This window comes from Dermochelys coriacea, chromosome 5 (genome assembly GCF_009764565.3).
Source record: "Dermochelys coriacea isolate rDerCor1 chromosome 5, rDerCor1.pri.v4, whole genome shotgun sequence".
NCBI classification, from domain to species: Eukaryota; Metazoa; Chordata; order Testudines; family Dermochelyidae; genus Dermochelys; species Dermochelys coriacea.
The window spans coordinates 135,741,866-135,886,044 of record NC_050072.1 but is presented as its reverse complement, the minus strand read 5'-3'; the positions used below and the strand labels follow the sequence as shown (position 1 = coordinate 135,886,044).

Here is a 144,179-nt window from a genome sequence, read left to right as displayed (position 1 = left end):
GTAATTTACAGCGTGAAGATGTGTGCGGTTACCCGGGCTGCTTCTGATTAGACCCTTTAGGGAAGCTCTCAGATATGTCAAACTAAGTGAAGGCTGATGCACGAGGTTGTGTTTTAGCCGTGAGATCACCATACAGACAATCAGTAATTCCAAGATATTGGTCACTCAAACTCCAGATAGTTTAGCTGTTTTCAGTCCACATTTTGCTATCAATATTCTCCCTGTTATTCTGCTCTATCAAAAGCAGAGACAATTCAACTGGAATAACAAAAGGCCTCGTGATCTGTGTTATGAGCACAAAGATTGCTATAAACACTGAAATTGTCGCTGACCCTAACCACAGACATCTGTGAACAGGACAGCACAGCTGATCAAGTAGAGGCTTTACTGAAAGCAGATGGAACGATGGGCCAGTTTCACCCCAGCTGTAACTGCATTGGGCTAGATGCTAATCTATAACACAGGGTAAAGCCAAAGTAATTGTTGATTTCAGTGGAGTGCCTCTTGATTCACATTGTTGTGAATGGATGATTGTGCCCAATAGAAGAATGAATTTTTTTCTCTTGTAAGGGAAAAACATTGGGTATGATTCTCCCCTCACTTAGACCGGTGTAAAAAGAGTAGCTCCACGGGAGTCAGTGGCATTACACAAGTGGAAAAATAAGTAAGGGAGAGGAGATCAGGCCTCCTGTCTCCATGTTAAGTACCAAACTGATTTTCAGACTGGTGAGATGGCTGGTGAAAAAATTGCCCCGTGTATGCATAGTATCTGCCTGAGCCGTTGTCATGTTCTGAGCCACTCTAGCATTGATTGGAAGAGGCACTGGAGAGCAACACTGCATTGGACTGGGCCTTTCTACAGAACCAGTTAGGAAGATCAACATCTACAAGAAGATGCAGTGGTATATGTGGGCTGTCAGAGGGCTGATCGTCAGTCGTGCAACATGGCATTTAATAAATAGACTGGAAAGGAATTAAGGAAAACCCTTGTAATAGATCAGACAGCAAAATCCCTTGCTTTTAAAGTGCTATTAAACTCTGTTATCAGCATCTGCACCTGGGATGGATTGGATTTTTCCAGAGACTAGACCAATGCTGATTTTTTATTTTATCGGCAAATCTGAGTGCAAAGCGTCCAATGGAATTTTAAAACAATCCCACTGGCAGTGCAGATCCACAGGAGAGAGGGCAAGCACACTGGCAGCACACCTGTAGTTTGTGTAAGCCCATAAATACTTCTGTGTTCAGATTCTGCTCTAAAGCAATACTACAGGCTTCAAGGAGCAGGCCTGAGGCAGAGCTGAAAGAATGCAGAAGCTTATGAAGGCCTTGATTTTGCATCTGTTGGAGCTGGTTTGCAGGCTCTCTCTCACAGCTCGTGGCTCGCTATAGGGAAGCTCTGAGCAGATTCTTGGCTCGGCCGTACTAGCAGGTGCCAGGGGCCCTAGCTTTGTCTGCTATTGCCACATTTAAATATTGCCTCTGGTTGCTTGCCATTTCAGTGCCCAGAAGGCAAAGTGCCCCGACAGTTCCTGCTGTTCCTTCACAATGTGCATTTTTCCTTGTTAAAATCCGGTGATTGCTGCTGGGGTCCAGACTCCTGGCCTCAGCCACACAAGTTCCTCCACTGATGCAAAGGATAGCAGATTTGGTACTAAGATTTCCCTACATTATCTCCTACAGTAGCTGTACTTGCCCTGGGCCTGGAAACTGAAACATGATGGGCCACATCCCCAGCTTGTGTAAATCAGTAGTACTCCGCTGGAGTCAATGGGGCCAGACTCTCAGCTGGTGTGAATGGGCCGTAGCTCCACTGGAGTCAATGGGGTCAGACAGAGAGAGGATGAACAGATCGTTGGAAATGGCAGGTCCATGTGATTGCCATGCTAACAGGGATGTATCACGGGGACATTGGCTCATGTTCTGGAGAAGCCAGAGCCACCAGAAGCAGGTTGGTGTAGTTAGCACTTCATTCAGTTTCTTTGTTGCTTTACAAAGCACACAGCATGGAAAGTGACACATTTTGCTACCTTGCATACCACAGAGCAGTTGGCATCTGGCCCAGTTAGGGCTTCCCCGTTGCTAACTGAACAGATGGGAACGGGGGAACCCAACATCCATTCTTCCTATTGCACGAATGTCTCCAACTGGTATTGGTCCATTACTATATGGAAATGGTAGCACTGTCAATCAGAAAAGGCAGAAGTGTTCAATACATTATTTCTGGTATGTATTTGGGGGGAAAAACCCTAGATGTAGTCATATCACATTCTTTCCATTAAAATGGGTAGGTCTGGATAACTTGTATCCAAGAGCTTAAAAAGAGCTGTCTGAGAAGCTCACTGGAATATTAATAAAAAGAAAAGGAGTATTTGTGGCACCTTAGAGACTAACAAATTTATTAGAGCATAAGCTTTCGTGAGCTACAGGCTCACTTCATCGGATGCATTTGGTGGAAAAAACAGAGGAGAGATTTATATACACACACAGAGAACATGAAACAATGGGTTTATCATACACACTGTAAGGAGAGTGATCACTTAAGATAAGCCATCACCAGCTGCAGGGGGGGGAAAGGAGGAAAACCTTTCATGGTGACAAGCAAGGTAGGCTAATTCCAGCAGTTAACAAGAATATCAGAGGAACAGTGAGGGGTGGGGTGGGGGGGGGAGAAATACCATGGGAAAATAGTTTTACTTTGTGTAATGACTCATCCATTCCCAGTCTCTATTCAAGCCTAAGTTAATTGTACCCAGTTTGCAAATTAATTCCAATTCAGCAGTCTCTCGTTGGAGTCTGTTTTTGAAGCTTTTTTGTTGAAGGATAGCCACTCTTAGGTCTGTAATCGAGTGACTAGAGAGATTGAAGTGTTCTCCAACTGGTTTTTAATGTTATAATTCTTGATGTCTGATTTGTGTCCATTCATTCTTTTATGTAGAGACTGTCCAGTTTGGCCAATGTACATGGCAGAGGGGCATTGCTGACACACGATGGCATATATCACATTGGGAGATGTGCAGGTGAACGAGCCTCTGATAGTGTGGCTAATGTGATTAGGCCCTATGATAGTATCCCCTGAATAGATATGTGGACAGAGTTGACAACGGGCTTTGTTGCAAGGATAGGTTCCTGGGTTAGTGGTTCTGTTGTGTGGTGTGTGGTTGCTGGTGAGTATTTGCTTCAGATTGGGGGGCTGTCTGTAAGCAAGGACTGGCCTGTCTCCCAAGATCTGTGAGAGTGATGGGTCGTCCTTCAGGATAGGTTGTAGATCCTTGATGATGCGTTGGAGAGGTTTTAGTTGGGGGCTGAAGGTGATGGCTAGTGGCGTTCTGTTATTTTCTTTGTTGGGCCTGTCTTGTAGTAGGTGACTTCTGGGTACTCTTCTGGCTCTGTCAATCTGTTTCTTCACTTCAGCAGGTGGGTATTGTAGTTGTAGGAATGCATGATAGAGATCTTGTAGGTGTTTGTCTCTGTCTGAGGGGTTGGAGCAAATGCGGTTATATCGTAGCGCTTGGCTGTAGACAATGGATCGAGTGGTATGATCTGGATGAAAGCTAGAGGCATGTAGGTAGGAATAGCAGTCAGTAGGTTTCCGATATAGGGTGGTGTTTATGTGACCATCGCTTATTAGCACCGTAGTGTCCAGGAAGTGGATCTCTTGTGTGGACTGGTCCAGGCTGAGGTTGATGGTGGGATGGAAATTGTTGAAATCATGGTGGAATTCCTCAAGGGCTTCTTTTCCATGGGTCCAGATGATGAAGATGTCATCAATGTAGCGCAAGTAGAGTAGGGGCATTAGGGGACGAGAGCTGAGGAAGCGTTGTTCTAAGTCAGCCATAAAAATGTTGGCATACTGTGGGGCCATGTGGGTACACATCGCAGTGCCGCTGATTTGAAGGTATACATTGTCCCCAAATGTGAAATAGTTATGGGTGAGGACAAAGTCACAAAATTCAGCCATCAGGTTAGCCGTGACATTATCAGGGATACTGTTCCTGACGGCTTGTAGTCCATCTTTGTGTGAAGTGTTGGTGTAGAGGCTTCTACATCCATAGTGGCTAGGATGGTGTTTTTAGGAAGATCACCGATGGACTGTAGTTTCCTCAGGAAGTCAGTGGTGTCTCGAAGATAGCTGGGGTGCTGGTAGCGTAGGGCCTGAGGAGGGAGTCTACATAGCCAGACAATCCTGCTGTCAGGGTGCCAATGCCTGAGATGATGGGGCGTCCAGGATTTCCAGGTTTATGGATCTTGGGTAGCAGATAGAATACCCCAGGTCGGGGTTCTAGGGGTGTGTCTGTGCGGATTTGTTCTTGTGCTTTTTCAGGGAGTTTCTTGAGCAAATGCTGCAGTTTCTTTTGGTAACTCTCAGTGGGATCAGAGGGTAATGGCTTGTAGAAAGTGGTGTTGGAGAGCTGCCTAGTAGCCTCTTGTTCATACTCCGACCTATTCATGATGACGACAGCACCTCCTTTGTCAGCCTTTTGGATTATGATGTCAGAGTTGTTTCTGAGGCTGTGGATGGCACTGTGTTCTGCATGGCTGAGGTTATGGGGTAAGCGATGCTGCTTTTCCACAATTTCAGCTCATGCACGTCGGCGGAAGCAGTCTATGTAGAAATCCAGGCTGCTGTTTCGACCTTCAGGAGGAGTCCACCCAGAATCCTTCTTTTTGTAGTGTTGGCAGGAAGGTCTCTGTGGGTTAATATGTTGATCAGAGGTGTGTTGGAAATATTCCTTGAGTCTGAGACATCGAAAATAGGATTCTAGGTCACCACAGAACTGTATCATGTTCATGGTGGTGGAGGGGCAAAAGGAGAGGCCCCGAGATAGGACAGATTCTTCTGCTGGGCTAAGAGTATAGTTGGATAGATTAACAATATTGCTGGGTGGGTTACGGGAACCATTGTTGTGGTCCCTTGTGGCATATAGTAGTTTAGATAGCTTAGTGTCCTTTTTCTTTTATAGAGAAGCAAAGTGTGTGTTGTAAATGGCTTGTCTAGTTTTTGTAAAGTCTACATAGAGTGCTTCCGCCGACGTGCACGAGCTGAAATTGTGGAAAAGCAGCATTGCTTACCCCATAAACTCAGCCATGCAGAACACAGTGCCATCCACAGCCTCAGAAACAACTCTGACATCATAATCCAAAAGGCTGACAAAGGAGGTGCTGTCGTCATCATGAATAGGTCGGAGTATGAACAAGAGGCTACTAGGCAGCTCTCCAACACCACTTTCTACAAGCCATTACCCTCTGATCCCACTGAGAGTTACCAAAGGAACTACAGCATTTGCTCAAGAAACTCCCTGAAAAAGCACAAGAACAAATCCGCACAGACACACCCCTAGAACCCCGACCTGGGGTATTTTATCTGCTACCCAAGATCCATAAACCTGGAAATCCTGGACGCCCCATCATCTCAGGCATTGGCACCCTGACAGCAGGATTGTCTGGCTATGTAGACTCCCTCCTCAGGCCCTTCGTTACCAGCACTCCCAGCTATCTTCGAGACACCACTGACTTCCTGAGGAAACTACAATCCATTGGTGATCTTCCTAAAAACACCATCCTAGCCACTATGGATGTAGAAGCCTCTACACCAACATTCCACACAAATTTCAGAGTAGCAGCCGTGTTAGTCTGTATTCACAAAAAGAAAAGGAGTACTTGTGGCACCTTAGAGACTAACAAATTTATTGGAGCATAAGCTTTTGTGAGCTACAGCTCACTTCAAGATGGACTACAAGCCGTCAGGAACAGTATCCCCGATACTGTCACGGCTAACCTGGTGGCTGAACTTTGTGACTTTGTCCTCACCCATAACTATTTCACATTTGGGGACAATGTATGCTTTTAAATCAGCGGCACTGCGATGGGTACCCGCATGGCCCCACAGTATGCCAACATTTTTATGGCTGACTTAGAACAACGCTTCCTCAGCTCTCGTCCCCTAATGCCCCTACTCTACTTGCGCTACATTGATGACATCTTTATCATCTGGACCCATGGAAAAGAAGCCCTTGAGGAATTCCACCATGATTTCAACAATTTCCATCCCACCATCAACCTCAGCCTGGACCAATCCACACAAGAGATCCACTTCCTGGACACTACGGTGCTAATAAGTGATGGTCACATAAACACCACCCTATATCAGAAACCTACTGACCGCTCTTCCTACCTACATGCCTCTAGCTTTCATCCAGATCATACCACTCGATCCATTGTCTACAGTCAAGCTCTACGATATAACCGCATTTGCTCCAACCCCTCAGACAGAGACAAACACCTACAAGATCTCTACCATGCATTCCTACAACTACAATACCCACCTGCTGAAGTGAAGAAACAGATTGACAGAGCCAGAAGAGTACCCAGATGTCACCTACTACAGGACAGGCCCAACAAAGAAAACAACAGAACGCCACTAGCCATCACCTTCAGCCCCCAACTAAAACCTCTCCAACGCATCATCAAGGATCTACAACCTATCCTGAAGGACGACCCATCACTCTCACAGATCTTGGGAGACAGGCCAGTCCTTGCTTACAGACAGCCCCCCAATCTGAAGCAAATACTCACCAGCAACCACACAACACACAACAGAGCCACTAACCCAGGAACCTATCCTTGCAACAAAGCCCGTTGCCAACTCTGTCCACATATCTATTCAGGGGACACCATCATAGGGCCTAATCACATCAGCCACACTATCAGAGGCTCGTTCACCTGCGCATCTACCAATGTGATATATGCCATCATGTGCCAGCAATGCCTCTCTGCCATGTACATTGGCCAAACTGGACAGTCTCTACGTAAAAGAATGAATGGACACAAATCAGACGTCAAGAATTATAACATTCAAAAACCAGTTGGAGAACACTTCAATCTCTTGGGTCACTCGATTACAGACCTAAGAGTGGCTATCCTTCAACAAAAAAGCTTCAAAAACAGACTCCAACGAGAGACTGCTGAATTGGAATTAATTTGCAAACTGGATACAATTAACTTAGGCTTGAATAGAGACTGGGAATGGATGAGTCATTACACAAAGTAAAACTCTTTCCCCATCGTATTTCTCGCCCCCACCCCACCCCCCACTGTTCCCCTGATATTCTTGTTAACTGCTGGAATTAGCCTACCTTGCTTGTCACCATGAAAGGTTTTCCTCCTTTCCCCCCCCCTGCTGCTAGTGATGGCTTATCTTAAGTGATCACTCTCCTTACAGTGTGTATGATAAACCCATTGTTTCATGTTCTCTGTGTGTGTGTATATAAATCTCTCCTCTGTTTTTTCCACCAAATGCATCCGATGAAGTGAGCTGTAGCTCACGAAAGCTTATGCTCTAATAAATTTGTTAGTCTCTAAGGTGCCACAAGTACTCCTTTTCTTTTTGCGAATACAGACTAACACGGCTGCTACTCTGAAAACTGGACCGTTAATATTGATTTAAAAAAAAAAAGTCTTGGAACACTGGAGCAATTTCAGAAGACTGGTAGAAAGCTAATGTGCATATATTTAAAAAGGGTAAACAGGATGACCTGGGTAATTGTAAGCTAGTCAGTCTGACATTAATCCCAGGTAGGATATTGGAGTTGCTGATAAAGAATGGATAAAGAATTAAAGGAGAGAAATTGAAATTAAGATAGTCCATGATGAGTGACCCAAACAGAAGGGTGTTGTACTAATTTATGGGAGTCGGGTAGAAGCTCAAGGAATGAGTTACACACGTGAGGACCGTCTCGGTTCTTGGAACTACCCACAATCTGGTCCATTTGAAACTTCAGTGACTATACTGGACAGACCAACGGTCACGTAAGTACCTGAGGCATGGATAACTGATCAATTTACATCTCCTATTAAAGGGACAGGATTTGGCAAATAACTATAGCTGTCTAAAGGTCTATTATTAAGGGTCAAAGTCTGACCATGGGTGTATTCTTGTTGCACCTGTTGAACTCAAAGGGGGGAGCACATCAGTAGTCAAGGACAGAAATTGATACTAAGATACTGCTTTAAAAAGTAATTACTCCTATGTCCACATAATGGTCAAATGACATGACAGCATTTAGGGACTGAGTCTCACTTCCATTCGGGCCTTTGGCACTGCTCTGACTGGGTAACATGAGCCTTTACAGCGGGCATAGACATAATTTCCTTCCAAGTCAAGGCTCCTATATGCTGATTGAGTTGTGTAACAAGGACTTAGTGTAAATGAGAATCAGGCTCTGTAGTTTAAAAAAAAAAAGTTGCTTTTTACATAAGAATACATCAATTTCCTTTTCTTTTTGCATTTACAAAACTGTAAAATCAGATAAAGCCTTTTTTTGGGGGCGGGGGACAAAAAATATCATCTGGGTTAAAATTCTTTAATCCAAAAACTCAGCCTGGAGCAAATATTTATGCCTAAAAGATAAGATGCTAATGGCTGAGATATATAAAATACAACTGTTACAGAGCCTTTAACCATAGCATCACTGTTCTGCAATGAAGCTGAAATAATACATAGTTCCATGAATTCCCTCTTTCGAAATATGAGAAGTGAGATATAGAATCATAGACTATCAGGGTTGGAAGAGACCTCAGGAGCTCATCTAGTCCAACCCCTTTCTCAAAACAGGACCAACCCCAACTAAATCATCCCAGCCAGGGCTTTGTAAAAAATGTAAAAAGCTATTGCACTAGTTTTAATTATAAATTAAATGGTTACAGATGTTGGAACTCTTGCAGCCTATCATGTTAATAAGCTGACTATTTAAAGTTCTTAAACATTTACCTAAAACATACTTTAAAAAATGTGTAAACGTGTTTACATAATTCAGTGTAATGGTTCAGCATATAACATTCTATTCTATCAATTCTTTAGGAGGATTTATTCCCTAAAAAAATTAAAGTGAAATAACAAATGTTTTAGACATCTTAAAACTCACAACAATCCTTAACTCTTGGTTTTGCAGAGATCTCAGGTCAGCGAGCGACAATATGTATCATATGTGCTGAAATAGTTAAAGATAATAGGCAAGTTTAAGAAAAGTGAATGTTGATTTTAAATTGTGCATTTCGATTGTAATAGCAAGGTAATATTGAAAAAGAATAAAACACTTTTTTCTAGTTCATTAAAGTACCCTCTTCCATTAAAGTTGGCTATATGTAATTATCAGACTTAAAAGCAAATATAAATTTAAGTGGAAACAAAGGAGAAGGTGTGGGGGGATACTGACTGGAGTCTTTGTGATTTGGAGTGCCTGGCTCTCGCTGGTGACTGGTAAAACAATATTTTTGCCAAGGGACTGATTTAAAAGCCGCGGAAGTTAATGGGACGCTTTATACTGAAGTCAATTGGCATTGGATCAGACCATTAATGTATATGTGTATTTGAACAAACTATGGCTAGTGGGTCCAAACACTGTTGTCATCTGAAAATCTACTTGAGTTAAACAGTATTTTCCACAATAATCTTGGTCAGCTTTATTGCAATAGTCAGTTACACTGCCAAGGGGAAAGAAGGATAATGTTTGTCACACAAGTTATTTACTAAAAAGAAAAGGAGTACTTGTAACACCTTAGAGACTAACAAATTTATTAAAGCTTTCGTGAGCTACAGCTCACTGCATCCGATGAAGTGAGCTGTAGCTCACGAAAGCTTTAATAAATTTATTAGTCTCTAAGGTGCCACAAGTCCTCCTTTTCTTTTTGCGAATACAGACTAACATGGCTGCTACTCTGAAACAAGTTATTTACTAATACTCTTTAAGTAAAAGGAATATTTGGCTATTCTTCATAAATAGTCACCAGTTTAGGACAATGCACAGAGCTAAAATCATTTGGGGGAACTAACTTTGGTGCTTCTGGCTGGATTGAGTCATATGAAGGTGCAGATACGGTACACTCCGCTAAATATACTAACTGTTAATGTCACCAAAGCCCAAGTGTGATGCCAGTCTCTGAAGCCACTGCAGTGGAGAAGGAGAAGTTTCCTCTCCCATTAGACGCCAGCCCACCCGGCTCTAGCAGAGCCGTTCATCCCCCAGCATTGGAGACCTAACACCTCCTCCCCAACAAAAAATAGGAGCAAGTGCTTGCCACTCCTGAACAAGGCAGAAGCTGGTTGTTCCTGGCAAAGCCTGGCTTTCAGAGAATTGGCAGGAGTCATTGGGGGAGGGGAGAAGTTTAAAACTTGTGGACAAAGTATTAAGTAAAGGGAGGGGGAAACGGCTAGTGGCGCAAGAAGGGACTTGAGGGAACTGGGGAAGCAGAGGGGGTGGAGGGTTCTCGCCTGAGTGGCATGGGACTGGGGGGCTTCAGTGTGGGTTTGGCCCACCTTTTTTAGCTGGTCCCAGTCTGTCCACACCTTTGGGGTCTCTGCTTCAGGGTTTGCTCCAAGGCTGCTCCAATGGGCCCCACCCCCAGGAGGAACCCAGTGACACCTCCCCTAGCCAACTCTTACCTTGCTGGCAGGGCACTGCTGCCAGAGAGGCCATGTTTGCAGCGCTGGGAGTTGCATTGCCTAGAGGGAAGCTCCCCTCAGTGGGGGGGGGGGTGCAAGCTGGAGGCCTCGTCCCTTTGGTCACCTCGACTCCCCTGTGGACTCTGGCCACACTGGTCAGTGTCTGTGAACAGCCTAGCCCCACTTTAACCCTATGCTGGCGCCTCGCAGGATTGGAGCTGCTGGGGCCAAGGTGCCCCCACGAGGCAAAGGCACTGGCAAGCCACTGCCACTCCTAGTCGCGGGTCGTGGGGTGGCAGACTTGGGAGGGGAGCGCAGGGAGGGAGCTGCAGCAGGGGATCTAGGGCACGCTCTCCCACCCTCCTCGCTGCCCGGCCTCCAGCAGCACTGAGGGAGGTGGCTACAGGGGGCTAGGGCAAATTCTGGGGTGGCTATAGCCCCCACAGTGCTCCCTTCTGGCCTTGTTATCTATGAAACAGAGGTTACAGGCCACTGAGGCAGCAGCAGTGCTGGTGCTGAGAGTGCGGTGACAAAGGGTAGCGCTGGCTAACAGAGCTCACAGCATCTGCCAATGCAATGAAACTCTTGTGCTGAACTCATTTCCTTACCTTGTTGCTCACAGTCACAGCACTGTGACGATGATCCCGTTTGTACAGCTCCTGTCACACAGCTGCCATTGCTGGCATGTCCCCAATCCACTGGACATAGAACTGGGCCCCTTTCATGTCATTTCCCTGCTTCTGGACCTTGCACCCATTCTTATTCTGCTAAGGGCCTGAGTATCCTTCACTGATGCCAAATGCAATCCCAGAGCCTCCCAGCTGTAATTTAGGGTATGTCTATCCCAGAGCCAGAAGAAGTCCTTTCAAATGTAAGGAGACCTGCCATGCTACCTCTGATCAAGCTAGCATGCTAAAAATACAAGTGTAGTCCTGGCAGCACGAGAAGCAGGAGGGGCTCTCTGCCCTGAGGACTTGTCTCTGGTCTCAGCTGGGATCATACTCAGGGTGGCTAGTCCCTCTCGTGGCAACTACACGTCTCTTTTTAACACCTTGGCTTGCGTGAGCTAGTGTCTCCTCAAGTTGGCTCCAGTGTCGATGTCCCCTGATGCTCAGTGACTGAGCACATGAAGGACATGGCAACAGAGAGGATGCTGTGAAAGAGAGATGCTGGGTGGATTCCAGCAGGATTGGCTGTTGACTTCCTGAGTTCCCGGGTGGGGCTCGACTCCAACTCCACCCAAGACCCTGCTCCGCCTCTTCCTGGTCCCACTCCTTCCCCACGCGCCTCCTGCACGCTGCTGACCACTGGAGGCGGGAGGTGCTGGGGGGAGAGGGAGGAGCTGATCTGCAGGGCTGCCGGTGGGTGCTGATGTGGGTGCTCCAGGCGCGGACACCCACAGAGTCTGCACCTGTGCTGTCAGCTGGGTGGGAGAATGCAAACATGGGCATTGCTTCTGGGCAGATCCAGGCAAGAAAGAGCCCTCAGGCAAGTTCAGTGTGGCGTGTGAGCAGGCTTCTCCTGACCAAACCATGGCACACTGGCACCTGGTTGGCCCCATTCTCGCATGGCACCAACGGCATTGTCACCAGGACGTGGCTCCGAAGTGAGCTCGTGGTCTGATGTCAGCACTGCAGCAGGTTCAGCAGCAAAGGTGGCTCGCACAGCCAGTCACCTCTTCGTAGCTGAAAAGAGACGTGTTTCGAGTGCACCCCAGTGTGAAGGGCCTGCAGTTGTGACTGGGGGGGGGAAGGGGTGTGCATGGAGGCAGCAGAGGACAGGATGTCTTTGTATACCTCCGGCACTGATTTCCAGAGGCAGTGCCTACGGCCTCTCGAGAGCAGGAGTTTTTCAGTGGAGAGGTGGGTGTTTTCTGGGATCCCTGTCTCTTCCCCCAGCTTCTAATGTCCTTGTTCCTCACGGTCCCCTATTTCAGAGACCCTTCTGCTCCCTCCGCTGGAAAGGGCTGGATGTCGTGCCAGGCAGAGCCTGTCCATGATTTTCCATGTCTCCAACCGAGGGCAGCACTGAAGTGTGCTGCCAATGTAGCTTCTCTCTTTAGCACGCTCAGGCCTTGTCCAGACAGGCAAGTTAAACTAAAATCTGTTTTAAACCGATTTAGTTACATTGCTGTGGAAACCCCGCCCTGGGCACACCGGCCTCCATTTACAACTGCATTGTATCAATTTACTATAGCTACACTGAAAGTCAGTGGGAGTTGGGCACCTATATGCCTTCTGTGCCTTTGAAAATCTCTCCAAGATTATTAGACTCAAGGGCCTAAAGGTGGGCTCCTAAATCTATCCTCAGGCAATTGCACCAAGGCTGCTTTTGGGCCTGTGTGAATAACATTCAGGATAAACGTGCTAGATTCCTGGACCATGGCTTTTTAACAGCCTTTCTACCTGGGCCAGGGCTGCTCATGGAGTCAACAGTGGCAGGGTTGCCAACTTTCTAATTGCACAAAACTGAACACCCCTAGCCTCACCCCTTCCCTGCCCCGCTCACTCCTCCCTCGGTGGCTTGCTCTCCCCAACCCTTACTCATTTTCACTGGGCTAGGGGTGAGGGCTGGGAAGTGGGGCCAGAAATGAGGGGTTCAGGGTGCAGGAGGGGGCTCTGGGTTGGGGCAGGGAGTTCGGGTGCGGGAGGAGATGAGGGCTCTGGCTGGGGGTGTGGGCTCTGGGGTGTGGCTGGGGATGAGGGGTTTGGGATGCAAGTGGGGGCTCCAGACTGGGGGGGGTGAGGCTGAGGGATTCAGAATGTGGGAAGGGGCTGTGGGTTGAGGCAGGGGTTGGGATGAGGGAGGGTGTATGGGCTCTGGGGTGGAGCCAGGGATGAGGAGTTTGGGGTGCAGGAGGGGGCTCTAAACTGGGGGGTGAGGCTGAGGGATTTGGAGTGTGGGAGGGGGCTGAGGAGTGGGTATGAGCTCTGGGTTAGGGGTGTGGGCTCTGGGCTGGCACTGGGGATGAGGAGTTTGGGGTGCAGGAAGGGGCTGCTCTCACCCGCAGGCATTACCCCCCCAGCTCCCATTGGCCATGATTCCCAGCCAATGGGAGTGCATGGAGCCCTGTGGCCCCCACCACCTAGGAGCTGGACCTGGGGTGCTTCTGGGGTGCAGCATGGTGCCAGGACAGGTAGGGGCTAGCGTGCCTTAGACCCGCAGCACCGCTGACCGGAATTCTAATGACCCGGTCGGTGATGACCAGAGCGGCCAGGATCCCTGTTCAACCGGGCGTTCCAGTCAAAAACCCTAAACATCGGGAGTGAACTCCTGGCCCCACTGAAGTCAGCAGCAAAGCCCCTGACTTTAGCTAGTTAAAGGCTAGTTAAAAGACACTCTTGTGCTTTTTTTTCTTCCCCCCCCATGAGCCCAAATCAAATTGGCAGCACGGCCCAAACCTGCTCTTTCACACAGAGGCATCTTCAAATCTCACCCTAGTCCTTCAGCATCTGCTTTTCATTCACGGAATTAAATTCCTTTATGGGCTTGGGGAACCTGGGGTTGCCAACCCTCCCGATTTCTCTAGGAGTCTCTTGGAATGAGGCCCTATCTCCTGGCGGCTACTGAAGCCAAACTGGGAGATTTTTAGGTACTAAAAGTCCAGCAGGGCAGCGGGGCTAAGGCAAGCTCCCTGCCTGCCCTGCCCCCTGTGCCATTCCCAGAAGCAGCTGGCATGTCCCTGCGGCCCCTGGGGAGGGGCAGGAGGTCTCTGCTCACTGCCCCCTCCCTGAGTGCTGACTCCGCAGCTCCCATTAGCCGGGAACTGCAGCCAATGGGAACTGCGGGGACAGCGCTTGTGGTTGTGGGCAGCGCGCGGAGACCCCTGCTCCCCGCTTGGGGCTGCAGGGATGTGCCAGCTGCTTCTGGGAACAGTGCAGGGCCAGGGCAGGCAGGGAGCCTTCCTTCGCCCCCCTGCACCGCTGACTGGGAGCTGCCCGAGGCAAGCGCCTCCAGGCCAGAGCCCACATCCCTCACCCCGTCCTGTACCTGAAACCCCTGCCCAGCTTGAGCCCCCTCCTGCACTCCAACCCCCACGCCCAGAGCCCCGTCCCACACTCCGAAATCCTCGGACCCAGCCGAGAGGCCGCACCCCAACCCCCTGCACCAGCCCAGTGAAAGTGAATGGGGGTGGGGGGGAGAGCAAGTGATGGAGGTAGGGAGGTAGATAATCCAGGAAGTTTTTGGAAAATGTAGGGGACAATTTCCTGGTGCAAGTGCTGGAGAACCAACTAGGGGCAGAGCTCTTCTTGACCTGCTGCTCACAAACCGGGAATAATTAGTAGGGGGAGCAAAAGTGGATGGGAACCTGGGAGGCAGTGGCCATGAGATGGTTGAGTTCAGGATCCTGACACAGGGAAGAAAGGAGAGCAGCAGAATAGAGACCCTGGACTTCAGAAAAGCAGATTTTGACAACCTCAGGGAACTGATGGGCAGGATCCCCTGGGAGAATAACATGAGGGGGAAAGGAGTCCAGGAGAGCTGGCTGTATTTTAAAGAATCCTTATTGAGGTTATAGGGACAAACCATCCTGATGTGTAGAAAGAATAGTAAATATGGCAGGCGACTAGCTTGGCTTAACAGTGAAATCGTTGCTGATTTTAAACACAAAAAAGAAGCTCACAAGAAGTGGAAGATTGGACAAATAACCAGGGAAGAGTATAAAAATATTGCTCGGGCATGCAGGAGCGAAATCAGGAAGGCCAAATCACACTTGGAGTTGCAGCTAGCAAGAGATGTCAAGAGTAACAAGAAGGGTTTTTTTAGGTATGTTAGCAACAAGAAGAAGGTCAAGGAAAGTGAGGGAGGCAACCTAGTGACAGAGAATGTGGAAAAAGCTAAAGTACTCAATATTTTTTTGCCTCTGTCTTCACGAACAAGGTCAGCTCCCAGACTACTGCACTGGGCAGCACAGCATGGGGAGGAGGTGACCAGCCCTCTGTGGAGAAAGAAGAGGTTCAGGACTATTTAGAAAAGCTGAATGAGCACAAGTCCATGGAGCCGGATGCGCTGCATCCAAGAGTGCTAAAGGAGTTGGCTGATGTGATTGCAGAGCCATTGGCCATTATCTCTAAAAACTCATGGCGATTGGGGGAGGTCCCGGACGACTGGAAAAAGGCTAATGTAGTGCCCATCTTTAAAAAAGGGAAGAAGGAGGATCTGGGGAACTACAGGCCAGTCAGCCTCACCTCAGTCCCTGGAAAAATCATGGAGCAGGTCCTCAAGGAATCAATTCTGAAGCATTTAGAGGAGAGGAAAGTGATCAGGAACAGTCAGTTGGATTCACCAATGGCAAGTCATGCCCCACTACTGTATAGGTTCATAATCAGAAGGCTAGAAGGAGGAGTTCCCTCTTCAGATGAAATGACATAAAATGGACTCTCAGAAGGTTTCTTGCTTTAATTGGGGGAGGGAGGTATGAGGCAAATAGGATGACTCCTACATACAACTCAGTCCCTATGTAGTCCAGTAACCAAGTGTAAGTTGTTGGCAGAATGTAACATTGTATGGACAAGGTTGGGGTTTTTGTGTGTGGCTTCTGAATTTCAAGACCCTAAATTCAAAGACATTGCCTGATGACACCGTGTCACTGTTGAGCATTTTGAAATATGAGCACTTATTGTCATCCCCTCGGCCCCGATTCACAATCCAGGCGACAATGAAACCACTTTCACTGAAGTCTAATTATTTGTTAATAAAAATGTCACACTAATATTTTGTTATGGAACATAATGAGTTAGGTACATATGTGATGTCTTTATTAGCAGCATACCGCTGCTCACAAGCTCCCTTCTCCCCCTGAAGTAAGACACAAGGCATGTTCCTCCTGTACCTCTCTGAGCGTCCTCACCTAACACAGACTAGTAAAAGAGATTCCCTCACCAACCTTGTCTCTCTAATGTCCGGGGACCAATACAGCTACAACAACACTGCAAACATTCTTACATATTCACTCATGAGAATTAATTTGCCAACATTGGACAGCTATAGATATTACCAGATTATAAATGGAACAGTCTATTTTTTTACATTCACCAGTTGTCTTTTATGCTCCTTGTTGTTTATTTTCCATGCTAGCTGCTGCTACATAGTTGCAGTTTATATGCCCGTTACTCTTCACTTAGCCTAAGCTTTTAGCCTCCACATATGCAGCTGACTGGTGGAAGGCATTGCAAACATAACTGATACTAACAAAGCACAAATACAAGAGATCCACAAATAAAAAATAAAGTCAATGATTGCTGCAGATGCAACAGATGGAAAAGCCATTAGTAAGAAGTTAGAGCTAGACCCCACTGAACACCCAGAGTCAATAGTAAACATTGTCACTGGTATAGTGGCACCACCATCAGTCAATGTAGATGTGACACAGAGACCCCTTGGCAAAGGGTCCCCTTTTCTTTGCAAACAACTCTCATCTCAGGCCTGACAAACTCACTACACCAGAGGTATCACACCCTGGCACCCCAATATTCACCATTGTCATGAAATTAGGATATCTTTTGCACAAAGTATGCCTTGTGGAGTATCATTCTAAAAGTCTTGGTCTTCTAGACATTAATATCTCATTGGATTGTATGTGCTATCGACCTGTGTGAAGTTATGAAGTTTGGCTGCGTATGTGTTACTGAAACATATTGTGAGGTTGAAAACACCCACAAGCATCCTTTCAGGTACAACAATAAAAAGGCCAAACAATGTTAATGGCTCATGGAGGAAGTGCACACAAGCACAAGGGTTACCCCAGGAACTGTGTACAACAGAAACCTCTCAGAGATAGCACTACACAATGGGAACTGTTTGACCCAGGTCACAGCAAAAGACCTTTTCAGTGAGTGGGAAGAAGATATAAAAGGGGGAAATGACATTATGATGGGACCTCACTCTCCCTACAACAACACACCTGGAAACACCTAAGGAACAAAGACTGGACAGGGGGAAGTGATGGTCCCAGGCTAAAGGGATTTCGAGCCTGTGTATGAAAACCTGGGAAACTCAAGCTGTAAAGCAAAGGCAGCTTGTGCCTTAAGAACCTGCCAGCCTGTTTATCACTCAGGATGAGAATTTTCTAATTCATATCCTACCTATCTAGTATGTTAAGCTCAGTTTGCATTTTTGTTTATTTATTAGGTAATCTGCTTTGATCTGTTTGCTCTCACTTGTAATCACTTAAAATCTATCTTATTGTAGTTAATAAACTTATTTTATATTTTAATCCAAGCCAGTGTGCATTTGACTAAGGTGTCTGGGGAAAATCTCAGCTTGGTTACCACGAGTGTGCATGGTCGTCTTCACATTGAGGGAGAGGCGGACCAGGTATTAAGCCCATATACTGGCTCAATTTGACCAGGGCAGGACAGTACAGCTGTGGGGTCCTAGGCTGGGAGGCTGATGGTGAGAGAGCCTGCATGTAACTGCAGCTGGTGTGTCTCTACCTCTGTTGTGGATGCTGGTGAAAGTGTAAGCTTGGAGGGCTTTGCAGCTGGTCACAGCAGCACAGTGTGAGAAGGAGCCCAGGCTGGTGGGTCAGAGGGCCCAGCTCCAGGTGGCACCCCGGGGGGAACCCATCACAAAGAATATCATGTAAAATATCTACAGAAAGCTCATAACTTGTGAAGACTCATGTTCATTTTGAGATGTATGTACAGTTAATAGTTAAAAAAATAATGTAACTATATTGAAAGTATACTTTATGGTTTTGAAGTAAAAATTAGATACCTGGGGATAATATGTCTTGGTAATGAACCATTCAAGCAGGAGGGAGGTGTCACCCCTCAATGGTTAGCTGGTAATGTAGTGCAAGGCTCAATTATCCAGTCTTGCTCCATCCCAAGACTATCAATGGAAAACCACCCGAGACAACTGCAAACAAACGAAACTACTTGGAGGTAAAAAAGGAACATTACAACAGACAGGGAATCACCCTGTCTAGGAATAGAAACAAAAGAGTGTTTCGGTATAACACAGAGTGTGTTCACTCTGGGACCATTCACTGCGGAAACATCATGAGGAGTGGGCTGTTTTTCAAGAAAACTTTGGCTCCTGGCTCCTAATGAAGCCAGCCAGCTCTGCAACTGACTGAACTTTGCGGGGAAAGCCAACTTTGTTAGTTAGGAAAGATAACTCTTACTAACTTTAGGCCCTAGGTCACCTTTTATGATTTTGCTTTGTATTGTAACAATTTATTTCCACCACTTTCACTTGTTTCTAAATTAAATTCTGTCCTTTCTTAAATAAACCATCTCTTGTTTGATTACAAGCACCATGTGTTATAAAAGAGTGGTGGTTTAAGGTAAAACTGGTAAACTGTGGCACACTGGTCCTTGGGGGTAGAGGATCTGGAATTTCTGAGAGTAGCCAGTGTCAGAGGCTACCTATCACAGAAGATTGCCTCGGGGTGCTTGGTGACTGGAGTGCAACTCTTGTTAACCTGCTAGGCAAGGACAGGGCTGGTATAGCCCAGAGGAGAGTGCATGAATGACTAACAAGCCGTTGGTCAGTGATTCTCAAACTTTTGTATTGGTGGCCCCTTTCACACAGCAAGCCTCTGAGTGTGACCCGCCCCCCCCTTATAAATTAAAAACACTTTAATATTTAACCCTATTATAAATGCTGAAGGCGAAGTGGTATTTTGGGTGGAGGTTGACAGCTTGCGACCACCAAGTAGTAACCTCGTGACTCCCTGAGGGACGACCCCCAGTTTGAGAACTCCTGCTGTTGGTGTTAGGTTTCCTCTTTCTGAGACAGTGAGCAACAAGGTGACTCACAGTCCAGTGTAGCCCAAGAACCGTCTCAGTAGACAACACACTCTCAATGGAATTAGTCAAATGCAAGAATTTTAACCTAGCTGGTCCACATGGTTCAATGGCATCTATTGGTTTTATCTGTTCAAGAGTGATAGACCTACAAGCAAGAGGTGAGAGGTTGACATCAAGACTATTTTGTCATGTAACTTGGCTCCTATATCCATGTCAACATTCACTGACTCTGGTGATATGAGGATTCCCAAAGCAAAGTCTAATCTAAAGAAGCAGCTCCAGATAGAGGTGTCAACTAGACATACCTCACAATAAGTCACCTGCACAGTCATTGACAGTTCCGCAGTTCTTTGGGTAGTATACTGGCCGTATCATCAAGGACTTTGTGACCAGTTTTAGAGTCTACGCTGAACTCAAGCTAGCAGCAGGTGATGTAAACTTTGTCTTTGACAGGTAAAGACTTCGGCACGAAAAGTGTCACAACATCTAACAGAGCTATAGAACCAAACAGAGTCCATCAGTTGAGTACAAGTACACAGCTACTTTCACAGAAAGTTGTCTTGATGGTTACTGAAAATAAGAAACAATTGACATCTACATAAAAGAATAAATGGACACAAATCAGACATCAAGAATTATAACATTCAAAAACCAGTCGGAGAACACTTCAATCTCTCGGGTCACTCGATTACAGACCTGAGAGTGGCTATCCTTCAACAAAAAAGCTTCAAAAACAGACTCCAGCGAGAGACTGCTGAATTGGAATTAATTTGCAAACTGGATACAATTAACTTAGGCTTGAATAGAGACTGGGAGTGGATGAGTCATTACACAAAGTAAAACTATTTCCCCATGGTATTTCTCCCCTCCACCAGACCCCCCACTGTTCCTCTGATATTCTTGTTAACTGCTGGAATTAGCCGACCTTGCTTGTCACCATGAAAGGTTTTCCTCCTTTCCCCCCCCCGCAGCTGGTGATGGCTTATCTTAAGTGATCACTCTCCTTACAGTGTGTATGATAAAACCCATTGTTTCATGTTCTCTGTGTGTGTATATAAATCTCCCCACTGTATTTTCCACCAAATGCATCCGATGCAGTGAGCTGTAGCTCACGAAAGCTTATGCTCAAATAAATTTGTTAGTCTCTAAGGTGCCACAAGTACTCCTTTTCTTTTTGCGGATACAGACTAACACGGCTGCTACTCTGAAAGTTGACATCACTGGGACAGAACACATTCAAGGCAAGAAGTTGCACCAACAACAGACACTAAAGCACAAGCTAGTCACCACAGGCAGAGACAACAATGTACGTGAAATAAACGAGGTGTGGTGATCAACAGCGAAGATATGGCCATCTCACATGAGGAAACTGACAACATCCTTGCACAACAAATGGTGATGGCTGCAAAGGAAGAATGTCAGCATTAGCGGATGACAGTGACATATTTGTCTTACTCTTGTGCCATGACCTTGAGCAGAGCGGAACAGCTTTAGTGATTATGGGACCCCCCAGTCCAAAAGAGGACAGTAATAGTCATCTGTGCAACTGCAGAGAAACATTGGAGCATTGTACTGGGATTGTCAGCTGCCCATGCACTCTCAGGCTGTGATACAGTAACTTTTCATCTTGATCCCAGGAAAGACGTGGTGTTGAACATTCTATGAGCTGGATATTTCCTCTGTCTGACAGCAGTTTAGTACTACCTGGCGTCATTGAACAGGGAACCAAATTCATGGCTGCATGCTATAGACAGTCAAATTGTGCCACCATGAAGGAAGCATGGCAGAAATCAGGGGCAGAGAAAATTGGCACCAAATCTCTGCTCCTTACCACTGAAGGATATACAGAGAATGTAAAAATAAGAAAAGGAGGACTTGTGGCACCTTACAGACTAACAAATTTATTTGAGCATAAGCTTTCGTGAGCTACAGCTCACTTCATCGTGAGTTTCGTGTAGCTCACGAAAGCTTATGCTCAAATAAATTTGTTAGTCTCTAAGTCCTCCTTTTCTTTTTGTGAATACAGACTAACACGGCTGCTACTCTGAAACCTGTAAAAATAAGCACATCTCCAAGCATGTATGTGAGAGACGTGCTTTGGATCCAGACATACCACCACTTGATCCTCTGAAGTATGGATGGATATGCAATGACAGTGCCAAGTCTGTTTCCAAAAACCATGCGAGACAATGTTGTGTTGCTTCTCCAAATATTCTGAAGTTAATCAAGCACTCTTGTGAGAGTCATGCACCTTTTAAATCAATGAGATGTGTATGTAACAGTGCCAAACTGCCATGTACGGTATTCTGTGCATGCCAAGGAGGTTTGTTGTGTTGTGTTGTGTTGTGTTGCAATGACTTGGCAAAGTCAGCTTTAGTATTTGCAGAGGAAAATAGTGATGACAAGTTGTGACCTGTGTCACTCATATCTGGACGCTCAACTACAGTTTGAATGAGAAAGATCACTAGTAATCAATTATAATAAGTCTAAAATGAAGTATATGGTTAAAATTATAATAATTATAATTTTAATGAATACATTTATATATTTATAATTATAATATTTTTCACATTAAAAAGAATGGTCACTGTATCAAAAGAAAATTGCGGTCTATGCTATGCCCCCACCCCAACCCCCTTTATTTATTTAACCCCGTTATTCAAGTATGTATTGTTATTGATTCATATTGAAAATATTAAATACATGTATTTCATATATTAGCACTCTTCTGCCTTTATTTTGAATGCCCCAACTCATGCAAATTCTTACTGATTGTGGGTGGGGAGAAGGCAAAGCTGGGATGAGATGTTGATATTTCAAAATGCTCAACAGGGATCAAGTATCATAAGAGAGATTCTTATAATGTATGGTATTGAGATACAGAATCCACAAGAAAACCTTGTATGTGCCCTAAAGAAAGACTGACCAGACTGCTTGTCAGACTAATCTGAATTATATAAGATAAAATATCCACCTTAAATTAAATATGAAAATCTGACAATGAACTAAAAAAGAACAAGGAAGCAGACGAACATTTTGAGATTATTGGCCTGGGGCCAGATTCTGATCTCATTTACATTAGTGACCATCTGACTTCAGTGGGGTTATTCCAATTTAGTTCCATTACCGGACTTGGACCACCGTGTTGGTGTATGTAATGAATGATTCTAGTCTCTTGAAACTGCTCAGGATAAAGATAACGGCTTAGATAGGTGCCTGATGTGATGGCTATGGGAAAATACATTTTCTTAAACCCTTGTGAACATTGTTTATCTTTAGGGTTCAATCTATGCACTAGTGAGAGCTAACAGAAAATGTGCATCTCAGATACATAATGATGAACAACAAGCCAGGCCACTATAGTGTATGCAGTCAAACCCGGGCCCTAGGACTCCCTCCCAACTGCCGTACGCTCCATGAGCATACCAGCCAGCTAGCGTGGAATAGCAGGGCTGATGGCAAGGGTCTCTTTTCACATTGGTTTCATTTGCCGCAGAGCGATGTGAGTGATATACACAGGCAAATACAGATCCCTTTCCAAGCCAGAGTAAACTCAAGTTCAACCTGGCCTGTCCCTGCATCTAATTTGTGGTCTGTAGACTGTACCAGCTCTAAGGGAGCCTTTGCTAACTTTATTCGCGCAGATCCTGATCCAATATCCACTGGAGCTGGTGTGAGTCTTTCCATTGATTTCAGTGGGCACTGGATCAGGTCCTACAACCTATCCAGCTCGCTACCTGGATTGGATTCAGACTATTTGACAGGGAACCAATCAGAACTCAGCTTGTGTCAGCAGCTTCCTTGTTGAAATAGCTGCTTTGTTTGTTTTATTGTCTCTTAGTGCGTTGGCACCCCGATTCTGCAGAGCTGCCAGCAGGAATGATGGGAACACTTGACAGGAAGTGGGCCAAATTCTACTCTCATTTGCACAGATGCAACCCCGGTTAAATCAATGGGATTACACTGATGCCAATGCGAGGAGAATTTGGCCCAGTACAGTAGAACCTCTGAGTTACAAACACCTCAGGAATGGAGGTTGTTCATAACTCTGAACAAAACGTTATGGTGGTTCTTTCAAAATTTTACAATGAACACTGGCTTAATATAGCTTTGAAACTTTACTGTGCAGAAGAAAAATGCTGCTTTTAACCATCTTAATTTAAATGAAACAAGCATAGAAACGGTTTCCTTATCTTGTCAAATCTTTTTATAAACTTTTCCATTATTTTTTTAGTATCGTAGAATCATAGACTCTCAGGGTTGGAAGGGAGCTCAGGAAGTCATCTAGTCCCACCCCCTGCTCAAAGCAGGACCAACCCCAACTAAATCATCCCAGCAGGTTCCCATACAATTTCAGCTCGTGCACGTCGGCGGAAGCAGTCTATGTAGAAATCCAGGCTGCTGTTTCGACCTTCAGGAGGAGTCCACCCAGAATCCTTCTTTTTGTAGTGTTGGCAGGAAGGTCTCTGTGGGTTAATATGTTGGTCAGAGGTGTGTTGGAAATATTCCTTGAGTCTGAGACGTCGAAAATAGGATTCTAGGTCACCACAGAACTGTATCATGTTCGTGGGGGTGGAGGGGCAAAAGGAGAGGCCCCGAGATAGGACAGAAGAAAAAGGACACTAAGCTATCTAAACTACTATATGCCACAAGGGGCCACAACAATGTTTCCCGTAACCCACCCAGCAATATTGTTAATCTATCCAACTATACTCTTAGCCCAGCGGAAGAATCTGTCCTATCTCCGCCGACGTGCACGAGCTGAAATTGTGGAAAAGCAGCATCGCTTACCCCATAAACTCAGCCATGCAGAACACAGTGCCATCCACAGCCTCAGAAACAACTCTGACATCATAATCAAAAAGGCTGACAAAGGAGGTGCTGTCGTCATCATGAATAGGTTGGAGTATGAACAAGAGGCTACTAGGCAGCTCTCCAACACCACTTTCTACAAGCCATTACCCTCTGATCCCACTGAGAGTTACCAAAAGAAACTACAGCATTTGCTCAAGAAACTCCCTGAAAAAGCACAAGAACAAATCCGCACAGACACACCCCTGGAGCCCCGACCTGGGGTATTCTATCTGCTACCCAAGATCCATAAACCTGGAAATCCTGGACGCCCCATCATCTCAGGCATTGGCACCCTGACAGCAGGATTGTCTGGCTATGTAGACTCCCTCCTCAGGCCCTTCGTTACCAGCACTCCCAGCTATCTTCGAGACACCACCGATTTCCTGAGGAAACTACAGTCCATTGGTGATCTTCCTAAAAACACCATCCTAGCCACTATGGATGTAGAAGCCTCTACACCAACACTTCACACAAAGATGGGCTACAAGCCGTCAGGAACAGTATCCCCGATACTGTCACGGCTAACCTGGTGGCTGAACTTTGTGACTTTGTCCTGACCCATAACTATTTCACATTTGGTGACAATGTATACCTTCAAATCAGCGGCACTGCGATGGGTACCCGCATGGCCCCACAGTATGCCAACATTTTTATGGCTGACTTAGAACAACGCTTCCTCAGCTCTCGTCCCCTAATGCCCCTACTCTACTTGCGCTACATTGATGACATCTTCATCATCTGGACCCATGGAAAAGAAGCTCTAGAGGAATTCCACCATGATTTCAACAATTTCCATCCCACCATCAACCTCAGCCTGGACCAGTCCACACAAGAGATCCACTTCCTGGACACTACGGTGCTAATAAGCGATGGTCACATAAACACCACCCTATATCGGAAACCTACTGACCGCTATTCCTACCTACATGCCTCTAGCTTTCATCCAGATCATACCACTCGATCCATTGTCTACAGCCAAGCTCGACGATATAACCGCATTTGCTCCAACCCCTCAGACAGAGACAAACACCTACAAGATCTCTATCATGCATTCCTACAACTACAATACCCACCTGCTGAAGTGAAGAAACAGATTGACAGAGCCAGAAGAGTACCCAGAAGTCACCTACTACAGGACAGGCCCAACAAAGAAAACAACAGAACGCCACTAGCCATCACCTTCAGCCCCCAACTAAAACCTCTCCAACGCATCATCAAGGATCTACAACCTATCCTGAAGGACGAGCCATCGCTCTCACAGATCTTGGGAGACAGGCCAGTCCTTGCTTACAGACAGCCCCCCAATCTGAAGCAAATACTCACCAGCAACCACACACCACACAACAGAACCACTAACCCAGGAACCTATCCTTGCAACAAAGCCCGTTGCCAACTCTGTCCACATATCTATTCAGGGGATACCATCATAGGACCTAATCACATCAGCCACACTATCAGAGGCTCGTTCACCTGCGCATCTACCAATGTGATATATGCCATCATGTGCCAGCAATGCCCCTCTGCCATGTACATTGGCCAAACTGGACAGTCTCTACGTAAAAGAATGAATGGACACAAATCAGACGTCAAGAATTATAACATTCAAAAACCAGTTGGAGAACACTTCAATCTCTCTGGTCACTCGATCACAGACCTAAGAGTGGCTATACTTCAACAAAAAAGCTTCAAAACAGACTCCAACGAGAGACTGCTGAATTGGAATTAATTTGCAAACTGGATACAATTAACTTAGGCTTGAATAGAGACTGGGAATGGATGAGTCATTACACAAAGTAAAACTATTTCCCCATGGTATTTCTCCCTCCCACCCCACCCCCCACTGTTCCTCTGATATTCTTGTTAACTGCTGGAATTAGCCTACCTGCTTGTCACCATGAAAGGTTTTCCTCCTTTCCCCCCCCCTGCTGTGGGTGATGGCTTATCTTAAGTGATCACTCTCCTTACAGTGTCTATGATAAACCAATTGTTTCATGTTCTCTGTGTGTGTATATAAATCTCTCCTCCGTTTTTTCCACCAAATGCATCCGATGAAGTGAGCTGTAGCTCACGAAAGCTTATGCTCTTATAAATTTGTTAGTCTCTAAGGTGCCACAAGTCCTCCTTTTCTTTTTGCGAATACAGACTAACACGGCTGCTACTCTGAAACTAGTGAAATAGTGTTTCCTAATATCCAACCTAATCTCCTCATATCCAGTAGTTTATGTGTAGCACAGCACTGTGCTGTATTTGATTTTTTTGGTCTCTGCTGCTGCCTGATTGCTTACTTCCCGTTCCAAATGAGGAGTGTGGTGGGCTGGTCAATTCGTAACTCTGGTGTTCATAACTCTGAGGTTCTACTGTATCTCTGACTACATTGGTCTTGATTGACCACTGCATTTCTCTGTTTTACACCAGTCTAACTATCAAAGTGGTTACTCTGGCATAGGATTGGAGTCAGGCAGGGTTTGGCCAGTACCATGCACAAACATATGTCACGACACTTTTATTACATGTAAGCTCTTGCGCCCAGGGTCTGCCCCAGCTCCCATTGAAGGCAGTGAGATCTGGATCAGGCCCATAATTTTATTATGTGCTGAATACACACAGGACTTGGGTAGTATTATCATCAGAACCATTTTCATAGAACATGTTTATTGCAACGATGTTAAGTCTCCATGTAGATGTTTGCAAAGACATGTAGGCCCTGTGCTCAGCCACAGAATACGCAGCCCTCCATCTTGCTGGGCTCAGAATAGCTGACTGTTCCCCTTTTCTGCCAGCCTGGTCACAATCATGGTACCTGACCTACTTTGGGTAGGATTCCATTTGTATTTTTAGGAGGCTGTTAAAATGGCCTGGGCAGTTTTTCTCTCTAAGATCTGGTCACCTCCTCTTCACTGTCACTCTACAGGCAGCCCTGGCCCTGTAGTCTCAAGAGCAGCCACAGGGTTGAAAAGAAAGTGGACGTTGTAAGGACAGGAGTACTCCAGATGCGTAGCTCCAAGAGGAGCTCTGTTTGGCAGGGACCCTCTCTCCTGCTCTGCAGTCTAGTGGGTATAGGAGCATGCCTGGAATGACAGTAGGTCCTTCTAACCAGACCCCTGGAGAAGGCACTTCCGAGCATATCCTGCTATTGCCTAAAGACACTTTCTGTGGCTTTAATAAAATAATAAATTAGACCACCCTAATATTTTGTGGAATACTTTAGCCTGCTCTGCCCAAAGGCCCACCCTCCCCTGCTTCAAATAGGCTGCTTATAATAAAAATTAATCAGAACTAGGCAGCTTGCCCAGATAAGCTCAAGAACAAGAGTTTTGCTTTCTTTTAATGATGTATGCCTTTCTGGAAGGAGTTCATTACAAACCCGAGGCCATTAAGCAGGAGGGGACAGGAGAGAGGGAGAGAATTTGCCTTGATGATCCCTATCACTGCTGTCTGCCTGATGACATCCTCATTTTACACTGGGAGCCAGAACAGTTGCCCATGTTCACCCACCTGAGAGCAAGACACTGCTGCCGGAGAAAGATAAACTACCCTGAGGAAGAGCTGGATCAAGCTAGCGCTGGAAGTGAGGAGCAGCCGTAGCGGCTGGTAGGTAGCAGCATCCTCTGCAGCCAGCAGGGTTTTGCCAGTGGGAGGTAAGGGCTCTCCGTGTAGGGACACAGACCGTAATGAGTGAGAGGAGCCAGGGGCTACCTCATGGAAGGCTTTATTCTGCTCTTGTGCCGCTTTCACTCTGTGGATTCAGGGGAGTCACTCCAGATCAAGCCTTTGCATCTTGAGATCTCCATTAGCTGCTCGTACTAGAAGGGCTTTTCTCTGGGAGCCAGCTGGGGGTGGGCTGGGGCACTCCAGCATGCTCGCCAGTGTCTTACATGTGCAGGAATGTGTAGTGGGGGAGGATATGAGGGGAAGTGGCTGCCATAAGTGTTAGTTCAGCAAGACACTGAAGTACCTGCTTAACTTTAAGCACATGCTTAAGCCTAATTGACCTCAATGATATGAGCTTACGTGCTTTCCTGAATCAGGGCCCAAGTGCAGAATTTAGCTGGAGAGGGTAAATTATCTCTCTCATATGATTCCTCTTATGATGGGGGCAGCTGGAAGGGAATTAGGAGGATGCACAGGGTGTAGGGAATGACAAGGCTGAAGAAATTTCTGCACCATAATTCTGATTGTAAAATGCTCTGATGATAATATTTGAAGAGGGATTCATGAGGACAACACACTGTGTCAAATTCTGCTCAGTTAAGCACATGCCGCACCATTCACTTCATGGGACTGAATTTGTTCCATGGCCTGCATGAGCCCTTTTTGTGCTATCTTCCAAAAGCCAAAAGGAAAGGACTGGACAGGAAAGAGAGTATATATTCCCTATTGATAACCTTTCTTGATTGCGTATTTGGTTTATGTATTGGAAATTATTTGCCCAAGATAAATTGGCTTTGCTAGTTGAGTGCTATTCATTTTTATGAGAACTGGTGCGAAGCAAGGGCAGAAGAGATAAATAAAAAAACTGCATTGATTACTTTTAACTAGAAGTCATTACAAGGCAGCTGCCAGCCAGCATAACAAGATAATCCTCTCTCACTGCTTACTGTACTATTGCCATGTTTATATCGTTGTCCTGATTGAGTGAATGATGTGCTCTGCATACATCTGAGCCTCGGTTCTGTGTTATATGGAACAGAATCTGTGATGAAAAGTTCATAAAATAGTCTAGATTTGAGATTTACAAACAAGTGTGGGGAGTAAGATATAGCTCCTCCATGCATTTTTATGAAAGATGCATGTCTATCTCCTCTAGACTGCCTCGAAAATCCCTCTCTTAATCCCTCTCTTAATCCCAGGTTCCATACTTACCCCACTGTGTACCAGACGTTGCCAGGTATTTGGGGAAATATGTAGCCCTCAGGGAGCTGGCCCTTAAGCTTTGCCCTTGTGGGAGAAAAGATAGACATTTCAGAAGAAATTTTAAAAGATTTTTAGAAGTTATTTGTATTGCAGAAGTTTTCTGCTTCAACTGAGTAAGACTTTAAATTGAAGTAATTACAATCAGGAAGCCTGTGCTCACATTTATTAATATCCTGGCCAAGTTGTGCCCTCACACCCATCTTGTCAGTGGGCTGTGTTGGTGTCGTGAAGTACAGAACTTGGCCCACTCTTTGCCTCCTTTTGTTGGGCAACTATAGCTCATCAACTAGAGCTTGCAGAGATTTTTCTCATGCCTGGATCTTTGGCCATGTCTGCATGGGCGTGGGAAGTGGTACTAGTGTAAGCCATATGCGTACAGTAGTGCCTTTCCAGTGACGTTTGCTTGAACATGATTTTTGCTAGCAAAGTGCTAACACGCTTTCCCTACCAGTATAGAGAAGGGGTTTGCCCCAGTGACCTGTTGTCAGTGCTACACACCACCAGGAAGAGCTAAAGCCATCCTTTGATCCTAGTTCAGTAGGACAGGGAGCAGAGCCCTGGAGAAGATGCCCCACACTGCTTTGTATCTGTCCCTCTGGCCATTTCAGCAACCACACTGTTTAATGCTGCAGTTAGCTAACCACATGCAGTTCTCCTTGACAGGAGGGAGTATCCATTCACATCCTCTTTACAATGGAGACACTTCACAAAGAATCAACACTGTGCCAACAGGCAGCTATCAGACTCCCCAGCTATGCTCCTTCTTGCTCCAGAAGAAAACTGACTGTAGGGAGCAGCAGAGAAATAGTGGAGAGTTAACAATTTGAGAAGTGAGCTGTAGCTCATGAAAGCTTATGCTCAAATAAATTTGTTAGTCTCTAAGGTGCCACAAGTACTCCTTTTCTTCAGGCTAGGAGAGTGACTCCTCACATATTTCACATATGTCATGAGACTTCTGGCATGTGTGACTAGCTCGCAGACAAAACCATCCACCAGGAATTTTTAATGATATTTTAATTAAAAAAAAAAGTCCTTTCTGTTTTCCCTCCTCTCTGGTAGGGTTTGGCACAGCAATCCACTCCCTCATCCCTTTCTCTGCAGCCTGTACTCAAGCTGGCATGTCGGTGGGGCGTGGCTGGCTGGGGCTCGAGAGTCCCGTGATTTAAAAAAAAAAAAACCCTTTGCAAAAGCATTTGTTTGGCAAGGAGAACTGTGTGCTACTCTGGAGAGTTGTATCACACGAGCACCTGGGCCTTGCACACACACACACAGAAAGAGACAGTCCCCATCCCAAAGAGCTCACATGGTACACAGACACAACATTGCATCGTTGGCCCCAGTTCAGAGTTGGGGAGCTGAGGCCCAGAAAGATGACAACCCCTGTTCAGAAAAGCGGATAAGCCTGAAGAGGTGACTGAGCCTGTTAGCAAAGCCTCAAGCTGTAACGGTCCCTTCTGGGCATTAGAGAATTTGTGAAATCTTCCCCTTCTGCTAATTCTGGTAGGTGTGTTAGTTGTACCAGTGCTGCAGCCTCTTCTGGTAGGTTTTTAGGACAGGGGAAAGATTCAAGCAGAAGCCTGCTTGGCACAAAGGGAATACAGTGCAATGTGAACAGCTGGGCTAAATGGTTTGCTCTTGGCATTTAATGCATAAAAACTACATCGGATTTATTCAGACTCTGGGGAAAAGGCTGGGTCAAGGGCTGCTTCTGCAGTTCCTGGCTCTCTGCTCAGCTGATTCCACGAGTAGGGGAGCGGCCCACTCTGCCAGACTCCTGTAATGGAAAGGAAATGCTGCCCTGAGGTCAGAATCTTGATTTTATTTGATTTTATATTATTGTTCTGCACACGGTGACCTTTTCCCTTGGGCAGAACCTGGCTTTGAATGAACCATGTGGGAAAGGCTTGAAATGATTGAGGTCTAATAGTCCTTGAAATAGGATCATGCAGGTTCCTCTTGGTTTGTAGCACTTGTGTGAGCACACAAGCTGCTGCAGCTGCAGATCAGTGGGGCTCTAGTGCTTGTCACAGAAAAGCAAAGAGGCAGATGGCTCACTTCAGAGCCCCAGCCCAATGTGGGGAGTTACACATAGCGCTCATTCCCCTGGCCGAGAGCTGCCTGTTTCCTGTGCAAGACCCACTGCCAGCAAAAGGATACATTACACCACTGAGAACAGGCTCACACAGGCAGTGCCTTTCATTATGTCAGCCATTGATGAGTTGCCATGCTGTCCTTTGCTTTCAGTCAGCCACAACACCAGGTTATAATGTGGGCTGAGGAGATTCTCTGGGCTTGTGGGGAGGTGGGGACAGAGGATCTGACTGTCCTAGGACAGATGGATGCACAATTGGAAATGTCTGTGAGGTTTGTTTGTCAATTAAAAGACCCACCCTTGCTTGCATTTGAACAGCTATCAGACAGTGTTCCTGAGCAGAGAAGCAAGGCTTAAAGGCAATGTGTGAGATACAGGCTAATGAAGATACAGGCTTCTTTCTTTTGCTATTGTTTTGTACTCTCTCACATTCTGGAACCTTTATTTCTGTCTGGCTGCAGAGGCCTGTAGCTTCGAAAGATCTGATTATTCCATAATCTTTTAGGCAACAGCAAATCCTGGATTGAGCCATGGACTTCTCAGGGTTTGTCTATGTGGAGACTTAGTGTGTGGGAAGCCAGGATGTGAATCTAGAGCGCCCTAGATGGCTGAGCACTACATGGCTGTGTGAACCCTGCTACCTCGCACTACAAGTTCCCTAGTCCACTTTGACAGGCTGCTAAACAGTAAGAAATCAAAGTGCTCAAGGGAACTTGTAATGCATGACAGCCTGGCCCACACAGACACTTAGGCTGTGTCTGCACTACGCACCTTTTAGCAACACAGCTGTACCACTAAAAGGCACGCACTGTAGCCACTGTTTGTCGGTGGGAGAGAGCCCTCCTGCCAACAAAAAACTTCCACCCCCAATGAGCGGTGGTAGCTTTCTTGACAGGAGAAACCTTTCCCGCCAACAAACACCGGTGCTTTTCGTTGGCAAAACTTTTATCATTCCAGGTGTGTGTGTTTTTGTCATTCCAGGTGTGTGTGTTTTTCAAACCCCTGCACGACAAAAGTTTTACTGACTGAACTCCAGTGTAGACAAAGCCTTAGTTCACAGCAGGCTATGGCCCAGTGGAGTCACAGCCCTGCTTGCCACACACTAAGTCTCCACATAGACAAGCCCTGAAGTCCTCTCCACCTTTCAGCAGCCCTCGTTCAGCCCTTACAGGGAGCTTAGGAGGTGACTGTAAAACAAGAATTCCATTGTGTGACAATTTCTGAAGTTTTGACATCTGTTTTGTATTGGAACAAAACAAAGATCTGTTAAGCAAGACCCCTCCTGTAACAGACAAGTGGCTTAGGTGCTTACCGGGGGTACCTGAACCTGGCATTGCGGAGTCTTGAACCGGAGTCGCAGCCAAGTGCCCTAGCCACTGAGCTATCATGTCAGTGATCCTCAAGTTCTCCTGTTTTATAAATAGTTATTGAGCCAGAGAGACTGACTCTAGCTTGGGGATAAGGCACTCACGCGGGATACGGGGCGAACCAGATTCAAGACTGTCTGACCAGAGCAGAAACTTGAATCTGGGTCTCGCACATTCCAGCTGAGCGTCCTAGCCACCAGGGTGTTCTCAGGTGGGTCTCTCTTCTTTGTTTTGATTAGAAATTCCATCCTGGACCTGAGAAATCTTCCTGACAACTTGGTATTTTCCAATGAATTTTTTTTTTAAATTCCCAACAGTTCTCCTAGACATGATCAATGAAATGTAAATAGATTATCCATCATGTGCTGCACAGATCTGTGATTAACAGTATTAACAGGCACTATTGAACACTTTGGCTTGTAATCCTAATTAATAGGTTTTAGGGTTTGTCCACATGGGGAATGACACTGGAATCACTCTGTCCGTTGCAATTCACCCCCTCAGTTACTTCAGTGTAGATCGGTATATAGACTCTTATTTCAGTATGAAAATGCCTACTCCATTGTAATATAACTGACTTACTTCTCACTGACTTAACAAATTCAGTATAAGGGCACTGTTATCCCAAAATAAAAGCATCCACATTCAGACCTAAACCAAAATAGCAGAGAGGGTGAATCAGAACAGATAGAAAAAAGAAAAGGAGGACTTGTGGCACCTTAGAGACTAACACATTTATTTGAGCATAAGCTTTCGTGAGCTACAGCTCACTTCATCGGAAAGCTTGTGTTCAAATAAATGTGTTAGTCTCTAAGGTGCCACAAATCCTCCTTTTCTTTTTGTGAATACAGACTAACACGGCTGCTACTCTGAAACCAGTTTAACTTCAGTTCACATTAAAAGTCTTGCCCTCTGGTGGAGGAGTTTGAGTTTGTGGGTGGTCTCAGCCCAGCTTGTGGTAGAGAGGTGTCCTCACCGCAAAAAGCACCTTTCCAGCTGTAGCTAACTGTATTGATTTTGGGGGCCTGCCTCTTCTCCCCTACCAGGGCAGGTTGAATGTGCTTTTCTGCTTTACGTGAGGGCAACGGGGTCCCCACCAATAGCTTTGAAGGATAAAAGTATTTTACCAGTACATGACTAAGGTGATCCATTCCCTTGCTCTGCAGAACTGCCCTGCTGTTGTTTTACTCGTGGATCTCCTGGCAGGGTACTTTATTATATGTGGGATGTAGCTGAAACTTTGGGTTTGGACTAAAGCATTCAAAAGTCATGAGTCAGACCCCCAAATCATGAGATTGGCCTAAAAACTATAAGATTTTTTTTAAGAAAGTTTGGATTTGGGTTTTTTTTTCCTTCTCTTTTGATTTCTAAGCCATTAGGTTACCCTTGTGTCATCTTTTCAAGCTTTTCACCACAAATACAATGGCTAGAAATGGACTTTTCTTTAATGGAAGTCTAGACCTCGTTATTTCACTTGACTCCATGAGCTGGGGCTTTAAGGGAAATACCAAATATCTCAAGAGCTAGCAACATTGGGTTTTGCTGTGCTGTATTTTTTATTTACCCCAGTTTTTTGTATCCTAGTTCTCCTGACTGGTTCCAATGTATTGTTTCGGAGCCCGCTCCCTTGCGAGCCCCATTTCACAGGCTGACTGGAAAGCCATGTTACAGCTTCTCTTGGGTGACTTGCTTTACAACCCACTACGGACTCTGCCTTGGGGACCGTGTCATGTAAAATGTTCCAAACTTGCACTGTGCAAAGAATTGCTTTGAAGCCCTAAAAAATAGCCTCCCCCTCTCCCCCCCGTTTCTTTCCAATGATGTCACTGTATTCTGCGAGACAACTGAGCCAATCACAGGGATGTTGCCCTGAATTATGTTGATATTCGAAAAATGGTTTGTGGATGAGAAGTACAGTCTGTGTGCTAACCCTTATTTAATAGGACAAACAAGGAAAGACTTCCTCAGTAACAGGCATTTACCTTGCTTCCATTGAAATATAGGCATTTCCTATTCCCTAGCTGATGCTTTGGCCAAGTCCTGGTTGAATAACCAGATGTTAAGTAACCAGGTGCTAAGATGTTGGGTCCCAGAGGTGCCTGAAGCCCTTGAGACAGGACAGCAGGGTGCAGCTTGTGCAGCAACAACACTTCACAGGCTTGTGTATTGTAGGAAGACTCCTCTTGCCATAATCCGCCATGTGTTCCCCCTCCAACAGAGTGATGGGGGGGGGAAACGTTTCCATCCCCACATGCAAATGAAAGGGGCGTGGGGGGGAAATAACCTCTCGACGCTTCAGTGGCATTACTCGTGTGCCATGCACTGCAAAGGAAACAGGCTTATTCTGCTATAGGGAACCACCAGTGTAAATCTTTAGCAGCAATCTGTGGTAGTAGCAACCCCTGAGTCTATACATGATCCCAACTGCGGTGAGGCTGGTTAGCCACTGAAGGAGCAGGCAGCCAGTCCCTGAGGCCGGAGGGAAACAGGCCAGGGCTGACAGTACAGCCTGGTTACCTGACTGGCAGGAAGGGAAGGTGCTAGGCCACGCCCTCCCAGCCAGCATGTCAGGTTCCCCTTTCGCTCTTGGCTTGCACACAGACACACACACACATGCAGGCTGGTACACACCACCGGCACACAAGTGCGCACACAGGCTGCGCAGTGCGCTGTCTGGATGGCTCACTAAGCTCCTTGCTTTTAGATTGGTTTTTTTTTTATTTTAGCCCATTATATTGTTGCCTTCCAGAAATGGACAGAAGGTAAAAGCCAAGATCCATAAACACTTCCTCCTTGTCCTTCCTGCCAGTCACACCTCAACGGAGATGGTAAGTGGTTGCATGCTAAGCAGGCTGTGTTGTAACATGTGCAGTACAGCCCATGGGTGATTGGTTTTTGACAGAAGCATGAGAGAGCAGCCTAAAGGGAATGGTTTCCGTTCCCAAGCAGAAGCAATCCGGTCGGGAAAGACTGCTCCACCAGCCACCCAGCGGGAGAGGTGTGTCTGCGCTGCGTGCGACAAACCCGGCGCCCACTCTGAAAGGCAGTCGTGTGTTTGAAGTGTCTGGGATTGTGCTGGCAGACGTACCGAGGATTGTGCCTGGCCTGGAGCAGTTGACTCGCTGATCTCAGTGCTCACTGCAGGAGCCGGGGTGTAGCTCTTAGATTGGCAGAACTGGAGGCATTTGTGGTGTGGTTTCATTCTCTCTCTTTCTGGGACACTGAGTTTCAGTTGGCATCGCAGCTAAGTGGGATTATTTTCTTTGGGTTTTGGTTTTGTTTTTTGACACATTGTGGTTTCCTCACTATCCTGGAAAGGACTTGCTGCCAGAATCTGATTACACCCATTTCAGAAATCCCCTCCACAGCAGATCCTCGCTGATTCACACCCTAGTTTATCTACAGGGGTGTTTTTACACAGATTTTGTTAAACTGGTGTGAACCCCCATGCAGATTCTCTCAAATGGGTTGAATCCTGGCTAATTACAGGGTCACTGTTACAGATTCATTGCATCCGATGAAGTGAGCTGTAGCTCACGAAAGCTTATGCTCTAATAAATTTGTTAGTCTCTAAGGTGCCACAAGTACTCCTGTTCTTTTGCGAATACAGACTAACACGGCTGCTACTCTGAAACAGATTCATTCCCAGTGACACTGGTGTAAGATACTAAATACATGAAGCTAAACCCAGAAAGCACACTGTAATGGATTTGCATGTCCACACAGCAGTCTGCACCATTTTAATGAATTGCTTTGAAACCTGGTTTAAGTTATACCAGTGCTACTTCTGCATGGAGCCTATCCCTAGGCATGGTAATTGCTGCTGGTTTCGTTTCTTGCTCTGGCTGCTAGCCACTGTCAATGAACTCAGACCGCTTGCAGAGCTCACTCTCCCATAGCTTGGCTTGATGTGTACATGTAACAAACAGGAGACTAAAATCGGGCTGTCAACTTTCTAATTGCACAAAACCAAACATCCTAGCCCTGCCCCTTCCCCAAGGCCCCGTCACTCACTACATTCCCCCTCCCTCCGTGGCTCACTCTTCTCCACCCTCACTCACTTTCACTGGGCTAGGGCAGGGGGTTGGAGTGCAGAGGGGGTGAGGGCTCTGGCTTGGGGTGTGGGCTCTGGGGTGGGGCTGGGGATGAGGAGTTTGGGGTTCAGGAGGGGGCTCCAGGCTGGGGTGTGGGGCTGAGGGATTCGGAGGGTGGGAGGGGGCTGAGGCAGGGAGTTGGAGTTTGGGAGGGGGTGAGGGCTCTGGGCTGGGGGTGTTGCTCTGGGGTGGGGCTGGGGATGAGGGGTTTGGGGTGCAGGAGGGGGCTCCAGGTTTGGGGGGCTCAGGGCTTGGGCACGGGGTTGGGGTGCAGGAGGGGGTATAGGCTCTGGGCTGGGGGTGCAAGCTCTGGGATGGGGCCGGGGATGAGGGTTTAGGGGTGCAAGAGGGGACTCCAGGTTTGGGGGGGCTCAGGGCTGGGGCAGGGGGTTGGAGCTTGGGGTTGAGGTGCAGGCTTACCTCCGGTGGCTCCTAGTCAGCAGCGCAGCAGGGCTAAGGCAGGCTTCCTGCCTGTCCCAACACTGAGTTGCACGCATCCTGGAAGTGGCCAGCAGGTCCGGTGCTAGTAGGTAGGGGGTGGGGGCAGTGCGCGGAGACCTGTAGCCCCCACGTCTAGGAGCTGGACCTGCTGGCTGCTTCTGGGGCTCAGCGCAGTGCCAGGACAGGTAGAGAATAGCCTGCCTTAGCACCACTGACCGGACCCGCCAGGGCATAGGCATCGACTTCCCCTCTGCGGGGTGAGTGCTCGATCCCCACCACCCCTGGCTCCATCCCTGCACTGCCCCTGCCCCGCCCCATTCCACCCTTTCCCCAAGTCCCTGCCCCTGCCCCGCCTCTTCTCCGTCTCCTCCCCTGAGTGCACCATGTCCCTGCTCCTTCCCCTCCCTCCCAGAAAGTCCTAAGTACCGCCAAACAGCTGTTAGGCGGGGGGGGAGCAGGAAGCGCTGGGAGGGAGGGGGAGCCGCAGTGATGCGGCGCACTCGGGGGGGAAGAAGGAGGCAAGGAGGGGGGAGCTTGGCTGCCGGTGGGTGTGGAGCACCTGCTAATTTTTCCCATGGGTGCTTCAACCCCGGAGCACCCACGGAGTCAGCGCCTATGCGCCAGGGTCCCTCTTCAACGGGGTGTTCCAGACAAGCCCTCCCTGAGGTTGTGTTTCCTGTTTTACCTTTGCGGGGGAAGGGATAGCTCAGTGGTTTGAGCATTGGCCTGCTAAATCCAGGGTTGTGAGTTCAATCCTTGAAGGGGCCATTTAGGGATTTGGGGCAAAAATAGGGGGATTGGTCTTGCTTTGAGCAGGGGGTTGGAATAGATGACCTCCTCAGGTCCCTTCCAACCCTGATATTCTGTGATTCTATGAAAACTGGACACCTAGTCACCCTAGACTAAAACCAGGTAATCTCTGGTCCTAGGGCAGTTGCATTGCCAGGGGAGCAGAAGGGCAGCCTGTCTCATGCACTGACCCTTTGGGAGCTGGATTTGGCTCTCTTGAGCTGAAGATGCCCCAGTGTATTATTGGGATAATTGGTGTTGCTCTGGGGGTATATGCAGCACTGAGCAAGATGCAGGAAAAGTCAGGCCTGACTACGTTTTTAATCAGCAAAACTCCCAGTGAGCTAGCATTTGCCTGAATAAGGATTCAGCAAAAACCTGACTAGTATTCTCAGGATGTAGCCTATAGTCCCTCTTCTGAGATACTTGCAATGAAAAGGGCAGATGCTCATCTGATGTAAATTGTCATAACGCAATGGAAGTCAACATTGTATTATTACATTAATATCACATTACACCCAACATTGCTTGTCCACCTTTTCCTTGTTTGCTTATGCCTTCCAATAAGTTAACAAGCTCAGTTTGTTGTCAGGAAAACCTTGTCAAGCAACGAAAAGAGAATGTTCCAGGAAACATGCAAACAAGCCAAGACTTCTGGGAAAGCAGAGGAAGTAAAAGCATTGCACAAAGCAGTGAAGAAATCCCAAAGATAGGACAAGCCAAAGCTCTGAAAAGAAGAGGCTCAACAACTCCAGGAGGTGTCAAGAAAACAAGATCTGAAAACAATATACAAAAAAGATAAGTTGTATGGAAACACAATCAGGCCAACGATGCAAGCAGCAAGAAAGGTACCAGTGAACTGACTACAAAGGTTGATGAGGTGCTGGAAGTATGGAAGGAACATTTTGACAAAGTGCTGACTCCTGTAGTTCATCCAGATGCAAGCATTCAAGACATGCTAGAAGAACAGGGCAGCTTGCAAGACAGAATGGATATCAGCACTGAACCATTGGCAGAAGAAGAAATAGAAAGAGCCGTGAAACAGTTAAAAATGGGAAAGCTGCAGGAACAGACAATAGAACAGCGGAGCTGCTAAAAGCTGGTGGGACAAGTGCTCTCAAAGCATTAGGAAAAATAAATAAGATGGTATGAGTGCAAGAGAAGGTACTGGATGACTGGCTAAAGACAAAAAGAAAAGGAGTACTTGTGGCACCTTAGAGACTAACAAATTTATTAGAGCATAAGCTTTTGTGAGCTACAGCTCACTTCATCGGATGCATTTATAAATTTGTTAGTCTCTAAGGTGCCACAAGTACTCCTTTTCTTTTTGCGAATACAGACTAACACGGCTGCTACTCTGAAACCTGGCTAAAGACAGTAATTGTATCAATCCTGAAGAAAGGAGATCCTGTCAATCTGAATAACTGTAGAGGTATAGGCTTCTTCTGCTTCTTTTTCTTCACATGCTTGCACATGTCCATTCCAATGTGGGTGTGTGCATGCCCCAACCACAGTTACTGGAATTTTTTCCCTTAGTGTTATCCATCGGGTCGGCGCCAGTGCCCTCTGGTGCCACATGCCCATAGCACCGGTATAAGGGGCCCTGCTGACCCCATGCCCCCCCTTTAGTTCCTTCTTACCGCACATGACGGTGGCTGGAACTCCTCTCATTGCTCAGGCAGTTCTTCCCAGTGGTTTCCGTCTCTTCTCTAGTTCACATAGTTATTGTAGTTTCCTTTATATGATAGTTAGTAGTAGTAGTAGTTAGTGTGTTTGGACACCTTTGCACTTGGTTGGAGAGGCTTGTCTGCTCCCCAGTGCTGGGGTATGCCTCGGTCAGTGGGCTTCAAGGCCTGCGCTTCCTTCAGCAGGTCGATGCCATTGAGTGACCAGCACATGAGCTGTCTCAAGTGCTATGGGGAAGCTCACAGGAAAGACCACTGCCAGATCTGCAGAGACTTCAAACCCTGCACCAAGAAAGACTGGGCAGCGAGGTTGAAAATCCTCCTCATGGAAACTGCCCTAAGACCAGCATTGGAGCTGCACTCAGACTTGGCACCAAGCACTTCAGCTTTGGTGTTGATTGCGCCTCCTGCCGGTCGGGAGTCCTGGCACCGATGATCTTCTCCACTGCCTAAAAAGAAGCACTGAAAGCACCAGGAGAAAAGTTGATCATTGGTGCCAAAGTCAAGCTTACAAGAGGACCGGAATTGAGTCAGGCCTCTCTCCCTCCCCAGCACTGCAGCAGCCGGTTCCTTAAGCCTTCAGTTCCTTCAGTGGCAAGTCACTCCTAAGAAAGGAGTTGGCAGTGCCTGGGTCCAGGATGGCAATTCATGCACTGTCTCAAGCCTGGGCTATACTTACAACTTATACTGGCATTGCTCTGTCAGTCAGGAGTGTGAAAACCCCACATTTCTAGCAACACAAGCTATGCCGACAGCCCGCCCCCCACCCCAGCGTAGAGACAGCTATGCCGACAAAAGACGGCTTCTGTTGACAGAGTTACTGTAGTTTGGGGAAGTGGTGTTCCTACACTGGCAGAGCTCCTCCTTCTGCAGGTGTACACTACCAGGCTAATCCGGCATGGGCAGTTCAGAGTGTGAGTGTATGTGTGTGTATGTGTGTGCGCATGCAGGGGGGGCGATAGGAGGACAACAACACCTGGCATCTCTTCCCACTGCAAGGGCTCCAGGTGGCTAGTCCCATCATTGCAAGTGGAGTACTGGAGTGATCTGGCTTCTTTCCAGAAGGAGAGCACAATGCTGTCTTTGCTGAGCTGCTGGCAGTTTGATTTAGGGTGTGGCTGCAGGGCTGGGCTTGGCTGACCTGCACTGGTGGCCTTGGGAGGCGCTTGGGGTGGGGCAAGATAAGATAAAGGGAGAAGGGCCCATGAGTGGTCTGAAAGGGGAAATTTGCAGGGGTGGGGGTCACAAAACAGAAGAGAGGAAATAGCTCCAGGGGCGTGTGTGCACTGCCCCCAGGCCAGGACCCGGCATTCTGGAGGACAGATGTGTACTGGGGCTGATTGCGCTGCAGGTATAAGCAGGCATGAGTCAGTGGGAGGCGCTGGGCTGAATTTCAAACCCACCCCAATGTCCGATAGCCAGGGGACGGTCCCTGCCTCACCACTGTCTTGTGTTTTGACTGCTGCAGATGTCATGGCACCCTCAGTACCGGAGTTCCAAGTTCCGCCATGTGTACGGCAAGCCTGCTAGCAAGGAGAAGTGCTACGACTGCGTCCCCATCACCTGCAGTGTGCACGGACAACCACTTCTGCACGGTCAACCCCCACTTCATTGCTGTCGTGACAGAGTGTGCAGGGGGCGGGGCCTTCCTCGTGATACCCATCCATCAGGTGAGCAAGGCCAGCAGGACCCAGGGGGCAGGGGCTGCCCCTTCTCCTGATACCCCATGCTGGAGTGCGAAGGTGGAGCAGCAGGGATCCAAGATGGTGGTGATGGCAATGGGAAGGCTTGGGTATTGCTGCTGCCTGTTTTTCAAATGCATGGTAGGGCCAGAGGCTCTTTGGGACAGGGACCCTCTGTTACATGTTTGTACAGCACCCAGCACAGTAAGGATCTGCATATCCATCCATCCATCCTAGTGTTTTATCCTGACGCTCATCACCATGGCGTCTGGTGCCTTCCATGCCTCTGCGAGCAACTACAAAACAATAATAAATACTAACCATAAATTGTAGGACGGGAGAGAGCAAATAGCTCTGTAATTACAGGGTTCTAGCTTTTGTTCACAGACAAGGAGCCTTTTCAGCCTCTGAACTAATCCCTGATTAAAGAATAGAGGAGACTTGGTGGCCATGCAGAGCACTATAGGCCACCGGTTCGCCAAGCACTAAGCACGTGCTTAGCTTGAAGCACATGATTTTACCGGGACTATTCACGTTCTTAAAACTAAAGTCTTGCTTCCGAGTTTTCTGAATCGGGGTCTAGAACATGGCAACAGAAAGGAGAGGGTTATTTGACATGTATGTATTTGGATCCCACTTCAGGAGAGTTAAGCACATGCTTAAGAGCTGTCCTGCATTCCTGTATTCAACTTGCTTTAGCCTTTAGCATGAGAAGAGAGGGCTCTTGTGCCTGGCCAGCACATCACAGTGCCTGTGTAGGGGCACCGGAATAGAGAGGTCCAAGGGGCCGTGGCCCTCCCACTTTTGAAAGTGGATGGGCCTAGACTATCCACTTTTCGCCACAGGCACAACCCCCTGCCCCTCCTCTTCCCCTCGAGGCCCCACCCACCAGACAGGCTGGAAGCTGGAGCCCAGTCCAGGTAAGAGTGGCCCAGGAAGCCAGGACAGCTCTGGGGAGCTACGGATCCTCCACCTGCCTGGGGAGGGGCGGTGGCCCGAGAACAGCCCCCTGCTCCTGTCCTCACCCCACTGGGTTCTGCCCAGGGCAGGTGGAGGATTCATGTCTCCCCATGGCTGCCTGCTCACCTTTTACCCTGACCCAGCTCCAGCTTCCAGCTTGGCTTGGAGGTGGGGTCTTGGGGGCTGAAGAGCTGCAGCCAGGCCATGGTAAGAGCTGGGTGGACAGCTGTGGGGAGCTGTAGACCCTCCACGTACCCAGGGCAGGGAGCCTGAGGGGCAGGGACACGGGCTGGGGGCTGCTCTCAGGCAACAGTTTTAAAATAAATATAAGGAAGCATTTCTTCACACAACGCACAGTCAAGCTGTGGAACTCATTGCCAGGGGATGTTGTGAAGGCCAAAAGTATAGCTGTATTCAGAAAAGAACTAGATAAATTCTTGGAGAACAGGTCCATCAATGGCTATTAGCCAAGATGGTCTGGGATAGAAAATCATGCTCTGGGTTCCCTAAACCTCTGACTGCCAGGAGCTGGAGCTGGACAACTGGGGATGAATGACTCGATAAGTGCCCTGTTCTGTTAAATCCCTCTGCCATATTCCAGGGTGCTATCCAGACCAGCGAGGGGTTGTCACCACCTGCCCTGCAACTTTGGGTGCCTCACAATGCTTTGCTGCTGTAGCTCCCAATCTAGGAAACGCACAAACTGCCAAACAGCCTGCAGGCCACCCCCTGAGACTCCGTGTACAGCTGCAGCCCTTGGTGAAGCAATTCTGACCTGAGCAGCCTGTCAGCAACACCCCAGCCATACTCCGGCTTCCAGCAGCCTTGGTTACCCACTTGCAGGGTGCCTCCACCGCACTCCTAGTCCCGGATTTTCCCCAAAACGTGTGTTCTGCAGTGTCTAGCCTTTGCTGGACAGCTCAGATATTAGAGGGCCATGGCTCCTGTAAGGGGCCAATAGCCAATAGTTTGCGACTTTAACTGGAATTACCCAAACAGCTCTGTTTAAACGCAGCACTGGATTCGTTTAGATTAAAAAATAAAACAAGTTTATTTAACTACAAAGAACTAGATCTTAAGTGAATACAAGTAGAAGGCATTAAAGTCAGAAAAGGTTACAAGAGAAATAAAGATAAAATGCTTCCTAGTTTCTAAAACTTAACAAACTAGACTTGGTTCAAGATAAAATCCTTACCACAGGTTCCCAGTAGCATTGCTGATCAAATTTTCAGGCCAGGCTCTCTCCCAAAGTCCAAGGGCTGCTTCCTTTGTCATGTTAGGTGAAAGAGAGAGAGGGGTTAGAGAGGGATACGTTGGGGTGTTCTTGAAGTTTCAAGATTCAGAAGTAAGGAAGGCAATGTGGAGTCTGGGAGTGAAGGTGGCTCCTTGCTCTTTATTCTCCTCTGTGTATGGCGAAAAGCAGATTTGCCTTGGATCCTGCCACTTCCCCCTCTTGCTGTCTCAAGGACTCTGCTTACTACTTATATGTAAACTGAGGTAAATACACTCGCCTTTGTTTAGGATAGACCTATGCTTTTGCCTAGTCAGGGCTGTGTGGGTTTGAACATGTGTTAACATCATCATACGGGGAATTCATAACTTTACATATAATGTTGCTACATAAATTCACCATCCAATAATTGACGCGAGTTGTTTTCAAATGATACCTCACGAGGCATATTTTATACAAAGATTTTTACAGTGGTGTGTATGGTGTGCATACAGGAGTGCATTCGGTCTTGCTCCCTGAAGGTTCTGGCACTGGCCACTGTAGGAAGACAAGATCCTGGGCTAGATGGATCAGTGATCTGACCCAATATGACCGTCCTTCTGTTCACTACTGACTCACTTTCCTGTTTTCCATTAGCAAGGGTTGGCAACTGAGCTGTAGAGTTTTCCGACACCCTTTGTATGTCGTCAAATCCATTCCAGTCCATTCCAGCCCCCTTTTGATGAGAGCTAGGAATCAGGCTGCTCCCTTACTCATTATTATCATTTGGATGTGGTCAGTGGCTCCAGGATGCTGCCCTATTCCTTGGCAGGGCTCAATCATCACAAGGGCTTTTCTCCTGTAGGCGCTCAGGGGGAGTATGGCAAGGCAAAGACGAAGAAGCAGGTCTGCATTAGAAACTTGAATTGCACTGACGCAGCTGTGCCGCTGTAGGGCTTCTGGTGAAGATACTCTAGTTTCTCCTGTCGGCTTAATACTCCACCTCTGTGAGCGGCGGTAGTTATGTCAGCAGGGAAAAGCTCTCCCGTCAACATAGCGCTGTCTACATGGGGGTTAAGGTTGGTATAACTACATCACTCAAGAGTGTGGATTTTTTCACATCCCCGAGGGAAGTAGTTATACCGAAGTAAGTATGTAGTGTCAGCCTGGCCTGAGCTTAGGAGGACATGGCTTTAAGGGCAAGCATGGACCCATTTCCAGTAAACTGAGGCACTGTGGATCTTGCTATGTGAGGTGCCAAAGAGCTTAGCTCCAGCCTTGTGGGGCCAGCCTGCATGGAGACCTCCTGCTGTTCTGTGGCCAAATGTAGCCTTTCTGAGCTAACAGAGACTTGCTGTTCTTTTCAGACAGGCAAGCTTGATCCTCACTACCCCAGGGTGTGCGGGCACAAAGGAAATGTCCTGGACCATCAAGTGGAGCCCTTTTGATGACTTTGTAATCGCTTCCTGTTCTGAAGATGCCACTGTAAGTTTCCTGGCTCATTCTGTGTACTAATTCACTAATGCTCTTACTTGGGAAAGAAATACAAAATACCGTGCAAGCGCCTCAGTGACGAGGGTCTCCTCTACTGAACAGAGCTAACAAGTGCTGTTCTTCCACAGTCACTCGTCATTACACTCAAGCTCCTAGGTTTCAGTGAGGGTTTTGCCTGAGCAAGAGCTAATGATACGGTTGTGAGACATTGAACACATTTACATTTGAAAACAAGCGAGGGGGGGGAAGTCAGCTCCGTGTCAGTGCAGAGCTCAGAACCCTGTGTTTCCACACAGATGTGGCCACCACACGTTGCAAAATCTGTGGCAGAAGAATGCTCTGCTGTAGATGTATTTGTGGTGTGGTCACCTCTTGAAGATTGTCCTTCTCTCAGCTACTCTGTGGATCACTCTGGATTAATACAAGCAGAAGGAAGGTCAGAATCTGGCCCAAGCAAATACACAGGACTAGAGTCTGTCCCCCCACTTATTCCCATTGATTTGCACAGTATTCCACGAGGAGCCCCACTGAAATAAATGGAACCACTCAAGGAGTAAGGTGCTACTAGGGACATTCAAAGAAATTAAAAGAGGGTTTGGCAAATTCAATCCAATACAAGGCAATACTTTTTCACACAACACATAATTAGCCCATGGAACTCACTGCCACAGGAAGATGTTGAGGCCAAGAATATAGCAAGATTCACAAAGGGACAGGATGCTTATAGGAAGACAAGAGTAGTCAAAGGTTACAAGAGTTAATGCTAACACATATTTGGAAGAGATATTAAACCTGCTGCTTCAGGGTTTAACCACATTTTAACCATTAGGGATTAGGAAGATTCCTTCATGGTGGGAGTGCAGGGGGTGATGGAGGGTGGTGGCACTTTTCTCTGAAATATTTGGGATTGACCACTGTCTGAGATGGGATACTAGCGGACATTGGGTCGATTTACCCTGGCAATTCCTGTGCTTCTTAAACTAAAACCCCTTTGAGAAATTAATTTGGTCCATGTTTTCCAATTGATGTGTTGAGTTTTCTTTGAGCAATTAACATAACACACTCATAAGGTTTTCCATATCCAGGAACAATCCTGCACTTTCAATTACAAATGACTTTTATTTTTAGGAGGAAAACAAAACAAGAAGGAACAAAAGTAAAGTTTTCCACAAGATGGCGCATGTGTGTGTAACAGGCAGCAGATGCCTTGACACACTACTGCCCCGGCGTCTGTGCAAGGGCAGAGTTCTTAGAGATGTGGAAGTAATTTTCCCGCTTACTCAGAACTGGTGAGGCCCCAGCAAGAGGAGAGCAACAAACATGATAAAAGGCTTAAAAACCTGGTCTTTGAGGGAAAGGTTGAAAAACTGGAGTATATGTAGTCTTGAGAAAAGAAGAGCGAGGGGAGACCTGATAATATTCTTCCCATATTATATTATTAAGGCTGTTATAAAGAAGACTGATCAATTGTTCTCCATGTCCACTGAAGGTAGGCCAATAAGTAACAGGCTTAATCGCAGCAATGGAGATTTAATTTAGTTTAGGCTATTAGGAAAAACTTTCTAATTCTAAGGGTAGTTGAGCTTTGGAACAGGCTTCCAAGGGAATTTTATGGAGTCCCCCATCATTGGAAGCATTTAAAAACAATTTGGATAGGGATGGTCTAGCTATTGCTTGGTCCTGCCACAGCACAGGGGGCGGAATTTGATAATATCTCAAGGTTCCCATCCTGCCCCTACATTTCTATGATTCTATATGTTTTAGTCACACAACCGCGACATACACAGCTGCATTGGTGCCATGCACTACAGGTCTGTGGAACCTGAAAATAGTTTTTCTCACTCTGGCTGCAATTGACTGAAGGATGGGGGAGAAGAGAGGCATGAGAGAAAGACCCATGAACCGCATTTGTCCTGCCAAAATACCACCCCCAAGACACAGATTCAATGTTGCAGGTTGTGGACGTTCCCTTCTGGTGTTATCGGACCAGTGATCTGGTAGGTCACTCCAATCCCTTGGACTCTGGGAGCCAGCCTACCCTGCTCTGCTGTGAGGAATCCCCACTCCTGGGCTGTTCACGCACAGCTCTGGCATGTAATCTGCTCCTTGGATTGTGCAAACTGAATGCCCCAGCCAATTCTGTCCCACACACAACCCTGGGAACTCCCATCTTGCTAGTGTCCAGTTACGCCTGCTGAAAGCTGCAAGTTTATATGAGTTGTCAATTTACCAAAGAAAGTGATATGTACCAGGCTTGTATCCCCAAGGGGAATCTCTGCAACACGCTTCAAACCAAACACACTGCTTCAGGTAGAATAACACATAACAGCTTATTAACTATAAAGATAGATTTTAAGTTGATTATAAGTCAAAACATAAACAAGTTCAGATTTGGTTCAAATGAAATAAAAGCAAAATTACATTCTAAGCTGATCTTAACACTTTCAATGCCCTTACAAACTTAGATGCTTCTCACCACAGGCTGGCTGGTTGCCCTTCAGCCAGGCTTACCCCTTTGATCAGCTCTTCAGTTGCTTGCAGTGGTGTCTGTAGATGGAGATGGAAGACAGAGGAAGAGCATGGCAAAGTCTCTCCCTATTATCCTGTTCTTTCTTCCCTCTTGGCTTTGACACCCCCCCCTTCAGTGTCAGGTGAGCTTTACCTCATCGCAGTTCCAAAACTGTACCAAAGGAAGCGGGGTGGTCTCCCTCGAGAGTCTAACAGATCCTTGTTGCTGCCTAGGCCAGCGTCCTTTGTTCGTGATGGCTGGGCTGGGTTTTGTCCCCATACCTGCCCTGGTGAGGTGTGAACTGCCCTGCTCTTGGAGAGTTTTTGCCTGGGCTTATTTTAAGCCATGAGGATACATTTTCAGCCTCATAATTATATACATGAAATTATAACCTATAACATTACTGTAACAACAATTACTATAAGATCACTATAACAACAATGCTCAGTGCAGCATGAGCCTTCTGAAGACATCCAACACGACAAACTTTGTATTGGATACCACACAATCATTTTATAAAGATGAACATGGGGGGTAGGGTGTTTCCCCTAGGTACAGAACATAATACAGGTACTTGGGGCAATGCCCTTGGTTGTGGTGTGTTTGTGCCAGGTTGTTTTTTACTGACAGTTTCAGCAGTGACAATATTCAGATATCCAAGTCTTCCACATAACAAGGAGGTGAAGTAATTAGAAATGCATTCTACTGGTATCTCTCTCTAACATTAGAGTTCAGGATTCCATAGTGTTTTCCTTCCTATCCCGTACTACACAGTCCACGTTGCGATGGGTCTCTCCCTGATAGCATTCCAAGTGTTCAGCTTCCACTGCCATGAATGACAGCTTTGCACAAAACCCAAAAGCCAGATCTGAGCCTGAATGGACAACCAGGGAATGTCAAATGCCTCCTCAGACATTTCAACTTATGCAAATCTTTGTTTCATGATTTGGGTAAAAGCTGTCTGGGATGCCAATTCGAATGCATACAGCTCCAATTCATACTCCTGGGGGAATTCTGTGCCAAAATATTAAAATTCTGCACACAATATTTTAAAATTCTGCATATTTTATTTGTCAAAATAACACTATATAATCACACCAGTTTCAATTATTTTGTAATTTATTTCAAAATACTGATCAGCAACTATGTCTGTAACAATACAGACACACAAAATTCCACCAGGAGTAGAGAGTTAAGGAAACCCCTATGACAACCCAGTTCCTATTTCTCTGCCCCCTACCCACCAGAGCCCAGCAGGGGGGCCAGACACCCACACCCCCCTAGCCCCAGAGCCCAGCTGCGGTATGCCCCCCAGCCAGACACTTGCACCCCCCACCAGAGCCCAGCTGTGCCTCCCCAGCTCAGACACCCAAACCCCCTGCCTCCCAGAGTCCCTCTGTGGACCCCCTCAGCCCAGACACTCATGTCTCCTCCCCACCAGAGCCCAGCCACAAGCCCCCCAGTGCGACATCCACATCCCTAGCCCCAGAGCCCAGCTGCGAGGTGCTCCCCAGCCCAGACACTCACACCCGCTCCCCACCAGAGCCCAGGATCCAGAAGGAGAAACAGTCTGATGTTGGGTCCCAGGCTTGTAGAGTTTCCTGCATGCCCCCTCCTTCCTTCAGGGCATGCTGGGTACTGCAACTGCCAGGAACCCTCCAGCTTCCTCCCCCTTCTCCCCCCAGCAGTGTCTTCTATTTGCAAGTTTCAGAGTAGCAGCCGTGTTAGTCTGTATTCACAAAAAAGAAAAGAAGTACTTGTGGCACCTTAGAGACTAACAAATTTATTTGAGCATAAGCTTTCGTGAGCTACATCGTGAGATGAAGTGAGCTGTAGCTCACGAAAGCTTATGCTCAAATAAATTTGTTAGTCTCTAAGGTGCCACAAGTACTCCTTTTCTTTTTTTCTATTTGCAAGTTGGGCTCTGTGGGTCCTGCACCCCCTAGTGGCGGCCAGCAGCTCTGCAGCCCATTTCTGTAGGAGGAAATGGAAATTCTGCACACACAACATTAATTTCTGCACAAATTATGCATAGTGCAATGGGAGTAAATTGAGTGCCCACTGAAATAAATGGAATTCATTGATTATTGGATCATCTCTGCAATGAATAGGCAATTTCTGTCAGTGTGGCCTGCCTCTATACTGCTGGTGAAGAGGAGAATCATGAAAGGGGGTCAACGTTACAAATTTGCTGAGGTGCCAGTTAGATTTTAAAGCTGAAATCTAATAAAATAGATTTGCCAATTGGATAAATGTTATAACAAATATTAGACTGGAACCTAATATGATAACACCTTTTTATTGAGTCCAGGGGTCATTAGCTTACCAATTTAATGCTAGGTTCTTTTCAGGTCAGCTTTTAACTTGAACAATTTTTAAAATCAGGACACTTGCTTAATTCGTAACCAATCAACAATTTATAATTCAACCAAAACCACATCAATATACAATCAGCAGTTCACCAATCAAGTGTGGACAAAACCAATATTCTAGTTATGTACTGCACACAGCAATACAGTCTAACACAGTGGTTTTCAAACTTTTTTTCTGGCAACGCAGTTGAAGAAAATTATTGATGCCCGCGACCCAAGAGAGCTGGCAATGAGGGGTTTGGGGTGTGGGAGGGACTCAGGGCTGGGGCAGAGGGTTGGGATGCAGGAGTGAGGGCTGCAGGATGGGGACAGGGATGAGGGACTCTGGGTTTGGGGAGGCTCAGGGGTGGGGCAGGAGGTTGTGGTGCAGGAGGGGGTCAATGCTCTGGGGGGGTGCAGGCTCTGGGTGGTGCCAGAGATGAGGGGTTTGGGGTGCAGGAAGGGGTTTCGGGTTTGGGGGAGGGTTCAGGGCTTGGGCAGGGGATTCGGGTATGGGGTTGGGGTGTAGGCTTACCTCAGGCGGCTGCCAGTCAGTGGTGCAGCGGGGTGATAAGGCAGGCTTCCTGCCTGTCCTGGCACTGCAGACTGCACTGCGCCCCAGAAGCGGCCAGCAGCAGGTATAGCTCCCAGGCGGTGCACAAGTGGCTCTGTGTGGCTCTCTCCTACAGGCACTGCCTCCCCACGACAGCTCCCATTGGCCGGGAACTGCACAATGGGAGTGCAGAGCCAGTGCTCGAGGAGGGTGCAGCACGCGGAGCCCTGTGGCCCCCCGCCTAGGAGCCAGACCTGCCACTGGCCGCTTCCAGAGTGCAGCGTGGTGTCGGAACAGATAGGGACTAGCCTGCCTTAGCCGAGCAGCACCGCCAATGGGACTTTTAACGGTGGGACTTTTGACCAGAGCCACCGTGACCCAGTGCCTTACATTATGCAATCCAGTACTGGGTTGCAACCCGCAGTTTGAAAACCACTGGTCTAACAAGCAGCTGTCAAAGACTAAAGTTGAGGCTCAGTGGTTACCCTAAGGAAAATGGAAATCACCAAGCTTTCTTATATGTTTACTTATGATAATGAGTTCTTTAGTACTCAACGCATTTATCACCTTCCCAGTGTTTCTCCAAGCACTAAGGATATACTTGTCTTAAGATACTTTTAAAAATGTGGTTACCTGTTATTGGAATAGATTGGTCCATAAGGGAAAGGTTTAGTATATCAAAAGCAATTGCTTAAAGTTATTGTTCAAGTCTCTGTTAGGCCAGTTTGTTTGGACTTATAAAGGAGGGCATGCATACATCATCTAAAATATGGTTACTTGATGTCTCACGAGGGAGTGTAGACTTAATCAATAGATCCTTCAGTTATTTATATTAAATAACAGAAGGGGAAATACAGTCTCTGAAATGGAATGTCGCCACTTCTTATCCTCTTACCCTGGGATGGAAAGAGTCCTTTCCACACAGCTCGTCTGGGTGTTTATGGCACTGGGGAGTCTACAGTTTCTTTGTGGCTTCAGTCAACTCTGGGGTCCCATATGGTGACATCAGTTTTATATCCTGATTTCAGGGCTCATTGGCGAGGCAACCTCTGGTCTATTGGCCATCTGCCCCAGATTTCTCTAGCTTTCAGGTTTCCAGTTACTGCTTCTGTGATATCCAGTAGATGGCATCAATGTGTGACAAATTTCTTCGAGGCGTTGTGCCAGAGTGCTAGGTATGAAAGCCTGAGTCATCAAATCGGGCAAAGCAGATTGGAGCTGACTAAGCAGAGCTGTGCCTAATTTGCGAGTGGGGCAGGGCAGAAAGGATAACTAAGCCATTAGCCAGAGCCCACAAATAGGCACAGGAAGGAAGTAAAAAGGGGGGAATCAGACAGTAAGAGGGAGAGAGAGATTGCTCACTCCTGCTTGTTAAAGGCATTATGTATTTTGTGAAGGTGGTGGGACTCTTTTATAAATAAACTGCACAAGGTGTTGGACCAGCACAAGGGTCTCTGCATAGTTTGTCAACCAAGACAGAAGCAAGACCAAGGGGGTCCTGTTACAGGCATCCTTTAGTTCATTTCATGGATTGCATTTCATAATTTGCCCAAACTATTAATTTGGGATGTCCCCCCTTTAAGCAATTTCTTTAATATTCCAAAGCTATACTCAGGTTTGGTGATTATATCTTCATATATTCCAAGGCCAGAAGGAACCATTGTGGTCATTTAGTCTGATCTCCTGTATAACACAGGTCATAAAACTTCTCCAAAATAATTCCTAGAGCAGATCTTTTAGAAAACCATCCAATTTTGATTTAAAAATGATCAGTGATGGAGAATTCACCCTTGATAATTGTTCCAATGGTTAATTATCCTCACTGTTAAAAATGTATGCCTTTTTTCCAGTCTGAATTGTCTAGCTTCAACTTTCAGCCACTGATTTATGATATACCTTACTCTGCTAGAATGAAGAACCCATTATTAAATATTTGTTCCCCATGTAGATCTTTATAGACTGCAATCAAGTTACCTTTAACCTTCTCTTTGCTAAGATAAACAGATTGAGCTCCTTGAATCTCTCACTAGAAGGCAGGTTTTCTAATCCTTTAATCATTTTCGTGGCTCTTCCCTGAGCCCCCTCTCCAGTCTATCAAGATCCTTTTTGAATTGTGGACACCAATTCAACTGGACACAGTACTCCAGCAGTGGTTGCACCAGTGCCAAATACAGAGGTAAACTAACATCTGCCCCTACTTGAAATTTCTCTGATTATGCATCCAAAGATCGCATTAGCACTTTTGGCCACAGCATCTCACTGGGATCTCATGTTCAGCTGATCATCTACCACCCCCCTCACATATTTTTTCAGAGTCACTGCTTTAAACGAGCTGGCTCAGGAGCTTGCTGGACCATTAATGTTGATTTTCAATAATTCTTGGAGCACTGGGGAAGTTCCAGAAGACGGAAGAAAGTTAATATTTGCCAGTTTTTTAAAATGGTAAATGGGATGATCTGGATGTGACATTTTGTACCTCAAAGGAGCACCCTGGAACCTCCATATTCACCACTGTGGAATAATTATGATATGTTTGGTACAAAGTATACCTCATGAGGTATTGTTTTAAAAGTCTTGATCTGTTGAACATTAATAGCCTGTTGGATAGTGCTGTCATTGTAGCTGAAGTTATGAAGTATTGTTATGTGTTACTGAAATATGCAGTGCGATTGGGAATGCCCACAGTGAGTCAATCAGCTGCAACAAAGGAGGGCCCGACAGTGGTAGTGGCCCATCAAGAAAAGAACACACTACCCTAGAGGCTCCTTAGGGAAGGCACATACACAATGGAGACTGCTTGACCAATGGGGATTTACTGACCCCCCACACAAGGACAAGAAAATCCCCACTTTGGTTGCAAAGTTAACTGGTAAAGCACTGGGAGGGATAGGATACAGAAGGACCTAGACAAATTGGAGGATTGGGCCAAAAGAAATCTAATGAGGTTCAATAAGGATAAGTGCAGGGTCCTGCACTTAGGATGGAAGAATCAATGCACCGCTACAGACTAGGGACCGAATGGCTCGGCAGCAGTTCTGCGGAAAAGGACCTAGGGGTGACAGTGGACGAGAAGCTGGATATGAGTCAGCAGTGTGCCCTTGTTGCCAAGAAGGCCAATGGCATTTTGGGATGTATAAGTAGGGGCATAGCGAGCAGATCGAGGGACGTGATCGTTCCCCTCTATTCGACACTGGTGAGGCCTCATCTGGAGTACTGTGTCCAGTTTTGGGCCCCACACTACAGGAAGGATGTGGATAAATTGGAAAGAGTACAACGAAGGGCAACGAAAATGATTAGGGGTCTAGAGCACATGACTTATGAGGAGAGGCTGAGGGAGCTGGGATTGTTTAGTCTGCAGAAGAGAAGAATGAGGGGGGATTTGATAGCTGCTTTCAACTACCTGAAAGGGGGTTTCAAAGAGGATGGCTCTAGACTGTTCTCAATGGTAGCAGATGACAGAACGAGGAGTAATGGTCTCAAGTTGCAATGGGGGAGGTTTAGATTGGATATTAGGAAAAACTTTCACTAAGAGGGTGGTGAAACACTGGAATGCGTTACCTAGGGAGGTGGTAGAATCTCCTTCCTTAGAGGTTTTTAAGGTCAGGCTTGACAAAGCCCTGGCTGGGATGATTTAACTGGGACTTGGTGCTGCTTTGAGCAGGGGGTTGGACTAGATGACCTTCTGGGGTCCCTTCCAACCCTGATATTCTATGATTCTATGATTCACTGAAATAAATTGAATGAAATGCCAATTCAGGATGCTTTAGATTATTATAAATTCAAAGAAATTATTTTGAAACAACTTCAGATTACCCCTAAAACATATAGGGTGAAATTTAAAAATCTTAAAAGAAATGCTGGTATGAGTTGTGACAGGTTCCCCCCGGGGTGCTACCTGGAACTGGAGTACACTGAGACCCCAACACACCAGCCTGGTCTCCCTCTCACACTGTACTGCTCTGACAAGCTGCAAAGCACTCCAGCCTGCACTTTCACCAGCATACATACAGGTAGGGACACACCCAGCTGCAGTTACATGCAGGCTCTCTGACCAGCCCATGCATAGGAAGGTTAAAGCTAAGGCAATTCCCAGCTCCTCAGGCATGCACCCCCTCTGGAGTATAAACCCAAAATTATACTGTCTTGTGCTGCACAGGGAACTGTACAGCATAAGCTCATAAAATTCGCCCCCTCCCTCAATGTGGAGAGGAATATGCAACGGCCTTTGCCCCTGAATTATGATTCCCACACACTTCACTCTAACTCACTGGTTTAGATAAAGCAAAAACAAATTTGTTAACTACAGAAGATAGATTTTAAGTGATTATAAGTGATAGCAAACAAATCAAAGCAGATTACCTATCAAATAAACAAAAACGCAAACTAAGCTTAATTTACTAGAAAGATAGGATATGATTTAGCAGATTCTCACCCTAAATGATGATACAAGCAGGCCGAAGATTATTAAGGGGCAAGATGTATTTGCTTTACAGCTTGGAATCCCCAGGTGTTTCTTACACAGGCTAGAAATCCCTTTAGCCTGGGTCTAACACTTTCCCCAGTTCAGTCTTTGTTCCTCAGATGTTTCCAGGTGTCCTCTTGGGTGGGAAGCGAAAAACCTCAAATGATGTCATTCCCGCACCACCACCTTATATAGCTTTTGCATATGGCGGGAACCCTTTGTTCCCAAAGCTTGGTTCCTAAACCAGTCTGTGGAAAAATACTGACATCCCAAGATGGAGTCCAGAGACATGTGGTCTCATCACATGACCTTGTAGAGTCATAGCAGCCATTATTTGGAGGCTGTCTGTAACATTTTCAGGAAGGCTCCCCAGGTGGGAGTTAAGCTTCTCCTAAGGCCTGTCATTTTTTCCTAATGGCCCATTACCCTGAATAGGCCCTTCCCCATCCAGCTATCTAGACTGAAAGCATCTTGTCTAGTGGGCATTACCCAGGTGTAACTACATTTGAAATACAGATACATAGTCAATACTCATAACTTCAGATACAAAAATGATACATGTATACAAATAGGATAATCATATTCAGCAAATCATAACTTTTCCAATGACCCCTCACATGACTTAGCATGCATAAAATGCATCATAATTATGCTATAACCATATCATAATAATATCACTATGAAGAATATTGGGTGCAGTGCCCCATGAGTAATGGGGAATATATAAACATGATGAAAAATCTGATGGAAAATGGGGGGGGGGGAGGGTTGCAAGCTTTGAAGAAATGTTTGACTTTGTTGCTCTGTAGCATTTCCTAAGCGTATATAAAGATGATGTGAAACTGTGTCTATTGAACAAAAATCTGAAAAGTGTGGATGAGATGCCATCTCTAGCTGATGCCTTTGAGCAGACCCAGGCATGTACTGGGAGCAAACCACAGAAAGAAGGACTTAAACCTGGTGGGAAGCCAAAACTATTCCTCTAATCCCCATCCCAAATCTCTTGTGAAAACCGAAGAACCCAGAAGGGGCTACCACTGTAATTCCATTGATCACCTGAGGAATAAATGTCCTGTGCGAGGCGGAAGCTGATGATACTTGTTAAAAAATGATGTGTTCATTACATTTGTGACTGAACTCCTTAGGGGAGAATTGTACGTCTCCTGCTCCGTGGTTTTACCCGCATTCTGCCATATATTTTGTGTTATAGCAGTCTCGGATGACAACCCAGCATATGTTGTTCGATTTAAGAACACTTTCACTGCAGATATGACAAAATGCAAAGACGGTACCAATGTGAGATTTCTATAGATAGCTACAGCACTCAGCCCAAGATTTAACAGTCTGAAATGCGTTTCAATATCTGAGAGGGATGAGGGTGGAACATACTGTCAGAAGTCTTAACAGAGCAACACTCTGATGTGAAAACTACAGAACCCGAACCACCAAAAAAGAAAATTAACCTTCTGCTGGAGACATCTGACTCAGATGATGACAATGTACGTGCATCGGTCTGCGCTGCTTTGGTCTATTATCGAGCAGAACTCATTATCAGCATGGAGGCATGTCCTCTGGAATGGTGGACAAAGCATGAAGGTGCATATGAATATTTAGCATATCTGGCACATAAATACTTTGCAATGCCTACTACAACAGTGGCATGCAAACTCCTGGTCTCACTTTCAGGTGACATTGTAAATAAGAAGCAGGCAGCATTATCACCCATAAATGTAAACAAACTTCTTTGTCTTAGTGATTGGCTGAACAAGAAGTAGGACTGAGTGGACTTGTAGGCTCTAAAGTTTTACATTGTTTTATTTTTGAGTGCAGTTATGTTAAAAAAACCCTACATTTGTAAGTTGCACTTTCATGATAGGTGGATACTACAGTATTCATATGAGGTGAAATATGCAAAATATGATTTTTTCTTTTTTCAGTGCAAATATTTGTAGTAAAAATAATACAAAGTCAGCACTGTACACTTTGTATTCTGTTGTAATTGAAATCAATATCTTTGAAAATGTAGAAAACATCCCAAAATATTTAAATAAATGGTATTCTATTATTCTTTAACAATGCGATAAAACTGCTATTAGTTACCACTATTTTTTAATTTTGTAATTGTGATTTTGTTTGACAGCCCTATTTAAAATCTATCTTTCTCTAGTGTGACAAAGTTCCTCCTCTGCCTTGGTGGGTCCTGCACTTATTGGCAGATTTTCTCGCCTCAGAGGTTCACAGCAGCCCTCAGTTTGGCCACTTTCGTGGCTCGAATCTGCCATTCACTAAGTTAGCCTCATCACTGGCCAGCATGGGGAACGGAAGAAGAACAATCCTTGCAGTCTCTGCTGATCTACCTAGTGGATCGGGGATCAGGCCAGAGACCTTCCTCTCTGGTGGAACCCACAGTCCAGTTCAACTCCGGTTCAAGTAGGGAGTTGGGGGATGGAGGGACTGGGGGGAACCCAGGCCTGCCCTCTACTCCGGGTTCCAGCCCGGGGCCCTGTGGATTGCAGCTGTCTACAGTGGCTCCTGTAACAGCTGCGTGACAGCTACAACTCCCTGGGCTACTTCCCCATAGCCTCCTCCCAACACCTTCTTTATTCTCACCACAGAATGATGTCTGATAATGCTTGTACTTCTCAGTCTTCCAGAAGTCCGCGTTCTCACTCTCAGTCCTAGCGCCTCTTGTTCCCAGCTCCTCACCATGCGCACCACACAAACTGAAGTGAGCACCTTTTAAATCCAGGTGCCCTGATTAGCCTGCCTTAATTGATTCTAGCAGCTCTGATTGGCTGCAGGTGTTCTAATCAGCCTGTCTGTCTTAATTGTTTCCAGAAAGTTCCTGATAGTTCTGGAACCTTCCTGTTACCTTACCCAGGAAAAGGGATCTATTTAACCTGGAGCTAATATATCTGCCTTCTATCACTCTCCTGTAGCCATCTGGCCCCGACCCTGTCCACACTAGTTAATAAATCTGTTTCTCCATCACTGACCATTTTAAAATCAAGATTGGATGTTTTTCTTTCTGCTCTAGGAATTATTTTGGGAATTCTCTGGCCTGTATTGTAGTCATACTAGATTATCAGACATGGTCCTTCTGGCCTTGGAATCTATGACTAAGGAGAGATGGAAGGCTCATCCATGAGTAAATTATAGGAGTCTTTGGTTTGAGAAACTAACAATTGTTAGAAAATTCTTGACTCAAGCATCGAGAGCTTTCCTTTCCTGGGAATTGTGTGTCTGAAGCTTTAGTTTAATTATGCTCCCCAGACAAATGTCTCACCTTTGGGATCAAGCTATCAACTCTCGTTGCCTTTAGGCTCCTTAGAGGAAGGCAAAGAATTTGGAATATGCATAAAGGTCATAGAAGAGTCGTATAATTTAGTTATGTCTCTCCAGATAGTGTAAAAGGGCAGAAAGAGAGATAAGTTGTTAAGAAAATATTTTCAAGGTATATTTCCATGTCGTTACATTTTCAGTGGAGATATCGCTATGTGCCTGCAAGTCAATGGGCTGCTCCTAGTCTCTCTCCTTGAGAATAATCCACAACTTCTGCACTGACAGTGTGCTTGGCCTGGATCTTAGTGATAGGATGGCTCACTGCAGAATAAAAGACTCTGCTGCTATTTCCTGTTAGGTGAAAATCTGGGACATCCCAGACATTTACTAACAAGGAAACATCACCAGTGCGAGGAAGGAGCTTCTGGGTCATGCTCGAAGGGTGGGACTCATTGAATGGCATCCTACGGCCAGCAACATTCTCTTCAGTGCTGGTTATGATTATAAGGTGAGTCAGCTTTACCCTGTGGGACCAGAACCCTCCTCTCTGACCTGCTGCAGATGTTGTGGGGCAGAATGTGTGGCTGAGGCCCAGGGGAGGGACCCAGAGGGTGCATCTGCAGGAGAGGGTTCCCATACTTGCTTTGTTCTTCACAATCAGTTTTGTTGTACTCCTACATGTAGTTGCTTTCTGTAACAGGCCATTTAAGTTGTATGAGGAGAGCCCTCCTGGAGTCAGCACTACCCTACTGTGTGGGTCACCCCCACCTGGGGCAAAGGATGTAGAGGCTGGGTTTGTACAAATACATATGCTACGGGTCCTGGTTGCAGTGGCAAAAGTTGGGGTTCCCTAAGCAGAGTGGGCTCACCCCAACCTTCTCGGGGTGAGGGAGTAGTCTGGCTCTTGGGTGTTCCAGCCAGTCTCTTTATCAGAAGAGCAGGGCAGACAAGGAAATGTTTTCCCCAGGACAGCCATCTTATACTTGTAAGCTGGATAAAGCATGCTGGGAAATAAGGGGAGTATATAAACACTAGCTGTTCAAGAGATGGAGAGACCTGGAGGCAGGCAGACTGCATTGAAGGTCTGGTGTAGGGCAGAGAATGGAAGTTCCAAATCATGGCAGATTTCGAGATTTTGAAATTTTGTTTTAATTTCAGTTAAGAACAAAACCTGAAGATTTGAAATATTTCACAAAAGAAAATTCAGAAAAAATGTTTTCAGATTGATCAGAACGTTTGTGTCAATTTCAACTTTTTTATTTATATTCTAATATAACACAATATAACTTATAACACCATTATATTGTTGAGAAAGGAAAATGGAAATGTTTTATTCTGAAGACATCAAAACAGGACATTGCAATGTCATCTGAACTTTTTCCCCTTTTTTTTTCCTCCAAACCAAAACTTTTGGCTAAATCAACCCACTTTCGCAAAGTGTTTTGATGTCGAGAGAACACAGTCCTGTCCGAGTTCCTCCGGCAGCCCTAAAGTGAACTCACTTTTTGTGTTCTGGCTGCTGCTTTGTATGCCTTTGAATAGAGGTGGCTTTGAAGTGGTTTGTGTAACCTATGGGACTGCAGGCCCTGGGTGTGGTTTTAATTAGATACCAGGGGCAGAGGGACATGGGTACAAGCTCCAAAAAGGAGCCTTTTGAACTTTCCTGACTCTCTCCTTTCCTCTAAGGGTCTGTCCACGCTGCAGTCAGAGAGTTGACTGACGCTCCTGTAGCCAAACCCCCATGGGCGACAGGCACGTGGCTCCAGCATTTGGGGAGACTGGCCTGAGCGCTGGAAGCTCACCGGTGCCTGGACCATGGCCCCTCCTCCCAGAGGCCCGCTCCCACTCAGCCCCCCTCTGCAAGTCCCTCCTGCCTGCCGCTCGCCTAGTCCCTCTTCTCCTCCACCCCCTGCTCCCTGAGGCCTCCACCGCCAGCCGATTCCATCCACCACCACCTCCGAGACCCCATCGCCCGCTGAGTCCCCCCCCTTTCCCCTGAGACCCCACCTCCATCCGCTGCCCAGTGAGTCCCTCCTCCCCTCCCCCAAGACCCCACCATCTGCCAAGTCCCTCCACCCCCCACCCCCCCCACCAACCCCCCACCTGCTGCTTGCCAAGTCTCTCCTCTACTCCACCCCCATCCGCCATGCCCCCACTGCTCACCTACCCCCTCCACCCACCCCGAGACTCCACCGTGAGCCACTCGGGGGAGGAGGCCATGGGGGCAGGGGAGGGAGGGTGGAGGAGAGGAAGGAGTTGGGAGTCAGCAAGTGCTGTGGCAAGTGGGGGGCCCTGGGGAGGGTGGAAGAGGGGAGAGACAGCAACGGCGAGTGGCGGGGGCCTCTTGGGGTAGGAGAGGAGGGACTCAGCAAGAAGCTGCAAGGGGCGGGGGCCTTGGGGGAGGGGTGGAGCAGGGACAGGAAGAGGTGGAGCATGTATGGGGCCACAGAGGGAAACTGGGGGGGGCCTCGGGAGCAGAGTGCAGGCAGGGCCACCAAAGCCCACGCATCCGTACACTCAAAGGCGGCAGGTTGGCAGCTGCGCTGCAGGGTAGGCTTTACCCACAGCAGTATGGACTTCGGCACCGGCCAGCCACTCAAGTACAAGTCTTGGGCGGCCTTGTCCAGCCTGCATTGCTATGGCATCACAGCCCTAGGGACTCGCACTAGCTCCATCAAAACTAGAGGGGGGCATGTCACCCCTCTGATTGCAGTGCAGAAGACCCTCAAGGAGTCACAACCCGCATAGCATTCACTTCACTGTTGTCTGGTTGTAGGTTTAGTTTTAGTTAATGTTAATTGCTGCTGTTCATTCTACCTGTTTGCCCCTGCAAACAGTTTCCCCCTGCAATAAAAAGTCCCCTGGAAATGAGCATGTCAGTCCTTTGAGGCAGAGAGTGTGACTCTGACACACTGCTCTAAGGTACTAAGCATGCTCTTGCAGGCCATAGACAAACAGTTAGTGATCACAATAATTATATGGGTAAAGAAGGGTGCGGAGTTCACTGGGCACACTGTTCCAGCACTTCACTCCCATCTCTCCAGGGGAGCAGCCATTGGTGTGCAGTGTTGTAACTTGCTGACTATCAAATGGGCTGGTTTGAGGGAAAGGTGCTGAAAATTTGTTTCTTTGCCCCAGATAATGATCTGGAACCTCGACACAAAGGAGCCCGTAATTCAAAATCCGGTGAAGACAATCAGCTGTCATAAGGACGTGATCCTCTCCATGTCATTCAACACAGACGGCAGCTGGTTAGCCACTGCCTGCCGGGACAGGAAGTACGGCTCATTGACCGCGGTCAGGAGCAGTCCTACAGGTATACAGGGTTAAAGAGCTGGATCCACAGTGAGTCTGACTGTAAGAGCTCTTTCTTCTTCGAGTGCTTGTTCACGTGGATTCCAAACAGGTGTGTGTGTGCACACATGCACAGTAGCTGGAAGATTTTTCCCAGAGTACCATCAGTTGGGTCAGCGCCCCCAGGAGTCGAGCCTTCATGGCGCCTAATATAGAGCCCTGCTGATCTGCCACCCCCTCAGTGCCTTCTTACCACCAATGATGGTAAGCTGGAACTTCCTGTAGCCCTTGCTTAGCAAGCGCGTTCAACTCCAGTTGTTTGTACATGGTTAGTTTATCTTAGGAGTTAGTGATTAGAGTCGTTGTGGGGTCCCCACCCCTGTTCTGACTCCCCGGAGCTGTGGTATGCCGCGGTCCCTGGGGTTTAAAAACTGTGTGGTCTGCTTGAAGTGCATGCCAAAGAGCGATCCACGCTCCTTGTGTTCATGGTGCCTAGGGGAGGGTCACCAAAGGGATCGCTGTCAGAGCTGCCGCGAGTTCCGCCCTAGAACTCTTAAAGAAAGGGAGCAGCAGCTAAAAGTGATGCTCATGGAGGCAGCTCTACACCCCCATTCGGCCCCGGGCTCAGGGGACCCGCTCTGAACACGTCCTTGTCAACACGGAGTGCCCCGGCGCCATCATCGAGATTGATGCAGAGAAAGGACTTGTCCTGGGACGCTCAGCACCAGCACGGCACCTCCCGAGGCCCAGCAGAGAGCAGGCACTGCTCTCCCTCGCCGGTGCCTCAGAAGAAAGAGAACCGGACAGTCGGTCACCTCTGGCTAAATCTAAGGTAGGGAGACCCCAGGCGGGCCACAGCTCGAGATTCCCCTTTAGGGCCGCTTCATTTCCTGCCCAGCCGAGGTAGCTGAGTCAGGCCCCCGCCACGTTCACTGGTCCCTACGGGCCAGCAGCTGCCGCTTCCTTCGATGCTGGAAGCTTTTGAAGCTGCTCGGGATCTGCTGCACCTTACGGCGCCATTCTCATCCCCTAGGAGGGAGGAACCTCCGGGGCTGGTGGTCCCAGCCTGCCCCCAGGCGCAGTCGAGGGAAGCCGGCAATGATGTCCAGGCATTCCCCCTCTCCACGTCCTTTGACATCGGCCCACTCGGACAGAGAGCCTAGTCACGCCCCAAGCTCTCGACGCTCAATGCACTGAAGCTCGGCTCCTCCGTGGTCTTCAGTCTTGGAAACCTCTGAGTCAGAGTCTGACTCCTACCACTCTCGGGGGAGTAGGAGATGACAATCGAGGTCAAGGTGAGACAGGCAAAAGCTCCAGACATGGTTTGGCACCGGCTCTACCGACAGTTGACTGCCCCAACCCTGACAGATGCTCCATCGGCACTGACGTTCCCCTGACTGTCACGGGACCCCTTGGGAGCTGATGGCAGGGAGCATCTGCTGCTTATAGGGGCTTCCTCTGCCTCGTCTCTGGACAAGGCATTGGTGGGCACAGGCATAGCCTTGGCGCTTGAGGACAACAGGGTGCTACAACAGTTGCTGCGAAGGGCTGCTCAGGGTCTGGGCATTAAGGCTGGGCATTAAGGTCAAGGAGACTGATCCCAAGGTGGACACCCTCGCTCCCTCAGGTCCTTCTCCTATTTCCCTACCATTTATTAAAACTATTGTGGACACCACCAAAATCCTGTGGCAGACGCCAGCTTCCTTACCACCCACTGTCAAGTGCAACGAGAGGCGTTATTTCGTGCTCTCCAAGGGGTACGAACATTTGTACTCCCACCCACCTCCCAACTCTCTTGTTGTGGAAGCTGCTAATCAGCGTGAACGGCAGGGTTTCCAGGGGCCCTCCCCTAAAAACAGAGAGGCTAAGTGACTCGACCTTTTTGGGAGAAAAGTCTACTCTACAGGGGGTCTGCAGCTCCGTATCTCAAACCAGCAGGCCATCGTCAGCAGGTACTCTTATAACACCTGTGGAGCGATGGTCAAATTTGTGGAGCTCCTCCCTTCAGACTCCCCAGTCAAGTTTTCGGCCTTGGTGGAGGAGGGAGAACTAGCCTCCTGGGCTTCCCTCCAGGCCACATTGGATGGTGAGGATGCCGCCACTAGGGTCATGGCTGCTGGGGTGGCCATGAGAAGGGGCTTCTGGCTCCAAATATTGGGGCTCCCTTATGAGGTCCAGCAAACTATTCAGGACCTCCCATTTGAGGGTGTGACTCTTTTCTCTGAAAAAACAGACAAGCGGCTTCATAGCCTGAAAGACTCACGAGCCACCCTCCGGTCTTTGGCCCTGCACACTCCTACCATGCTTTAGGGCGCAACCTCCTTTGAGGTTCTATCAGCAGAACCGCCAGGAAGATTCCCAGAGGAGGAACAGGAGTGGCAGAAAAAGACAACACCTGTCCTCAGGCCAGGGCTCTGGCCAATCCAAACCACCTTCTGGCCTGAAACAGGCCTTTTGAAGGTGGGTGAGGACAGGTGCACCAGATCCCCAACTGAATCCACCCCATCCCGACTGTCCCCTTTCTACTGTGCATGGTCCTGTATCACCTCGGACTGCTGGGTGCTCCACAGTAGAGAGGGGCTACTCCATCCAATTCTGTGCCCTCCCACCCTCCTTCCCCATCCCTTTTCAGAGGCCCTTCTCACAAACAGGTCAGGTTCATCAGAGCCACCTTTGACAACCTGAGTCTCCTCCTAAATGAAGCAAAATTGACTCTGTCTCCCCTCCAGAGGATAAAGTTTATAGGGGCAGTACTGGACTCGACCCAAGCCAGGGCATACCTGCTGGAAGCGAGGTTTCAGGCCCTGAGCGATATCATTTGAGGCCTTGGACAGTTTCCCACCACCACAGCAAGAAACTGCCTGAAGCTTCTCGGACACATGGCTGCCTGGACCTACGTGGTGCAGCATGCCAGACTCAGGCTTCAACCTCTTCCGTCGTGGTTTGCGTCAGTGTATCACCCAGCCCAGGATAGCTTGGACAGGATTGTGACCCTGCGTTGCAAGGTCCTTGACTCCCTCCTGTGATGGCCCGACACTCAGGAGGTGTGCTCAGGTTCACCACGCTGCAGCCGTCTCTGTTGCTAGTGAAGGATGCATCAGACTTGGGCTGGGGAGCACATCTTTCCCCTCTATTCGACACTGGTGAGGCCTCATCTGGAGTACTGTGTCCAGTTTTGGGCCCCACACTACAGGAAGGATGTGGATAAATTGGAAAGAGTACAGCGAAGGGCAACAAAAATGATTAGGGGTCTAGAGCACATGACTTATGAGGAGAGGCTGAGGGAGCTGGGATTGTTTAGTCTGCAGAAGAGAAGAATGAGGGGGGATTTGATAGCTGCTTTCAACTACCTGAAAGGGGGTTTCAAAGAGGATGGCTCTAGACTGTTCTCAATGGTAGCAGATGACAGAACGAGGAGTAATGGTCTCAAGTTGCAATGGGGGAGGTTTAGATTGGATATTAGGAAAAACTTTTTCACTAAGAGGGTGGTGAAACACTGGAATGCGTTACCTAGGGAGGTGGTAGAATCTCCTTCCTTAGAGGTTTTTAAGGTCAGGCTTGACAAAGCCCTGGCTGGGATGATTTAACTGGGACTTGGTCCTGCTTTGAGCAGGGGGTTGGACTAGATGACCTTCTGGGGTCCCTTCCAACCCTGATATTCTATGATTCTATGATTCTATGATCTGAGAGACTGCAGAGCTCAAGGCTTCTGGTCTCAGGCGGATCTAGGTCTCCACATCAATATCAGAGAGCTGAGAGCGGTGTGCCTGGCATGCCAGACCTTCTGGGCATACTTAACGGGACAATTTGTATCAGTCATGATGGACAACACCACCGCAATGTTCTATATCAACAAACGGGGGGGTGTACGCCCCTCTCCCCTGTGCCAGGAAGCCCTCATGCTGTGGGACTTCTGTGTAGAACATTCAATACACTTACAAGTGTCACACCTCCCCGGAGTGCAGAACGAGCTGGCGGACCACCTCAGCAAGTAGTTTCACAGCCACGAGTGGTCCCTTTGCCTGGATGTCACGATTTCGATCTTCCAGAGGTGGGGCTTTCCCCAGACCTATTTGCCACATGACACAACAGGAAGAACCAGCAGTTCTGCTCCTTCCAGAATCACAGCCTGGTCTCCCGCGCAGATGCGTTCCTCCTCCCGTGGGGAGGTTCTCTCCTGTACGCCTTTCCACCCATACCGCCGGTTCACAGGGTGCTCCTCAAGATCCGGAGAGAACGAGCTCAGGTCAGATTGATAGCACCAGCCTGGCCCCGCCAGCACTGGTACACATCTCTCCTAGACATGTCCGTGGAAGCCCCTGTCACCCTGCCGCTCTTCTCGGACCTTCTGACAAAGATCACTGTCGTCTTCAACATCTGAACCTTGAGTCGCTTCACCTCACAGCATGGAAGCTCCATGGTTGAACCCAATGGAGCTTTCATGTTCAGACCAGCTTAGACAGGTCATCCTTGGCAGCAGAAAACCCTCTACGAGAGCCACATACCTGGCCAAGTGGAAGAGATTTTCAACCTGGTCAGCGCAGCGCCATTCGTTCCCAACGCTAGCCTCAGTGCCGCTCATTCTGGACTACCTCCTCCATCTGAAGCAGCAGGGGCTTTCGTTGTCATCAATAAGGGTGCCACTTAGCTGCCATCTCTGCCTTCCACCTGGGTGCGAAGCTCCGCTCTGTGTTTGCTAACTCTATGGTGAGCCGGTTCTTAAAAGGGCTCGACAGGCTATACCATAACATGCATCAGTCTGTCCCTGCCTGGGACCTCAATCTGGTCCTTTCTAGGCTCATGGGACCCCCCATTGAACCGTTAGCGACATGCACCCTGCTCTCCCTCTCTTACAAGGTGATGTTCCTAGTAGTGATAACCTCGGCCAGGAGGGTGTCTGAGCTCAGGGCCCTGGTGTCCGACCCTCCCTGCAACATGTTCTGTAAGGACAAGGTGGAGCTCAGGCCCCATCCCGCATTCCTCCCAAAGGTTGTGTCACAGTTTCACATCAAACAGGACGTCTTTCTCCTGGTATTCTACCCTAAGCCACATTCCAGCGGCAGGGAGCAGAGGCTCCACTCTCTGGATGTCCGCAGGGCGCTACCCTTTTACATCCAGAGAACAAAGCCATTCACAAAATCTGTCCAGTTATTCATGTCAGTGGTGGGCAGAATGAAAGGACTGCCTGTGTCGTCACAACGCATTTCGTCATGGATCGCATCCTGTATTTGTGAGTGCCACAGCCTGGCAGGTGTTCCTGCACCTCCGATCTCTGCAACACTCCACCAGGGCACAGGCTTCATCAACAGCGTTCCTGGCTCAGGTTCCCACTCAGGAAATCTGCAGAGCAGCGACGTGGTCCTCCATCCACACTTTCACCCCGCACTATGCTATTACCCAGCAGGCCAGAGACGACGCGGCCTTCAGAAAAGTGCTTCAATTAGTGGAAGACTCCGACCCCATCTCCTGAACTTGGGCTTGTGAGTCCCCTGATTGGAATCAACATGAACAAGCACGTGAAGAAGAAAAAACAGTTACTCACTTCTCGGAACTGTTGTTCTTCGAGATGTGTTGTTCGTGGCCATTCCAATACGCACCTTCCTGCCCCTCTGTCGTAGTAGCCCACAAGAAAGAACTGAGGGGGTGGTGGGTCAGCAGGGCTCTACATTGAGCGCCATGAAGGCTTCAGGGGGCACCAGTCTGGCCCGACGGAGGTTGCTATGGGAAAAATCTTCTGGCTACCGTGCACGTGTGCGCACACACACCAGATTGGAATGAACATAAACGACACATCTCGAAGACCAACAGGTACGAGAAGGTGAGTAACCGTTTTTTCTCTTCCTCACTGATGTATTCCAGGTAGGGATGGCTGCTTCTGTGGGCAGCATTGCACAAGGGGCCAGGTGGAGGCAGGATACGTGACTTGGGCTGAGGTGGTGCCGCAGATTCTGGAGCGGATTATTCAGTGTGCTCCGTCTGGGCCCCAGTCCAGTGCCCTGGTGTTCCAGAGGGGCCTGGCTAAACCATCCAGTTAAACTGGAGTTCATCTGTGGAGCAGTGCATGCCACCTGGAGTGTAGCCCTGTCCATCTGTGAGGAAGGGGGCAAATTCTTTTAAAAGAGCTTAAATTGGAAATGTTTCCATGATGTTTCCCAAAGTGGTACAGCAAGTTCCTCCAGCAGAGGCCTGAATGAAACGGAGCCTGCTTCCAAGAGGAAATCAATTGGATGCTGTTGCTCTAATCTCTAGCAACCATTTCTCAGCCTCTCTCACCACAGCTTGGTGTGACTTGCTCCTCTTGACAGCCTGGCCGCTGCTTTTGGACAGTCCTTAGCATGTTAAGAAAAATTGTGCTGCCTTACAGCAGCACCCCTTCCCCACCTGCAGAATAAACCTGGAAACCGCAATGTAAACAGAGTGACTGGGGTGGAATGCTGCTCTCTTCTGTGAGCTAGCACATCCCGGGGCGCTGCTTTGTTCGAATGTATCTCATGGTGCCTGTCAAGGGTCTCCAGCAGCAGGTCTCCCTCTGCGTGCTAACAGCTACTGGCTGCCATCCAGGAGAGGCAAACAGCACTGTGCTCAGTATCTGAATTTACACCCTGAATTCATTGCTTTGCAGCTGTCTAATTCTCGGAAGGGAAAACATAAAGATTTCCGTTCGCCTATGCACCCCTGCCTCATCCCCTCACCTGACTGGTCCCCGTAACACCTCATGCCACTCTTGCCTGTCTGCCTTTCTTATGCTCACCCCAACCTCCTGCTTCTTGCCCACCTCATCCCCTCATTCTCTCACTCCCCCCTGAAATTCACCGTGGTTGGGTTAGTTTCCCACCTAGACACTATGGTGCGTGGTGTTCTGGGAATAGAGGCAAGGGATCCAGGTCTGTGTTGTCCCCTTGCCAACGTCTGTTTGAATAGTCCTCTCTGACTCTGTGGGAGAGATTGCAGGGCCACACTGTGCAAGTACACGAAAGCTTCTACATTAAAACCCATAACTAGTCGCAGCCTATGTAACATATCTGCTGGCAGGGTAGCAGTATTCTGGCATGTGGCTCCTGCAAGCTGCAGCTGCTAGAGGGCCCATGGTCTCCCTCTTATGCACTCCAACGCAGTGTGAAGCTGATCGCTGGGCTTTTCAAAAAGGCCCCGGGGAGTTGGGCCTCTTGCTGCCCTCTGTGCCACACTGCTGCCATTGTTGCAGCAGGTCGAGCAGCCCAGCCCTGTACGACTAGGGTTGCCAACTTTTTAATTGCAGAAAACTGAACGCCCTTGCCTGCCCCCTGCCCCTCCCCTTCCCCAAGGCCCTGCCCATTCTCCAAGGCCCCGCCCCGCCCCCCCGCTCACTCCATCCCCCTCCCTCTGCTGCTCACTCTCCCCCATCCTTGCTCATTTTCACCAGGCTGGGGTAGGGGGTTGGGGTGCAGGAGGGGTTTGGAGGGTGGGAGGGGGCTCTGGGCTGGGGAAGGTGATTGGGGTGTGGGAGGGGGTGAAGGCTCTGGCTGGGGGTGCAGGCTCTGGGGTGGGGCTGGGGATGAAGGGCTTGGGGTGCAGGAGGGAGCTCCCAGGTAGAGCCAAGGGGTTCAGAGTGTGGGAGGGGGCTCAGGGATGGGGCAGGGTGTTGGGTCACAGCAGGAGGTTTGGGGTGTGGGCTCCAGGTGGTGCTGACCTCAGGCAGCTCCTGGGAAGTGGCGACATGTCCCTCCAGCTCCTGGGCGGCCAGGGGGCTCCATGTGCCACCAGCCCCCGCAGGCGCCACCCCCACAGCTCCCATTGGCTGCAGTTCCTGGCCAATGGGAGCTCTGGAGCCAGCACTCAGAGTTGTGCCCTGGAGCCGGTGGCGGACAGCATGTGGAGCCCCCCTGGCTGCACCTCTGCTTAGGAGCCGGAGGGACATGGCTGTTTCCTGGGAGCTAGGCACGGAGCCTACCTGACCTCCTGGCACTGTGGCCAACCGGACTTTTAGCATCCCCATCAGCTGTGCTGATGGGAGCTGCCAGGATCCCTTTTCGACCAGGCGTTCCGGTTGAAATCAGGACGCCTGGCAACCCTACGTGCGACCTGCACTGCCGTTGTTGCAGCAGGGCAAGCAACCCAGCCCCATGTGACCTGCGCTGCCATTGCTGGCAGATGTGCAGTGAGATCCTCATTCGGTGGGGCTTCAGGAGAAGGGTGCAGTTAGTGCCTTTTATGCTCAGCAAACTCAAATAAGCTTTGGACAGCAATGAGAAAAAAAGGTCTCCCCATGCCTGGATTTCCCATGTGACCATGATAGTAATGTGCTGTGTGTCTCCTTACAGGAAGCCAGCTGCAAGTCTCACAGAGTGAATAAAGTTTTGTTTCTAGGAAACATGAAAAAGCTGCTCTCTACTGGAACATCCCGCTGGAATAGCAGACAAATTGCACTATGGGAGCAGGTGAGTCAGAGCCAGCAATCCAGCCATAGAAGCTTCAGTTTTCCTCATCAATTGGGATTCTTCATTACTTTCACTTTAACCCTTGTGCCTGCCAAATACCAAGAATTAATATGTAGCTAAGTTCCAAGGTGGTCTGTCAAGATAAAAACTCTTAGGTGAATCTTGTCTTTTGTGTATAAAATGTTATTAAATAGAAATTAATCAGTGAAGAAGCAAGGCCCGCTGAGAGCATGGCAATAATGCAAACAGAAATTGAAGCAATTTTCTAGCATTGGAAGCGGTGCCTAATATGGGAGGGAGCAGTTTCAAAGGAGCTATAGGCCGGCAGCAGGCAGATGGGAACAGCATGTCCATACTTCAGACCTGTGTGAAGAGTCTTCTGCATATCCCTTCCTCCATGACCATGGGCCCTCTCGGAACTACCCTCCCTCCCCCAAATGCAGTGGGAGCAACAGTGGGACTCAGGATCAGATGCTCTAGGGCATTTTCAAGGAAGGCACTAAGGTTCTGAGAGCGGCTGTTTCTCTCTCCTTTGACATGCCCAGGGTGATCTTTCTGTGCCTTTAGTTGAGGAGGATCTGGATGGCTCCTCTGGGCTGCTGTTCCCATTCTATGACTCTGACACTCACATGCTGTATGTGGTGAGCAAGGTAAGTGCTTTTTCTTTGAATTAACATCAATGCCACCGATTCTGTTCCCAACTACACTGCTTTTATGCCATTGGCTTCAGTGGAGTTACTCCTGATTTACATATGCTTGAGTGAGATGAGAATCACGCCATTATGCTTTAACCGAAGGTCCCCGATGAAGCAATAAGACGCTTATTGGATAATAGACAGATACTAACAGTGAATCAGGTCTTTGCAGTATTAACTGCAAAATCACGTATTGCCAGGACATCCCACAGTCTTTACCAAAGATGAGCAAAAAAGTAGCAGGAAAAGACTTCACTTGCACTCACTAGAAGTGAGGCTGAAAAGATGGGATTTCACTCTGCTCTTAAAAGCCTTTGGGGCTCACTTATCCAAGTATGGATCACAAACTGCTGTGCATTGTCTAGTATGGTACGCGTTTGGGGATCCACATGTTCTCCTCGTTGGCTCATTATATGACAGGCAGAAAAAAGTGCTTTCGTGTGTTGATCTGAAAGTTCTCAAAGTCCTGATGTGTCTAGCTCTTTAATCCTTACCCCATGGCCCTGATCCTGCGCAAACAAGCTTAACACTAACACTATGCACATGAGCTAGCTGCCTTTGTGGGAGTGGAGTCCAGCACGCTTAGGAGTACTTGCTGTGTCAGAGCCCAGGTGAGCAAAGGTCTGTCAGCTTCTGTCCCCTCTCTTTGCAGGGCCTGAGAATCAAATAATAGAGATACGTCTAGCCCCAAACTGAGCTGCACCCCCATGCAGTGGGCAGCCCAGGGCAGAGGCACCGCTGAACACCTAAAATCACAGAATCATAGACATGTAGGGCTGGAAGGGACCTCAAGAAGTCATCGAGTCCAGCCCCTACGCTGAGACAGGACCAGATATACCTAGGCCATCCCTGACAGGTGTTTTGTACAACATGTTCTTAAAAACCTCCAATGAGGGGGATTCCACAACCTCCCTTGGAAGCCTGTTCCAGAGCTTAACTATCCTTAGAATTAGCAAGTTTTTCCTAATATCGAACCAAAATCTCCCTTGCTGCAGATTAAGCCCGTTACTTCTTGTCCTACCTTCAGTGGACATGGAGAACAATTAATCAGTCTTCTTTATAACCGCCTTTAACATGTTTGAAGATTGTTATCAGGTCCTGCCTCAGTCTTTTGCAAGACTAATCATGTCCAGTTTCTTTAACCTTTCCTTATAGGTCAGGGTTTCTAAACTGTTGAGCATTTTTGTTTCTCTCCTCTGGACTCTGGCAACTCAGAGTTTAACACATTACTTCAGCTGAAGCCTCACCACTGCCCCATAGAGATGGACCGTTACCTCCTGGTGTCTTACATATGACACTCCTGTTATATATCCCTGGAATATTAGCCTTTTTCACAACTGCATCACATTGTTGACTCATATTCAATTTGTGATCCACTATAACCCCCTGATCCTTTTCAGCAATAGCCATCGTTCACCATCTAGCCAGTTATTCCCCATTTTGCAGTTGTGCTTTTGATTTCCCTTCCTAAGTGTAGTACTATAAATCAATGATACACCTTCACCTGGAATACTGGGTTCCATTTTGGTCCCTCTCTGACTAAAAGGACATAACAGAAATAAAAGGGGTTCAGAGACCAGTGGAGGAAAAATGTTAGAGGCCAGGAAAATACTTTTATATGGAAGGAGACTGGTAAGATTGGGATGGTTTAGTTTAGAGAGGAAACAAATACAAGGTAATATGATAGCGCTTTAAAAGACCAATGGGCGTTATAGAGAAGATAAACCAGGTGACCAACTTGGGCTCCCCCTCTCCTGCAGGGGCTAAGCAATGCCTTGTGTTCTCTCTTGTCATCTCTAGGGAGATGGGAACATACGATACTATGAGATAAGCTCTGAGAAGCCGCACCTGAACTACCTGATGGAATACCGCTCCCATCTACCACAGAAAGGAATCGGTGAGTTTTTATCATGTAGGTCTCATCTCACTAGGGGCCCAATGCCATACCCTGAGGGAATCCAGTGGGAATATAGGACTGGCCCACAATATCATGGGTTTTGGTGAGAAGACAGGGGGCCCAGTTGTGCTCTCACTCAGTGTTACACTGTTGTAAATCACACATCCATAGACTCCTAAAACCAGAAGGGATTGTTATGATCATCTAATCTGACCCCCTCCAGAATCCAGCCAGAAAAACTTGCCCAGTGAGCCCTGCAGTCGTCCCTGTCCCTCCCCTCCGACCCCCAAGAGCTCCCAGCTGAACTAGAGCGGATCTTTTAGAAAGAGACACCCAGTCTTGATATAAAGACTGCAAATGATGGAAAATCCCCCATATCGTTGGGAAACTGCTTCAGTGGCTATTTACCCCGGCTGTTAAAATGTGCATCTTATTCCTAGTTTGAACTCTGCTGACTTTGCTTCCAGTCTGGGAATGTCCTTGTGCTTTTGCCTGCTACACTAAAGAGCTCTCCAGTATCAGCCATCTTCTCCTCAAGCAGGGACTTACAGACAGTGTTTAAATAGTCTTTTAACCATCTTTTCGATAGGCTAATTAGATTGAACTCCTGATGCCTCTAATGGAAAGCTTGGTTTCCAGTCCTTAGATTATTCCTATGGCTCTTCCCTAAATCTTCCTCAATTTTAAATCTGGGGCAATGGTATCCCCAGTATCCCTGCCCTACTGCTACATGATATTCCCCTGTTACCATGTCCCAGGACTACATTAGCTTTTTAGGCCACATCCTGGCACTTGGAGCACGTGTTCAGTTGGTTTCCAGCATGAACCCTAAGTTCTTTGCAGCATCACTGCTTCCCCGTCCATCTGACTTTGTTCCTAGGTGTAAGACCTTGCTTTTGGTTATATTAAGACACAGTTTACTGCAAGCCAGATTTGTTTGTAGAACTGCCCCCTCCTTACTGTTATTTACCATTCCACCAATTGTGTCATCTGTAAATTTTACCTGCAAGAATTTTATAATTTCTTCCAGATCATTGTTTAAAATAGTGAATAGAATTGGGCTGAGAACTCATCCCTGTGGAGCCCTACTGGAAGCACCACACTGGGTGACAATTTTCCATTTGCAATTGCTTTTGAGATCTATCAGTTAGCCGGTTTTTCATCTATTCAATATATGCCATATTGATTTTGTATAGTGCTAGTTTTTAATCGGAATAGCATGTGATACTAAGTCAGACACTTCTTACGACTTTCAGTACATCAACACAATTACCTTTATCAGCCTAACTTGTAACCTCATCAAGAAATGCTGTCAAATGTATTTGTCAAGAAGACCTTTCCAGTGTTACCAAAATCTAGTCCACTGAATGCAGTGGTGGAAATATACACTGAGCTGACTTTGCGGTCAAGACAAGGAGCAGCCACCTTTTAAATCAGATCAAATGCACCTTAGACAGGAGGATTTATTAACAGTAAAAGTAAATGAAGCTGCTCTAAACACTCAGCAGTAGTTCAGGACTAAAGAAGGCTCATCAGTGGAGGACTTAGGGCCATATCCAGCCCCAGCCAAACACATGGGTTGCTCCACCTGTACAAAGGCAGAGACATGCTGCTGAGCAGGTTGCAGCCTGCCCCACCCTGCTTCTTACTCTTTTCTTGGGTGTGTTTTTCCAGTTACTATTGCAATTGGCTAATTGCCTGACATGGCTATTGCACCCTGGAGTCTGCGAGCTGGGGTCTGTCCACCCCAGCCACCTCTCCCTTGGATGTGCTCTGAAACAAATGTGGGGACTTGTTGTGTGGGCTATTGCTTGTTCTGCACTGCCATGGAGGTGAGTGGAGCTGCGGGTGCACCGGGCTGCGGGTGCACTGCACTGTTCACCACCGTGCAGACTGGGTAGTCAGGACTATGCATTTGTTGCAGGATGCAGACTTACAGGTCTGCTCCAATGGCTTCCTTTGATCACCTGCTGCATTGCCCAAACCTCTCTGCTCCCCTGAGGCACAGTGCAGGATCTGCTGCTGGAGACTTTAAGTCTCTGCAGAGGATGATGTAGTGGTCTGAGCCTCAGCTCTGCAATCCCCACATCTCTGGCACAGCCAGCTCAGTCCTTCATCTTTCTGATGCAGACTGAATGAGTCTTCTGCAGGGCAGGAATGTGCAGTGCCAGGCACTGGCTGCTGTCCATGGATGTTAAGATCATTAGCTCTCACATGCAGGGTGCAAATCAGGGTGTAACTCTATTAAGATGAGTGCAGTTACATCAGTATAAAACTGACGAGAGTGAGAGGAGAGTCAACCCCGCAGTTAGAGAGAGTGAGTTTTGCATTGAGGCACTTGGTGAAAATCTGGAGTGGCTGAAAGCTGGGCCAGTCCCAGTTACTCCAATTAAAATATACTTATCTCCTATTGGACTCTTAGTTCTTAAAATGATCCTTATGCAAGAAGGGACAATGCTTAAAATTGTAGCAGACTGTGGTTACATTTCAAGGCAATTATTCTTAGTAAAATTACAGAGCTACCTCCGGGTTTGTGCTGTCTGCAGATAATCTCCACGGGGAAAACAATACCTCAAGTCTGTACAGACAGGTTTCTGGCTTCTGCTCCTGCCACCTACTTTGAATTGCTCATTAGATTCTGTGGCCAGGGCACCTGTTCCATGCTACACTGGATCAACACTTGAGGAAGCCAGCATCTCATCATGGAGTACACATTCAACTTCCCCAAGCACTGCTTTCTGCAGTGTCTAGTCAGCATTGTAGGGGAATCACTCCATCAGTGGCAGCAGGAGAAGGATGCTGGTTTATATAGTGCATAGCTCAGATAGCTTTCAAAGTCAGGCAGAGCTGGGACAAGGACCATGGCCACAAACACACAGCTGCCATGTTACGCTCACTCATAGCATACAAAGCCTGGGAGATTAGACTCTTCTTACTGAGAGCTAGATTTTGACTCGCCCTAATGTGCACGTGCAGGGAGGTATAATAACCCTCCCTCACTCACACACACAGCTCCCCTGCTTGACCAAAGCAGACTTCATGCAGCTGCTGTGCCCCCAGGAACAAGTGAATGGAGAGGGGCAGGAAGTGGTCAGAGCCTTGATTCCATCCTCCAGAATGTATGGAAGTACCCCACAGTACCATGCGAGAGAGCTTCCCCACACAGTCTCTAGTACCCATGGTCTCTAGTACTCAGAGACTGGCTTCAGTCCTGAAGCAGGAGGTTTAAGAGCCCTGCCAAAATGTGTGTTACCATTAAAACTCAGGAGTTTCTTATTGGCCATAAAGAAGACTAGTCCCTCTTGCTAAATTCTGGGTCTCAGTGACTTCCTGTGGCAATGAGTTCCTGTCATGGGGCCCTCACTCCTTGGGGCTGCTTTGGGGATTCGCTCTCTTCCAGGTGCAATGCCTTGACCTGTTGTCCCCTCCTTCACTCTGCAGCGCCACTCTCATGCCAGGAGCTGCAGCTTCCTCTTAGTGACATGGCACTCCAGCTTTTCCCGCAGGTTGCTGCATGCTTTTCCCACCCATTCCGTCAGTGGCTAGTAGGGAACCTGGGCCCACCCACAAATCCAAGTTCCAAGCCAGGCACCCTACAGCACTCAGCCAAGACCTGCTCAGTCCCCAACCTTGATGCTCTCTCCCTGGGCTGCTTCCTACTTGCCTCCCACAGGCTTTTTTCTCCACCTCCCTCTCTTCTGGGAATGCCCTTCCCTCTGGGCTCTTGGGGGTCTTACTCTTTCCCTGGTGTAATGGTGTTGGCATCCACCTCTTGCCTGCACCCCTCAGTCAATCAATTGTTTGGCAGGTCTTCAGTGACTCAGTCTTTACCTTCTCCTGGCTCTGGTACAGGAACGTACCCCCAGCAGCCAGCCAGGAGCTTCTTCTTAGCTCCCCTGGTCCCTGCATGCACTGAGCTGTCTGTGGTCCTGCTGCTCTTCCAGCCAGGCCAGGAACCCAGTACTCTCTCTTCCAGGCCCAGATAGCAACTGACTGACCCTGTCTCTGCTGCCCCTCTGATTGGCTGCTTCCACTGCTTCCAAAAATCTTGGAGGATTTTTCTTCTGCTGCTCTCTGGGATTGGGTGTAGCAGGACCCTCAGGCCTCCAACAGGGGTCCTCTGGGCCTAGTCCACCCTGTCATACCTGGATTCCCTCCTTCCCTTTCTCATGCACAGAGGGTGGCTGTAGCTCCTCGCTGCAGCCATCTCTGTTGGCAGCTTCCTGGCTTTATACTAGCCCATCACATACGTGCTCAGCTGAGCTTCATGCTGCAGTCAGGGGTTGCTTCTCCAGCCTAATCCCCACATGCGGGGTCTATCATAATTGGCCTTTTCCAGCTTTCGTAAGCCTTTCAGGGCTGTTGTGGGGTGAACACCCCATCAGAGTTCCACAGGCTAATCACAAGTTGTGTGAAGAAGTGTATCCTCTTTATCGGGTTTTAATTTCCCACTTTTCAATGCCATCAAATGTCCCCTTGTCCATGCGTTCTGAGACAGAGAAAACAGGAGCTCCCAATCACACATCTCTGGGCCAGTCACTATTTTATAGACTTCTGTCATGTTCCTCTCCGAGATAACAAACCCAGTCTGTTCAATCACTCCTCACAGGGGAGTGTTTCCAGGCCCTTGATTCTGTGGTGTGAAAAAGGAAATTCTGCATGCACAACATTAATTTCTGTGCAAATTCTGCACATGTAGTAGCACAGAATTCCCCCAGGAGTATATAATGGTACTAACACTTACCTATCTCTACCGGAAATACTTTGCCTGATGCAACCTACGAGCGCGTCGACCTTTTTCACAGCTACATCATACTGGCAGCTCATAGTCATCCTGTGATCAACCAATACATGCAGGTCTTCCTCCTCCTCTGTCCCTTCCAATGAATACGTCCCCAGCTTATAGCAAAAATTCTTCTTATTAGTCCCTAAGTGCATGACCTTGCAATTTGCACTATTAAATTTCATCCTTTTTCTATTACTCCAGTTTTCAGGGTCCTCCAGATCTTCTTTAATGATATTCTGATCCTCTTCCATACTGGGAGTACCTCCCAACTTTGTGTCATTATGATGGAGTGTACAAATCCCACACTGAGCAACAAGGGCTTATTTTGGGCTCAGCCAGCCCCGCCCCGCCACATCTGCAGCAAATGCTCCATCTGCTGGAGGAATTAAAAGGCAGCGAATTAGCTCAGTTGGGGAGCAGCGCTGAAGGTGAACAGACCTGTAGCCCACAGCTCCAGCAGAGCAGAGCAAAACGAAAGCTAAAGGCTCTGACGCGGCTGCACAGAGGGGCCCTCTGTGAAGAAAGGGAGAACCCTCCTGAGAGGCAAGCAGAAAGGGAAGTATCATGTGGCCCTGGACAGTGGCGACTTCCTCCTGCTTCCTTGTGATTTGGATTTTCCCACCAGGCGAAGGCCTTGGACTGAAGTGACCCCAGGTGGGAAGACGAGAGGAAGAGGCTGAGGGAGAACAGCCTTAAGTAGTTTTGGTTGCCACGTTACTGGTAGTCCAAGGGGCCCTGGGTCAGAGCCCAGTGGAGTGGGAGGGCTCTGACTTAGGACCCTCCCGACCATCAGTGTCAGGGCTAACCATGGAGACCCGTTTCTCTTGTGGGTGTCCAGGCCGCCATTAACGGGAATGTCCCTATATGGAGTACAGCTATGGGCAAGTATGGACGGCAGGGAGCCATGCTCGAAAGCACGCTCCAGCAAAACTAACAGTTCCTGTACAAATAAATGGGACTGAGGTAATAGGTCTAGTAGACTCGGGATGTGAGCAAACACTCGGTCCGGGACGACCTAGTCCCCAACCCTGAAGTCCTCGGAGAGACCATCTTCCTTTAGTACATTCACAGGGATATTAAATCCTATCCCAGTGTCTGGGTAGAGGTCACCATAGGGGATAACATGAGGCCCCTCGTAGTAGGGCAAGCCCCAACCTCAGCCTACCCCGTTATCTTGGGTCAGGATTGGGAGCACTTTTCTGACCTATTGAGGGGATGAAGACCTGTTCCTGGGAGCCCAGAGAAAGTGCCCGAGGGAACCAAGGCAGGCAGGGAACCCTTACCTGTGACCCTGGTGGGAGTAGGTGAGGAGCAGGACCCCGGGGAGGGGGGTTCCCACCAACAGAGAGTGCCACCAGAAGATCCGCCAAATCAGGAGACATTACAAACCCTGCTCCTGGAAGGGAGTTACTGACCTGAGAGATGGATTTTTTGGAGGACCAGAGGGAGGATAAGACCTTGACCCATGCATATGAACAACTCCCAGTGATTAACAGTGAGGTCATAGATCCCCACAGGGCTGTGCAGTACCCACACTTTGAGCTCCAAGAGGAATGATTATATTGGCTGGAAAAGGGCCATTGGATGGGGGAAATCCATTCACAACTCCTTGTCCTTCGGCCGTATTGGTGAGAAGTCATGTGATTGGCCCCTGCCATCCCCTCCGCAGGCCATCTTGGACAGGAGAAAACTCTTAGACTGCTTCTTCTGGCCTGGCATACATCAAGAAGTAAAAAACTTCTGCAACTCCTGCCTGGAATGCTAGCTAGTCAGGCCAAAAGGAGGGATGAAAGCCCCCCCTCGTCCCTCCCCTGGTCATCGATGTCCCCTTCAAATGAACTGGGATAGACCTTGTCGGCCCCCTGGAAAAAAGTGCTGCCAGATAGAAACACCTATTGGTAATAGTTGATTATGCGACTCGCAATCCGGAGGCAATCCAACTACGTAACACCAATGCGAAGACTATTGCCACGGAACTTTTGAAAGTCTTTGCTCAAGTAGGAGTTCCCAAGGAGATTCTCACTGACCAAGGCACCAATTTCACATCCCACTTGATGAAACAGGTCAGTGAGCTTTTAAGAATAAAGAGCCTCCGGACCTCCATTTATCACCCGTGAACGGATAGCCTAGTTGAATGCTTCAACCGAACCCTGAAGCAGATGCTGAAAAGGTTTATGGCAAAAGACGTCCGCCATTGGGATCAACTGATCCCCCCCTCCTGTTTGCCATTCAGGAAGTCCCGCAATCCTCTACAGGCTTCTCCCCATTTGAGCTCTTGTATGGGAGACGGCCCCGGGGAATCCTCAACCTGGTCCGGGAGATGTGGGAGGGACAAACTCTGAGAGCCCAGAATGTCCTACAGTATGTGTTGAGACTCAGGGGGAGACTTGAGACTGTGGGAGCTGTGGTTAAAGAAAACCTCCTCACCGCCCAACAAACCCAGGAAGGCTCCTATAACAAGGGAGCGCAAGTATACACTTTCAGGCCAGGCAATCAAGTCCTCCTTTTACTCCCAAGTATGGAGTCTAAACTACTGGCCAAGTGGCAGGGGCCCTATGAAATTGTGCACCAAGTCGGGCCAGTCAATTATGAGGTTAGACAACCTGATAAACAGAAGCCCACCCAGGTCTATCACATCAACCTGCTGAAGGCATGGAAAGAACAAGAAAGTCTATTCATCAACCCTCTACCCCACAGAACCAGAACTGGGGCCCCAAGTACCTTATGCCCTGTCCCCAGAGGCTCTACAGAAGGGGGAACAACTTTGCCCTGAACAAAGAGCCCAGGTGCAGTGCCTGGTGAAAGCCTTCCCAACGGTGTTTTCCTCCCTACCACCTCATGCACCACCACATCCAAACCGAAACTGGACAGATCGTCCGGGAGACCCCCGGCTGCTTCCCCGGAAAGTGTGTGAGGCAGTAAAACAGGAAGTCCAGACCATGTTGGAGCTTGGGGTCATTGAGGAATCCCACAGCGAGTGGTGAAGCCCTGTCATATTAGTCCCAAAGCTGGATGGCACCATCTGGGTTTGCATTGACTTCAGAAAGGTTAATGTGATCTCCAAATTTGATGCCTGCCCCATGTAGATGAATTACTAGACCGGCTGGGCGAAGATCAGTACATCACCACCTTAGAGTTAACAAAGGAGTATTGGCAAATCCCATTCACACCAGAATCGCAAGAAAAAAAATGCTTTTGCCACTCCTTTCGGTCTTTACCAGTTTCGAACTATGCGCTTTGGACTCCATGGGGTATCTGCAACATTCCAACACCTTATGGACCAGGTGTTGCAGCCCCAAAACTCATACTCTGCAGCCTATTTTGGTGATGTGGTCATCTAAGGCGGAACCTGGGAAGAACATCTGGCCCAAGTGGCGGCCGTGTTCTACTCCCTGCACAGGCTGGACTAACAGCAAATCCTGCAAATTGTACAATAGGGGAAGAGGAAACCATCTACCTGGGATACATTTTGGGGAAAGGCCAGATCCAGCCTCTTATAGATAAAGTCCAGGCCCTTAAGGACACCCCATGACCTACCAACAAGAAACAGGTCAGGAGATTTTCGGGACTGCTGCCAGTTTGTACTGAGGTTCTTGACAATCACGCTCCTCTCACTGATCTCATCACGAACGACAGCCCCAAGAAAGCACACTGGTCCGAAGCCTTTCAAGAATTGAAAGAACACCTCTGTACAGAACCAGTCTTATTCAGTCCAGACTTCTCCAAAGAATTTATTTTGCCGACAGATGCTTCCGATGTGGGACTCTGCGCTGTTTTATCTCAGGAAATAAAGAGGGAGGAACACCCAGTTGTCTATTTGAGCTGCAAGCTGTTCCCACTAGAACGAGCCTACTCTGTCATAGAAAATGGGCCATAGACTTGCTCCAATACTATCTCCTAGAAAACCCATTCAAGCTCATCACCGACGATGTCCCGTTAAACACCATGAAGGACACAAACCTCCGCCTGATGCGCTGGTACCTGTCTCTCCAGCCCTACGCGTTCCAAATTCAGCATCGAGATAGGAAAGCTCACCAGAATGCTGACTTCTTTTCCAGAGAATGGGGGGAGCAATTGGATGGCCCCAACTCCCCTGGCTCCATCTTGAGGGGGATGGTGTGTGATGGGGTGTATAAACCCCACACTGAGCAACAAGGGCATACGGGCTCATTTTGGGCTCAGCCAGCCCCACCCTGCCCCACCTGCAGCAAATGCTCCATCTGCTGGAGGAATTAAAAGGCAGCGAATTAGCTCAGTTGGGGAGCAGCGCTGAAGATGAGCAGACCTGCGGCCTATAGCTCCAGCAGAGCAGAGCAAAACGAAAGCTAATGGCTCTGACGTAGCTGCTCAGAGGGGCCCTCCGTGAAGAAAGGGAGGACCCTCTGCAGAGACAAGCACAGGGAAGTATCCTGTGGCCCTGCACAATGGCGACTTCCTCCTGCTTCCTTTTGATTTGATTTTCCCACCAGGCGAAGGCCTTGGACTGGGGTGATTCCAGGGGAGGAGACGAGAGGAAGAGGCCTTAAGTAGTCTTGGTTGCCAGGTTACTGGTAGCCCAAGGGGCCCTGGGTCAGAGCCTGGTGAAGTGGGAGGGCCCAGGCTCCCCTCCCCACAACCCCCTTGGCAGTCCAGGGTTGTGGCTGTGACCACTACGCCATGCTTCCCAACCAGACTCTGAGTGGAGACCACTACAATTTTTATTATCACACACTCACTTTATGTGCCAAGTCATTAATTAAAATGATAAATAAGATTGGTCCCTGAAGTGGGGTCACTGGCAGTTGGGGGTGCAGACCCCCCCTGCCCCTCTCCATGTCTGTGCAGTGGGGTCACTGGCAGCCAAGGCAACCCATCATTAGGTGCTTGAAGCCTGTCTGCTTCAGAAGGAATCCAGCTCTCAACCAAATATACTGTATCACTTAGGGAGATGGGAATTGCCCCCAGGGCCCCACAGCCATTTGTCCAGTACAAGCCACCTGGCTCTTTGTAATGTCACTTGAAAAGAGAAGGGGCTGTACCTGCCCTCTGAGGCATGTGTCCGGTGGGAGGGTCAGTACGCCCGCATGGGATCTTTGCTGGTGGAAGGGCGCTGTTACAAACCCCACCTGCCATTTCTTCTGCTCTCCCCTCAGGAATCATGCCAAAGAGGGGCCTTGACGTGTCGGCCTGCGAGATCTTCCGGTTCTACAAACTGATCCCAGGCAAAAGCCTGATTGAGCCCGTCTCTATGATTGTTCCTCGCCGGGTAGGTGTGCGTAAGCAGCCCTCTCACTCCCAGCCACTGTGCTTGATAGTGCAGAACTGAGCAGGGAGGGAGAGGCACAGGCTGAGCGGGTTTCCTTTGTAAGCTCTGTGGCCTAGAACCGACCAGAGAAGGGAGCTGACAGGGCAAGGCAGTACCTTGTTTATATAGGAACTGTGCATCATTTGGGGACATTGAGGTATAATTGGGGTACATTTTGTACCCAGGGCTGCTGTTTTGGAGATCAGCCCATTGGGAACGTCCTGGACAATGACTGGGCTTGGGGTTACCCTGATTGGAGAGTGATGGTTGCCAAGGTTGGGTAAGAGGACATGGATAAAGCCAGGAGTAGGGAAAGAGAGTGCATGCTTCTGGGCTGCTGGCGGATAGGGAGTCTGTGGAGGGTCATTGCTACCACTGATTCTTTTCTAAAAGAGCTGAGCTGAAAGAAGCAGCTGTATTCTGTGGAGGGAGCAGAGCAGCTGGGGGAATCTGGTCCTCAGTGGAGAGCTGGTGTTTACAGGCAGAGTGGAGTAGCTGTTCCAGCATACTAGCAACACCTTGCTGAGAGCTCTCGATCACACCCAAAGGCTGGAGCAGTGCAGCAGCTTGACCAGCTAGCAGCACTGAGTGAGGAGCAGCACTGCAAAGAGCTGAGCTGCTGGAGAGCAGCTGTTCGGAGGGGGTGGCTCATTCTGAGGATGGATTTAGTTTGGGACTGTGACTCCTGCATGTTAGGGTAGTAGTGATAGAAATCGGTAAGTGATAAGGTTTATACAAGTTCACCCTGTCATTTCCCTTTCCTTTCTTCCATAAAGTTTTCCTGTTGAAAACCCTCTGGAAGTGGGGAATAAATTGCCTATCAAAGGCACCGGAGTGCTGTAGATCTACATATAGGTTCCCAGGTTCCTGGTTTGGGGCTCCAAGTGGAGTTAATTAAGTTTTAGGAAAAAAGCCTTTAAAAGTGCATCTCCAGCCCTTGATTGCTGCCAAGGCCACTGGCGGAAGGGTTGCTCCTTTCTGAGACTGCCGTGGAGCCAGGTGCTTGGCTGGGGTAAAGGGGGAATCTGCATTGAAGTAACAGCCCTGAGCTGATTCTCACCAGCCCAGGGTCTAGCACAGGTTGTTCCCTCCTGACACATCCTCATGGGCCCGTGCTTCAGAATGCAGGAACTGTTCTTCTCCTGCCTGGTGGTCCCCTGTGTCATCTTGTGTGGGGATGGAGTCACTGAAATGAGTATGAATGGCTTGAGAACTGCTTGGCAGTCAACTTTCTCAAACACAGCCTCCCCAAGGAGAGCCATTTATAAGAAGGGTGGCATGACCTGATCAAGCACAGGTACCACCGGTACCGGGATGTCTACACTGCGTGAGCTCTGGTGTAGAAGAAGCTGATAAATATGTCCAGCCTCAGCCCTGGTGCAATGACAGTGCAGGTGAGGAACTCCTGTCACGTGCTCCCTGATCAGCTCATGTCATGGCTCCATGAGCTACTGAGTCTGACAGTGGAAGCTGCATCCCTGTTTATAAACTGGGTGATAAATGTACACTGGTCAGGCTCTAACCAGGCAGGGCAAGACGGTACAGCTCCGGGGTGCAAGGCGAAGGAGGGGCATATGTGCGTATTACCCAGCCAGCCCAGTTTATAAACCTATGGCAGCATTATGCAGTCGGCTCTTCCCTCAATGTGAAGAGGACATGCACCAGGCTTTGTAAACTGACCTGGGGTTTCTCAAGCACTTCACACAAAAATACACCTGTTTTAGGTAAAGTATAAAACAGATTTATTAACTACAGACGTATAAATTTGAAGTGATTACAAGTGGCAGGCATAAAAGATCAGAGAAAGTTCCCAAAGAAAATAAAAGATAAACACACAATCTAAATCTTAAACCTTATTACATTAAGTAGGATTTAGATCAGCAATTTTCTCACCCCACCGGATGTTACAGTTCTTAATGCACAGGCTTCTCTTAAGCCTGGACCAGTCTCCTCAGATGACCATTGTCTTCTCGGCATTCCTGTTGCTTCCAGGGTAGGTGGAGGAGGGGAAAGGCAAAGGCATATTGCAACAGTTTTCTGTTTTATATCCTTAGTCCCTGTGCTGAGAAGATACTTGCCCAGACATGTCTTGGTGGGCTTTGCTGAGTCTCTGGGTTGAGCAATCTCCTGGTGTGGTCTTGTCCAACTGAGTCATAGAGTTGAGCAGTCCCCATTGTGTGGTGCTTGGGCAGCTGTCATTGATTGTAAATCCCTTGATTACAACTCCCCTGATGAGTAATGGTCACTGAGCACCCTCCTGGGCGTGGTTTGCCTTCTTTGTATGTCACTAGCAAACTTACAACATATTTCAGTAACAACCATACAGAAAAATCTCATAACTTTATACACACTAACAATATACATATTTGGACAGAAGAACAGCTTTCAGGAGATCATGACCTTTAATATGATACCTCACATGGCATGCGTTGTATGAAATATCACAACCATATGTGATTAATGAATATGGGGGTTGCAGGGTGCCATTTTGAGGTACAGTGTATCACACTACACCAGCACTTTCAAACCATCCAACTCCTTCCTGCTTGTGCTTTGTCTTTAATGTTCACCCTGGCTGAAATCCTGACCCTACTGAAGTTAATGGAAGCTTTGTCATTAACGCCCCTTCATATGGTGCTTGCATAAATAACAGTCTTACTGAAATGAACTAAAAAGTGTCTTGCGAAATTCCCCTCTTCCAATGCAAGTAAGTGTTGAGCAAAGGAGAGAGAATGTCTCTGGTTATTTTGTTGTCATCCTCCTTCTAGTAGAGGGGAGCCACATGGATTTGGTGTCAGGGCTAGTAAATTTTCATGGCAAATTTGAAGGTCATAAACAAAACGTGGCTGTTGGAATCAGTTATTGTGAAATGCTCCCATGGCTATTCTATCAGGCTGAACATTCTTCTTCCCAGTGACATGCTGAAGCTGCCCATAGCTGGCAGGGGCAGCTGTGACTGTGCTGTCTGTGTATTTGCAGTCGGAGTTGTACCAGGAAGACATCTACCCGATGACAGCTGGAGCCCAGCCAGCACTCTCGGCGCAGGAATGGCTGAATGGAATTAATAAAGGTCAGGCTTGCAGAAAGAGGAGATTGGATTGTCTGGTGTGGACACACAATGTCATTAGCTATTTTACCCGTTGGCTATTGGAAAACCATGGCAGAGGGAAAAATATGTCAATAACAAATCTCTACTGAGTGGCACAGAGCCATCTCTGTTGTGTATTGCCTTTGGAAATAACTCCACACTTGAGCCTGATTATTTGAACCTACAGATCTCCTGTGTTTTGTTCAGTGCTGATGTGATGTGTGCTAACCATTCACCTACTTGCATTGTAGGGCCTGTCCTGGTATCTTTGAAACCAGGCTCTGAAATTCTGAATTCCTTACCACAATTTCCTAAGGAAGAACCATCACTGCGGTCAACAGAATCAAACTGGTACCAGGACAGGACAGAAAGAATGGCAAAGAAGGAAATTCAGAAGCAAAGTGGGATCCAAGAAAAGAGAGGCCAGAAAAAAGTGGAGGAAAGATTGCAGGAAGACAGACAAATGCGGCTTTCAAATGGCTACGACCTATTCGAGTGTCCTCCACCCAAAACCGAGAACGAGGTCTGGCTATGGGAAAGCATGTGGGCATGGGGGGAGAATTACATACAGCTGGCAAAGCATGCAAACTGCAGAATGTTTTGAACTGAAAAACAGTGCCAAAGGTCTGCAGTGTGGGACTTGGGTGCATTAGCAGAGCTAAAGAAACCCCCCCTTCACTGCCAGCATGCCGGGCACACAACTAGCGCTGGCCAAGACCCGTCCATGTCCCTGCCCCCCAGGAGTTCACAATGTAAACAGACAAAGGAATGGTTACCATTGCCATTGGACAGATGGGAACTGAGCCCCAGAGAGACTGAGCCTTGGTCTACACTACAGAGTTAGGTCAACATAAGGCAGCTTACATCAACCTAACCTCTCTAAGTGTCCACACTAAAATGTGGCTCCCACAGATGTAAATCGCCCACTACACTGACTTAATAACTTCACCTCTGTGAGGGGCATAGCACTTAGGTTGATGTCGTTGTCAGGGTCAATGTAGACACTGTGTTCTTTCCATTGCCTGTTGACTGTCAGCCCTGCGCAGGGCTCGCAGCTGGAACCCGCCCTCCGCTGCTGGGCCCACAGCAGAAGCTGTCAGCCAGTCCCAGGGCTCCCTTTCACAGCAGGGAGCCTACCAGAAGTGAAATTGACATTCTTGTCGGTTTCATGGCTGCTATGATTTCACATTTGGTCTCTGACTGTCAGCCCCGGGGCGAGAGGGCTCTGGCAGGTGAGCTCTGCACAACTGTCAATGCCCCACTTCAGTCAGTGCAAGCTCTTCTGGTGAGGACGTACACTGTCGGCAGAAGGAGGGTAGTGTGGATCACAACAGCCAATTGAATTACTGCAGTGGCTGTAGGTGGACCTAACATAAGTTGACCTAATTTTGTAGTGTAGACAGTCCCTCAGTGTCTACACTTAAAATGTATCTCCCACCGATGTAACTCACCCGTTATACCGATTTAATACTCCACCTCCGCAAGAGGTGTAGTGCTTCAGTCGATGTAGTTAGGTCAATGCAGCATCAGTGTAGACACCATGTTGCTTACATTGTGTGTGGATGCCTTTCAGAAGCCATCCCACAATGCCCCACACTGACAGTTAAATCGATGCAAGCAGTGAGGGTGCGCACTGCTGACACCAAGAGCATAGTGTGGATGTGTAAAAGTGATTTAATTACTTTGGTGGCTGTACATTAATGTAACTTAGGTCGACTTAATTTTGCCCTGACTGACTTGCCTAAGGGCGCATGGGGAGTCAGTGGCATAGCCTGGAATTGGACCCAGTGTCCTGAGTGCCAGGGCAGTGTTTTAGCAACCAGCCCTTTGGTGGATTGGAGTCACCTTGCCTGGGGGTGGGGCTGGGATGAAAATAAATGCATATTCTTCTGTCTCTTTCCTTTCCTGTGTGTTAAGGACGTAGAGCTTTGCTGGGACCTAGCCAGGGCAAGGTACCTAGTCTAAGCTGTCAGGTAGTGGCAGCAGTGCCTAGCTGCTTTGGGAGGGTCTGGGCACCCTGGTTTTTGCTGTGGTGCTGTAGAGCTGCAGTCGAACAGAAACTTTCATGTGCATTTTGCCAAACCCAGCTGGGGCACAACAGAAATAAACAGAATGCTGTTTGTTTTACAGCTGCTGCAGATGTTTTACCGACAGCAGGAAGAAATCCGGAGACTGCGAGAGCTGGTTAACCAGAGGGACATCCAAATCAAACAGCTAGAACTGGAGATTAAAAACATCCGCATGGACTCGGGCAGGTACTGAGGCGACAGGCCCACTCTGCAGCCATGGCATGCACTGTGCCTGCAGCAGACACCGCGCTGCCTCATGAGAATGACTCTTTTATGTTTTGCATTGGGAAAAAGGAGGTGAATGCAGTGCAGACTTCCTTTGGCTCCGATAGGACAGCAGGCAGGTGGCTGTGTGCTGCATGTGGATCTGCTTGGCTGCTCTACAGTGTGCTGCCAGCCAGTTCTCTCACGGCAGGTGTTCCCAGGTTAAAGGTGCTTCTAGAGCTGCAACCAAGTCCAAGGAGACTGAGGCTGGAACAGTGCAGGAAAGGCTCTGGTCTGCGGCTTCCATGTGACTCCCCTGCGTCCTGCAGGCTTTAGGCATGGGGCCTGCTGTCAGCCTGTGCTTGGACTGCAGCTGCAGTGGCCCTGCCCCCCATGGCAGGTGGGGAAGGCTGCCAGTGCCAGACAAGTGCTGTATGGAGTGGAGCCCTCAGAGGTAGCCCCTATCTCAGAGGAACCATCACGACACCCAGGGGGGAACTGGTCTCTGCTGCTGCTCTTCCCCTGGCCCCCACAAAAAGTGTGTTTAGTCATGAGAGCAATGAACTCCTGCTGCAGGCTGCACACTGCCTCCTCCCCTTGTTCTCGTGCAGCAGAAAGCCCCCAGGGCAGGCTGGATAGCAGCCCCTGTCCCTGCAGGCACTAATCCAGCCCAGGGGCACCGGTACAGGGGAGGGGTGGGAGGGGGCAGAGGCCGTGGCTCCCATCACTTTTAAAAGTGGGAGGGCATAGCCACTTTTTTTCCTGTCTAAGGGCAGTGGAGAAGAGCAAGCCATTGGCAGGGCATTGGGGGGAAGAGGTGGAGTGAGGGTCGGGCCCTGGGGGAAGGAGTGGGGGTGGGGCCGCAGTTCAGGCACCAGTGGCCCCTCCACTTCTAGTGAGCTTCCGGCGCTCCTGATCCTGCCCCAGGGAGATCAGGCTGCATGCTGGCATGAAGGCCTGTGGGCACAAGGGGTGATATCAAAGGACAGCACACTGCACTAACAAGGGCCGGGATTATGTCACACAATGCTCTCCGTGCTTCCTGGAGGAGGGCAATGAAGGGGAGCTCTGCCCAGGACACACCTCTCAGGGCACATAGGCAATGAGACTGCTGGCCTCACTGTTTTAGGCCTTAGTCTCCCAGAAGAGTGAGATAGTCACTGAAGGCAAGTGGGTGCAGAAAATCCATGTGAGAACATCTCTTCCCCCTGCACAAGGGCTTAGTCAGGGAGTGTCCCTGCCATAAAGCCAGTACCAGAGACCTGGACAGGCTCTGCAATGTTCTCCTTGGTGTCACCTCAAGCTCCACGACTCTAAAGCTGAGGTTAATATCTCCCCTGATGTTTCCCCTTCTCTGGCTTATTATTAGCAGCTAACTGCTCTGCATAGAGCTCTGTAGGCCTGCACTGCACTACCCTGGATGCCCCAAGCCTTCAGTGCACCGCACATGGTGTTCTAGGGTTGCCCTGCTGTACAAGGCACTGTAGGCCTGCACTGCACTGTACTGGATGCCATAGGTCCACACTGCACTGCACAGGGCACTGTAGGGCTGCACTGCACTGGGCATCATTGGCTTGCCCTGCACTGCATTGCACTGCACACAAGGAGTGACAGCCCAGAGTCATGTTAACTCTGGCATAAGTCTCTTGGCCCCAGCTGGAGACTTGGGCCCATTGCTTGCCCCAAACAGCTTAACACTCTCCAACCTTCCCATTAAAGAGGCTTGACGCCCTTGTCTGTCTGTGAGGCTTCCTTCTCCTCCTTGTACATGCAGCCCATTGCCAAACCTGCTGCCATCTCTGCACTCTCTCAGCTTTGTCCCCTGTCCTCTCCTGCCTTAAGACCTGCAACTTCCCCTTCCCTGGCCTCCCCCAGGCCCATCCTGTCCCATTCCCCACCCACCGCCACCACCACCACATAGGCACCCACATCATTTTCCTGACCTGCTTCCCTACCTGCCTGGCTGCCCCATTGCTTCCAGCCACTTTTGGCTCAGCCCCTGCCTGCTGCTGGGCTCTACTGCCTCATCTGCTCCTCTCTGCACCATCCAAAGGGCACATCCACCCGCTCCTCTGCCGCCTTCGATCATGCCTCCCTGCAGCTCCTTCTGCACTGTCCCACCCAGCGTGTCTGCAACAGCTGCCCAGCCACGGCCCTGTATCCCAACACTGCGTTGCCGTGTCAGGCTTCTGGCCCTGCAGAGAAGGTGTGGGTCAGTTACAGGCCTGGCCCCGACGGCTCCCACCTCTGATGCTCTGTGAACAGAAAGCAAGGCTGTAGGTGGGAGCCGGCTTTCACCTGCACTCCGATAAGGGGAGTCCGTCTGCTGGGGATGGGTGGGAACAGGGCTGCATGCCAGGTCCAGTCTCTGAACTCAACCATTTTCCAAGTGACAGAAAGAAGAATGGCTGTATCTAAAAGTCACTGCAACAACTGCAAGAGAGAATTGAGGGCCGTGTCCCGCAAAACTCCCATGGGCCCAGAACTTGCTAGCCCTGCCTCCCAGGAGAATGCCCTGAAGAGACATGTTTGCAGGGTTGGGCCCAAACATACTTAAACTCTGGTATGTAGGAGTCAAAGAAGAACTGCAAAAGCCTCTCTTTAGCTATGTGGCAGGGAGAGTTCACACAGCCTCATGCAGCTCTAAATAAAAGCCAATGAACGTAGGTGCTTAAACCAGTCACACACTTCCTTGCAAAAAGAAAAGGAGGTCTTGTGGCACCTTAGAGACTAACAAATTTATTTGAGCATAAGCTTTCGTGAGCTACAGCTCACTTCATTGGATGCATCACGAAAGCTTATGCTCAAATAAATGTTAGTCTCCAAGGTGCCACAAGTACTCCTTTTCTTTTTGCGAATACAGACTAACACTGCTGCTACTCTGAAATACTTCCTTGCCTCACTGTAAACTGGTCCCCTCTATTGGCCAAGGGGGAAAACTATGTTCTTCTTTTAATAGTGCCCCTGTGTGTGTGCTCCACTGCACCTGCATACACGCCTCTCAAGCCCTTGGTCAGAGATTTTCCATTAGCAGTGTCTGTCCAACCACGCATGCGCTCTACACCAGTGCTTCTCAAGCTAATTTTTTTTCCCCCAATGCACATGCAGACCGGCAGCCCCTGGGTCACGGCCTGGCACCGGTCCACTGACCACCACTTTGAGTAGCACTGCTGTACACAACCTTGTGGCGCCACCATCCTACCAGCATATAAACAGGCAGATGAGAAATATTTTTACCCCAGGGACTCAGAATATTCGTTTTCCTGCTGCCTCTCACCTAATTCCCTTGTGATAGATGCTGTAAAGTGGGGTAAGTGGCACTACTCCAGGTTTACTCCTTATGATAAGAACCAGTAAAGGTTAGACCTTTTTGGATGAAAGGCATACTCATCTGTAACCCTCCAATTTTGGGCTGCAAACTATGATTGCACAAATTATAACAAGTTTGCATTCTTTATTGAACATCTTCCACAGAAGCACAGAGAACACTTCCAGGCCATCATTAAATAGGGTCAGTTATTAGCCAGAACCTCTCTTCAAGTGTCTTTGGATCAGAGGTGGGCAAACTATGGCCTGCAGGCCAGATCCAGCCCCCAGGATCATTCTGCCCAGCCCTTGAGCTCCTGGCTGGGGAGGCTAGCCCCCCGCCCCTCCACTGCCGTCCCTCCTCCCCCGCAGGTGTTGTTCGTTGCGCGGACAGCATGGCTGGCTCTAGCCGGGCGGCGAGGCTTCCAGTCCTGCCGCTCTGAGTGGCATGGTAAGGGGGCGGGGAGTTAGATAAGTCAGGGTACAAGGAGCAGAAGGCGGTTCGATGGGGCAGAGGTTCGGGGGGGCAGTCAGGGGATGGGGAGCAGGGGGGTTGGAGGTGTGGATAGGGGTCGGGGTAGTTGGGGGCAGGGAGCAGGTGGGGTTGGTTAGAGGGTGGGGTCCTGGGGGGGGGAGGTTGGATGGGTCAGGGATTCTGAGGGGGGCAGTCAGGGGTGGGAAGTGGGAGGGGGCAGGGGCCAGGTTGTTTGGGGAGGTACAGCCTTCCCAACCCGACCCTCCCTACAGTGATGTGGCCCTTGGGCCAAAAAAAGTTTGCCCCCCCCTGCTTTAGATGCTGCTGCTAGATTCATTTGCACAGGGTTTGGCATATGCAGGGTGTCATGACTCCAGTCGTTGGGGTTTCTGAGGGAGGTTCAGAATATGTTGAGGACCTCCCATCGGACAATCAAAAGCTCTTCTTGGGAGCTCCAGATGCGTCCCTGCACATGCTGAAGGACTCCAGGGCAACGTTCAGGTCTCTGGATATATACACCCTTACAAACGAGATTTAGCAGGTCTCAAGCTGCCCAGAGATCACACCCAGCTCAGTTCTCTAGTTTTCACAGAGCCACCAAAGCTACTAGAAAAAGACAAGGGTTCGAGAGGAAACTAGCTTCTCACTCTCCTTTAGTGACTGCCCAGCCATCATTAAAACAGTATTTTTGACAGGTTTGACCTCCCTCAGCTCCAGTTTGCAAGCTAGCAACCACCTCTCCTCTTTTGGAGCCCACCTTCCATTTCAAACAGGCCTGGTGACATGTTACAACAAACAAGTGGGTGAGCACCATCCACTTCACATCCCTCCACCCTGTCCATCTTCAGGGACTCCTCTCACGAGACTATACTGAGCCATGAGGCACAATCCCGCCTTCATTTAGGAGCAACAGAACACATCCCATCCCCTCACACAGGAAAGGGGTTTTACTCAAAGTATTATCTTGTACCAGAGAAGGATGGAAGGTGTGGGTCTGGCCTCAGATCTAAAACAACCAAACAAATTTGTAAAACCTCAAAAGTTCAGGATGACGACTCTGGCAGCTATAATTCCCTCTCTAGTATCAGGAGATTGGTTTTCAACACTTGACTACAAGGACGCCCATTTCCATATAGCGATACATCTTGCACACAAGAGATACCTGTGTTTCCACCATGGGACAGGTGTATTTCCCTTTGGCTTCTCTTTGGTCCCAAGGGTGTTCTCAAAAATTCTAGCAGTAGTGGCCGTTTACCTTCGGCAAGAAGCAATTTTAGTCTTTCTGTATCTCAACGACAGACTCCTCAAAGGCCAATCTTACAAAGCAGTACTAACTTCCACCCAGACAGCTCACTCTCTTTTCCAGGAGTTGGGTCTCTGGCTAAACATGAAGCAGTCCAAGATAGCCCCTGTACAGAGAATACAATTCACAGGGACATATTTACTGTCATTGGCAGCCTTTCTTGCCAAGGACAAAATTGTTAGTTCTGTTGAATCAGTCTGATTCAAGGAAGCCACTGTACTAAAGTAAGGAACTGTTTGCAGCTCCTAGGTTGTATGGCCACTTGCATCTTTTGACTGATTACACAAGATTATGCCCCCCACTGCTTTCAAGGCTGGTTCAAGAGGAACTATTCCTCAACCAAAGACAGCTTGGACAGACAAGTCCCGTCCAGGTAAATAACGCTCTGGACTGGTGGAAGAATCAACTCATTGTCTGTGCAGATGTCCCTTTCATCCACCCAGCTCTGACAATAACTGTGACAATGGATACATCACTATTAGGGTGGGGAGCGCATCTCAATACCCTCACAACTCGGAGCAGATGGTCATCTCAGGAAACCAGTCACCTGTTGGAACTCAGCACTGTCAGGAATGCCCGTCTTCCATTCATCTCTCTCATCAAGGGCAAATCCATCGGGATCATGACGGATAATGGCAAGATCCCCTCCCTGTGCGCCAAAGTTATAAGATTGTGGACCTGGTGTATAGCCCATCAGATTCAGATCTCAGTCCTCTCCCTTCCTGGAGCCGAGAATGTCACAGCTAATATGCTCAGCAGGTGCTTCTCCAAGGGCTACGAAAGGGAGTTGGACTCTCAACTTCTTCACAGGACACTTCAGAGGTGGGGACTTCCCAAGGTGGACCTATTTACCACATTCAGCAACAAGAAGTGCTCCCTTTTCTGCTCAAGAGGAGGCTGAGGTTGCCTCTCTTTGGGACATGCTTTTCTCTGGTTGAAGGGCCTGTTGTACACATTCCTCTGACACCACTAATTCTAATTCTGGCAGATGAATAAAATCAGATAGGACAAGGCCAGGGATATCCTCATAGTATCAGCTTCACCGAGGCAAGCTTGTTATTCTTAATCTGCTTCACTGTGTGTGCAACTGGCATTCAATCTTACTGCTGTCCCCTCATCTCCTCTCCCAGGATGCAAGTTGGGTGCTTCACCCCAACCTGGGGGTCCTCTGTCTCCAAGCATGGCTCCTAGATGGTCCCCTGGATTGGAATCCATCTGCTCAACAGGAATACATCCAGTATCACTAAAGTGGTAGAAGGGAGTCAACTCAAATTACATATCTTCAGAAATGGAAAAAGTTCAACCACTGATGTCAACATCACCTCCTTGTGCCTGAATCTTGGCTGCTCTTGGTCATCTTGGGTTATCTGCTGGATTTTTAAATGTTGGGTTTATCAATGAGTTATATTAAGATTCATCAGGCTGCTAGATCAGCATTTCATTCCCACTAGAGGGGTTTTCTGTGTTTGCTCCCCCCAAGCATCCTCCAGATTAATTAAGGGTTTCAGGAAACTTTACCCCCAGGTTAAGGATCCTACTCCAACTTGGGACCTCAACCTGGTACTTAGATACTTTATGGGACCTGCATTTGAGCCTATGGAACCCTGGTTCATTTATCTATTACTCCTGGGGGGATTCTGCGCGAGTGCGCACGCATGGACACAAAATTCTGCAAAATTTTATTTTTCAGAGTAATCCACTATAATCACACCAGTTTCAATTGTTTTGGTAAATTATTTAAACTACAAAAACAGAAAAAAAGTCACAACTATTAAGCATTTCCTAAACACATGAAAGTTAAGTTACAAATACTTGGTAACTAATACCCTGCATTCCAGTTATAATCCTGGATTTTCATTTAAATTACATTACAGAACACCAAACAGGAAAAAAAAATTAGACCGTCATTTTAAATTGCTCAGACTTTAACACATGGAAATCATATAGTTTTGCTAATCATTGTCCTGGACCTAGCTGGGTACTTTGGGAAGTCCTTGGTTCTGATTATCCTGACATTTTATTGACTGCTTGGTAAATGTTTTACTTGCCCTCAAAAGTTTGGTTTTTTTTTTAAAAAAAGGGGATAGGTAAAAAAAAAAAATCTAACCCCATTGTGCCACTTTGGCACAGGAAAAAAGGTGAGAAAGCACATAGATCTTCCTAGCTGATTCCCTTACTGTCATTTATAAGGCTTTACATCACTCTGGCAATGTAGGGGCTTTAAAACTTTTACAGGTTTTTTTTTCCCCCTGTGGGCATTGACTGAGAATGGGAGCTGTTAACCAACAATAGAATAACTAACAATGTTACATTTCTGCCTTAGAGAATGAGATCAATTAACCATCTACAGAAACATTAACAAAATGTGTTTTTACAAAAGCTATTTTCTTTAACTTAAAAACTATTTTTCAATAACATGATAGTAATATTAATTAAGTGTTTCAGTTCTCAAGCAGGTACATTTTACTAGGCAGGCAGGCTGCTGTACTTCTGCTTTGGGGACAGAGCCTTCCTCCTGCATACCAAAAAGACCTGCCCTCCTCCATGCCCCTTGGGCTGCAGTATCCAGAGAGAGGGACAGGAGTTTCTCTTGCTTGTTGGCCAGCCCCACCCCTTGAGGTCTCCCCACAGGCATGCACACCCAGCCCCCATCCCTGCAGTGATTTGCATCTCTGAAGCTGCCCCCCATCCCTGCAGTGATTTGCATCTCTGAAGCTGCTCCAGGCATGCGGGAACAGCCATGCTGCCAGGGAAGAGACGCGTGTCCCTCCACAGATTTCTTTTGCGTTTTTCTGCATGGGGGCATAGAAATATGTGGGCCATATGAACTCTGAGTTCTGCCAGGAGTAATCTAGGAAGATGGCCTTTCTAATACCTACCACGTCAGCCTGCAGAGTGGGAGAGACTGGAACCTTAATGGTATTTTTCAGGGACAAGATCTCCTTATGGCCACATCCAAAGTTCACCTAAGTGCTATCAGACTTCCATCTTAAACAAGTATTCATCTACCAATATTTTTTCCTAAACCCCAGAGACCACATGAGACCTCCTTTCATACCTTAGATGTAGGATGGTCATTTGCCTTTTACCTGGATAGGACCAAGCAATTTCGGAAATCACCTAGAATGTCTCCATCACAGAAGGATCTAGGGGGTCCATGATTTCTTCACAGAGACTGTCGAGAGGAATCTTTGGGGATATTGTTGCTTACCATGATCCAGCTGGTACTTTGGCTCCCCAGAGGACAACAGCACACTCTACCAGATCACAGGCAACTTCGAGTGTTACTCAAAAACATGCCAATATCCCAGCAGAGCTGCTACATGGACATCAGTGCATACCTTTACTGAACACTGCACCTTGTCCATACCACCAGATTGGATGTGGCACTTGGTTCTGTTGTACCGTCTTCAGTCTTGGACTGGATTCCAAAGCTCCCTGTGAGGATATTGCTCGGAAGTCACCTGAAGTGAGAGCACCTATAGGGACGTTATCTGCAATAACTAGTTTTTTGAGATGTGTACCCCTATGGGTGCTCCACTACCTGTCTCCTCTGCTTTGGGCTGTTCTTTGTTGGACAGTGGGATAGAGAAGGAACCAAGGATGGTTTGCCCACATAACCCTCAGAGTGTGCCACAAGGTTGTATAGAGCGCATGCGTGGGCTGAACAAACAGTGCTAACAGAAAATCTCTAATCAAGGGCTCAGGTGGTTCATGTGCCTCTGAAATGAAGCACCTATAGGGACACCCATCTTGAAGAACCACAGTTCCTTCACAAGGTGAGTAACCCTTTCTTCATATGCTACACACTGCTTTATACTTGGCTTTCCTCATCTGTCTCTCCACACTGTGGTGTAAAAGAAATACTAGTTATGCTGGCAGTTGTTTTGTATGGAGTGCTATCTGTAGAACACACCTCTCTGCACGGTTCAGCAGCATCATTCATTGCAGGGGTGGCTGTGATATAGCAGCAGCCCTTTGCTGCAGGGCTGGACATATGCACCCAAATCATCATTTCCAAAGGTTAGGCAAATTAGAGTCAGGCATATTTTTTTTTTTAAAACCAGAAATGTGATACTGTGTGCAGCTCTGAAAATGAACATTTCGATAAGAGGTTTTCATGGAAACTTCCAGACATACTTTGTGTGATAAATCATCATTTTCCAACCAGCTCTGATAAAAACTAGACACATCAGAGACAACCTTATGATAAATACAGTTTCATGCATTTTCATGTCAGCACAAGGTGAATTTTCTTTGTTTTTAACTTTGTTTTTCATTCAGAATAAATTATTTGTCAGGTAAAACAGGAAAATCATCTTTACAAGGCATTTTTGAGTCTTCTTACTGATTGTGTTTGTTTTTGCATATGACCAGATAGCCTCGAAATTGATCAGGAATCATGGTTTTTAACCAATCAATAGACTTGTTGATCTCAATGTTTACTTGAAAAAATAATAGTTGTGTTTATTGTTTACTGTCAACCTTTCAGAGAACAAAAAAAACAAAAACAAAAAACCACAATCAGCACTTGAATATGATCTTTTAAATAATACCTCTGTGTCAATGTAGACATTTAAATACAATTCATTCTGGAGCTGAAATGTAGTCATAAATCTTTTACAGAAAGAAAAGTAATGGCAGACATTGGTTTATGCTCGATTAACCTGTGCCTAAATGTGTGAATGATGATTTTGACATTGTTTCTTAAATTCCTTGTATCTTTGTAAAAAGTAGGAAAAAAAAGGGAAAAAACACAAAAGGAAAATGGAATTGTGCAATGTGTAAAGCAAATATAACTAAAGAACAAATAGCTGGCTAGAATTTTACTTTTTAATATATTAAGGGTTTGTTTTGCTAATGGTTAATTTACTTAAAGAAAAATTCAACACCAAGGACTACCTGAGCAGGCTCGGCAATGTGTTTCTCTGACTGTTCCCTTTGCTCATGTGGATGGGTGGCCTTATGTTAGTTGGCATGTACAGTATATTATTGTAAACCCACATACATCTGCCTATGAACCTTCCCACCTGGGCACCCATGTAGGGTACTCATCTCAGCGCCCTTTATACCGTATTATATTGCTGTGTTTAGCCAATTTCTAATAAAACTAGTATTTGAACACTGAAATCTCTCTTGCTGCTAGGTATTTCCTGCCTTTCAACCATTACACTGTTCTGGGTACTGAAATGTTTATGCTGGACCCTAGACTTGAAGGAACCATAGCTAGGAGCTCAAGCTTTGAATACCTCAGCGAAGGGGTTTGAATTTCACATAAAGGGAACCACAGAGACATTCCTCCTGTCTGAACTGGAGAGCGGATAGAGAGGAATTGCCAGCCGAAGAGAACCCTGCTCCTCCCCCACCAAGTAAGTATGCCCATCTACTCCCTGGAGACACCCTGCTGTGCCAGGCCGCAGCTGAAGGCGCAATGGCGGCTCCCTGCCGTCGCAGTTGCAGTGTAACCCAACGCTCTGTACAGCACTTTGGGGTACGGTACTGTAATGGGCCAGATGGAACCAAAGTTAGAGCCAGATCTTCAGCAAATGGAAATCAGTGTCACTCTTCATGTGTTAGGGTTGGGTTTAAGCCTTACGGTGAGGGGTGAGGTTGGGGTTAGAAGTAGGGTTAAGGGATAGGGGTTATGCTTTAGGGATAGGATTTAGGGTTAAAAGTGTAAGGGTTAGTGTTCAGGTTTTGGGGTTGGGATTATGGTTAGGGCTCAGGGTTTAGAGTTATGAGTTAGGGTTTAAAGTTAGGGTTGGGGTTAAGGGTGATGGTTAGAGGTTAGGGTCAGAGTAGTTTTAGGATTAAGGTGAGGTGTTAGAGTTAGGCTAGGTTTGAGTTAGGGTTGGGGGTGAGGGATAGGGTTTTGGGATAGGATTAGGGTGGGAGTTAGAGTTTAGTGTAAGGATTCAGGGTTAAGTTAGATTTGGGCTAGGTTTGAGTTAGGGTTTAATATTAGGGTTGTGTTTTGGGATAGGGTATGAGTTAGGGTTAAGGGTTGACATTAGGGGTTAGGGTTAGGATTATGGTTTTAGGTTTAGGGGTTAGTGTGATAGTGAGGTAGGGGTATGGTTAGGGTTTGGGTTACAGTTAGGGTGAGGGTAGGGGTTAGGGTCCAGCATTTAGGGTTAAAGTTTAGGGTTGGGGTGACAGTAGGTATTTAGGGTTAGGGATGTGACAGGTTGGATCACAGAAACCCCCTTGGGGCTGCCAACTGATGTGCCAGGACAACTTCTGTCCCTGCTTTCCCAGGACTCCAGAGCCCTGCCTGGTTGTGCCAGACATGCTTGCCGGCTACAAACACAGACCCAGGTCTGAACCACGTCCCACAAACTGCAGGCTTAACTGAAAGCAGTTTAAGAAGCGTTCCTGTCTCTAACACTCAGATGCCCAACTCCCAGTGGGAGTAAACCCCAAATAAATCACTTTTACCTTGTATGAAGCTTCATACAGGGTAAACTGATACATTGTTTGCCCTCTACAACACTGATAGAGTTATGCACAGCTGTCCCCCCCCGCCCCGTATTAATACATACTCTAGGTTAATTAACAAGTAAAAAGTGATTAAATACAAAAAGTAGGACTTAAATGATTCCAAGTGATGACCGACAAAAAGTAAGTTACCAAACAAAATAAAACATACAAACCTATGCCTAATACAATAAGACACTGCATATAGATAAAGTCTCACCCTTAGATGTTTCAATAAACCTCTTTTACAGACTAAAAGAAAAGGAGTACTTGTGGCACCTTAGAGACTAACAAATTTATTAGAGCATAAGCTTTCGTGAGCTACAGCTCACTTCATCGGATGCCTTTGGTGGAAAATACAGAGGGGAGATTTATATACACACACAGAGAACATGAAACAATGGGTTTTATCATACACACTGTAAGGAGAGTGATCACTTAAGATCATAGAATCACAGAATATCAGGGTTGGAAGGGACCTCAGGAGATCATCTAGTCCAACCCCCTGCTCAAAGCAGGACCAATCCCTAATTTTTGCCCCAGATCCCTAAATGGCCCCCTCAAGGATTGAACTCACAACCCTGGGTTTAGCAAGCCAATGCTCAAACCACTGAGCTATCCCTCCCCCCTATAAGCCATCCCCAGCAGCGGGGGGAGGGGAAGAGGGGGGGAGGAGGAAAACCTTTCATGGTGACAAGCAAGGTAGGCTATTTCCAGCAGTTAACAAGAATATCTGAGGAACAGTGGGGGGTGGGGTGAGGTGAGGGGGAGAAATAACATGGGGAAATAGTTGCGCTACATTGATGACATCTTCATCATCTGGACCCATGGAAAAGAAGCCCTTGAGGAATTCCACCAGGATTTCAACAATTTCCATCCCACCATCAACCTCAGCCTGGACCAGTCCACTCAAGAGATCCACTTCCTGGACACTATGGTGCTAATAAGCGATGGTCACATAAACACCACCCTATATTGGAAGCCTACTGACCGCTATTTCTACCTACGTGCCTCTAGCTTTCATCCAGATCATACCACACGATCCATTGTCTACAGCCAAGCGCTACGATATAACCGCATTTGCTCCAACCCCTCAGACGGAGACAAACACCTACAAGATCTCTATCATGCATTCCTACAACTACAATACCCACCTGCTGAAGTGAAGAAACAGATTGACAGAGCCAGAAGAGTACCCAGAAGTCACCTACTACAGGACAGGCCCAACAAAGAAAATAACAGAACGCCACTAGCCATCACCTTCAGCCCCCAACTAAAACCTCTCCAGTGCATCATCAAGGATCTACAACCTATCCTGAAGGACGACCCATCACTCTCACAGATCTTGGGAGACAGGCCAGTCCTTGCTTACAGACAGCCCCCCAACCTGAAGCAAATACTCACCAGCAACCACACACCACACAACAGAACCACCAACCCAGGAACCTATCCTTGCAACAAAGCCCGTTGCCAACTGTGTCCACATATCTATTCAGGGGACACCATCATAGGGCCTAATCACATCAGCCACACTATCAGAGGCTCGTTCACCTGCGCATCTACCAATGTGATATATGCCATCATGTGCCAGCAATGCCCCTCTGCCATGTACATTGGCCAAACTGGACAGTCTCTACGTAAAAGAATGAATGGACACAAATCAGACGTCAAGAATTATAACATTCAAAAACCAGTTGGAGAACACTTCAATCTCTCCGGTCACTCGAAGTGAGCTGTAGCTCACGAAAGCTTATGCTCTAATAAATTTGTTAGTCTCTAAGGTGCCACAAGTACTCCTTTTCTTTTTGCAAATACAGACTAACACGGCTGCTACTCTGAAACCAGACCTAAGATGGCTATCCTTCAACAAAAAAGCTTCAAAAACAGACTCCAACGAGAGACTGCTGAATTGGAATTAATTTGCAAACTGGATACAATTAATTTAGGCTTGACTAGAGACTGGGAGTGGATGAGTCATTACACAAAGTAAAACTATTTCCCCATGTTATTTCTCCCCCCCACCCACCCCACCTCCCACTGTTCCTCAGATATTCTTGTTAACTGCTGGAAATAGCCTACCTTGCTTGTCACCATGAAAGGTTTTCCTCCTTTCCCCCCCCCACCCCCACTGCTGGTGATGGCTCATCTTAAGTTATCACTCTCCTTACAGTGTGTATGATAAACCCATTGTTTCATGTTCTCTGTGTGTGTATATATCAATCTCCCCTCTGTTTTTTCCACCAAATGCATCCGATGATGTTAGCTGTAGCTCACGAAAGCTTATGCTCTAATAAATTTGTTAGTGTCTAAGGTGCCACAAGTACTCCTTTTCTTTTTGCGAATAGAGACTAACACGGCTGCTACTCTGAAACCTTTTACAGACTAGCTTTCTTCTAATCTGTGTCCAGCAATCACTCGCACACCGTTCTTTGTCCCAGTTTCTTGCAGGTATCGTTTGGGGTGAAGAGGCTCTCATTTGAGCCATCTGAAGACAAAATGGAGGAGTCTCTCAAAGGCTTTATATAGTTTCTCCTTGTTGGTCTAAACCCCTCCCTCCACCTGTGCAGAATTATAGCTACAAAATGGAGTTTTGAAGTCACATGGGCAAGTTACATGTCCATGCATGGACTCAGAAACCACAGCCAGGAAAGCTCAGATGTGGATTGGCATCTATTAAGGTCTATTGTCAGCTTAAGTGTTTCTTAATTGGGCACTTAACTTGCACAGTCCTCTCTAAAGAAGTTGACCAAATGCCTTACTAAGGCTACTTAAAAACAAACCAGTACACAGCCAATATTCATAACTTCAAATACCAGAATGATACATGCATAGAAATAGGATGAATAGATTCAGTAGATCATAAATTTTACAGAGATATGTTACGTAGCATAAAACCTATTCCAGTCATGTCGTATATACATTTATAAGCATATTTCCATAAAGCCTTATGGGTGCAACATCACACCCTCCTCTTGAGCTTACTGCCCGAGACTTGGATACTGTCCATGGTGGAGGCAGTATACCTAAAATGTCTGTCTCTGGTCACACCTCCTTTCTGTACCTTTAAACTGTATAATGTTATTCATAGGTGTTCCAGCAAGGTTTGGGGTGCCTGAACAGGTTGGGGTGTAGTATTGCTAACAAAATGCAGACAGCAATATCTGTTAGAGTGTGGGTGTCTTGGTATTTAGCCCCCAATGCCATGAGGCGGTGTGCCTCAGTTTCCCCTTTCACACAGCAGCATGGGCCTGTTATACTTTTGCCGCTGTGCCAAGCTTTCAGCCTGTTTACAGGTACAAGCTGAAAAGTAACAGCCGTGGGGCTGCCTTGTCACCATTCCTTGCATGTGCAACCGTTTCTTCCACAGATCAGGTGTGTCCCACATCTTTAAAGGGTTTACCACTAGTATTAACTTTTGTCTTGACCCATAGATGAAGTAGCAAAAGACACCAGATTAACAGCAAATCTATGGCGGGCAGGCTTTGTTTACACAATTTAGTTTGTTTAGTGTTTATTACATTTTTTTAATTTGTGTACCATAATAGGTGCCCTGATGCAGATTCTTCTGCCTTTTTGGAGAAGGCTTTTGATTCAGGCCTGTGTTTGGGATTTGGCAAGGAAAGGGTGCACTGTACCCATGCCTGCCCTTGGCCCCTCCCTCTGGAATTTCTCTGGGCTGGACCCCACTCCCTTGTGAGGCTACAGCCATGCAGAGATTTACTCCCCCCTGCCTTGAAGAGAGAGTTTTATCTCTTACAAGCCTCACAAGAACAACATCTTTCAATGGGGTGCTTTGGATTGGTAAATTCCCCCACTCTCGGTCCCCTGGTTAGCTGGGAGGGAGCTCCCCTCCAGGAGATCCAACCCCCAGTTTTCCCTTAAACCCTGATCCACTGGAGAGGGGTCTGGCATTTTAAATGCAGATTTTTCACCCTCCTCCTGGGAAAGATCCTCCCTACAAAAGGTGGTCAGACTTTCCGGCTCCTCTGCACCTTCCGTCTGGACTTCCCTTTCTGGGCTCCCCTCTGGTCAGACACTTCTGTGTCCCCTAAAGGGGAAGGTGACCCTGGTCCAGCTGTGGGCTCACAGCTGCCAGTTATGACAGACCCTTCACTGGCCAGCAAGTTTCCCCCCCTTTCCCTCAGGTTGGCCTTGCTTTTAGCTACAGAGTCCTTGGGGTCTGTTCCCACCACAGCGGTCACCAAGACCCCAACTTCCACCTTTGGGACACATGTCCCTGTGCACCCCAGGGCAGGCCCTGTCCCCACTCCCAAACTTCCTGGCAGTTAACAGCTGGGATGGCCTCCCTGCTACAAGGTGGAACATTTCCCTCCACTGGGCAGATGATTACAGGACAGGAGCCGGCTTTGTCCAGCCCCTCCTTCTGGGACTTGCCTTGAGCCCCAGGGCTACAGGAACTGGTTACGACCATCCCTTCCCCCAAAGCTGCATTCCTCACTGCTACAGAGGAATTTAAGGGACCCCCTCCTATTCCCCCAGCAATCCATGTGACTTCACTCCCACCCCCCCCCCCCGGGGCTTTTAGCACACGATTTCTTCTTACTGCTAATCAACCCTGGGACAGATTCTGCCACATTAAAGAAATCATTCCCAGTAGAAACGGTGCAAAATTGTGTGCCACAGTTGCAACCGTCAGTTCTGCCTGCAAATCACTAGTTTGCATGTGTACCTTAGCTAAAGGGGCAAGGACTTTCTAACCTCCCACCAGTTCTAATTCTGCCATTTCCCGTGGCAATAAATCCTTCTCCTGGATCAGGTCCCTCCTGACCACAGAAATCTCGGCACCCCTATCCCTTAATTCAATGAGTACTTTTCCACTAAGTTTAACAGCATGCATGTGCTCATTGCTTAGTTGTGTAGAAGCAACCTTTACAAATCCTGTGTGGAAAGAGGCAGCAGCCTGGCTCTGAGAAGCAGCAGCAGTGTCATGTGTTACTTGCTGCCTGTTTCCACTCAGCAAGGGACACTTATTCTTCAGGTGCTCAGTGGACTCACAACGAGAGCACCTTTTAGGTCCCTCTGCGTGTACAGGAGATTTGGAACGGGTAATAAGGGAATGGGGAGGAGAATGCCCCGCCTCCTTTTTCCCAGGGGCAAAATAGTGGTTTTGCTTTCCCCCCCAACCCTGTACCCCTCTGCCAGGGGTTCATGTTTAATTGCAGCTTGTGTTTGTGCATAAGAGTCTGCAAACCCAGCTAATTCTCCTACTGCCTCCATCTTTTTGTCCCACAAATACTGTTTCACATCATCACTGCACGCATTCAGGAATTGTTCCTGAGTAACCAAATCACACTTTCCTTCAAATCTTGTAATGCCCTTCCCTCCTCACCCACTTATCTACCAAATCTCTCATTTCATTTACATAAGTACATTACTCAATCCAGATCCCCTCTTAAGACTCCTGAATTTAACCCTATAGGTTTCAGGTGTAACCTGAAACTGTTTCAAAACTAGTTCCTTAAATTTACCATAGTTTGAAGCATCATCAATAGTCATCTTACTGACTATGTCCAGAGCTCTGCCAGATAATTTTGCTATCAATGTGGGCATCTTTTGATCTTTAGGGATAGCATGAAGAGTGCACAGTCTCTCAAAGGTGATAAAATATTCTGCAGTATTGCTGGATTCATCATAGTGTGGACATAGTTGCTCCCATTTGTGGATTTTTGGGGAAGTAGAGCCAGCAGCTGGAGGGTTTTGTCTCTTCCACTCCATTACAGCCAGTTCATGATTCTGGGCCTCAAACTGGGCCTATATTTCTCAGTCTCTTAACTCCAGGGTTCTTTTGTCCCTGGCTGCTTCTGCTTCCATTACCCTTTGGTGGGCAGCTTCCTCCCTGGACGCCTCTGCATTAATCTCCATTTGTTTTCATTCCAGAATTCTTTGTTCATTTTCATTCTCAGCCATTTGCAACCCATGCAGTTTTAGCTTTTTCTGAGTCTCACTCATGTTGCTGATTTTTCTGCCTCTATTCCCTTCCCCAAAATAAGCAAACAGAAAATAACAAACCAGTAACCACTTTCAGAGTAGCAGCCGTGTTAGTCTGTATTTGCAAAAAGAAAAGGAGTACTTGTGGCACCTTAGAGACTAACAAATTTATTTGAGCATAAGCTCATCCAATGAAGTGAGCTGTAGCTCATGAAAGCTTATGCTCAAAGCTACAGCTCACGATGCATCCGATGAAGTGAGCTGTAGCTCACAAAAGCTTATGCTCAAATAAATTTGTTAGTCTCTAAGGTGCCACAAGTCCTCCTTTTCTTTCTAGTAGCCACTTTGTCTGTTCTCCAGCCATCACACCCAAAACTCACTTAAAATCACTACCAGTATCTCAAAGCAATCAGCTGTGCACAGACCCTGCTGACTATGCCACTATGACTGGTTGAATCACAGAAACCTGCTTGGGGCTGACAACTGATGTGCTAAGACTACTTCTGCCCCTGCCTTCCCTGACAGCTTCGGACTCCAGAACCCTGACTGGTTGTGCCAGACACGCTTGCTGGTAACAAACGCAGACCCAGGTCTGAACCACGTCTCACAAACTGCAGGAAAGCAGCTCAAGAAGCGTTGCTGTCTCTAACACTCAGATGCCCAACTCCCAAACAAAAACAAAACAAAACATGCAAGCCTATGCCTAATACAGTAAGAAGCTGAATACAGATAAAGTCTCACCCTTAGAGATGCTTCAGTAAGCCTCTTTTATAGACTAGCCTTCTTCTAGTCTGGGTCCAGCAATCACTCACACCCCCTGTAAAAAGAAAAGGAGTACTTGTGGCACCTTAGAGACTAACAAATTTATTAGAGCATAAGCTTTCGTGAGCTACAGCTCACTTCATCGGATGCATGCATCCGATGAAGTGAGCTGTAGCTCACGAAAGCTTATGCTCTAATAAATTTGTTAGTCTCTAAGGTGCCACAAGTACTCCTTTTCTTTTTGCGAATACAGACTAACACGGCTGCTACTCTGAAACACCCCCTGTAGTTACTGTTCTTTGTCCCAGTTTCTTGCAGGTATCCTTTGGGGTGGAAAGGTTATCCCTTAAGCCAGCTGAAGACAAAATGGAGGGGGTCTCCCAAAGCTTTATATAGTTTCTCCTTGTGAGTCTAAACCCCTCCTTCCGCCTATGCAAAATTACAGCCACAAAATGGAGTTTTGGAGTCACATGGGCAAATTACATGTCCATGCATGACTCAGAACTTCACAGGCCAAGCCACATAGCCAGAAAAGCTCAGATATGAATTGGTGTCTATTAAGATCTATTGTCAGCTTAACTTTTTCTTGATTGGGCACTTAACTTGCACATTCCTCTCTAAAGAAGCTGACCAAATGCCTTACTAAGGCTACTTAAAATCAAACAAGTATACAGCCAATACTCATAACTTCAAATACAAAAATGATACATGCATACAAATAGGATAAATAGATTCAGTAGATCATAAACTTTACAGAGATATTTACATGGCATATGTAGCATAAAACATATTCTAGTTATATACATTTATAAGCATATTTCCATAAAGGCTTATGGGGTGCATCACAAGGGGTTAGGGTTTGGGATTAGGGTTAGGGTTGGGTTGGGTTAAAGTTTAGGGGTTGGGGTAGGGTTTCAGTTGGGATAGGGGTTAAGAGTTAAGGGGTAGGGCTGGGGTGAGGGTAGAGGTTAGGTTAGAAGGTTGGGGTTAGGGTGAGGGTTTAGGGGTAGGGTTAGGGTGAAGGTGGGGGTTAGGGTGAAGGGTTAGTCAGGGTTAAGGTTAAGGGGTGAGGGTTTGGGGGTGAGCATTTAGGGTTGGGGTTTAGGTTAGGGGCTAGGCATCAGGGTTGGGATTAGGGTTAAGGGTTAGGGCTAGGGTCAGGGTGAGGTTCGGGGTCAGGGTGAGGAGTTTAAGAGGGTTAGGGTTAAGGGGTTGGGTGAGGGGCAGGGGTTGGGGTAGGGGTTAGGTGGAGGGAGGGTAGGGGCTAAGGTTGGGGGTTAGGGTCAGGGTCAAGGGGTTAGGGTTAGTCAGGGTCAGGATTAAGGAGAAGGGTGAAGGGTTGGATTTAGGGGTAGAGTTAGGGTTGGGGTGGGGTTCAGATTTAGGGTTTAGGGAAAGGGTAGGGGTGAGGGTGGGGGTTTGGGGTAGGGTTAGGTTTCAGGGGTTAGGGTTTGGTCAGCGTTTAGGGCTGAGGGTTGAGGTTTTGGGTTAGGGTGAGGGGTTAGGGTTAGGGGCTAGGATTAGTCAGGATTAGGGTTAAGGGTGAGGGGTTGGGTTTAGAGGTGGAGTAGGGGTTAGGGTTAGGTTAGGGTGAGGGCGATGGATGTGATATATCTTGACTTTAGTAAAGCTTTTGATACGGTCTCCCATAGTATTCTTGCCAGCAAGTTAATAAAGTATGGATTGGATGAATGGACTATAAGGTGGATAGAAAGCTGGGTAGTTTGTCAGGCTCAACGGATAGTGATCAACAGCTTGATGTCTAGTTGGCAGCTGGTATCAAGTGGAGTGTCCTGGGGTCGGTCCTGGGGCTGGTTTTGTTCAACATCTTTATTAATTATCTGGATGATAGGTTTCAGAGTAGCAGCCGTGTTAGTCTGTATTCACAAAAAGAAAAGGAGTACTTGTGGCACCTTAGAGACTAACAAATTTATTAGAGTATAAGCTTTCGTGAGCTACAGCTCACTTCGATGAAGTGAGCTGTAGCTCACGAAAGCTTATGCTCTAATAAATTTGTTAGTCTCTAAGGTGCCACAAGTACTCCTTTTCTATCTGGATGATGGGATGGATTGCAACCTCAGCAAGTTTGCAGATGACACTAAGCTGCAGGGAGAGGTAGATATGTTGGAGGGTAGGGATAGGGTCCAGAATGACCTAGACAAATTGGAGAATTGGGCCAAAATAAATCTGTTGGGGTTCAACAAGGACAAGTGCAGAGTCCTGCACTTAGGAGAGAAGAATCCCATGCACCGCTACAGGCTGGGGACTGACTGGCTAAGCAGCAGTTCTGCAGGAAATGACCCGGGGATTACAGTTGATGAGAAGCTGGATATGAGTCAGCAGTGTGCCCTTGTTGTCAAGAAGGCCAATGGCATATTGGGCTGTATTAGTAGGAGCATTGTCAGGAGATCGAGGGAAGTGATTATTCACCTCTATTCGGTGCTGATGAGGCCACACCTGGAGTATTGCGTCCAGTTTTGGTCTCCCCACTACAGCAGGGATGTGGACAAATTGGAGAGAGTCCAGCGGAGGGCAATGAAAATGATTAGGGGGCTGGGGCACATGATTTATGCAGAGAGGCTGAAGAAACTGGGGTTATTTATTCTACAGAAGAGAAGCGTGAGGAGAGATTTGATAGCAGCCTTCAACTACCTGAAGGGGGGTTCCAAAGGGGATGGAGCTAGGATGTTCTCAGTGGTGGCAGATGGTAGAACAAGAAACAATGGTCTCAAGTTGCAGTGGGGGAGGTCTAGGCTGGATATTTGGAAACACTATTTCACTAAGAGGGTGGTGAAACACTGGAATGGGTTACCTAGGGAGGTGGAGGAATCTCCATCCTTAGAGGTTTTTAAGGCCCGGCTTGACAAAGCCCTGGCTGGGATGATTTAGTTGGTGTTGGTCCTGCTTTGAGCAGGGCATTGGACTAGATACCTCCTGAGGTCTCTTCCAACCCTGATCTTCTATGATTCTATGATCAGTGCTAGTGATAAATTTCTCATGGAATCTTCCTCTAAAAGCCATTAGGATTCTGTCCTGATCATTAGGTAGAGATCGTTTTGTGAAAATTTCAAAAAAAGAGAAATTAATTACTCTGTGCCCCCGGCGACACACAAGTCGCAGCTGTCCAGGGGCCCCTCAGGTGAATGGCACCCAGCGGCTCAGTCAGGCTGGTCTCTCTCTGGCCGCTCACCTGTCAGTAGGAAGAAGAAAAAATCACATCCAGGTATTCCCCCCAAAGGGAATCCAGAGCCGCATGTAAATGTGCCCAGCCCCCTGCAAGCGATGCCACCTACTCCCCCCAATCGGTCCCCAAACCCCCAGGCAGCTCCCTCATCACTACGCCCAGGGCGGGCAGGGCTGGGGCAGCATCCTTGGCTGAGTCCAGCGGGTCTCCGGGACGTGCCTCTTGGGGCTCAGTCTGGCTGGCAGCTAGCTACGGAGCCGGCTGGAAAGTGGGGGCTCTTCCATGTCCCCCCAGGCATGGTGCCAACAGCGGCTGAGCCAGCCTGTCTCCAGGACCCCCTTCCCCACGTCTCTCCGGTCCCTGCAGTGGCTTCTCCCGTCTCGGTGGCTGCTCTGCGGTGACCCGGCACTGCTGCTGCTGCAAAGCTCGGGGTTGCTAGGGCCAGCTCGGGATTCCGCTGTGGGGCAGCTGCTGCATGGCTGCTGTGCGGGGCTGGGCGCGTGGGTCTGCGGTTCTATCCCGCATGCTGGCTCCGCGGGGTCTGTCCCCGGCCCCACTCCTGGCACCAGGGGGTGGGGGTGCCTGGCCACCCCCTGCTCAGCAAGCCCCAGACCAGGCGGTGGCAGCCCTCACACCTGCAGGTGCCAAGCAAGCGCTGTAGCAACCGGGCTGCCACCCACTCCCCCTGCACATGCCCATTGGGATGGGTGGAGAGAGGAGGGGAGGGGGCTGCTGTGGCTGCTCTCGCCCTGCCTGGGCAGCGCTAGGGGCAGGAAGGGGAGAGAGGAGGTGACTGGAAAGCAGTGGCTCCAAGGGCGGGGGGGGGGGGGAGAAGCAGCAGCGTGGGGAGGTGATGGGGGTTGTTTCAGCGGGACTGAGGAACAGCTGGGGGATGAGCATGGTGAAATAGTCTGGAGCAGCGGGGTTCGTCCTTTTTCACTGGAAGACTCCTAACCAATTTCCAATGGAGATGCCAGGTGCAGACTCTTTGAAAATCTTAGGCACTCTCAGAGGTCCCAGGACCACCGGTTGAAAACTACTGGTCTAATCTAGAGCAGGGAGAGCGGAAGCTTCTAATCTCAGTATCTCACCACTCCAGAAGAAGGGGACTTTCAGTTGCGTTGGGAAGTGGCAAATTCAAAACTGATAAGAGGAGAAAAATATGTTTTCACACAAGGTGTAACCAGCCTGTAGAACTCACTTCTCCTTGCAGGATGTCCTGCTGGCCAAGAATTTAGTAAGGTTCAAAGAGAGATGAGACCTCCATGTAGTTAACAAGACTTTCCAGAGTTATAATAGTTAATACTAAGAGAATATAGGACAGGAGATAAACCCTCATGTTTTAAAGGCATCTCTATTAGTGGTTAGGGTAGGACCATCATAAGGAGGGTTTTATTGCCTCCTATCTATATAGTGTGGGGGTTCTTGCACTGTCCTTCAAAACATCTGGACATTGTCAGAGAAAGGGCTGGATGGTCCATGTGTCTAGTCCATTATGGCAATTCCCACACCTCTATCTGGAGAGCAAGGGGTGGGAGAGCACATGGGTCTGAAAGGGGTTAAAGCTACAGCATGTTTAATCTATTTTACATTTATTTTCCCCATTCCTGGGGAGCCTCAGAGCCCTCTTCTGTATTTATTCAATGCAGTTTGTGGGGTATAGGACACAGCTGGTCACTCCTGCCCATTGCTGCACAGCTGTTCCCTATTAATCTGGGCCCAAACCTTCAGAAATGGCTGTTATTTGGGGTGCCCCAGTGCCTGGGTGCTCAAGTTGGGACACTTTAAAGGTGCCTCAGTTTTCCAAGCATCAGCAGCACCAATGAATTCAACTATGGTTGTTTTGGACTTCTAAAACTCAGGCCCCTTTAAAGTGCCTCAAGTTGGGCACCCAGAAACTGCAGCCCCCCAAATCACTAGCTCTAGCTAAGAGGTTTAGCCATAGTGCACAAGGGGAGGTACTAGAATCACTACTGCATGCTCTGCACACTGCCTGAGGGGAAGGCCTCCCTTCACATGCCCAGGGCTGCCCAGAGGATTCAGGGGACCTGGGGTCTTCAGCAGCAGGGGTCCTTCTGTGCCAAATTGCCATCGAAAACCTGGAGTGGAAGAAGCGGTGGTGGGTCTTCGGCGGCGGGTCCTTCACTCCGGGTGTGTTCGGCAGCACTGAAGGACCCGCCGCCGAAGTGCCGCAGAAAACTCTCATGGAGGCCCCTGAAAACTCTTGTGGGGGCCCTTGAAGGGCCCGGGACAAATTGCCCCACGTGACCCCCCCTCTGGGCAGCCCTGCACATGCCCTCAGCAGCAGAATGAGTCAGGCCAGGCCTACCTGCCAAAAGCCCAGATAATTAATTAAGGGGTGAGCAAATAGAGCGGGCCCTACGCAGCTATTGCCCAGAAGACTGGGAGGAGATCCCACCCCTCATTCCCTGTGCTTGGTTGGAGAAAGGGCATGCACTTCTAGAGTGGGAGCTTAGCAGTTTGAAGTGGGACTGGCTGTAGGTCACTTTATGAGCCAGTGGGCATAGAAGTAGCATTGGAAAGAGGTGCCCCGTGGCTGGGGCTGGAGCAAGCAGGCCCAAAGATAGCTTGGACATGGGGCTAGGGATAGGCCTAGGGAGAAGCAGCATAGGTGGCGGCAGCCAGGCTGGGAAAGTGGCTCAGGTCCTGCTGGGGAGTCTTGACTGGAATGGTAGCCATGGCGATGACATCCTGGGATACGGTAGAGCCTGGGAGCCCCCGTTGCACCCAAGCACCAGGGATCACTATGAGAGGTAAGAGATACCTGTAATAGGACTGAGGCTGAGATGGTGCAATATGAACTCAGAACGGGTTGGGGTCGTACTCGTCCATGCATTGTACCGTTGAGGCAGTGCTGTGTGCGTTGCTGAAAGGTCCCTCATGGGTCGTGTCCTTGCCCAGGGAAAGTTGCTGGTGTGATTTCTGTGGTAAATTCCTGCCTCCCCAAAACTTGTGGGAGGGAGCCAAGCACCTTGGGCCTAGCAGGAAGCAAGTGGGGCTCTAAACCCGGGGTTCTCAAGCTTGGGGGTGTCATAAATATAAAGGGAAGGGTAAACACCTTTAAAATCCCTGCTGGCCAGAGGAAAAGCCCTTTCATCTGTAAAGGTTTAAGAAGCTAGGATCACCTCCTGGAAACCTGGAGGAGTGAGGACAATCAATGGGACACAATCATTCTGGGGTACAAAATATATGTGGGGGGGCGCTATATGTGAAAGAAAATGTAGAATCAAATGAAATAAAATCTTAAATGAATCCACATGCTCCATAGAATCTCTATGGATAGCAATTCCAGGCTCTAATAAGAATATAACAGTAGGGATCTATTATCGACCACCTGACCAGGACAGTGATAGTGACTGTCATAAATATAAAGGGAAGGGTAAACACCTTTAAAATCCCTCCTGGCCAGAGGAAAAATCCTTTCACCTGTAAAGGGTTAAGAAGCTAAGATAACCTCGCTGGCACTGACCACAGTGACCAATGAGGAGACAAGATACTTTCAAAGCTGGAGGGAGAGAGAAACAAAGGGTCTGTCTGTGGGATGCTTTTGCTGGGGAAAGAACAGGAATGGAGTCTTAGAGCTCAGTAAGTATCTAGCTCGAGATGTGTTAGATTCTGATTTCTTTAAATGGCTGAGAAATTAGACTGTGCTGAATGGAATGGAGATTCTTGTCTTTGTGTCTTTCTTGTAACTTAAGGTTTTGCCTAGAGGGATTCTCTATGTTTTGAATCTAATTACCCTGTAAGGTATTTACCATCCTGATTTTACAGAGGTGATTCTTTTTACCTTTTCTTATATTAAAATTCTTCTTGTAAGAACCTGAATGCTTTTTTCATTGTTCTTAAGATCCAAGGATTTGGATCTGTGGTCACCTATGCAAATTGGTGAGGATTTTTATCAAGCAGGGGGGTGCAAGGTTTTGGTGAGGATTTTGGGGGGAAAGACGTTTCCAAACAACTCTTTCTCAAAAAATAAACCCGGACATTTGGTGGTGGCAGTGGAAGTCCAAGGACAAAGGGTAAAATAGTTTGTACCTTGGGGAAGTTTTAACCTAAGCTGGTAAAAGTAAGTTTAGGAGGTTTTCATGCAGGTCCCCACATCTGTACCCTAGAGTTCAGAGTGGGGAAGGAACCTTGACAGGGCCACAGTGCTGTACTCACTGAACCGTCTCGCTTCGACACCAGGGCAGCCTAGGGGTGCATGACACATCAGAAGACTGACTATAAACATGGGGTCGGCTTTTCTAACAAGCCTCATGATTTGGGGGGCCAATCTCATGGGGGCTTTTCAGAGGGCAGGGGGATGACTCATGATTTTAGATCGTTCAGGGTTGGCAGCGAGTTCAGTGCCCAAACACTGTTCAGCTAGCAGAGTGTGGAGGGGAAATCCCTGTCTCCCCTTCCCCTAGAGCACACTCCCCACATTGGATTGGAGAGACTTTGAGAGGTCTAGTCCAGTCCCCTGCACTCATGGCAGGACTCTACTGTCTAGAGACCATCCCTGACAGGTGTTTGTCTATCCTGCCCTTAAACATCTCCAACAATGGTGGTTCTACCACCTCTCTGGGCAATTTATTTCAGTCTTGTACCACCCTGATGGTTAGGAAGTATTCAAGGGATATTGAGCAGCAACGGGACGAGATCGTTCATGCTGCCCAACACTGCTGAGCCTGGGAGCACAGGTCTGGCTCCTGGCGCAATCCCACACCTCATACCAGATTTAATAATTTTATTAAGATAATGCTGAAGTAAAAAGAAAACGGTACAGAGTTCAAGCACAGAAGTTTCTGGTTATCAGGGAATAAGTTACAGATTATCAAGAAGTGCGAAATCCGGGTGGCGTAGGGAATACATAATCTGCAATCTCCCCGATTGGGGGTAAAAGTTTAACGAGTCAAAGTACAGATATTGAGATATGGGAGTATGTTGTCCATATAATGGCTATGTTCAGGTGTGAAATATAATGAGCGGATATGATGATGAGGATGGATCTACCCTCATTTGGTGGGATTTAATGTTACTACATCGGACAGGAGCTCTCCCAGGGCCAGAGCGCAGACAGTCAGCACAGCCAAGCAATGAGTATGTTCTTTAGGCAGCTGAACGTGATTTCAACACACCTCTGTTGCCTTAAGGTGAAAAGTATGCCAAAAATACCTCTGTGCTCAACCGAACCCCTGGTAGCCTGTGCCTGCGGGAGCTTCCCCTCCATGTGTCTCAAGTCCAGAGCGAGTCGGCTGCCCCACGGCATTCGCTTCCTGTCTGAGGCAGGCCTATGAATTGCGGAGATGTGCTGCATCCGTGTGGTTGAGCGGGAATTGCGCTTCTTCAAATTGCGTTTGAACACTCAGGGTTTACAGTTTCGTTAGCTGGCTTTCAGCACCAGCGCCACTGGCTGTCCCAGGAGATACAGAGGAAAGGGATTTGGTACTGGAACACGGCAGGGAGAGAGGCCCAGAGTCTCAAAGGTGTTGAGGTGCCTAACTCCACTTGGGGCTGTTGCTGCTTCTGCTGCTGCAGCCCCTTGGGTGGGCCTGCTGGCCCACTCCCCAGAAGAGGGGAGTGAGGGACCCTTGTCCCAGCCCCACCTGTTGCTGCTGCTGTGGACACCACCACCTGTGAGGGATCCTTTCTGCCTGCCTGGCCACCGGGCTGCCACCTGGAGCTGCTGCTGCCCTTGCTGCCCGGGAGCTGCGGGAGCCCAGAGGAGGAAGACGAAGAGGACCTGCTGCTGCTGGGGGAGCGCGCAGAGACTCTGCAGACCACTGTGGAGGGGGCCATTAGGGACCGAGTAACTTTCGAACTGTGCTTTGGTGGTTGGGGTTTTGACTGTGTTTGTGGGGACAAAGCGGGTGTGGTGTGGAGCCTGCCCCCTGGTCCATCTCTGTCCCCCCCAACCCCCCCCACCACCGCTGCCCCCTCCTCCACCCCCACTGGCTGCTTACCATCTGCCTCAGTTCCTGCCTCTGGGACTCCGCTGCTCGCCTGGCTTGCCACACGCCCGTTTGCCACCCTTTGGGCCAGAAGCAGTAGCCAGCCCAAACTGACTTCTTGTGCAAGTGGGTGCACATGCCCCCTGGACTGACCCCTCCTTCCACCCCGCAGCAGGCTTCCAGTTTTGCCCCTTGCTACCTGCCCCATCTGCCCTTTGCAACCTTTTAGCCCTCCCCTTTGCCCCAGCCCCTCGCTAGCTCCAGTTTGTTTGCCTGCCCTGCCCTTTTCCCTCTGCAGTTTTTGTTTGTTTGCCCTGCCCCAGCCCTGAAGCTAGCCCCTTGGTTTCCCTGTCCTACCTCCAGCCTGCTTGTTCCCCTCCCCTTGCGGTTCCCCCCTGCCCTGATTAGCCCCTCGCTCTGTGCGCCCATGCCCCCTCCCATGTGCTTGGGCCCCTCCCCTGTTCGACTGCATGCCCCCATGTTGTTATATCCCCCACTCCCCTAGTGCAGCTAGAGGAGCCAGAATCCCACCCCGAGTGGCTGACCCCCGCCAAGTACTTAATAGCCCCTGAATCCAGCCCTCCCATTTTGGTGCCCTCCTCCCCTGCCTGCAGCCTAGCGGGGAGGAGTGGTCGACCTGCTTCCCCTTTCCCCTCCTCTCTCTGGTGTTTTCCCCTCCCTCCCCGCTCATTATGGCAGGGGACATGGTAGGTGGGACCCCTCAGGTGGACCCCACCACCTCTCCCCCGCCTGTCCCCCATCAACCCCTCAAGCCCCTACCTCAACCACCGCTGCCGAACCTCCTGCTATCGCCCCCGCTTGGGCAACGGCAGGGGTGGGCAATGGGGTGACCTCCACTGCTGCCATGTCCCTCATCCCCTCTGATTCTGGGGGAGCCCCCCCAGCCGGCGGGAAGGGCCAGGGGAAGAAGAAGGGGAAGGGCCCCGCTAAAAAGACCAGGCCCTCCATGGCAGGGGCTGCCCCCAATGCCCCGGCCCTACCGCCAGCTGGGGCGCCCCTCCCCGCTGTTCCCTCCACCAGCTCTGCGGGTGCCCCTCCCCCGGCCCCAGCCCCCCCGCCTGCCGCTACGTCATCTCTCCCGCCCACCGCCTCCGCTACCATCTATAGCGGCCGGGGCCCCTTTCCCACCATGACCAGGAAGCACGGCGTCCGTTGCCTCCTGGTGCCCGCCTCGCCCCATGTGGAGACCTATGTGCGGGCGTTGGCGAAGGTGGTGGGGCCCACGGCCATTGTGGCGGCCTCCAAAATGTATGGCAAGGTCGTCTTCTTCTTAACATCGGAGGCCGGCGCCCAGGAGGCGGTGGAGAAGGGCCTGGCGGTCGGGGGGCGTGTTCGTCCCCTTAGAGCCGCTAGAGGACCTGGGCGTCCGCCTGGTCCTGACCTCCGTCCCTCCCTTTCTCCCCAATGCCGCCCTGTTACCTGCCCTCTCTACCCTGGCGAAGCCCATCTCTGTCATCAGCCCTCTCCCGTTGGGCTGCAAAGACCCCGCCCTCCGTCACGTCCTCTCGTTCCGCCGGCAAGTGCAGCTTCAACTGCCGCCCGGTGCTACCTCTGCCGGGCGATGGGGCACGTCCGGAGGGACTGCCCCTTGGCCCGGCAAGGAGGGCCATCCAGGACCCCCGAGCTCCGGCAGGGCACCGGCCCCGTCATCGCTGGCGCCCCTGGCTGCCCGGCGCCCGAAACCGCCCCTCCTCCTTCCCAGTCCACCATTGCTCCCGCTCGGGCCCAAGGGGCACCTCCCCAACTATGCCCAGACAAGCGGGAGAGCCCTGCCCCTGCTGCTTGCAATCTGGCGGGGCCTGTGGAGGAGGGTGCGACAGGGACACCGGCGGGCATGGGAGAGGGCCCGCCCCAAGGGGAATCTGCTCCCCCTCATGCTGCCCCACCGCTACGCCCCCGAGTCCCTGAGCCATCGCCCCGCCCCCCGACCCGACACCTGTTAGCCCCCAGATGATGCTATGGAGGGCTGAGCCCTAGTCCAGGGGAAGTGGGGCAAGCAGAAGGCTCGAGCTCTGCTCCTTTCCACCGATGTGGAAGCCCCTTGGAAGACCAGGAAGGGGGGCACTGACACTGAGCCTTCCTCCTTGCCCACAGGTGTACTCCATCCACCAGTGCTAGCTGGGGAAGATGTGGCAGCATCAGAGGGTAGCACTGCCCTTCCACTAGAGCCCCTCCTTGCGGAGGCCCCCAGTGGAGCCCCTCCTGCCCCTTTGATGCTTAAGGCCCCAGTGAGCCCTAAGGCAAGTGTCGCTTCAGACGCTGGTGGTGTGGACCCCGGGGTGGTGGGTGGAGATCTCCCCTCCATCTAGGAGGAGATTGATGCCTTGGGTCTGACCCCGGTCACCTAGGGGGAGGACGACCCTCTGCCAGCTGGCCTCGATCTAGGCGACCTCACCCTGGCCTCCCTTTCCCCATGCTCCCTCCCCCTAACCACTGCTTCTGCTCCCACCTCCGAGGGTCCCCTGGGCCCTTCCATCTGCCCGGCCGCAGGTGGCACCCCGCTGGCGGCTGCTGAGCCTATTGAGGCGATGGTCAGTGCCACGCAGCTTGGACCTGAGTCACCAGGGGTATCCCTCGTTGGTGCAAGGTGACGGACCTCCTTCCCGGGCGGGGACCCCTTTGAAGACTGTCCACCTCCCGATGGTGTGGCTGCCGCACAAGCCATAGAGCCTGAGCCTGGCATCACTGAGGGTCCCCTTCCCACCCCCCAGATCCCTTAGCCACACCGATTGGGGCCACCTCCCAGCAGCCTGGCTACTGGGGCCCAGGATCCTGTCTCTGCCCCTCTCCTCAACCCCGTTCCTGACCCCTGCCCTGCCCCTGATGCTCACCCCATCCCTGTCCTCTCCATTTCCCGTGATGCTATTGCTGCCCCTGGGGCCTTCTCCTTTCCTTTTCCAGAGGATGACCCCCAGGGAGCAGCCTTCGTGTTTCCCTGTCCCGACCCACTAGGGGCTGCTATTTTTCCTCCACCGCCCCCCATTGAGCCAGAGTCTGAGGCTGGCTGTGTGGGGCCGGCCCATCTGGCACCACGTCAGGAGTCTGCTCCTTGCCTGCCCATCTCGGTGGGCCAGGGGGCTGTGCTAGGGGCCCTGCTGGAGGACAGCCGGGGCCAGTGACCCCGCCCCCCCCCATAAGCTGAGAGAAAAGCTGCGGGAGTTTCTGGAAGATGTCCGTGGCTCCCACAACAAAGTGCAGCTTGTTCTCCAGCGAGGGGGGGATTTTTATCAAATCCTCCGGGCTGCAAGGGCCCTCATGGGGGAGGGTAAAAGGACTGGGAAGCAGGCCACCATTGCCTACCAATGGGTCTGCCTCTTCCATGACTCCTTACTCACCTATGGGGTAGGTGACGGTTTGCTGTGCGACCCGACGGGCGCCATGAGCAACCCTGCTGGCGAGGATCCCCTCCAGCCCTCCTCATGACACCTATCATCTTTGGAACATTGAACACCCGCGGCTGTAGGATGGGTCTCCGCAGGTCCCAGGTGCTCTCCTTCCTTCGGGAGGGGAGGTACTCTGTGGTTTTCCTGCAGGAGACCCATACGGATCCGACGGCCGAAGACAGCTGGCGGCTGGACTGGGGGCACAGGGTCTACTTTAGCCATCTCACAGTTCATACGGCTGGACTGGCGACCCTGTTCTCCCCCGACCTATGGCCCGAGGTGCTGGGGGTTGCTGAGGCTGTGCCGGGTCACCTGCTGCACCTCCGGGTCCGCATGGAGGGGCTCGTAGTCAACCTCATCAACATCTATGCCCCAGCAGCGAGCCCGGCGCGGCTGCAATTCTATTAGCAGGCGTCCGCCTTCCTCGGCACCTTGGATCCTCAGGAGTGCCTGGTCCTGGGTGGGGACTTTAACACCACCCTCGAGAAGCGGGACCGAGCAGTGCCCGGCCGCCGCGGATATCCTCCAGGAGATAGTCGAACACCACTCCCTGGTGGACGTCTGGCGCGACCACCACCCGGATGACATCTCCATGTTCACCTTTGTCCAGGTGGAGGCCCATCAGTCGCGCCACTACCGGTTGGACCGCATTTATTTATCACGCTTTCATCTTTCATGGACCCACTCCTCCAGCATCCGGCTGGCCCCATTTTCTGATAATCATCTAGCCACCGTGACGGTCTCTCTCTGTGCGGAGAGGCCGGGGCCGGCCTATTGGCATTTCAACAACAGTTGTTGGAGGATGATGGGCTTCATGGCATCCTTCCGGGAGTTCTGGCTGGCCTGGCGAGGGCAGCGGCGTGCCTTTCCCTTGGTGTGGCGGTGGTGGGACCTGGGGAAGGTGGGCACCCGGCTCTTCTGCCGTGACTACACCCAGGACGCCAGCCGACGGAGGGATGCGGCGATAGGGCAGTTGGAATGGGAGGTCTTAGATCTGGAGAGGCGTCTGGCCACCAGCTCTGAGGATCCACTCCTCTGCGGAGTGTGCTGGGAGAAGCGGGAGGAGCTCCGGGCCCTCGAAGACCATTAGGCCCGGGGTGCCTTTGTTCGATCCCACATCCGCCTCCTTAGGGAGATGGATTGCGGCTCCCGCTTCTTCTATGCCCTGGAGAAAAAGAGGGGGGCCAAGAAACACGTCACCTGCCTCCTAGCAGAGGATGGCACTCCCCCTCACAGATCCAGCGGAGATGTGCGGGAGAGCCAGGGCCTTCTATGCAGGCCTTTTCTCCCCAGATCCGACCAATCCTAATACTTGCAGAGTGCTCTGGGAGGAGCAGCGCAGGTGACCAAGACTGGCTGGAGCTGCCTCTCACTCTGGCCGAGTTCTCAGAAGCCCTCCGTCGCATGCCCACCAATAAATCTCTGGGCATGGACGGGCTGACCGTGGAGTTCTCCCGCGTGTTCTGGGACATCCTCGGCCCGGACCTAGTCACGGTCTGGGCTGAGTCCTTGCAGAGCGGGGTCCTCCCCTTTTGTGCACGTGAGCCATGCTCGCCTTATTGCCGAAGAAGGGGGACCACCGCGACCTACGGAATTGGTGTCCTGTCTCGCTCCTCAGCACAGACTACAAAGTCATAGTGAAGGCCATCTTGCTGCACCTAGGGCCCATGCTGGTGGACATGGTCCACCCAGACCAGACCTACACTGTCCTGGGCCGCACCATCTTTGATAACCTTTATCTGGTCTGGGATCTCCTGGAGCTTGGGTGTAGGGATGGTCTGTCATTCGCCCTCCTGTCCTTGGATCAGGAGAAGGCGTTTGACAGGGTGGACCACGGGTATCTCCTGGGCTCTCTGCGAGCGTTTGGCTTTGGACCCCAGTTTGTGGGTTTTCTCCGGGCGCTGTATGCCTCCGCAGAGTGTCTGGTCTGGTACAACTGGACCCTGACCGAGCTGATCAGCTTCAGGTGGGGAGTATGGCAGGGGTGCCCCTGCTTGGGCCAGCTGTACGCTCTGGCGATCGAGCCCTTCCTCTGTCTCCTCTGTCAGAGGTTGACAGGGTTGGTGCTCTGAGAATCAGAGCTGCGGCTGGTCCTGTCGGTGTATGTCAACGACGTGCTCCTCGTGGTTCAGGACCTGGGCAACTTGGCGCGGGTGGAGGCTTGCCAGGCCATCTACTCGGCAGCCTCCTCCGCGTGGGTCAACTGGATCAAGAGCTCTGGCCTGGTGGTCAGGGACGGGTGGCAGACGAATTCCCTTCCATCCACACTTCATGCCATCCAGTGGAGCGCAGGTCTGCTGCTCTATCTTGGTGTTTACCTTTCTGCCACGCATCCCTCTCCGCCGGAGAATTGGCACGATTTAGAGGTCAGGGTGACAGAGCGGCTCCAGAAATGGACAGGACTACTCCGGTGCCTCTCCCTTCGAGGGAGGGCGCTGGTGCTTAACCAACTAGTCCTGTCCATGCTCTGGTACCGGCTCAACACCCTGGTCCCGGCCTCGGCTTTCCTGGCCAACCTCCGGACATCGATTCTGGAGTTCTTTTGGTCAGGACTGCACTGGGTCCCTGCAGGGGTTCTCCATCTACCTCTGGAGGAGGGAGGACAGGGCCTGAAATGTCTGCTTACTCAGGTCCATGTCTTCCACCTCCAGACCCTGCAGAGGCTCCTTTATGGTGCAGGTAGTCCGGCGTGGAGCAGACTGGCGCACGCCTTCCTGCGCCGCTTCCGAGGGCTCCAATACGACTGGCAGCTCCTTTATCTCCATCCGAGAGGTCTTCCGCGAGACCTCTCCGGGCTGCCGGTCTTCTACCAGGACCTCCTCCGGACCTGGAAACTCTTTTCAACGACCAGGTCCGTGGCGGCCACCCAGGGGGCAGATCTCCTCGCGGAGCCCCTGCTACACAACCCCCAGCTCCGTGTGCAGGTGGCGGAGTCCCGCTCGGTGCGCCAGAGGTTGGTCCTGGCAGAGGTCACAAGAGTCAGAGACCTCCTAGACTATGACCGGGGAGACTGGCTGGATCCCCTGATGCATGGGGCTCTCCAGACCCCGTACTCCCCAGTGCGTACTTCAGGAGGTGAGGGCCCCTTTACTGCCCGCTGCTCGGGCCTACCTGGACCGGGTCCTGCAAGAGGGCACACCCCCGCCCACCCTCCACCCCAGGCCCTCCGGGTCCCTGCCCCATGGACCCAACTGGCCCCCCCACCCCTTCACTGTGAGCCATCTGCACGACTTGCAGCCAGTTCGTTTCCAGACCACCCCAGGCCCCACTAATCAGCACCTCCCCTTCTCTCCCTGCACCTCCCACCCACTACAATCAGCTGTTTCAGGGCATGCAGGAGTCCTTGGGGGGAGGGGGAGGAGAGAAGGCGCGGCATGCTGCGGGGAGGGAGTGGAATGGGTCAGAAAGAGGCAGGGTGGGGGTACAGCGTGGGCAGGAAGAGGCAAGGCCTAGGAGGAAGGGGTGGAGTGGGGGTGGGGCCTGGGGCAGAGCTGGGAGTTGAGCACCCCCTGGCACATTGGAAAGTTGACACCTCTGTCCCTAGGGACTGGGTTATGGGGGAGAGCGAGGAGCAATGCCAGGGCTCCCTACTTATCTCTCTGGGAATAGTTTTCCAGCCAGTTTTGCACCCATCTTATAATAGCTCCATATAGGTTGCATTTATGTAGTTTGTTTATGAGAAGGTCATGTGAGACAGTATCAAAAGCTTTACTAAAGTCAAGGTCTACCATATCTACTGCTTCCCCCTTATCTACAAGGCTTGTTACCCTGTCAAAGAAAGCTATCAGGTTGGTTTGACATGATTTGTTCTTGACAAATCCATGCTGACTGGTACTTATTACCTTATTATGTTCTACATGTTTGCAAATTGATTGCTTAATTATTTGCTCTATTATCTTTCCAGGTACAGAAGTTAAACTGATTGGTCTGTAATTCCCCAGGTTGTCCTTATTTCCATTTGTATAGATTTGCACTCTATTTACCCTTTTCCAGTCACCTGGAATCTCTCCTGTCTTCCATGACTTTTCAAAAATAAGTAGTTATCAGTGGTTCACAGTCATGCTGGAAGGGCATGAACGGATCGCAGGGTTCAGTTCTGGGTCCAGTTCTGTTCAATATCTTCATCAGTGATTTAGATAATGGCATAGAGAGTACACTTATAAAGTTTGCAGACAATACGAAGCTGGGAGGAGTTGCAAGTTCTTTGGAGGATAGGATTAAAATTCAAAATGATCTGGACAACCTGGAGAAATGGTTGGAAGTAAATAGGATGAAATTTAATAAGGACAAATGTAATCTATTTAATTTAGGAGGGAACAATCAGTTGCACACATACAAAATGGGAAATGACTGCTTTGGAAGGAGTACAGAAAGTCCAGAGAAGAGCAACAAAAATGATTAAAGGCCTAGAAAACATGACCTATGAGGGAAGACTGAAACAATGGGGTTTGTTTAGTCTGGAAAAGAGAAGACTGAGAGGGGACATGATAACATTTTTTAAGTACATAAAAGGTTGTTACAAGGAGGAGGGAGAAAAAATGTTCTTCTTAACCTCTGAGGATAGGACAAGAAGCCAAGGGCTTAAACTGTAGCAAGGGAGGTTTAGGTTGGACATTAGGAAAAACTTCCTAACTGTCAGGGTGGTTAAGCACTGGAATAAATTGCCTAGGGAGGTTATGGAATCTCCATCACTGGGGATTTTCAAGACAAACACCTGTGAGGGATGGTCTAGATAATACTTAGTCCTGCCATGAGTGCAGGGGACACAACTAGATACCTCTCGAGGTCCCTTCCCTCTCCTATGATCTATGATTCTATGATACCGGTCCCTTTCCGCACCTAGCCTGCGCAAGGGGAGGGCAGGAGAGCAGCTCTTGATGGTCACCTCACAGCACAGCCCAGGTGGGGAAAGTATCTGTGTGTCACCACTCGCTCCCCCCACCCCCTGCTGGGAGAGAGCACGAAGAAATCTGGGTGCCCTCCACATAGCACTCCCCTGGCAGCCAGGAGGAGTTTCTGACTCTACACTGGCAGTGTGCACCTCTGCACTGCCGCATGGTGCCCCCTTTACCATGGTGCCCCTGGGCAGTTGCCGGGTGGCCCACCCCTAATGCCAGCCCTGGAAGAGTCTAATATCAGGTCCCCTGGTGTGAAAATTTTGGTGAAGCTGTCTATCTCAGAGCCACTGAGGGAATTTGTGCTGAGATCCAGGATTGAGTCCCAAGACCTTCTCTCCTTCAGGCCAGTGTTGGACTACAAGGTCCCACTGCCTCTCTGGGAAGGCTCGGGAGGGAGTGTGGAAAAATCAGGGAATGGAAGGGTGAGGGTGAAAGAGAAGAACAAAAGGGATTAACAGAGGGAAGCTGCTAAACCACAAATCTCTCTCCTTTCTGTATAGAGAAAAGTTGCTCACCCCTGGAGTGAGAAGGAAGAATTCTTGCTTGCTACCTGTACAAGAACTCTTTCCAAACTGTATAATTAGGGCCCTACCAAATTCATAGCCATGAAAAATGCATCACAGATGGTGAAATCTGGTCCCCCCAAGTTAAATCTATTTTTTTGTGTGCTTTTACCCTATACTATACAGATTTCATGGGGGAGACCAGTGTTTCTCAAATTGCAGATCCTGACCCAAAAAGGAGTTGCAGGGGGTTTGCAAAGTCATTTTAGGAGGGTCGCAGTATTGCCACCCTTACTTCTGAGCTGCTGCCTTCAGAGCTGGATGGCTGGAGAGTGGCAGCTGCTGACTGAGGGCCCAGCTCTGCAGGCAGAAGGGTGGCAATACCATACCATGCCATCCTTACTTCTGCGCTGCTGGTGGCAGTTCTGCCTTCAGAGCTGGGCTCCCGGCCACCAGCCACTGCTCTCCAGCTGCCCAGCACTGCTGCCAGCAGCAACAGTGAAGAAGTAAGAGTAGCAACCCCTCTTACAATAACCTTGTGATCCCCCCAATTCCTTTTTGGGTCAGGATCCCTATAATTACAATACCATGAAATTTCAGATTTAAATAGCTGGAATCATGAAATTTACGATTTTTAAAATCCTATGACCATGAAATTGACCAAAATGGACCGAGAATTTGGTAGAACCCTATGTATAATAGTCAGCACTGAGCAAATCTCCCACTTCACTCCCTAGTTGTTCTGAACTGATTGAAAAGCAGAAAACCAGAGGCAGGGAGATACCCCAGCCCTCTGTGACAAGAGCAGCGATGCCTGGGGGGAGCTGATTTTCATAGCAGGGCTGGGGGAATTTCTTTTGAAACTTGTTTTTTCACCCTCCTGATATAATGAATAACAAATGTTCCTGGCAGAGGATTCCAGCCTCATGAGGATTGTTCCTATTATGTGACAGGAGATCAAAAAAGATTACTTAATTTTTTAACATTTAAGCTTTCATGTTGTGTTTTTATTAAATTGCAACATTATAGTTGAGGTTTCAGCAACAAGATTTCCAGTAAGTGATTAGGCTGATGGTCCAGGTAGTCTAATAGCAGTGTGTGTTTCAGGAGAAGGAGAACCTTCATTCTAACAAAAAATTAGTAAGTTTCTTGGGATGTCCTCGTATGCTACTTATATTTATTCAGGATCAGGTTAACATTCAAAGAACCTAGCTAAAGATTCTGGCTTGCTGAATGGGAAGCCCTCCTGCTCTGAATACAGTAAAAAGGGTGAAGAAATTTCTAAATATTTTTCCTCTTTTTGGTGCTTCTCTTTTGTATGTACCTGGTGTGAAAACTTTTCCATTATAAGGACAGTCCAAATTTTACTATACCACAATTCCACTGGAGGAGAAGTCACATTTTTCTAATAATGTGCAACATAAAATTTTGCTGCTAACAATTAAAAAAAATAATTTGTCATTCTGTTTAAGGTGGGGATGGAATGTCAGTATAATATTTTCTGTATTATATTCTACCTAAAGCAGCCTCTTGGGTGGTTTCTCCTGCTGCTGTACACAGGGAGGCATCTGCATTGAGCCAGGACAATGTCTTAAGTCTTTTCTTCAAAATCCATCAGTGTAGAGGAGACTTTTAAACTACTTTGGCCAATGTGAAATCTCTTACACTGATCCATGTTGGATTACAGCAGCCGTCATGCTGCTCAATCTCCTATATTCTTTGCTAATTGAAACAGGTTAGTGCCTCCAGCAAACTTCACCAGCTCCCTGCCTACTTCCTCTTCCAAATCATCAATATATTAGATATCACTGGTGCTAACATGTTCCATTGTGTACCCCATTATTAACCTCTCTCCATTCTCCGGAGAAGATGCACCTCTTGGCTTGCTACCACTTCAGTAGTTCTTAAATCATGGCAAGACTTTGCTCTGACCCTGCTGTTATTTACTTTACTTCAGTATCACTTGGTGGGTCCCTAAAACAAAGACTTTTTTTAATCCTAGTGAATCATCTCCGGTAAAAAGAATGAGGAGTACTTGTGGCACCTTAGAGACTAACACATTTATTTGGGCATAAGCTTTCGTGGGCTAAAGCCCACTTCATCAGATGCATGCAGTGGAAAATACAGTGGGAAGATATATATATATATACAGAGAACATGAAAAAATGGGTGTTGCCATATCAACTCTAATGAGACTAATCAGTTAAGGTGGGCTATTATCAGCAGGAGGAAAAATCACTTTTGTAGTGGTATTCAGGATGGCCCATTTTAAACAGTTGACAAGAAGGTGTGAGTAACAGTAGGGGAAAAATTAGCATGGGGAAATAGTATTTACTTTGTGTAATGACCCATCCACTCCCAGTCTTTATTCAAGCCTAATTTAATGGTGTCCAGTTTGCAAATTAATTCCAGTTCTGCAGTTTCTCGTTGGAGTCTGTTTTTGAAGTTTTTTTGTTGAAGAATTGCGACTTTTAGGTCTGTAATTGAGTGACCAGGGAGGTTGAAGTGTTCTCCGACTGATTTTTGAATGTTATAGTTCTTGACGTCTGATTTGTGTCCATTTATTCTTTTGCATAATAGCCACCTTAATTGATTAGTCTCATTAGAGTTGGTATGGCAACACCCATTTTTTCATGTTCTCTGTGTGTGTGTGTGTGTATATATATATATATATATAATCTTCCCACTGTATTTTCCACGGCATGCATCTGATGAAGTGGTCTTTAGCCCACGAAAGCTTATGACCAAATAAATTTGTTAGTCTCTAAGGTGCCACAAGTACTCCTTGTTCTTTCTGCTGATACAGACTAACACGGCTGCTACTCTGAAACCCATTTCCAATAAGTCACCTTATAATATTAACTTGTTTCAAAATTCTAACACATCCAATTTTCCCTTAATAACCAATAATAAAATTAATACCTAGTTATTTTATAACATGTCTCATCAATAGATAGCAACATACATTACAAAGGGGGCCAGTATCATCATTTCAATTTTATATGTGGGGAAACTGAGGCACAAGACGGTAAGTGGGTTGCATGAGTCAGGAATAAAACCTGTGTCTCCTGAGTCCCAGTCCAGTGCACTATCTGCTAGATCACACTGCCTCCATTGTGGATGCCATACTGGTTTGGCCCAGTCAAGTTATACTTATCACTGTATAGTGACTTTGGGTACTGAAGAAGAAGAAGTGAATTGTAAGGAGATTTAAAGGAGAGATTGGTGGGTTTGTGAATCAAGATTTGGGATTGCAAAAGAGGAAAACTTTGTTCAACATTTTTGAAAGCAGAATAATGAACTTGATTCAAAGAGCTAGAACATAGTTTGGTGTTTGGTAGTGTAGTCAACATAAAAGGCCCAATCTGGCAATCCTAATGCAAGTAGGCTAACTTTTCTGTGATCTTTGGGTGAGGCCTATGTGCACCAGAAAAGGAAAAAAGATTTAAATTCTCTTTTAAAAAAAATCCCTACTTCTCCCTAAAATAGCTTCTTCTTCCTGAGTTGCTTTTATTAGTAACTGTCAGCTGTTAGTGACCTCATCTGGGGAAGTTCAGCCTGATTCGTCACTCATAATTTTCCAAAACATCTGCCTAACATAGGGAGTTATAACCAAAATACTTAGTCAATTTTAACTATCACTTATCCTAGGGAGGAAAGAGAGTGTTAGGTTAAGATACTGGAGAGGGACTCAAGACATCTAGATTACATTTCTGCCAAGCCTATCTGTGTGACCGTCGACAAGTCACTTAATGTCTTGGTGCCTCAGTTTCCAGATCTATAAAAATGGGATGATAATTCTTTCTATGTTTATGAGTGTTGTGAAGATAAAGTGGGTGAAGCACTCAGATACAATGGTGCTCAGGTATCTTGATGTCTCTATACAAAAAGTGCCATATTAGAAATGAGCTGTCATAAGTATCATTATTATTATTTATTATTTTATTCTGGTAGTGCCGAGAGCCCCAGTCAGAACCAGGATCCTGTTGTGCCAGGTGCTGTACAAACATTGCTATAGCTATAATCTACTTGTACTGGTTTATTATTCCAAATCCCATGTTTTCATAAATATTAATTGAACCATCCAAGAACCCGGTTCTAAGAAGTAATGAGATCCCTCAACTCCCATTAATCGTAGCTCACAAGAGAGATTCAACTTCAAAGAAGATCAGGCCCAAGGGAATTGGAGCTAACTGTGGCCGTTTTCCTAACTGGAATGTTGCCACGGGTGCGAGCAGGCCCTAGAGGACATACAGTGCCCATTCGATACTCAAATGATACAAGCTGACATTTCAACTCCCAAGGGACCAGTGCACACGTCAATTATACAGGATGAATTTAAGGTACATTAGCAAAAGCTTAGCTGAGGCACATTCTCCTTTCAAGTTGCTTTTCACTTATAGCCCAGGCAACCCACTCCGGCTAATTAAGAACAAATTACTAAAACTAAACTCTCTCCACATTAGTCTCCTGCTGCATTTGCATCAAGCCAAAATTGCTGCTGTGTTTCGACCTGTGCATTTATTGTTCTATTTTAAGAAGAGCTAAAATGCCAGGATGGGCAGAGCAGAGTCTTCCCTTAAATAATCAGCTTGTTTTGGAATACATGCCTGCAGCATTTCACTCTCTCTCAGATGGTGCCTGAGACAGATCCCCACCAGGCTATTATTGCACAGAGCCATAAGAGCATAAAGAATCATAGAATCATAGAATCTCAGGGTTGGAAGGGAGCTCAGGAGGTCATCTAGTCCCACCCCCTGCTCAAAGCAGGACCAACCCCAACTAAATCATCCCAGCCAGGGCTTTGTCAAGCCTGACCTTAAAAACCTCTAAGAATGGAGATTCCACCACCTCCCTAAGTAACTCCTCATTCCAGTGTTTCACCTCCCTCCTAGTGAAAAAGTTTTTCCTAATATCCAACCTAAACCTCCCCCACTGCAACTTGAGACCATTGCTCCTTGTTCTGTCATCTGCCACCACTGAGAACAGTCTAGATCCATCCTCTTTGGAACCCCCTTTCAGGTAGTTGAAAGCAGCTATCAAATCCCCCTCATTCTTCTCTTCTGCAGACTAAACAATCCCAGTTCCCTCAGCCTCTCCTCATAAGTCATGTGTTCCAGTCCCCTCATCATTTTTGTTGCCCTCCGCTGGACGTTTTCCAGTTTTTCCACATCCTTCTTGTAGTGTGGGGCCCAAAACTGGACACAATACTCCAGATAAGGCCTCACCAATGTCGAATAGAGGGGAATGATCACATCCCTCGATCTGCTGGCAATGCCCCTACTTATACAGCCCAAAATGCCATTGGCCTTCTTGGCAACAAGGGCACACTGTTGACTCATATCCAGCTTCTCATCCACTGTAACCCCTAGGTCCTTTTCTGCAGAACTGCTGCCGAGCCATTCGGTCCCTAGTCTGTAGCGGTGCATGGGATTCTTTTGTCCTAAGTGCAGGACTCTGCACTTGTCCTTGTTGAACCTCATCAGATTTCTTTTGGCCCAATCCTCTAATTTGTCTAGGTCTGTGTATCCTATCTCTACCCTCCAGCATATCTACCTCTCCTCCCAGTTTAGTGTCATCTGCAGACTTGCTGCGGGTGTAATCCACGCCATCCTCCAGATCATTAATGAAGATATTGAACAAAACTGGCCCGAGGACTGACCCTTGGGGCACTCCACTTGATACCGGCTGCCAACTAGACATGGAGCCATTGATCACTACCCATTGAGCCCGACAATCTAGCCAGCTTTCTCTCCACCTTATCGTCCATTCATCCAGCCCATACTTCTTTAACTTGCTGGCAAGAATACTGTGGGAGACCATGTCAAAAGCTTTGCTAAAGTCAAGGAACAACACATCCACTGCTTTCCCCTCATCCACAGAGCCAGTTATCTCATCATAGAAGGCAATTAAATTAGTCAGGCATGTCTTGTCCTTGGTGAATCCATGCTGACTGTTCCTGATCACTTTCCTCTCCTCTAAGTGCTTCAGAATTGATTCCTTGAGGACCCGCTCCATGATTTTTTCCAGGGACTGAGGTGAGGCTGACTGGCCTGTAGTTCCCCGGATCCTCCTTCTTCCCTTTTTTAAAGATGGGCACTACATTAGCCTTTTTCCAGTCATCCGGAACCTCCCCCAATCGCCATGAGAGATTGCAAAGAGATCTTTCCATGCTGACTTTTCAGGCAAAATATAACTGGCACCGACCACAGAGAGGTAATTCAAGTCCTTAACATGGTACATTGCAAATAAATGGGATTCTTTCCCTTGTCTCTTTCACTACGAGCCTGATCTAGTCACTGTAGTCAATGGGAGATTCTTCGGTAGGCCTTAGATCAGGCCCTAAATCTTGAGAGGGAAGACTGCTTACTTTTACTGTAAAGGGCCTCATTGTCTTTTACACTAAAGGCCCCTTTAAACAGCACAGAGGAGCATTAAAGTGAAGTGAGGGTAAATGTAACCATATAAAGCATCCAGACATTTGGTTTAAATGAACTGCTGCCGCTTGATAAGTTATAAGGTGAAAAACAAACTAATGACAAAATGGAAGTGACAGTGTACCCCCCCCCCCGGAAGATTCATTTACATTCATAGAATCAGAGAATATAAAGGTTGGAAGAGACCTCAGGAGGTCATTTAGTCCAACCCCCTGCTCAAAGCAGGACCAACCCCAACCAAGGTTTCATTCCACCTTGCTGTCTTGCAATGATTTACTCAGACTCAGGAACAGAGAACAAGATGCCTTCTTCATGGGTTCTCATTTATTAACTCATTGTACAGAGTACAATCCGCCTCTCCCCCATTAGCCCCTCAAATCCAATCCTTCTTCTGGCACTGAGGCTAATACCAACAAGTATCCTCTGCCAAGTTTAGGAATCCCCAGCTCTCCTCCCAGAGCTGGTTTATCATAAGAACATAAGAATGGCAATATTGGGTCAGACCAAAGGTCCATCCAGCCCAGTATCCTGTCTCCTGACAGTGGCCAATACCAGGTGCCCCAGAGGGAGTGAACCTAACAGGTAATGATCAAGTGATCTCTCTCCTGCCATCCATCTCCACCCTCTGACAAACAGAGGCTAGGGACACCATTCCTCACCCATCCTGGCTAGTAGCCATTAATGGACTTAACTTCCATGAATTTATCCAGTTCTCTTTTAAACCCTGTTATAGTTCTAGCCTTCACAACCTCCTCAGGCAAGGAGTTCCACAGGTGGACTGTGTGTTGAGTGAAGAAGAACTTCCTTTTATTTATTTTAAACCTGCTGCCCATTAATTTCATTTGGTGACCCCTACTTCTTCTATTATGGGAACAAGTAAATAACTTTTCCTTATTTACTTTCTCCATGCCACTCATGATTTTATAGACTTTTATCATATCCCCCACTTAGTCTCCTCTTTTCCAAGCTGAAAAGACCTAGCCTCTTTAATCTCTCCTTATATGGGACCCATTCCAAACCCCTAATCATTTTAGCTGCCCTTCTCTGAACCTTTTCTAATGCTAGTATATCTTTTTTGAAATGGGGGACCACATCTGTACGCAGTATTCAAGATGTGGGCATACCATGGATTTATAGAAGGGCAATAAAATAGTCTCTGTCTTATTCTCTATCCCTTTTTTAATGATTTCTAACATCCCGTTTGCTTTTTTGACTGCTGCTGCACACTGGGTGGACATCTTCAGAGAACTATCCACAATGACTTTCTCCTGATTAGTTGTAGCTAAATTAGCCCCTGTCATATTGTATGTATAGTTGGGGTTATTTTTTCCAATGTGCATTACTTTACATTTATCCACATTAAATTTCATTTGCCATTTTGTTGCCCAATCACTTAGTTTTGTGAGGTCTTTTTGAAGTTCTTCACAGTCTGCTTTGGTCTTAACTATCTTGAGCAGTTTAGTATCATCTGCAAACTTTGCCACCTCACTGTTTACCCCTTTCTCCAGATCATTTATGAATAAGTTGAATAGGATTGGTCCTAGGACTGATCCTTGGGGAACACCACTAGTTACCCCACTCCATTCTGAAAATTTACCATTTATTCTTACCCTTTGTTCCCTGTCTTTTAAACAGTTCTCAATCCATGAAAGGATCTTCCCTCTTATCCCATGACAACTTAATTTATGTAAGAGCCTTTGGTGAGGGACCTTGTCAAAGGCTTTCTGGAAATCTAAGTACACTATGTCCACAGGATCCCTCTTGTTTACATGTTTGCTGACCCCATCAAAGAACTCTAATAGATTAGTAAGACATGATCTCCCTTTACAGAAACCATGTTTACTTTTGCACAACAATTTATATTCTTCTGTGTGTCTGACCATTTTATTCTTTACTATTGTTTCAACTAATTGGCCCAGTACTGACGTTAGACTTAATGGTCTGTAATTGCCAGGATCACCTCTAGAGCCCTTCTTAAATATTGGCATTACATTAGCTATCTTCCAGTCTTTGGGTTTAGTAGCTGATTTAAAGGACAGGTTACAAACCATAGTTAATAGTTCTGCAATTTCACATTTGAGTTCTTTCAGAACCCTTGGGTGAATGCCATCTGGTCCCGGTGACTTGTTACTGTTAAGTTTCTCAATTAATTCCAAAACCTTCTCTACTGATACTTCAATCTGTGAGAATTCCTCAGATTTGTCACCTACAAAAGATGACTCTGAAAACTGAAGCAAAGAAATCATTTAGTTTCTCTGCGATGACTTTATCGTCTTTAAGTGCTCCTTTTGTATCTTGATCGTCCAGGGGTCCCACTGGTTGTTTAGCAGGCTTCCTGCTTCTGATGTACTTAAAGAACATTTTGTTATTACCTTTTGAGTTTTTGGCTAGCTGTTCTTTAAACTCCTTTTTAGCTTTTCTTATTACATTTTTACACTTAATTTGTCAGTGTTTATGCTCGTTTCTATACACCTCACTAGGATTGACTTCCACTTTTTAAAAGATGCCGTTTTATCTCTCACTGCTTCTTTTACGTAGTTGTTAAGCCACGGTGGCTCTTTTTTAGTTCTTTTACTGTGTTTTTTAATTTGGGGTATACATTTAAGTTGAGCCTCTATTATGGTGTCTTTGAAAAGTGTCTATGCAGCTTGCAGAGATTTCACTCTAGTCACTGTACCTTTTAATTTCTGTTTAACTTACCTCCTCATTTTTGTATAGTTCCCCTTTCTGAAATTAAATGCCACAGAGTTGGGCTGTTGAGGTGTTCTGCCTCCCACAGGAATGTTAAATGTTATTATTATGGTCACTATTTCCAAATGGTCCTGTTATAGTTACCTCTTGGACCAGATCATGCGCTCCACCCAGGACAAGATCCCCTTGTGGGTTCCTGTACCAGCTTCTCCAAGAAGCAGTCATTTAAAGTATGGAGAAATTTTGTCTCTGCATTTAGTCCTGAGGGGACATGTACCCAGTCAATATGGGGATAATTGAAATCCCCCACTATTATTGAGTTTTTTATTTTGATAGCCTCTCTAATCTCCCTTAGCATTTCATCGTCACTGTCAAGGTTCCTTCCCCACTCTGAACTCTAGGGTACAGATGTGGGGACCTGCATGAAAACCTCCTAAGCTTACTTTTACCAGCTTAGGTTAAAACTTCCCCAAGGTACAAACTATTTTACCCTTTGCCCTTGGACTTCCACTGCCACCACCAAACGTTCGACGGGTTTACTGGGAAAACGTTGTTTGGAAACATCTTTTCCCCCAAAATCCTCACCAAAACCTTGCACCCCCCTGCTTGGGGAAGACTTGATAAAAATCCTCACCAATTTGCATAGGTGAACACAGACCCAAACCCTTGGATCTTAAGAACAATGAAAAAAGCATTCAGTTTCTTACAAGAAGAATTTTAATATAAGAAAAGGTAAAAAGAATCACCTCTGTAAAATCAGGATGGTAAATACCTTACAGGGTAATTAGATTCAAAACATAGAGAATCCCTCTAGGCAAAACCTTAAGTTACAAGAAAGACACAAAGACAAGAATCTCCATTCCATTCAGCACAGTCTAATTTCTCAGCCATTTAAAGAAATCAGAATCTAACACATCTCGAGCTAGATACTTACTGAGCTCTAAGACTCCATTCCTGTTCTTTCCCCAGCAAAAGCATCCCACAGACAGACCCTTTGTTTCTCTCTCCCTCCAGCTTTGAAAGTATCTTGTCTCCTCATTGGTCACTGTGGTCAGTGCCAGCGAGGTTATCTTAGCTTCTTAACCCTTTACAGGTGAAAGGATTTTTCCTCTGGCCAGGAGGGATTTTAAAGGTGTTTACCCTTCCCTTTATATTTATGACAGTCACTATCACTGTCCTGGTCAGGTGGTCGATAATAGATCCCTACTGTTATATTCTTATTAGAGCCTGGAATTGCTATCCATAGAGATTCTATGGAGCATGTGGATTCATTTAAGATTTTATTTCATTTGATTCTACATTTTCTTTCACATATAGCGCCCCCCCACATATATTTTGTACCCCGGAATGATTGTGTCCCATTGATTGTCCTCACTCCTCCAGGTTTCTGTGATGCCTATTATAGCAATATCCTCCTTTAACAAGAGGCACTCTAGTTCACCCATCTTATTATTTAGACTTCTAGCATTTGTGTACAAGCTCTTTAAAAATTTGTCACTGCTTATTCGACTGCCCTTTTCTGATGTGTCAGATTCTTTATGTGAATGTTTCTCATCTGATCTGGCCCATACTTTATCCTCTTTCATCCCCTCCTCCTGACTAAAATCTAGAGATTCTTGATCAATAGACTCTCCTCTAAGAGAAGTCTCTGTCCGATCCACGTGCGCCTCTGCAGCCATCAGCTCCCCCCTCCCCATCTCTTAGTTTAAAAACTGCTCTGCAACCTTTTTAATGTGAAGTGCCAGCAGCAGTCTGGCTCCACTTTGGATCATCCTCCTCAGAAGAGGAGTCATCTCTCCTCCCAGAAGGTTTGACTTCAGGCCAGCTGTAGCCCTCTGTCAGATTCTTCCCAGCTTGCCCCTCTCTGCTAACTCCTTTCACCTGTCAGCTTGGAGAGGTCCTCCTTGTACTAGAGTCACAAGGAGCTCTTTTCTCTGTAGGAGCATCTCTCTCCAGCTGAGATCTGATAGCCTTTTATCAGGCCAGGTGCTCATTAGTCAGCTAACTGCCATGGTGGGCCAAGATGGGTTTATTTTCCTTAAAGAAGCTTGTCCAGGGTAGAATGAGCCCTGATTCCCCTTGAAGGGGCCAGCCACACTCCACTCCACCCTTGATAGCGTGGAGGTTTCGGAGGGTTTATTGGTGCCAAGCATCGCAGTCAGCAGTGAGAGCAATGCCTTTTTGCACAGTGTAGAGGGATATCGGGGGAAATGTTTTAGAGACAAGTATTAGACCAGATGTGATAGTGAAGTGTGGTATGAGTGAAGTGATTTCTCCATTGACTTGCTGTACTACAGCAACACCAAACCAGTTTAAAATTTAAGAACGGCCATACTGGGTCAGACCAATGATCCACCTAGCCCAGTGACCTGTCTCCCAACAGTAGCCGCCAGCAGTGCTGGGACACTTTTTATAGCGGACGTGCTGAAAGCCAGCTAACGAAACTGTAAACCCAGTGTATTCAAAAGCAATGTGAAAAAGGTGCAATTCCCACTCATGCCACACGGATGCAGCACAGCTCCGGGATTCTCAAGAATTCTGGAATAATGCTAGCTTCATTCTGACAGCGCCAGCAAACTTTTCACAGTAAAACGTAGGGGTGCTGCAGCACACCTCTAGTTCCCGCCTCTATAGTAGCCACTGCCTGATGCTTCTGGCAGTTGGAGGTTTAGGGACACTCAGGGCATGGGTTTATGTCTTTGACCAGCTTGGTCAATAGCCATTGATGGACCTACCCTCCGTGAATTTATCTAGTTCTTTCTTGAACCGAGTTATACTTCTGGCCTTTACAACATCCCATGGCAATGAATTCCACAGGTTGACTGTGTGTTGTATGAAGAAACACTTCCTTTTGTTTGTTTTAAACGTGCTGCCTATTAATTGCATTGGTTGACTCCTAGTTCTTGTATTATGCGAAGGGATAAATAACACTTCCCTATTCACTTTCTCTACACCAGTCACGTTTGTAAAGACCTCTCTCATATCCCTCTTAGCCATCCCTTTTCTAAGCTGAACAGTACAAAATGGTTCCATCCCCCTAAGCATTTACTGTGCCCTCCACTTCACTTCTTCCACTCCCAATAGATCTTTTTTGAGATGAGCTGACCAGAACTGCACACAGTATTCAAGGTATGGTCATGATTTATATAGTGGAATTATAATATTTTCTGTTTTATTATCTATCCCTTTCCTAATGGTTCCTAACATTCTGTTAGCTTTTTCAATGCCACTGTAGATTGAGCAGATATTTTCAAAGAACCATCTATGATGACACTAAGAGCTCTTTCTTGAGTATAACACCGAATTTTAGACCCCATCAATTTGCATATAAAGTTGGGATTATTTTTTCCAATGTGCATTACCTAGTTGCATTTATCAATATTTAATTTCATCCGCCATTTTGTCACCCAGTCATCTAGTTTAAGTCAGACCGCCTTTCTAACTCTTCATAGTCAACTTTGGACTTAACTATCTTGAGTAATTTTATATAGACTGAAAATTTTGCCACCTCACAGTTCACCCCTTTTACCAGATTATTTATGAATATTTTGAACAGAACTGGTCCCAGTATAGATTCTTGACCCACTATTTACCTCTCTCCATTTTGAAAACTGACCACTTATTCCTGCTTTTGTTTCCTGTCTTTTAACCAGTTACTGATCCATGGGATGACTTTCCATCTTTTCCCATGACTGCTTAGTTTGCCCAAGAGACTTTGGTGAGTGACCCTATCAATCTTTCTGAAAGTCCAAGTATACTACATTGACTGGATCACCTTTGTCCATATGTTTGTTAACTCCTTCAGAGAAATCTAATAGATTGGTGAAGCTTGACTTCCCTTTACAAAAGCCATGTTGACACTTCCCCAAGATATCATGTTTATCTATGTGTTTGATAAGTCTTTTCTTTACTATAGTTTCAACCAATTCATATTCCAGGCATGCTGCAGCACATAGGCAAGCAGAGACCTAAGGCCTGCAGGGCTGTCTGAATTATGCTGGTAGCCACGAGGCATTGAAAGGGCACAAGGTGACCACTATAGGTGTCGTTCTGTGCCACACCCTGGGCTGCAGGTTCCATGCCATGAAGATTATGATACATATGCTTAGAAACTGAGCTACATACAAAGTACAGTACACACTGATTATTTAATTGAGACAATTGCAATAAAATCCAAGGACACGATCAGTTGCCTTTCAAAACGTACATCATTAGCAATGAACCGAAAATCACCATGAAACATTTTGTTAAGCTGCCTCTCGTAACTGCTCCGAAGGGGAACACTTCCCAGAATGTTGTTATAATATGGGATGTTCTACTTGGCTGATAGAGTGATGGCAATTACATAGCGAGTAGTGACACAGGAGTACTGCAACTTCTTTTGTTTTGGATGCATACAGGTAATATCCCCTGCTGGGTTCTTCTCTAGTACACATTGAGAAGGCTGTGAAATTAAACAACCTTATGGAAGCGAATATGTTCATCTAAACTCAGTGTGATGGGGACCTCATCTAAAACCCACTGAAGTCAGTAGGAATATTTCCATTGATGCCAATGGGCACTGGATGAAATGCTGTAAGAGATTTCTGACTCTAATTGCTTGTCATGTAGAGTTGGGTTGAAATTTTTCAGAGGTCCCAAGGCCAGAAGGGACCATTGTGATCACCTTATCTGAATTCCTGTGTAGCACAAATTCAGATGTCAACATTTTAATGTTTTTAAAAATCTTTGAAAAAAAGAGACAAAATGTAGAGGCATTTTCCTTAGTTGTTAACAAACTGTACAGTTGGTATTTCAGCATTTCAGTGGAAAACAAAAGAAAAAAAATAAAAAAAACTGGCATCCCCGTGACCCCCATTTTCTTTGAGCAGCTTTATTGTTATGCTAACTCTGAACAGCATTCTGTCTATGGTTTGATATGGTCTCCTTTTGGTGGATTATGTAATATACCATCCATGAGAAACAAAGTTACCTAGACTGACAATATTATTTAAAAACGGTTGTACCTGTAATGATTTTGCTGGCTCCAAGCCTGCTCAGCTGACCACTTCTCCCGCATGCCATGGTTTCTAAATAAGTGGGCTTGCCTCTCATTAATAAAGTAATGGTTCTGGAGGCCCTACCTGAGCACAGCGCCAAGCAAGTGTGAATGGCTGAGAAGTGTGGTGTCTCAAACTCTGCATTCTGCATCCTAAAACTAGCGGTAATCTTTTAAAGGAGCATGAGATCAGCACAAACTGAGGCCGCAAGCGGGAATTAAATGGCAAGGAGGCAGACATTGATGAAGCCTTGTGGCTCTGTCTTCAGCAAAATATTTGCCCAGATGCTCAACTCTCTGGACCGATGCTAAAACAGAAAGTGACTCAGCCAACAGCAGAGCAGGGGAAGGAGTTCAGCCCTTCAGATGGCTGGCTCAGTCATTGGAAAGACTGACACAATATTGTTCAGCATAAGAAGCGTAGCGAGAAACAAGATGTTGACCTTCCAGCAACTACTGAATGGAGGGTGAACACCCGGTCCTGCATTCTGTTCATGTTCCTCCAGCCACGTGACATCTCCAATGCTGATCAGGCTGCTCTCTTCTACTGGGGCTTTCTGGACAGAGGCTTTAGTATGCTGAAGAAAGAGTTTGCAAGTTTGCAGGAGCAGAAAAGGCTATGGACCACATCACATTGTTGTACTGTGCAAACATAGATGGGATAGAGATAAAACTCTTACGGTGATCAGAAAGAGCAAGTGATTTAATTGCTGCCCGTGATCTACAGAAACTTTGTTAATGCCTGAATGAAAAGAGTGGCTGAAAAATTAGAACAAGGAGCTGTGCCTAGGGGTCCATCACGTGTATCTTTTGATTGACAACTGTCCACCTCATGCAATCAGTCTGGAGCTGTAAGCTCGTTTTGAAATTTTTGCCTCCAAACACAACCTCAGTCATGAAGCCACTGGGCATGGGTGTCACTAAAAACTTCAAAGGCCTCTACCGCACTTTGCTGAATGCACAAGCCATTGCTTCTCTGATTCTTCTCTTGAAGGCTGGTGGCCTTCAAGCACCCACACCTGCAAGCTCTGGATGTTGAAAAAAACCCAACCCAAAACAAACAAAAAGCACACCCCCATCACTCACGCACTTCTTGAGATCTCAGGCCACTCTTCTCCCTAAACTCTATTTGCTGTAGTACTCTATATAGAATACTGAACTGGGTAACAAATAAGGCATGTTTGCTTTTTCCATTTTTTTATTTTTTTAACATTGTATCAAACAAAACTTTAATAAACAGTTTCCATATTTCTGCAACTACAATGTATCATAATTCCTCCCTCACACATGCATATATTCACTTGAAACCAAGACTTTCACTTAGTGGAAGTAACTGTATTTGGTTCCTCCTCCAAGTCTCCTACTCTCCCCAGCAGTTCATCCCTCTCTCTCTGGATTGCCTCACAAGATACCTCTGTCCATGCAGCATCCCGTGCCTTCAAATCCGCTACCTTTATCGCTAACACGGATTTTTCTGTTAAAATCCATTGCTGATCCACAATCCCCTCCAAATCCTTAATGTGTTGGAGGTGCTTGGCTTCCCTTTTTACCCAGTATGCCATCCCAGCACACAAACCTTGTAATACCATTCCCTTTCTCCTACACTCCTTTCCCTTGGGGTCTCCCAAAACCTCTCCCATCTCCTTCTCAATCTCATCCCAGGTGGACACCTGCACCTGGTATGGGCCCTGATTCTTCCTTAACCATTTGTTCAAAAAATCTGTTACCCCAGCTTGCCAGAATCCACAACTACCATCACGAGAGTTTGCCATACCCCCTCCAAGCAGCTGCATGGACTGTTGGGGAGGGGGACTTACAGGCTGCCCACTCACCTATCTGATGCGATGCATCCGAGTCACGGCACCAAGATGTTAGAGAGCTTATTCCTTCATTCTCCCACTTCCCTGGTCCTTCTCGCGTGAACAGAGAGCAACAATACCTGAAGTCCAAAGGTGCAAACAATTTGATGTTTATTGGAGTGAACTTTCAGCAGGCTTAAATCCAAGTTTCTTTTTCCTTATGTTTAAATCCCAACGTACTTCCTGTTTGCCCCTAATTTATATACTAATATTCTTAGCTATACCTTAACCAATTATTTTAGTAAAATTTACCTAACCAATCCTAACATATTGTAACATGATTAGCTAACCAATTATATCCCACCACCTTAATTAATTTACACCCAGCAAAATTAATTATACAGCAGACAGAAACAATCACAGAACCAGACAGAAATCATGCAAATAAACAATAGTAAAGGGAAACTATAATGACAAAACAATACAGAAGTGAGGATTTCACAACTACATCTATAAAGACATAAGGATTTCCCAGCTGTATCTATTGATAAGTGAGCTTTTACCAAACAGAAAACTATTAAATTAAATTTCCTTTTACATCTTCTAGGCTCTTCCCTTTCTCTGGAGGTGATAGATCAGATCACCTTTCTAACAACCCCAGCTCGGCTTATTTCAATGTGACTAGGTTGGAATGGGAGGAGGTGACCGGTCACTTCCCAGCTTATGGCTGCCTCTGCTGCTTAGCCAGAGACCTTAGCCTAAGCACAGGGCCTCAGACTGTCACAGTGAGAGAAGGCCCTTACACAGATTCTTTCTTGTGATGAAACATACACCTAGCTAAATGATGAACATACACCTAAATTCTTAAAGTATAGGCCTTTACAGACAGGCCTGAATATCTATATCCTCACATGTTCATATATTTTAAGGCAAGAAAGGACCATTACGTCTAGTCTGACTTCCTGTATAACACAAGCCATAGAATTTCATGCAATTGCCCCTGCACTGAGCCTGATAACCAGTGTTTGACTAAAGCATATCTTCCAGAAAGGCAAGCAGGCATTGATTTAAAGACATTAAGAAATGGGAAACTCACTCTTATCTTGGCCGTTTATAGTTGAGCACCCTCACTGTTAGAAATATGTGCTTTATTTCTAATTTAATTTGTCCAGCTTCAACTTCTCTCCATTGGTTCTTCTTATCCTGAAGCACTGTCACCTACACAATGCAGGCAATTTTAGAAAGGTGTCACTCCCATTATCTTTTCAGTAAACAATGATTCCTTAGTGCCAGCTAAGCCTAACGACATTTTTTTGACTAAACAAGATATTTGTTGATGCATCTATAAAACGAGATTCAGTGGAGCTGACTCCTGTCAATTTCAACAGGACACTTTTAGAGACCTCGGAACAGATCCATCGTCCATCTACTATTTCTACTAATGTTTATATTGTGGTTGTGCACAGAGGCCAGTTAGATCAGAGACACATTTTGTTAGGTGCTGATATAGTCCAGACTCCTGTTGGTGAGACTGGTTAATCCTGGGTGCCTCAGAGAAACATGTAAGCACTCATAATATGCTTAATTGTGCACTGATGTACCATAAGGTGAAATGTAGGAGACAAAATTCTGGAGCCATTTTATCATTCAAATAGTAATTAAAAGGCCTATTTTTAAATGGATTCTTAGTATGCTTATGTTTTCATGAAGGCAAGGAACCCTTGATGTTACCCTCTGGTTTCCAGATAAAGACTGGTGAGTCTGTATACCACAAAACTACAATGCTGATGTGCACCACTAGTCCTCTTTGTTAGCTAATGCACTAGTACAAAACACAGAAGGAATCATGAAAACACTGTGCCAGGAAACTTAGCTAACATAACAACACTATGGAGCAAAGAAAGTATAACCAGGCCAACATATAATGCAGTAATGCAGCTAACCCACTAGGGAGAGCTAATGTATCATTTTCTAGTAACAGAGAAAAGCGGCATTACAGCCGGTGTCTTGTTGTTTCAACAACCCTCAGGAGTATGATAGCTGTAGAAAAAGACCTGTTCGTATATTTTGGGTGGACAGGATGGGGCAGGAAATCCACACTTCAGCCCCAAAACTTCTTGTCACGAACAGTTATACCAGCTTATTTTTAAAGCATGAGAGTTTAAACAGGAAAAACAAAGCATAATAAGCATCCGTTTCATACATTTTGTTTTTTTGTTTTTTCTGCAAGTCATCAAATCCCATATACCCCTTCCCCTTCATCTGTGTAGCTTGAACTGGAGAACTAGGCTCTCTGCATTTCCGTTCCCACTTACAAAATGGAGATAATAATATTCCCTTGGTTGCTTTCTCTATTTTGTTGGCAGACTCTTCAAGGCAGGAGCATATGAAGCCTTGATGTGCTACTGTAACATGAATACTACATTCGATGAGGTACACCACAAGCCTGAAAAGGAGATACTGATGATCCTTCGGGAAAGAGGTGAGTTCCTCATGGAGAAAGTTGGGCATAAGAGGAGAAGGTGGGACACTTTTCTAACCTCCAAAACCAGACTCGGGTTACATTCAGGCTCTCATTTGGATGACGTCTCTTCTCTATTCTGAACACATTCTCTCAGTGCTAATTTTTATTATGTAGCCATAGAAATAAGCTGCATTTCATCAACAACTGTACAGGTTGCTTTAAACCACCAGAGGCTGCTATTACCATATGAAACAACAAGTCCCCAACTCCATTAAAAGGCAGGCAGCGTTTTTCACAGAGCCAGAATAAGTCGGAGAGAGGAAAAGGAGGGCTGGCAAAAGAAAGGGATGCCGGCCCTTTAATTTTTAACAAGCATGAGAGGGAAAGTTTCCCCTTCAGTTTGCGATCTTCAGTGGAATCCAAATTGCCCACACCTCTGGCATTTCTTCCTCTCTTTCTTACAGAGACAATTATCGTTATATTCTTGGCATGCAAAAAAGGCATAACAACTGTAGTCGTAGGACCAAGGATTTCAATGCCAGGGCAATGCTAAAGCAATTACACTTAGAAACTAGGTGCTTGATTCTAGGTCGCACCTCCGGAGGGACACAGCAAAGGCACAGGCCAGGAAGAGGGGGGAGTGGATGGTGCCATTTGTGTCCTAGCTGGACTCTAGACTGCTGCAGAGACCAAAACAGACGCTAGTGTCAGTTAGCGCAATCCCTGTGGTCTGCTGTAACTCATGGCAGCCTTACCCAGGCTGCATATGGGCTGCTCCCAGCTTAGAATCTCCATAGCTCTAAGCACGAGGAGCATGCACCCTCTCCCATCCTCATTCCTCTGCCCACTACATCCCCTGTATGCCAGGCTCTGAGGGGTGACAGAGTAGGGCTACTACACTGTTCCTGCATCAGAGGAATTTTTTCCTAGCACCTTGTGATCTCTTGATGCTGATGGAGCAGTAGACAGAGCCTGGAGTTGGAGGCCAGGATCTGGCTCAGTGTCTAAAATACATATCTACAGCCCTGTATTCACACATCATGTATCTCTCTGAGGAAAGCCATTCACACCTAAGGCAAGGCCAGCACTTCTCTTGGACACCCCTCCCAAGTGGTGGCTTTCACCAAGCTAGAACTTACTACATTGAACAACAAAATATAGAGAGAGATTGTTGTGGGGAGGGGGGGAAGGGGAATTCCTTGATTTACTTCCCTCACAGTCCATGTTGTCAATGCAGCCAAGGAAAGCTGAAGGCTGCTCTCTCTGCAGCTTCTTGGCTGTGGATGCTGGCCAGAGATAGCTGCACAAGTTGAGAGCAGTGTGTGTACATGTGTTGAGAGTGCTATCTTCACATTGGATACACAATATTCTTACTTTTTAAGGGTTTTTCCACTGATTTCAATGGGCACTGGATTGGGTTTGATTTTCAGAACCACTTATGGGATTTAGGAGCATGAGTCCCATTGAATTTCACTCCTGCCACAGTGTTATTGGGATGACTCATTTCCATCATTTCTTTTATACATTCAGGGCATGGTTTTCAAAAGCACCTATCAGATTTGGGAGCATGAGTCCCAATGTCTTTCAGTGTGACTTCTGCTCCTAACTCCATTAGGCAAATGAAAATCCCACCCTAGATGCTCTTAAAAATCTCCCCTAAGTGCATAAATGAAATAACCCCAAAATAACCCCCATCTCAGCCATTAGCAGGAACTGAGTACTGTGATCCCCATTTACTGGACTCAAAATGAGTTGCTGAAGCTCCTGATTTCAAATGCATTATGGAGGTGACACATGTTTTGGTTCTGGAGATGGGAAGGAGGAAATAGTTTCATACCTATACAAGTGAGTATTTCCACATA

At 47.8% G+C, this 144,179-nt stretch overlaps 1 protein-coding gene and 1 long non-coding RNA gene across 2 annotated transcripts; one reads left to right on the top strand and one right to left on the bottom strand.

Annotated features, from left to right (window-relative positions):
* The first annotated feature begins 29,878 nt into the window (after window positions 1-29,878).
* On the top strand, window positions 29,879-90,913 carry CORO2A (coronin 2A). Its single transcript, XM_038402497.2, is given in 16 exon segments — window positions 29,879-30,472; window positions 35,177-35,255; window positions 40,905-41,012; window positions 41,014-41,106; window positions 44,656-44,715; window positions 44,717-44,773; window positions 58,298-58,447; window positions 61,078-61,229; window positions 61,231-61,255; window positions 69,534-69,650; window positions 70,196-70,300; window positions 72,146-72,242; window positions 82,161-82,273; window positions 85,292-85,382; window positions 85,652-85,923; window positions 87,531-90,913. Coding segments are annotated over 15 exon segments (1,575 nt in total). The 5' UTR covers window positions 29,879-30,472; window positions 35,177-35,252; the 3' UTR covers window positions 87,663-90,913.
* Window positions 90,914-91,017: 104 nt separating this feature from the next.
* On the bottom strand, window positions 91,018-106,000 carry LOC122460320. The gene is made up of 2 exons (XR_006281565.1): window positions 105,925-106,000; window positions 91,018-94,124 (listed from the first exon to the last, which is right to left on the bottom strand). It is a non-coding gene; the product is annotated as an uncharacterized LOC122460320 (long non-coding RNA).
* Window positions 106,001-144,179: the final 38,179 nt, after the last annotated feature.